We start from the raw sequence: 144,179 nt of genomic DNA on the forward strand, positions 1-144,179 counted from the left end.
GCCTGCGAAAGTAGTCAAGGGACATGCGTTGGCCGATCTTATTGCTGAACGAATCAACACTGATATAGCAGCACTGTCTGTGCGTGCATGGGCCATGTTTTTCGATGGATCGGCTTGTGATGATGGTTGAGGCATCGGCATTCTACTCGTGTCGCCCCGGGGGGCAACATATTCCTTCTCCATCAGGCTACCTACCCCTTGCACCAACAATGTCGCTGAGTATGAAGCAATACGCAAGGGAATGGAGTTGCTTAGGGAAGCCGGGGCAGAAGCAGTGGAACTTTTTGGAGACTCAAAATTGGTGATTTCCCAACTCACGGAGGAATACAAATGTGAGAGCGAGTCGCTCTTCCCATTATGGATGCAATGTCGTGAGCTGATGGCACAATTTAGGTACATAAACTTCAATTGGATCCCGAGGTCGCAAAATACCGAGGCGAACGATCTCGCACAGATGGCGTCAGGCTACAAGGACGTAGCAGGTGGAGCCGATGTTCTGTGCACGTTCCTGGAACCGGATGACTGGAGAGCCGATATCTTCAATTACTTGAAAGATCCGGCTCGGGGGGCACCTAAACGGATAAGGTACAAGGCCATGAAGTATGTCCTTATTGGGGATGACATGTTCTACAGGACTTTGGAAGGATTACTTCTCAGATGTCTGGGACCAACCGAGTCAAATCGGCTCTTACACGAGGTACATGAAGGTGCCTGTGGAACTCACCAATCGGCTCATAAGATGAAATGGTTGATCAGGCGATCGGGGTTTTATTGGCCCACCATGCTTGAGGATTGTTTTAAGTACTACAAAGGGTGTCAAGCGTGTCAGAAGTTTGGGAAAATTCAGACGGTACCCGCATCAGCAATGAACCCCATCATCAAGCCTTGGCCATTTCGAGGTTGGGGCATGGATATGATCGGCAAAATCAATCCTCCATCGAGCAAAGGCCATGTGTGGATTTTGTCCATTACAGATTATTTCACTAAATGGGTGGATGCCGTCCCTATGAAGTCAGTGAAATCGGAAGATGTTATCAATTTCGTGAAGGAACATGTCATTCATAGATTCGGGATTCCCCAGACTATCACGACCGATGGAGGTTCAGTCTTCATTTCTCGCGAGTTTAGAAAGTTCTGCGAGGACATGGGAATTAAGTTGATCCGATCGTCTCCATACTATGCTCAAGCAAATGGGCAAGCTGAAGCGTCCAACCAGAGCCTTATCAAGCTGATTAAGAGGAAAGTCGACGAGCACCCTAGACGTTGGCACGAGGTATTGTCAGAGGCTTTGTGGGCTTATCGCATGTCATGTCATGGAGCGATAAAAACCTCGCCATACCATCTGGTCTATGGACAAGAAGCCGTACTGCCCTGGGAAATTACGGCTGGGTCAAGACGTATTACGTTTCAGAATGATTTAACAGCTGAAGAATACGCAGCCCTGATGAGTGATAGCATTGAGGATCTAACGGAACTTAGACTATGGTCGCTTGAGAAAATTAAAGAGAACAAAACCAAGGTAGCTCGCGCATATAATAAAAAGGTCAGACCAAAGGAGTTCCACGTTGGTGATCTGGTATGGGAAGTTGTATTACCATTGGGGACTAAGGATGCAACGTATGGTAAATGGTCTCCAAATTGGCACGGGCCGTACAGGGTCGACCAAGTTTTAAAGGGTAACGCATACATGCTCGAGGAGCTGAGCGGTGTGAAGTTCCCAGTGGCTGTCAATGGCCAGCATCTCAAGAAATATTTCCCAAGTATGTGGGATGATGGACAGTGAAATGTGGGGGCTGATGCATGAAATCGGCCAGTAAAAAAATATATGCAAAGCAACAGGACGCAAAACACAGCCGATGCACAGACATCGACTTTAGACTAAAAAGTCGATGCGCAGCCATCGACTCTAGAGGTACAAACTGTTACGAGCAGGTATACATGGATAGGCTCTACTGAAGGAATGCCTCGAAGGCACGGAGAGCGTCAGCACGGACACGATCCACCTCGGTGATCTCGGCCTTGTCATCTTCGTCCTTGCCCGTCACTAACTGTTGGTTCAGGGCACGTATTTCTGCCAGATCAGTTTTCAGTTGAGCTTTGAGGCCTTCTGCTTCCTCTTGGGAGCGGGAAATAAGAGCTTCCTTATCGTAAATAAGCTGTTTGGTTGCCCGGACCCTCTCTTCAAGGTCCTCCAATTCCTTTCGCAAGGTCTCAAGTTCGGCGGTGCTGACAGAGGTGTCAGTTTTGGCATCTAAGACCGCCTTTTTCTCATTGAGCCGCTAACATTTGTCTGCAATATCGGCTTTCAATGGAAGTTGGGCGTGGCGAAGATCGATTCTCTGACGAGCTAACTTCACCCTTGACCCGTAGACAGACAGAGTCACAACTGGCCAAAGTTTCACCTGCAACGTTACCAGGAGATGGTGCTTGATTTCTTCAAGAACGCTCTTCACTTCCTCGGGGTCTTCGACCAACGTCTCGATCGGGGAGGAAAGCAAGGCTTTGAGACGCTGGAATTGATGTAGGACAGCGCTGGGTCGTGGTTCATCGCATGCCGTAGAAGGAGCTGGCTCGATAGATTCAGGGTCGAACGTTAGCAAGCCCGAGAGGTCACAACCCTGACAAACAGAAACAGCGTCAGTATGCAGCAAAAGGGGAAGGGTAAGCCAAACGAAAGGAGTATACCTCTCTTGAGACCAGGGAGACATCCGATGATGAGGTAATCGGCTCTTGTGTTTCTGCTGGGGGCTTGGCCAAATTGGCGACCTTGTCAACGGCACCTTTAGGGATTACTGGATCCAGGTTTGCGGAGGACATCTGTACTTCCTCGACTCCCCCACTAGAAGTGTCATCAGTCTGCAAAGGAGGTGGTTAGCCGATGTGAGCAGCAATGGATTAGCATGAAAGATGAGCCGGGGAGAGTATGGAGGGAAATTACATTTGAAGCCTCTTGGTTTGATGAAGGGACTCGCGGTTCCTTTCGAGTCCTCTTGGTGCATCGGCTCTTTGTGCGTTGACCGCCCTGCCCCGCTTTGATTGGAGCTTGGGGGGCAACAGGTTCAGGAACTGGCCTTTTCCTGGAAGCCGATGGTTGCAAATCTGGCTGGCTCTGCGTGGTGATTTTTCCAGAGTTGCCCGAGCTCAAATCCCCTCGACTGGATTGTGTTTCCTCGCTGGAGTTGTCTTCGGTGGAGGCCTATAAAAAAGGGTTAGTAAGCACAAGCATGTTTGCAGAAGCCCAGAAGGATAGATGAAATCAGTCAAGGCATGGATCAACGTACGTGCAAGCTCTCTTGATCTGGAGAAGGGCTCCGGCACTTCAAAGTTTTCCTGGCGGCTACTTTCCTCACCATCGTTCTTGCCTTGGTTGGGGCTCGGGGGGCAGCTGGCCCGGAAGATACTTTGCTCTTGGAAGCCGATTTTGGTGAAATCGGCTGGCTCTGCATCACGACCTTTTTCAAGGGCGGTGAGCTTTTGCATAAGAGGACCACAGGAGCCGGTGGGAAGAATTCAAAGGGAGAGCCATCATCATGTGTAGGTTCTGGACCATCTTGTTGCTGCAAGGAGGCAGAGCAAGGTTATAAAAATCATTGTAAGCCACTTCAAGAAAATTTGCGAGTGGTAGTACCTGTTCAGCGGGGATATTATATTCAGCATCGAGTTGTTTCAGCAACGGTCCCAGAGCTCTCCTGAAGGCATGAGTTTTCCACATTGACCACCAGGTCTCAAAACCATCGGTTGACGAGGTGAAAGAGAGGTTGTTAGGGACTGGGATGGCTAGAGCATCAAAGAAAGAGTAACACCTCTGACCGGTGAGGACATCGGGCAAGTCAGATCTGCTCTCTGTTAAGTGGTGGAGGAAGAAATGGGGAGACACCTGCCCAAGACCAAACTGTCGGGCTGCTATGACCGGCTGATAGGACTCATAACCAGGTTTGATTATTCTGTTTGATGTGCTCATGCCAACTGGAAGAAAGCAGGGACGGATCATGGTGGAATACAAGTGCCGGGTGCTGGGGTCATCGGCAAAGCTGTCTAGCCTGAAGGAGACTGGATTTTCAAAATTTTCAGATTTTGTGTAAGGAAAGAAGAGAGGATCATTGATTAAGAAGAATAGTGAATTCTTGGGCAACAGCGTAGATTTATGGAATCACTTACTATTCTTTTTTGTTTTGCATAGAAAAAAGAAGGTCCAGGCCTTGGAAGAAAATGCTGAACCACTTTGATGCTTCCTTGGGGATCAGTTTACTACCTGGAAGGCTATACAAGGCTTGGTCGTAGCTAGTGCATCGGATCTGCTTCCCGTTAGCATCTGGAAAGGTGCAAGTGGCCAAAAGTGGGAAGTGTGGGATATGGTTCTGGAAATACAGCTGAGCCCATAGCTGAATAAACCACCAGGGACCTCCTGTTTTGACTGTTTGTTGGGAAGATAATTTGACGGACATTAGTTGGAGATATCGATAGACCTCTCCAAGGAACAGTTTGCCAATGCCAAGATGGGTGCCTCTGGCAAGTTCATAGGCCAAGGGAAGATAATTCTTGGTCGGAGCAAGTGAAGGGCCACAAAATATGAAGTGTTCCAGCCAGAAATTGAGGAAGGCCGTGTGTTCTTTCTCTGTTACAGGGCCTTTATTTTTCATATGGCGTCGAAGGTAAGCACCCCAGTTTGTGCACTCTGTTTTGGAAGAGAGCTTGAAAGGGACCCTTGGCAGCATAAAAGCAGAGGGGCTTGGGGATGTAATGTCTAGGCTAGTGATCATTACCATATCTAGCAGAGTTGGTGTCATGGGGCCGTGGCCAAACATGAAGCAGTTCAGAGCATCAGACCAGAAGTAGCCGATGGTTTTTAGAAGGTTTTCATGCTTCTCAAGGGGAGACAATGATAAGGACAGAGCATCGGCTATTCCTGTGGTTTCCCATGTGGATTGGTAAGTTTTGGATACCCTACTGTATCAGGAAACCCAATCTTCAGGAGGGTTAGGCTAGGCTCGTAAGCAGTCGGCCCAAGAAGTGAGATCTAAATTCTGACTCACGAAGGGGATCCTATGGGCCTCGCAAGAAATTAGATGGGAAGGACTCTCGACAGTACGGGGCCAAGACAAAGAGAGTTTGGAAGAGAAGGATGCGGCAACAGAATGTCTGATACCTAAAATTAATGGTGGAATAAGGCATTAATTCAGATGTTTGCTATTAATTCTAACACTATGCTCGGATGTCGAGGGGCAGTTAAAGATTACCTTCAGGCCAGAGACCGTTGCGTTGGCGTTGGACGATTCCGCCATCTGATTCGCTGGCGGAGATAAATCTGCGCGGTTGGGGATCTGGGATTCGCGTTGCCGCGAGTTGAATCTGTTCGATGGGAAATTGGGGATCTGAGTTTGGTCCTTTAGACGAGGGTCACAGGTTACCGTTTGAATTTGGGGAATGTCCGCTTGGACCTGCCTAAATGGGTAACTGAGTCTGGCCTTACTGGCGTTTTATGGTAAAAGACCGATGCGTTGCTATCGGCTCTTGGTGCGTTGACCTACTTTGACAATCGGAAAAATTAGACATAGAAGCATTCTTCATTGATGAAGAGGGTTTTTTACAAGAAGAGCCGATTGCTCACAAAAGGGAGATCTGCTACCTAATGTACTACTACTAGCCCTATTCTAGTAGTCCCTAATCTAGGGGCCGGCGCCGTCGCTGCCGTCGCTGCCCTCCTCGTCGCCGTCCTCGCTGCCGTCGGCGTTGCTGCCGGCGAGGTCTTTGTCGCTGCTACTGAAGCCGTCGGCAGGGGCTTATTCTTCTTCTTCGTCGTCGTCGTCGTCGTCCTCCGACCCGGCGCGGAAGCGCTTCGCCGGCGGGTACTCATCGGAGGAGGTGTCGTCCTCCGCTTCATCCTCTTCGTCGGAGGAGATGTCCTCGCCCCAGGAGAAGGCATCGTCGTCGCTCTCTTCCTCCAACTCCCCGTCAATGAGGAACTGGAGGTTATCCTCCCTGTCGGTCAAGGATTCATCATCCTCTGACCCGACGGCGAAATCCCAATCCGCCTCGTCCCAATGTAGTGGGGCGAGGGCCTCGTACGCCGCTATCGGGTCGTACTCCGGCGTCGGCTCACGGGAGGAGGAGGATTGGAAGGAGAGACCCGAAGAGTAGGAGGCAGAGGAGGAGTCCATGGTTGCAGAGGAAGGGAGTTTCGATTGCTAATGCAGAGCAAGAGGATGAGGAGGCGAACTGCTCGGATGAGGTTAAATAAAGGGGATATAGTGGAAGATGATTCAATGTTGTGGCAGTTTTCGAGGATGCGGTGCCAAAACTGTCAAATCGTGCAGTACGGAGAAGTTGAGAAGGCAAGGCATCATGATAGAAGGGCACTGTAGCGGTTCTGCTCTGCAACGCGTAACCCGATGAAGGAAAACAGAGTGGTTTTGGAATTATTATTGCCAAAACCAGGGGGGCATGTGTTATCGCCGGATTTTAGCCAAATTGGGAGATGGGCCATGATTGAGATGGGCTTAGAGGATATGCACATAAAATGTTTCTGAATCGGCCTCGTACGAGAGTTTGGGCTGGATTGCCCGTATATCTGTACATTATGGTAGATTACGTTCAGTTTAGAATTAAGAGATAGAGTTTGGTCGTACACACTTAGGTTTATTCCAAAGATAGAAAGTCTATGGACTATAAATATGTACCTAGGGTTATGGAGAAAGGAGGACGATCACGTTCACAACAAACACAATCTAGGCGCATCGCCACCCCTTGTTTCGAGGGTTTCTTCCGGGTAAGCGTCATGCTGCCCAGATCGCATCTTGCGATCTAGGCAGTATCAGTTTATTCATTGTTTTGTGTTGCTCGTACTGAAGCCTTGTTGATGGCGAGTAATACTGTTATCATAGATGTTTTGGGGTTAACATCGGTACTTTTCGGGTATGTTTGCTTAGTTACGCTGTCCCTAAATATCTAGCTCCCTTTGTACCTATTTTAGGTGTAAGGGCAACATCTTGCTTGGTCTTTATTTAGTAGATCTGATCTGTTATGGTTGTTCCTTGTTCTCCAAGGATTAGTTTGATATCCGCATGGTTAGGCCTTGCAAACGGGTTGAATGATCCAGTAGTGCGTAAGGTATAGTTTGCCGATCCAAGAGGGGTTGTTCCGGGAATCGACTCTGTGTTGGTTTTTAGGCCTCTTCTAGGACTAGTTTTCTGTTATCTTTCATATCTGCCAGGCTCAACTACGCGTAGGACGTTCCAGTTATGCGGTGAAAGCCCTAGACTGTCGTAGATCGATTTAACTTGGTATTGATAAAGCAGGATCCCCATGTTATCGTAGATCCAATATGAACCATGGGGCGATCGGCTCTCTGAGCCGATTCACAGGGTAACCTGAGAGCCGATCGAGGCTCAGATTTAATGTTTACGTGTCTGCCATGCAGGAAACTAATTGAAGCAATCCGTCACCTTCCTGACCAGGTATAGGTCAGGTGGCACGGCCTCGTAATAGCCAGGACGTGTGCCGGATCTTTGCGGGCCGTCGCCCGAGGGACCAGGGCCCATCAGCCGCTCTGGGAGCCTCCCGGCTCTTCGTGTTGCTCGTCGCTGCTCGCCGGTGGGTTTTGGCAGGCAACAACGTGATGATAATAGTATCTGTTATTAACCTCCCAGGGACAAACGCAGATTGCTCCTCTGAGATAATGTCTGGTAAGATAACCTTCAACCTGTTGGCAAGAACTTTTGAGGCAATCTTATAGATAACATTGCAAAGACTGATGGGACGAAACTTCCCAAGATCCTCAGGTTGTGCCACTTTAGGGATCAGCACAATGAATGTCTTGTTGATGCCCTCTGGGCTCTCCTCCCCTCTCAAGATCCTGAGAACTGAGCGGGTAACTTCCTCCCCACAAACATCCCAGTGCCGTTAGAAAAAATGTGCTGGGAAGCCATCTGGCCCTGGAGCCTTAGCCGGGTACATTTGGAAAAGGGCTGTCTTGACTTCTTGTTCACCAAACGGTGCAACCAACCTCGCATTCATATCGGCTGTGACTGTCACCGGAACCGCATTAAGGACCTCCTCCATGCCTCGTGTTCCTTCAGATTTGTACAAGTCATCATAAAAGGCTCGGGACCTATGCTGCAGCTCGGCTTGATCTTCAGTGAAAGTATCATCTGCTCTTTCCAAGCGCACGATTTTATTCTTCTTCCTCCGGCGACTTGCTCTTTGATGAAAAAAATGTGTATTCTTGTCTCCCTCAGAGAGCCACTGAATACGAGACCTCTGCCGCCACACAACTTCCTCCCTGTAATGTAATTCGACTAGTCGCTCGGTCACTTTGATTTCTTCATATGATGGGCCAACTCGGAGTGGCGCAGATCGCCGTTGTTCTAGCTCTCGCTTCAGCTGACGGATTTCCTTTCGGACATGGCCAAAAGTAGATGATCCCCATTGAGCCAGGAACCAGAGAGTGATGCTAACTTCTGTTGTAGATCATTCATATCATTACAAGGTCCCCCCTTGTCCAAACCTGATCAAGCATCTGTTTAAAATCAGTATGGGTCTCCCACATGGTCTCATATCGGAATAAAGGCCGAGGCCTCAGTTCGGCATCTGAGCCCGGCTCCATCTTCAGTAGGATAGGAATATGATCAGATGTAACCGACGAAGCAAGATGTTGCACTTCAGCTAAGGGGTAGCGGGCACACCAACTGGTCGACGCCAAAGCCCTATCCAGACGAACTCGACAGTACGTACCCCCTGCCACTTTCTTCTCAAAAGTCCATGATATTCCAGTGAATCCTAGGTCATAGAGACCACAGATATCCACTGTCTCTCGGAAAGCCGCCACTTGGGCATGGTTCCTTTCATTCCCTCCTTCATGTTCCTCCAAGCGGAGTACCTCGTTGAAATCACCAATACACAACCACGGATGTGGGTAAGCTGATTTGGGAAATTTCAGTAAATCCCACGTTTTGTGGCGTTCACTGACTTGAGCCTCTCCATATACACACGTTAAGCGCCAAGGTTCAAAAGAGGGAGATGAAACAATAGCGTCAATGTGGTACTGAGAGTAAGGTAGAATCTCTATGTTTATTTCATTGTTCCAAAACAAGCCCAGACCGCCACTACGGCCTGAACTGCTTACAGCAAAAGAATTATTAAAACCAAGAGAGCGTGCTAGTCCTTCTACCCTATTCTTTGAAAGTTGGGTCTCCTGGATACAAAGCATAGTTGGGGCGTGTTGTTTCGCGAGATCGTGAATCTCCTTAACCGTCGCATCACCCCAAAACCACGATAGTTGAGACTTAAGCAACTCATTGCACTGGGTGGTCCTCCGTGGAGGAGGCCGCCAAACCAGTTTTCTCAGTCCCCTGCTGCTCTTCATTGTGTGAGTTCTTCCCGGATTCAGATTTGTTCTTTGCCAATACCGACCTCTTCTGTTTTTTCAGCTCTCTTGGGGGAACATAAGCAGGAGGAGGTGGAGGCACCTCCATCTTCTCCTCCCCTGTCATATCCAGCTTCTTTCTTACCCCTTGATTTTCACTTGCATCCCCGGCGTTGGGCGCTGGTGGCTTAAGCGGGCTTGACGCCGTGTCCTGGAGATCATCAACAGTTTCATCCCCATCTCCCAAGCCTGCATCTTCGGAAGTTCTCTTTCGCAAGATTGCATCTCCACCCTTCGGAATCCATTTGCGGTACTCTCTGGTGGGCCTTGGACCACGCCCGTCATCACCACCGCGGCCAAGCCCACCACCACGACCTGCAGTCTGTCCAAAGCCACGATCACCACCAATGCCCCGGCCTGAGATCCGAACACGAGTCCTATGAGTCCCTGGCCGCCAGTACATTTCCTCGGAGAGCATCCATGAGCCAAACTGGAGCTCCGAGTCCTCAAACTCCCCTGTACCACACTCCATGTAAGTGTGTCCCATGAGACCACTGTGATCACAAAATTTGGGCAATTTCTCATATTTAATCTGCATGAAAATCCTTTCCTGCCCCTCTAGTGTCAACGGAACAAAGCACGTCAAAGGTCTGGTAGAATCAAGCTTCACCCTAGCACGGTGAAAATCTCCATACCTGGTGTGGACTGTAGCCAGTTCAACCGAGATCACTACAAGAAATATGTTGACCTACGACCCTCCATTTTCGTCAGTAAATCGTCATATTTTTTTATCTATGACGATCTTATGACAAAAAACTAATCGTCAAAAATGGAGCGTCAGGAATTAACTACAATGACGTTTTATTTAGAATCGTCATAGTTGTCTATGACGATATTGGATTATCATAAAATTATGACGATCCAATATCGTCATTGTCAATCTGGATAGGCCACATCAGATCCTATGTGGCCAATCCAACGTGGAAAAATAGCGACGAAATCAAATCGTCATAGATTAAAATCAGGCCGGCCCATTTACGTGATTTAGATGGGCTAAGTCCAATAACTCCAGCCTTTTTTCCTGTGTGCCACTGGTAGAAAAAAGGGCTTCCGTCCAGCCCCATTAGTCGCGGAAATATTCGAACCGCGACTAAAGGGGGCTTTAGTCGCGGTTCGGGAGGCAACCCGCGACTAATGCTCCATCCGAGACGAAAGGGTACCCCTTTAGTCGCGGTTGGTAACACCAACTGGGACTAAAGGGCTATGGAAGGATGCGGCCCCTTTAGTCGCGGTTGGTGTCCCCAACCGCGACTAAAGGTTTTTCCGCATTTTTCACTCCCCACGCACCCTGCACCCCCCCCCCCTGGATCGCCTTTTTTTGCTTTGTAAAATACAAAAGAAAATGATAGAAAATTCAAAAAAAAAATTGTTTTCAGATTCTTGGATGTTATGCAACCTACTATTCGGAGAAATTAAAAAATTCAAATTTTCATTTTTTTGCAATTTTTTTTTAAAAAATGGTAAAACCGCAATAACTTTTGCATACGACGTCGGAAAAAAATGGTTTACCCGGTTAGCCAATTTTTAGATTCTCAAAATTCCAAATGAAAATATGAAAGCAGGAAGATTTTAGTTTTTGCCAGAAATTCCGTATTTTATATTTTTTAATTTTAAATTAATAATTGCATCTTGCATAAAGATTACTATTACTTAACCATAAAGTTAGCCAATTTTTAGATTTTCAAATTTTCAGGTTTTAGGTTTGGCAAAAAAAAAAATTAAAAAAAAATTAATTATAATATAACATTAAAAAGTTAATATTTATTTATTTATTCAAGATTATTATTACATCATTACTTTTGTTTATTAAAATAATTATTTGACATTCAAACAATAAAGAAGTGTGACATCGACCAACATGTTAATAGGATTGATATGATACTAGTATCAACAACATGCGCGCGAAGCACTTGGAAGGAGGATGGGAAAGGAACTTGGAAGTTAAGCGTGCTAGTGCTGGAGTAGTGGGAGGATGGGTGACCGAGCGGGAAGTTCGACCACAGGTAAGAAATTTGACTAGAGATTAAGTGTAGTTAGTGACTAAATTATGCAAATAACAGAAATAGTAGAAATTCTAAAAAAATAGAAAAATAGAGGGAGTGAAAAATAATTAGAAACCCAAATGAATTAAAAAAATAACTCGAAATAGCCTTTAGTCCCGGTTCGTGTTACAAACCGGGACTAAAGGTCCTTCGCCCCGGCGCATACCAGCCGCCCACGTGGCGGGGCCTTTAGTCGCGGTTCGTAAGCAACCGCGACTAAAGGGGGGGGGGGGGGGGCCTTTAGTCGCGCATCGTTAGTCGCGGTTGCGCAACCGCGACTAATGGCTGTTGCAAACCGCGACGAAAGCCGTTTTTTCTACCAGTGTGCGTGCTTGTTTTTGTCCATTTCCCTATTAGGCCTTAGCCTTTTAACGGCCTTCTCCTACCTTAGGCCTTGGCCTTTTTACGTTTATTTCATCTTGGGCTGATCCCACAAATCAGCAGGTCCCACTTGTCAGACCACTCAAATAATTCAACCATCCAGTTTTTTACAGGTCCTACTTGTCAAGTTTTATTTTTCCAATTGCACAGTCATGATGAATACATGAAACTCTTTTGATAAGATCCATAAATAAGTCTGTTACAATAGATTTCCACAAAGCACGTGTATACAAAAAAGCAGAAGGCTACAACTGAATCTAGCGCAAAATGTATAAACCCGCCACAGGACCATATCCCTACAGCAGGCAACATCAATGATCAGCCGAAGCATGAAGAACAAAATAATGTCCGTCCACCTGGACGAACTCTTCCAACCTACAGGTCCCCTTCTTGCTGCTGCATCATCAGGATCTCATCCATCCATCCTGCACAACAACGAGCATCTAAAGTCAAATTAATCCACAAGTTGATGCTTTAAAAGATTGCCACAACTGTACTTATTATTGTGGAAGGAATTAATATGAGCAAAAGGCAACGCCATGTGTTTCTGCGCAAAAATATTCATTCAATGGTTCAGGATGGCCTGCATTTTACAAGTCAGCACATGAATAAAAGTACAAATTGGATCCTATTATGAAGCACATGTGCAACAGTTGTCTGCCGTTCCATGGACAGAAATAGCATAGCATGCCTCGAGGTAACTAGATTATTTTAACTAGTTAACTAGTATCGGGTACATAACACTGTACATTGTCCAACAACTAAACTTTGCCAAATTCTAATACAAAGATATGCAGACCATAGCTTCATATCACATAGGGACTTGACTCAAATATAATGCATGGCATCATGGCCAATCAACCAAAGAGGAGAATGGGATGGATAGAAGACTTACCAAATATGGAGAAGACAAGGTTGCTTCAGTTGGAGCGTGGTGAGCTCGACACTAAGAATCCGGTGCGATGACTGGGGTTTGTGCGCTCCAGAACACACTAAATACATGGTGCTGCAACAAGATATGCTAAAATGGGTATCCATCATTCAGTTTATCAAGAGAGATCAAGAATTCACATGTACAAACAAAAGCTAAATAATAAGTAGATATATGGGCACACAGTACACAGACACTAACTTTGGAAACTGCCACTAATTCCTCAAAGCTAACTAGCAATGAACGGTTATAATTTTATATTGAACGGTTCTAATACTACTTGACATAGGCATCCCCAATGGGCCTGCCGAAGATAGTACCCTGGGTTTACTGAAGGCCCACGACCCGAAGAATATGAAGATTCGGAAGCCCAAGTTGATATTAAGGAAAATTAGAATTGTAATAGAGATGGTGTTTGTAATCTTGCGGGATGAGTTGTAAACCCTCCCGGACTCTGTAATTTGTACAGTACGAATCCCTCGACTCCACCTCCTATATAAGGGGTAGTCGAGGGACAAAGAAAGCATCGAATCATTGTCTCTCAAACCCTAGTTTTCATAATCGCCGAGTACTTTTCGGCTGAAACCTTCGAGATCTACTTGCCCTCTACATCCAACTAAACCCTAGTCTACAACCCGTAGGCATTGACAAGTTAATACCTTGTCAATTGGCGCCGTCTGTGGGAATTAGAGGCATCAAGGATCTGGTCTCGATGGCACGTTCAAGATCGTCGACTTCATCAACCGCAAGCAACACAATGGATCGAGGTAAACAGATCGCAACTGGTCTTGTCGATTTTGTGCCTCACCCGCCCTCCCGTTTGGATGCATATGTGTATCTGGAGGAGCCTATGGAGATGACGTTCGGAAGATTCCACTTTCGAGTCGAGAAAGAGGGAACGTATCGTCTCGAAGTTCCGATCTCGTCGGGATTTTCGGCGGTCGATTCCGATTTTTCAAGCTCAACATCGTCGATCGAGTCAGGCGAAGAGGAGACTTCATCGCCACGCTTCATCAGCACCAGGGCAAGCGAAAATCTTGCCAAGATCTTCAGCAACATGTCCTTCGAGTCATCTGCGGACTCCTATATAAGCGATGACTCGAGCAGTGTCGACAGCTTCGACTTCATCGACAAGTCTGCCACAGTGGGCAAGGTCTTCACCAATCTTTATGATGGTGTCACCAAACCCAGCTTAGATCTGAATACAAAATACCATCAGATTTACGTCATCGGAGAACCAAGCCGTGATCAAGAGGAAACATCTGAGGCTTTCGACGATTTGGGAAATCCATATGTCGATCCCTCTGATTTACGACGAGGTCTAGGCAACAAATATATCGGGTCTGAACCTCGTGATAGAGTTCAACTCCCGCAAGCAGCATGGGACAGAGCCGCAAGAGCTATGGATGGCTCAGAACCAATGGCTACAACAGCCACACCAGAAGAATTACAAGCATATCAATATAGGCTCGCACAGGCCGCGAGGGAATTGGAAAAACAGACAGCTGCCCTGAACAGAAGAAAGGAGGCAGCCTCTGCGTCAAGCAGGCGAAGGGCAGAGCTGAGTCGACAATCTAGAACCTCGGGAGATAGCCACAGGGAAGCTCGAAACAGAGCAAGGTCAAGGTTGCAACATATACCCGAAGGGAAAAGAGAGCACTTGGTTCAAAACCTCGACATGTCTTTTATGTCGATAGACACAAGAGGGAATATTATCCCCAAGACACCAGAAGCTGGGTATATGGCGACACAAGCCTTTATCCTTGCGTCCAGGCCACCTCCAGGAGATCCAAGGGAAGCACTATACAACATGGCAATGGCAGGAGTTGGAGCCATGGGAACGGCGTTTGCATCAACACCGCCCGAAGGAACAGCCAGGCAAAAAAGTCCACGACCTGCGGCAGCAGCAGCAGCGACTCCCGAAGGAACAAGTGGAGCAAGAGACACGGCAGCACAAGCAAGGGTGGACAGAGCACGGCAAAGCAGAAGGGAACATCGGCACTCCCCAGAACTAAACGACGAGGATATGTGCGGTTTACCATGCTTCACAAGGAGAGTACGAAAAACTCGAGTCCCTTCGGGATTTAAGTTGCCTGATAACTTCAAGAAATTCGACGGCATGCAAGATCCAGAGGATTGGCTAGTTGATTACCTCGAGACGGTGAAGCTCACTGGAGGGACCAGAGCAACAGCTATGCAAAGCATCCAGGTGCATTTAAGTGGAGCCGCGCGATCTTGGATCAAAAAGCTTCCTCCAGGATCTATCGACAGCTGGGATAGCTTCGAGGACATATTCGTCAAGAATTTCCGATCCACCTGCAAAAAACCAGCATCGCTAGAGGAATTGCGGGCATGTCGACAGAAGCCATACGAATCAATGAGAAAATATATCCAGAGGTGGAATATCATCAAAAACTCGGCAGAGAATATATCTGACGAGAGAGCGATAGATGCGTTTGTCGCAGGAATCAGGCGAGGAGATTTTGTCGAGGATTTAGGGAGAACCAATCCAAAAACAGTATCAGCATTGATGGAGATAGCAAACAGATGGGCAGATGGAGAAGATGTTGTTCACAACAAACGGCATAGATCACCGGAGGAGGACCGCGGCCGAAATTATCAAAATAGGCGACGATTTCCTCGGCAGTACTCGGGTTATGATGCGCCTGGGCAAATTTCGGCTGGCTTCCGAGCAAGCGCTGGAGGAAACAATAGAGATGATTACCAGAGGAGTAACGAGCAGCGAGGCGACAATAGAGATGACTCGCGAAACAACAGGCAAAACTCTGGGTCGAGGTTCCAAAGGCCTTTCATGTCTCCCGAGGAGATGATGAACGGGCCGTGTCAAATGCATTTTTATCTTGACAACAACGGGAAAAGACAGTCGGGACATTTGCAGAAGGATTGCCGAAATTTTCAGGCAATGTTAAGGTGGGCTGGGCATGCCAATGCTCAGGCAGCACCCAGAAATCCTCAGGGGCCCAGGAGTGAAATTCACCTACCACCCCTCCCGCAATTACGGACGATAATCGACACCAGCTCAGAATTGCGGCAGCACCTGCACCACCGCCTTATGTTGATCCCAATTCCAATGGAGCGGTCTCGATGATTCAGAAAGGCAGGCCATCCAATAGAGCTCAGAAAGTAATCTCGCGACAGGTGTTCATGGCAGAGAAGATGCCTCCACCAACAGTCGAGTATCTTAATTGGTCAGGGCAAGATATTGGCTTCACAATAGCGGATCATCCACAGCAAGTTCCTCGACCAGGGCAATCAGCACTTATCTTACCAGCAGTAATTGCAGGATTCGACGTATCTCGAGTGTTCATAGATGGCGGCAGCAGTTTAAACCTTATGTATGCAGATACATTAAGGAAGATGAACATATCCCTAGCAAATCTAAAACCAACTGACACATGATTCCACGGCATTACACCAGAGAAGCCAAGTTATCCGCTGGGGAAGATTAATCTCGATGTTCAGTTTGGCACTCGAGAAAACTACAGAATAGAGAGGCTGGAATTCGAAGTCGTGGATTTCCCATCACAATACCACGCGTTGTTGGAACGACCAGCATATGCTAGGTTTATGGCGGTACCACATTACACGTACTTATTATGGAGGATGCCTGGGCCTAAGGGACCAATCACAGTCAAAGGGAGCTTTGCGCTAGCCGATAAGTGCGATAAGGATTTTCATCGACTGTCAGAAACTTTCGGGATGCAAGCAGAATATATGGCGTCAAGACTCACGACTGACTATGATGTGCTGCCAGATGTAGGAAGGCCAAACAAAGAATCAACTTTCAACACTGAGAAAAATTCTAAGGAGGTGCAGATTCACCCGAAAGACCCGAAGAATACGACGTCCATCGCAAAAGATATGGACCTCGCATAGGAAAGCGCGCTCGTCGAGTTCCTCCGTGAGAACTGGAAAATCTTCGCATGGTGTCCAGCTGACATGCCAGGAGTACACAGGGAACTTGCCGAGCACCACCTAAACTTGGATCCACTAGCGAGACCAATCAAACAACCGTTGCGGCGTTTTTCGGAGCCAAACCGCAAAGCTATGCTGTCAGAAATAGATTGACTAAGAGAAGCTGGTTTTATAAAAGAGCTGCATACAGAGGCTACATGGGTAGCAAATCCAGTGTTGGTGCCGAAGAAAAACACTAAAGTCCTTCGCATGTGCGTCTATTTTACGTGTCTCAGTAAACATTGTCCAAAGGATCACTTTCCCCTCCCGAGGATCGACCAAATCATCGACTCCACGGTAGGATGTGAACGTCTTTCCTTCTTGGATGCATACTCTGGTTATAACCAGATCAGATTGAAAGAAGAGGATGAGGTCAAAACAGCGTTCATCACAACTTATGGCGTGTTTTGCTACAGAACAATGCCTTTTGGTCTGAAAAACGCGGGAACAACATATCAGAGGATGATGCAAAAGTGCTTGGCGACACAAATTGGGAAAAACGTACAAGTGTACATTGACGATGTCGTCATAACATCAAAGAAGGGAACGACGCTAATTGAGGATTTGAAGGAAACTTTCGACAACCTTGACAAATTCTGCCTCAAGTTGAACCCGACGAAGTGTTCCTTTGGCGTCCCTGCAGGAGAACTTCTTGGTTTTCTAGTTTCAGCGAGAGGGATTGAGGCAAATCCCGAAAAAATCCAAGCGATAGTAACCATGAGGAAGCCAACAAAGTTAAAGGAAATACAGCAGTTAACTGGGCGAGTCGCAGCTTTAAGCAGATTTGTCGCCAGGCTGGGAGAAAAAGCGTTACCGTTCTATGCTTTAATCAAGCAAGGGGAGAAATTCCAGTGGAACGAAGAGGCTGATAGAGCTTTCGAGGATTTGAAGCGCACAATTTCGACACCACCAATCCTGGTGGCGCCGAAAGAGAAGGAACCTCTCCTGCTATACATCGCAGCCACACCCCAGGTGGTTAGCACGGTGCTAGTCGTTGAAAGAGAAGAAGAAGGAAAACTACATGGAGTGCAAAGGCCGGTATATTTTATTAGTGAAGTTTTATCTCCTTCAAAACAGTGGTACCCGCAGTACCAGAAATTAGCATATGGAGTATTTGATACGTCTCCGACGTATCGATAATTTCTTGTGTTCCATGCCACATTATTGATGTTATCTACATGTTTTATGCACACTTTATGTCATATTCGTGCATTTTCTGGAACTAACCTATTAACAAGATGCCGAAGAGCCGATTCTTTGTTTCTGCTGTTTTGGTTTCAGAAATCCTAGTAAGGAAATATTCTCGGAATTGGACGAAATCAACGCCCAGGGTCCTATTTTGCCACGAAGCTTCCAGAAGACCGAAGAGGAGACGAAGTGGGGCCACGAGGTGGCCAGACTACAGGGCGGCGCGGCCCAAGCCCTGGCCGCGCCGGCCTGTAGTGTGGGCCCCTCGTGCCGCCTCTTGACCTGCCCTTCCGCCTACTTAAAGCCTCCGTCGTGAAACCCCCAGTACCGAGAGCCACGATACGGAAAACCTTACTGAGACGCTGCCGCCGCCAATCCCATCTCGGGGGATTCAGGAGATCGCCTCCGGCACCCTGCCGGAGAGGGATTCATCTCCCAGAGGACTCTACGCCGCCATGGTCGCCTCCGGAGTGATGAGTGAGTAGTCTACCCCTGGACTATGGGTCCATAGCAGTAGCTAGATGGTTGTCTTCTCCCCATTGTGCTTAATTGTCGGATCTTGTGAGCTGCCTAACATGATCAAGATCATCTATCTGTAATTCTATATGTTGCGTTTGTTGGGATCCGATGAATAGAGAATACTTGTTATGTTGATTATCAAAGTTATGTCTATGTGTTGTTTATGATCTTGCATGCTCTCCGTTACTAGTAGATGCTCTGGCCAAGTAGATGCTTGTAACTCCAAGAGGGAGTATTTATGCTCGATAGTGGGTTCATGTCTCCGTGAATCTGGGAAGTGACAAATCTCTAAGATTATGGATGTGCTGTTGCCACTAGGGATAAAACATTGGTGCTATGTTCAAGGATGTAGTTACTGATTACATTACGCGCAATACTTAATGCAATTGTCTGTTGTTAGCAACTTAATACTGGAGGGGGTTCGGATGATAACCTGAAGGTGGACTTTTTAGGCATAGATGCATGCTAGATAGCGGTCTATGTACTTTGTCGTAATGCCCAATTAAATCTCACTATACTCATCATAATATGTATGTGCATGGTCATGCCCTCTTTATTTGTCAATTGCCCAACTGTAATTTGTTCACCCAACATGCTGTTTATCTTATGGGAGAGACACCTCTAGTGAACTGTGGACCCTGGTCCAATTCTCTATACTGAAATACAATCTACTGCAATACTGTTTTACTGTTTTCAGCAAACAATCATCTTCCACACAATACGGTTAATCCTTTGTTACAGCAAGCCGGTGAGATTGACAACCTCACTGTTTCGTTGGGGCAAAGTACTTTGGTTGTGTTGTGCAGGTTCCACGTTGGCGCCGGAATCTCTGGTGTTGCGCCTCACTACATCCCGCCGCCATCAACCTTCAACGTGCTTCTTGACTCCTACTGGTTCGATTAAACCTTGGTTTCTTACTGAGGGAAACTTGCCGCTGTGCGCATCACACCTTCCTCTTGGGGTTCCCAACGGACGTGTCAACCACACGCATCAAGCAAATTTCTGGCGCCGTTGCCGGGGACGAATCAAGACACTCCATCAATCCCGTCAACCGCCATCAAACCTCCCACGTCAACCACGCGCCAGTTGTGGACAGCAAGCAAATTTCTGGCGCCGTTGCCGGGGAGATCAAGACACGCTGCAAGGGGAGTCTCCACTTCCCAATCTCTTTACTTTGTTTTTGTCTTGCTTAGTTTTATTTACTACTTTGTTTGCTGCACTAAATCAAAATACAAAAAAATTAGTTGCTAGTTTTACTTTATTTGCTATCTTGTTTGCTATATCAAAAACACAAAAAAATTAGTTACTTGCATTTACTTTATCTAGTTTGCTTTATTTACTACTGCTAAAATGGCCACCCCTGAAAATACTAAGTTGTGTGACTTCACAACCACAAATAATAATGATTTCTTATGCACACCTATTGCTCCACCTGCTACTACAGCAGAATTCTTTGAAATTAAACCTGCTTTATTGAATCTTGTTATGCGAGAGCAATTTTCTGGTGTTAGTTCTGATGATGCTGCTGCCCATCTTAATAATTTTGTTGAACTATGTGAAATGCAAAAATATAAAGATGTAGATGGTGACATTATAAAATTAAAATTGTTCCCTTTCTCATTAAGAGGAAGAGCTAAAGATTGGTTGCTATCTCTGCCTAAGAATAGTATTGATTCATGGACTAAATGCAAGGATGCTTTTATTGGTAGATATTATCCCCCTGCTAAAATTATATCTTTGAGGAGTAGCATAATGAATTTTAAACAATTAGATACTAAACATGTTGCACAAGCATGGGAAAGAATGAAATCTCTGGTTAAAAATTGCCCAACCCATGGACTGACTACTTGGATGATCATCCAAACCTTCTATGCAGGACTAAATTTTTCTTCGCGGAATTTATTGGATTCAGCTGCTGGAGGTACCTTTATGTCCATCACTCTTGGTGAAGCAACAAAGCTTCTTGATAATATGATGATCAATTACTCTGAATGGCACACGGAAAGAGCTCCACAAGGTAAGAAGGTAAATTCTGTCGAAGAAACCTCTTCCTTGAGTGATAAGATTGATGCTATTATGTCTATGCTTGTGAATGATAGGACTAATGTTGATCCTAATAATGTTCCATTAGCTTCATTGGTTGCCCAAGAAGAACATGTTGATGTAAACTTCATTAAAAATAATAATTTCAACAACAATGCTTACCGAAACAATTCTAGTAACAACTATAGGCCATATCCTTATAATAATGGCAACGGCTATGGTAATTCTTATGGGAATTCTTACAACAATAATAAGAATTCACCCCCTGGACTTGAAGCCATGCTTAAAGAATTTATTAGTACACAAACTGCTTTTAACAAATCTGTTGAAGAAAAGCTTGGGAAAATTGATATACTTGCTTTTAAAGTCGATAGTCTTGCTGCTGATGTTGATCTTTTGAAATCGAAAGTTATGCCTAATAGGGATATTGAAAACAAAATTGTTACTACAGCAAATGCCATCCAAGTTAGAATTAATGAGAATATAAGATTAATGGCTGAACTGCGTGCTAGGTGGGATAGAGAAGAAAATGAAAAACTAGCTAAAGAGAAGAATGTAGCTAAAGTTTGGACTATTACCACGACTAGTAATGCTAATGCTACACATGTTGCTGCACCTCCTACTATTAATAATAAAAGAATTGGTGTTAGCAATGTTTCCACTTCTGATGCAAAGCGCGAGAAACTGTCTGAAACTGCTAAAACTGCTGAAACTGCCTGTGATAAAGCTGCTGAAATTTTTTCCAACATTGGGGATGATGATCCCATTGCTTTAGATTATAATGGTTTAAATTTTGATGATTGCAACATCTCTGAAGTTATAAAGTTCTTGCAAAAAGTCCTAATGCTAGTGCTATAAATTTGGCTTTCACGCAACATATTACAAATGCTCTCATAAAAGCTAGAGAAGAGAAACTAGAGCGCGAAGCCTCTATTCCTAGAAAGCTAGAGGATGGTTGGGAGCCCATCATTAAGATGAAGGTTAAAGATTTTGATTGTAATGCCTTATGTGATCTTGGTGCAAGTATTTCCGTTATGCCTAAGAAAATTTATAATATGCTTGACTTGCCACCGCTAAAAAATTGTTATTTGGATGTTAATCTTGCTGATCATTCTACAAAGAAACCTTTGTGGAAAGTTGATAATGTTCGCATTACCGTTAACAATAACCTTGTCCCCGTTGATTTTGTTGTCTTGGATATTGAATGCAATGCATCTTGCCCCATTATATTGGGAAGACCTTTTCTTCGAACCGTTGGTGCTATCATTGATATGAAGGAAGGTAATATAAAATATCAATTTCCTCTCAATAAAGGTATGGAACACTTCCCTAGAAAGAGAATGAAGTTACCTTTTGATTCTATTATTAGAACAAACTATGATGTTGACACTTCGTCTCTTGATAATACTTGATACACACTTTCTGCGCCTAGCTGAAAGGCGTTAAAGAAAAGCGCTTATGGGAGACAACCCATGGTTTTTACTACAGTACTTTGTTTTTATTTTGTGTCTTGGAAGTTGTTTACTACTGTAGCAACCTCTCCTTATCTTAGTTTAGTGTTTTGTTGTGCCAAGTAAAGTCGTTGATAGTAAAGTTCATACTAGATTTGGATTACTGCGCAGAAACAGATTTCTTTGCTGTCACGAATCTGGGAAAAATTCTCTTTAGGTAACTCAGAAAATTATGCCAATTTACGTGAGTGATCCTCAGATATGTACGCAACTTTCATTCGATTTGAGCATTTTCATTTGAGCAAGTCTGGTGCCTCGATAAAATTCGTCAATACGAACTGTTCTATTTTGACAGATTCTGCCTTTTATTTCGCATTGCCTCTTTTGCTATGTTGGATGAATTTCTTTGATCCATGAATGTCCAGTAGCTTTATGCAATATCCAGAAGTGTTAAGAATGATTATGTCACCTCTGAACATGTTAATTTTTATTGTCCACTAATCCTCTAATGAGTTGTTCTAAGTTTGGTGTGGAGGAAGTTTTCAAGGATCAAGAGAGGGAGATGATACAACATGATCAAGGAGAGTGAAAGCTCTAAGCTTGGGGATGCCCCGGTGGTTCACCCCTGCATATTCTAAGAAGACTCAAGTGTCTAAGCTTGGGGATGCCCAAGGCATCCCCTTCTTCATCGACAATATTATCAGGTTCCTCCCCTGAAACTATATTTTTATTCCATCACATCTTATGTGCTTTTCTTGGAGCGTCGGTTTATTTTTGTTTTTGTTTTGTTTGAATAAAATGGATCCTAGCATTCACTTTATGGGAGAGAGACACGCTCCGCTGTAGCTGTTATCACCAGAATTTGACCGAGTCAAAGGTGGGCCGCGATCAAGATGGACTTGAAGAATATACATGGAAGAAATACATGAATCGGCCTGTTATGCAAAGTTTGGGCTAGTTGGCCCGTGTATCTGTAATATAGTAGGATACGTATCGGTTAGTTAGAGTTTGGCTCGTGCACGGTTGGGATTATTCCCACGTTAGAAAGTCTACGGACTATAAATATGTATCTAGGGTTTATGAAATAAACAACAATCACGTTCACCACAAACCAATCTAGGCGCATCGCCAACTCCCTTGTCTCGAGGGTTTCTTCCGGGTAAGCATCATGCTGCCTAGATCGCATCTTGCGATCTAGGCAGTACAAGTTTATTCGTTGTTCATGCGTTGCTCGTACTGAAGCCTTTTTGATGGCGAGCAACGTAGTTATCTTAGGTGTGTTAGGGTTAGCATTGTTCTTCGTATTATGCTGTCGTAGTGCAACCCTTAGACATCTAGCCGCCCTTACGCCTATCTTAGGTGTAGGGGCGGCACCCCACTTGATCATTATTTAGTAGATCCGATCCGTTATGGTTGCTCCTTGTTCTTCAAGGATTAGTTTAATATCTGCATAGTTAGGCCTTACAAAGGGTTGGAGGATCCAGCGACGCGTAGGGTGTAGTTTGCTAGCCCTAGACAGGACGTTCCGGGGATCAACCTCGTGTTGGTTTTTAGGCCCTGTCTAGGATCGGCTTACGATCACCGTGCGTGACCGCGAGGCCCAATCACGAGTAGGACGTTTCGATTATGCGGTGAAAACCCTAAATCGTCGTAGATCGTTTTAGCTTTATCTTGATCAAGCAGGACCACCATATATTCGTACACCTCGTACGAATCATGGGTGGATCGGCTCCTTGAGCCGATTCACAGGACAACCTGAGAGCCGATCGAGGTTCGTATTTAATGTTTACGTGTATGCCATGCAGGAAACTAAGCGAGGCATCTCCATCACCTTCCTGACCAGGTATAGGTCAGGTGGCACGCCCTTGCACCAGAATCGGACGTGCGTGCCAGAGTCTTTCCGGGCCGTCGCTCGGAGGGACCAGGGCCAGCCGCAGCCCTAAGTTGCTCCCGGCTCTCCTGTGTTGCCCGTCGCTGCTCGCCGGTGGGTTTCTGACCGCAACAGTAGCATATGGACAAGTATGTCCTTAGGCTCTACTCATAATATTCATGGCGAAGTTTCTTCTTCGTTAAATTGTTATATGGTTGGAATTGGAAAATGATACATGTAGTAAATTGCTATAATGTCTTGGATAATGTGATACTTGGCAATTGTTGTGCTCATGTTTAAGCTCTTGCATCATATACTTTGCACCCATTAATGAAGAAATACATAGAGCATGCTAAAATTTGGTTTGCATATTTGGTCTCTCTAAGGTCTAGATAATTTCTAGTATTGAGTTTGAACAACAAGGAAGACGGTGTAGATTCTTATAATGTTTACAATATGTCTTTTATGTGAGTTTTGCTGCACCGGTTCATCCTTTTGTTTGTTTCAAATAGCCTTGCTAGCCTAAACCTTGTATCGAGAGGGAATACTTCTCATGCATCCAAAATCCTTGAGCCAACCACTATGCCATTTGTGTCCACCATACCTACCTACTACATGGTATTTCTCCGCCATTCCAAAGTAAATATATTGAGTGCTACCTTTAAAATCCCATCATTCACCTTTACAATATATAGCTCATGGGACAAATAGCTTAAAAACTATTGTGGTATTGAATATGTACTTATGCACTTTATCTCTTATTAAGTTGCTTATTGTGCGATAACCATGTTCACTGGGGACGCCATCAACTATTCTTTGTTGAATATCATGTGATTTGCTATGCATGTTCGTCTTGTCTGAAGTAAGAGAGATCTACCACCTTATGGTTAAGCATGCATATTGTTAGAGAAGAACATTGGGCCGCTAACTAAAGCCATGATCCATGGTGGAAGTTTCAGTTTTGGACATATATCCTCAATCTCATATGAGAAAATTATTAATTGTTGTTACATGCTTATGCATAAAAGAGGAGTCCATTATCTGTTGTCTATGTTGTCCCGGTATGGATGTCTAAGTTGAGAATAATCAATAGCGAGAAATCCAATGCGAGCTTTCTCCTTAGACCTTTGTACAGGCGGCATAGAGGTACCCCTTTGTGACACTTGGTTAAAACATATGCATTGCGATGATCCGGTAGCCCAAGCTAATTAGGACAAGGTGCGGGCACTATTAGTATACTATGCATGAGGCTTGCAACTTGTAAGATATAATTTACATGATACATATGCTTTATTACTACCGTTGACAAAATTGTTTCATGTTTTCAAAATCAAAGCTCTAGCACAAATATAGCAATCGATGATTTTCCTCTATGGAGGACCATTCTTTTACTTTTATTGTTGAGTCAGTTCACCTATTTCTCTCCACCTCAAGAAGCAAACACTTGTGTGAACTGTGCATTGATTCCTACATATTTGCATATTGCACTTATTATATTACTCTATGTTGACAATATCCATGAGATATACATGTTACAAGTTGAAAGCAACCGCTAAAACTTAATCATCCTTTGTGTTGCTTCAATGCTTTTACTATGAATTATTGCTTTATGAGTTAACTCTTATGCAAGACTTATTGATGCTTGTCTTGAAGTACTATTCATGAAAAGTCTTTGCTTTATGATTCACTTGTTTACTCATGTCATATACATTGTTTTGATCGCTGCATTCACTACATATGCTTTACAAATAGTATGATCAAGGTTATGATGGCATGTCACTCCAGAAATTATCTTTGTTATCGTTTTACCTGCTCGGGACGAGCAGAACTAAGCTTGGGGATGTTGATACGTCTCCGACGTATCGATAATTTCTTGTGTTCCATGCCACATTATTGATGTTATCTACATGTTTTATGCACACTTTATGTCATATTCGTGCATTTTCTGGAACTAACCTATTAACAAGATGCCGAAGAGCCAGTTGCTGTTTTCTGCTGTTTTTGGTTTCAGAAATCCTAGTAACGAAATATTCTCGGAATTGGACGAAATCAACGCCCTGGGTCCTATTTTGCCACGAAGCTTCCAGAAGACCGAAGAGGAGACGAAGTGGGGCCACGAGGTGGCCAGACTACAGGGCGGCGCGGCCCAAGCCCTGGCCGTGCCGGCCTGTAGTGTGGGCCCCTCGTGCCGCCTCTTGACATGCCCTTCCGCCTACTTAAAGCCTCCGTCGCGAAACCCCCAGTACCGAGAGCCACGATACGGAAAACCTTACTGAGACGCCGCCGCCGCCAATCCCATCTCGGGGGATTCAGGAGATCGCCTCCGGCACCCTGCCGGAGAAGGGATTCATCTCCCGGAGGACTCTACGCCGCCATGGTCGCCTCCGGAGTGATGAGTGAGTAGTCTACCCCTGGACTATGGGTCCATAGCAGTAGCTAGATGGTTGTCTTCTCCTCATTGTGCTTAATTGTCGGATCTTGTGAGCTGCCTAACATGATCAAGATCATCTATCTGTAATTCTATATGTTGCGTTTGTTGGGATCCGATGAATAGAGGATACTTGTTATGTTGATTATCAAAGTTATGTCTATGTGTTGTTTATGATCTTGCATGCTCTCCGTTACTAGTAGATGCTCTGGCCAAGTAGATGCTTGTAACTCCAAGAGGGAGTATTTATGCTCGATAGTGGGTTCATGTCTCCGTGAATCTGGGGAAGTGACAGAAATCTCTAAGATTATGGATGTGCTGTTGCCACTAGGGGTAAAACATTGGTGCTATGTTCAAGGATGTAGTTACTGATTACATTACGCACAATACTTAATGCAATTGTCTGTTGTTAGCAACTTAATACTAGAGGGGGTTCAGATGATAACCTGAAGGTGGACTTTTTAGGCATAGATGCATGCTGGATAGCGGTCTATGTACTTTGTTGTAATGCCCAATTAAATCTCACTATACTCATCATAATATGTATGTGCATGGTCATGCCCTCTTTATTTGTCAATTGCCCAACTGTAATTTGTTCACCCAACATGCTGTTTATCTTATGGGAGAGACACCTCTAGTGAACTGTGGACCCCGGTCCAATTCTCTATACTGAAATACAATCTACTGCAATACTGTTTTACTGTTTTCTGCAAACAATCATCTTCCACACAATACGGTTAATCCTTTGTTACAGCAAGCCGGTGAGATTGACAACCTCACTCTTTCGTTGGGGCAAAGTACTTTGGTTGTGTTGTGCAGGTTCCACGTTGGCGCCGGAATCTCTTGTGTTGCGCCGCACTACATCCCGCCGCCATCAACCTTCAACGTGCTTCTTGACTCCTACTGGTTCGATTAAACCTTGCTGAGGGAAACTTGCCGCTGTGCGCATCACACCTTCCTCTTGGGGTTCCCAACGGACGTGTCAACCACACGCATCAGTATTCACGACAGCAAGAAAATTGCGCCACTATTTTTTGGCACACTCGATCATAGTGGTCAATGAAGCACCTCTATCACATATACTGAACAATCCAGAAGCCACATGACGTGTCTCCCTTTGGGGAATAGAACTCTCCCCTCGGGACATCACGTATGAAAAAAGAAAAGCAATCAAGTCGCAAATTCTGCCAGATTTCATTGCAGAGTGGATGGAACTACAAAATACAGGACCCCCAGATTTGTCGAGAACCTGGACCATGAACTTCGATGGATCCAAGAGAGTAGAAGGAGTTGGTGCAGGGGTGATACTCATATCACCTGAAGGCGACAAATTAAAGTACGTCCTACGGATGACGTTCCCGAACGCATCTAACAATGAAGCAGAATATGAGGCCCTTATACATGGGATGAAGATGGCGAAAGCTTGCAGCGCAACTCGACTAAAGATCTTCGGCGACTCACAATTGGTAGCTCAACAGGTTGTGAACCAATGTGATGCAGTCAACGACAGCATGGTGGCATACAAGGAGGTATACAATGAACTCGAGAAGCTGTTTGATGGATGCGAAGTAAATCACATCAGCAGGCTGAGCAACGATGAAGCCGATGTTCTTGCAAACATCGGGTCGCAGTGCCTTGCAATACCGCCAGGAGTGTTTTGGGAAGAAATAGCTGAGAGATCCACAAAGCCAAAGAAGGCGCAGAAAAAAACGAAGGAGGAGAAAACTTCGGCGCCTCTCAAAGAAGCTCTAGACGAAGAAGAGGACCAGGAGCTGGTGATGATGGTAGAAGTTCCATGGATGCAAGCGTACATATCGTATATCCTAAGGAAAGATATACCTGAAGATCCAGTTGAAGCAAGGTGAGTTATTCGACGATCCAAAGCTTTCACAGTGGTCAAAGGGGAGTTATACAAACGAAGTATTTCGGGCGTGCTGCAGAGGTGCGTTACACCCGAAGAAGGAAGAATTATCCTAAAGGACGTGCACGAAGGAATATGTGGTCACCACGCGAGCAGTCGAGCTATTGCCGCCATAGTTTTTCGGGCAGGATTTTACTGGTTGACAGCAATCGAGGACGCAAAAGAGATAGTACGAACCTGCGACGCGTGCCAAAGATTCGCCGCAAAACCCCACTCTCCGGCAGCAGAGCTAATGCCAATACCATTGTCTTGGCCCTTTGCCCAATGGGGACTCGATATGGTTGGAAAATTGCACAAGGCTTCGCCAGGAGGATATGAGTACATGTTGGTTGCTGTCGACAAATTCACCAAGTGGGTAGAAGCAAAGCCAATAAACTCACTAGACGCAGCGTCGGCAATAAAGTTTGTGAAGGGCCTCGTTTTTCGGTTCGAAGTACCTCATAGCATCGTCACAGACAACGGCAGTAACTTTACAGCTAAGGAGTTCAAGGCATACTGCGCAGAGGTAGGCATCAAATTGCACTTCGCGTCAGTTGGGCACCCACAAACCAACGGCCAAGTCGAGAAAGCCAATGGTATCATCTGCAATGGCATTAAAAAGCGCATGTTAGGACCGTTTGAAAAGGCTCGACATACCTGGCCAGAAGAATTGCCAAGTGTTTTGTGGAGCATCCGAACAACACCAAATACGGCGACACAAGAAACTCCGTTTTTTCTTATCCACGGAGCCGAGGCAGTACTACCAATTGAAATAGAGCATGACTCCCCAAGAGTGACGGAGTATGACGAGGAAACCTCAAGAAAAGCTCGGGAAGATGATGTAGATGCACTCGATGAAGCTCGAGATAAAGTACTATCACGAGTCACCAAGTACCAGCAGGACCTGAAAAACTACCACAGTCGATGATTGCGGCCAAGATCTTTTCAGGTCGGCGATTTGGTCCTACGGCTCAACCAGCAAAGCACCGAAAAGCTCGAGTCACCATGGTTGGGCCCTTACGTCATCACAGAAGTAATCGACGGAGGAGCATACAGGATCAAGGACAAGAAGACAGGGGTTCCCGAGAAAAACCCCTGGAACGTGGCGCAGCTCAGGCGGTTTTACGCTTAGAGTCAAAATATAGTCCTCCTCTGTAAAAATAAAATGTACTGAAACACCCGCGAGTTTTCAGATGCACTCTTTTCCTTTTCAGGGCACCGAGTGGGGCTGGAAAGGTTTTTAATGAGGCGGGCTCGCGGTGCTGCAATATAATAAAGATAGTGGAGATATACTTCTTGTTTTTCAACATGCTCGGGGGCTAAAAGCCTTCAAAGTTACAAAATATACACAATATAGACGAACCAGACTTACAAAAATATTTCACCTTGGTACAAAAATACCTCGCCAAATAGACAATCAGGGGCTAACACCCATAAATATAGTATACTCATCAAAATTCTATTGCTTTGGTCTGAAAACCTTGCAACAAAAATATAGAACGTCGCCACCAAGACACTCGGGGGCTTGACGATCAAAAACAGAAAAAATATAAATATACATAGTTGGCAGCTTTACAATATAGATACACAAAGACGCATCAATGGAGAAAATACAGCAAGAAAAAGGAAAAAACCCTCAGCGGATACCTAGCACATGGTCTATGGTTATTCGCTCATTGGAAGCACGAGTACTATGCTCGGCATAGCTACCCTTCACAAAGAACTCAGCATCCATCCGAAGAAGTTCATCCATCATATCTTCGGCTACAGGAGTCACAAGATCATCAATTTTGCCCATGTTTCTCTTCTTTTTTGACATCTTAGCCAGGCACTTGGAAACAATTTGATTCATGGGAAATTTTGGATAGCAAATCTTTATCATCATCATAGAAAATCTTGCTCCAGCAGAGAGTTGAGCTCGCACGAAGCCATGGATTCGAGGATCATCTCGAAATTTCTCCATCAAAGCAGGAAGAGTTTCTGGCATCTTGTTGCGCGGGAACATGGTTCCATACACTAAAAACAAGGTCTTTGTACAGAAGTCGAGAAAATCACGGACCTGGGCCGCGCGATCTTGGAATCTGACAAATTGGCGGGTACGCTCAGGGGTAACCCAAAAGTTAGAACCATGTTGTGCAGCAAGTCTGAGTAGAACACTGGCTCGAGCTTCAACGCGTTGATCTTCGGCAGCAGTATCCAAAAAAGAGCCTGGTTCAGCGGAGAAAATATTAAGGGAAAATAGCAGGAATTACATCAAGTATGGTTATGCATAGGAAGCATACCTGTCATATCCAAACTGGCGTCACTCATTAGTTGAAGCATGTAATTTTCTCGAGAAGAAGCTTCGGTAGCCTCAGCAACCGCGGCATCCTTTGCAGCAATGGCATCTTGAGCCTGTTGAAGAGCAATTTTTTCTCTCTCCGAAGATCTTCGAGACTGTTCCATTAGCACAAGCATTTGTTTTTTCATGGATTGAAGTTGCTGGCGAAGTTCTTGCAAATCTTGCGACAAATGTTTACTCGAAGAGCCTTCGATGAGGCTATCATCGACGAGTGTTTTCTTCGAGAAGGAGGAAGCCGGAGAAGTATCGGCGGGATGAGGATTTGCAGAGTAGTTATCAAATATCAACTGGAAAAGAAAATCTCAATATCAAATGATCGCGCAAGATAGAATTCCATTGATCTTCAGGAAATTTACACAGACATTACAGAAGGAGTTCTTCAAAAGGATTACTAGGACAATTATCGTCAAAGCTATTGTGGCGACAACGGCAAAAGAAACAGGAAAAATAAAAAAATAAAAAGAAGGGGCATTCAACTAGACCTCCGGCTTCGACGAGCTAGGAGTCGAAGTTGGCCTGATTCCGAGATAGGCCAGGATCTTCTTCGTGTTGGGCTTTGCCGCCCTGATCAGTGCTCGCCACTTTGTGGTCTCCATCTCTTCTGTGTCGCCCACTTTCATCCAGTCGATAGTTTGCTGGCTATCAGCAACCAAGGCGACAGTGCTTTCGACAGCAATCTTCATATTTTCTTGGCGCATCTTCAATCCAAGATCTTCTGGTGGATTGAAGTCCTTGGCAAGAGCAAGGAAAGTCTTGGGTTCCGTTTTCTTCGGGAAGAAGTAAGGGAACAGCCGTGACAATCCTGCTTCAGCCTGTTCAATGCCTTCACGAGTTTCTGTTCCATGAAATTCAAGGACAGAGAGTGCGTCGAGAAGAGGATCGTTGTCGGGATCTTCAAGCTCAAATTCTTGGTTTGTTTTATCTGTCGAAGAAAATATATGTTGGTCGACAAGCAAGTAAAGAAAAGCAAGTCTAAAGAAGACAGAATAGATCGAAAAACTTACTTACAAAGCGCCGATTCTGCGAGTTCAAGCGCTTGAGGATCGCTTTTTCATGAGCAGCCTGCGCGGCTTTATGCTCGTTCAAAGAAGTTTCGGCATCATGAAGCCTTTTCTGCAGATCTTCGACACCAGCAGCTTCTGCCTTGGCCTTATCAGCCTCCGCTTTAGCTTTGCCAGCATCAAGTTCGGCCTTCTTGCGAGCCGCCTCACTTTGCTCTAATTTCTGAGCAAGCGTTTCGGCAAGTTTGTTGGCCTCCGCAAGTTTTTCTGCCAAAATAGTCAAAAATAGTCAAAATTGTGATAAAACATGAGCAAGAAGTCGCGAACAAAGGCAAGCAGGGAGTCATTACCTTCGGTATTGCTGGCATACTCGCGGTACCCAATGAATTGGGCACCGATGCGAATAAGTTCTTTGATCATGGGCTGTCAAAGGAGGATAAAGAAAGAAAGCGTCGGTATGGGAAAAAACATGATGGCACAAAGAAGCAAACAGAGAAAATATAGGCAATGACAAAAAGAAATTAAGGACTTACATCATCCAAAAGAGGACTCGAGGAGCTACCAATTGTAGGGTAGGCTCCTTGATTGTTTCAACCCTTGTCCTTTTCGGCGAAGGGACAAGGGGGCTTGCAGGAGCAGCAGGTTCGTCGGTGTTTTGTTGAGGAGTCGAAGATTCTTCTCCTTCAACGTGCACCTCAGAAACAACTAGAGTATGCGACGTACTCGTTCGAGCAGTCGCATCAGTAGCTGCCATTTCTTCCTCGTCACCACTACAATTAAATGACGGTAGTATAAAAAGAAAGATAGAGAAAAATCTTCGAGTAGCAAAACAAGGAGAAACAAGAGATAACTTACGAGCTGATGAGGGCTTCAAGGTATGGATCAAAAGCTGCCTTCTGGCGTGAAGGAGCAGCTTCTTCGGCTTTGGAGGTGCCGGAATCTTCTACTTCAGTCCTCTTCCTTTTGTTCTTTGGAGAAACAGCAGGAGGAGGAGACTGTGCTGAGGTGGTACCCTCGGATTCAGCTTCCTTTTCAGAAGATCCCGCAGATTTTCGAGAACCTGCGGGTTCATTCTCAGGGACAGGAGCATCTTGGTTGTCTTCAATGACAACAGCTCGTTCTTCGACTTCTCCACCTTCAGGAAGGGGAGGAAGCGAGACAAGATCTGGATGGTTCTATATGAAAACAAGGGGGGATGTCAACAAAAGAGTTATGCAAAGGATGGCAAATCAAAATGAGTAAAGTCGACAAAGGTTACCTCGGGGAGCGCATTGGTGGCGCTGTATGGTTTTACGCGACAAGAAGAAGGGACAGGATCTTTTTTGCTGAGGGAGGAGATTTTTCGGACAAGTTACTCTAAGTCCTTGACCTCTAAATTCACCGACAACCGATCCGCATCCTTGTCGCCAGCATACTTCCAGAGAGGGTATTTGCGAGCCTGAAGAGGCTGCACTCTGATTCTAAGGAAATAGGCTGTGATTTGGATACCTGATAGCTCTTTGCCGCGAGTGTTTTGCAACTCGTGGATGCGAGTCATCAACGCCTCTGTCGCCGTTTTTTCCTCTTCGGTGGCCTCTGCGTCCCAAGAGCGGCGGCGATAGATTTTTTCGGCACCGTCAAAAGGAGGAATATTGTCTTCAGCACATCCATGGTTCTCCTCATGGATGTACAGCCACTTCTTGCGCCACCCTTGAACTGAGTCAGGGAATTTGACGTCGAAATACTCGACATCGGGCGAACGCAGATAACAATGCCGCCTATGTTATAGGCGACATTGTTGACTGTCAAAACCCACCGGCGGGCAGCGACGGTCAACACGGTAGAGCCGGGAACAACCTAGAGCTGCGGCTGGCTGAGGTCCCTCCGAGCGACGGCCCGCAAAGCCTTCTGGTCACACGTCCGATGCTGATTGCAAGGGCGTGCCACCTGACCTATACCTGGTCAGGAAGGTGATGGAGATGCCTCGCTTAGTTTCCTGCATGGCATAGACGTAAACATTAAATACGAGCCTCGATCGGCTCTCAGGTTATCCTGTGAATCGGCTCAAGGAGCCGATCCACCCATGATTCGTACGGGGTGCACGAATATATGGTGGTCCTGCTTGATCAAGATAAAGCTAATGAGATCTACGATGATTTAGGGTTTTCACCGCATAATCGGATCATCCTACTCACGGTTGGGCCTCGCGGCCACGCACGGTGATCGTAAGCCGATCCTAAACAAGGCCTAAAAACCAACACGAGGTTGATCCCCGGAACATCCTGTTTAGGGCTAGCGAACGACACCCTACGTGCCGCTGGATCCTCCACCCCTTTGTAAGGCCTAACTATTGCAGATATTAAACTAATCCTTGTAGAACAAGGAGCAATCGTAACGGATCAGATCTACTAAATAATGATCAAGCGGGGTGCCGCCCCTACACCTAAGATAGGTGTAAGGGCGGCTAGATATACTAGGGTTGCACTACGCTAGCATGTTACGCGAAGAACTATGCTAACCCTAACACATCTATGATAACTACGTTGCTCGCCATCAAAAAGGCTTCAGTACGAGCAACGCATGAACAACGTGGAGCTTGTGCTGCCTAGATCGCAAGATGCGATCTAGGCAGCATGTTGCTTACCGGTAGAAACCCTCGAGACGAAGGAGTTGGCGATGCGCCGAGATTGATTTGTTGGTTGAACGTTGGTTGTTGTTTATTCCATAAACCCTAGATACATATTTATAGTCCAGGGGACTTTCTAATTTAGGCGTGCACCTAACCGTGCATGGGTAAAACTCTATCTTCTAATTTAAGATGCGATCTACTATAATTAAAGATACACGGGCAATCTAGCCCAAACTCTTCGTGCAAGGCCGCTTCAGAGATCTTCCACGTGTAATCTTCCAAGCCCATCTCTCTTACGGCCCACCTCCTGATTTGGCCAAAATCTGGTGATAACACATGCCCCCCTGGTTTTGGCAATGATAATTTCAAAACCACTCTGTTTTTTCTTCAAAGGGTCATGTCGTGGCAGAGCAGACCTGTCGCAGTATTCTTCATCATGATGCCCTGTCTTTCCGACTTCTCTGCAGAATTTGATAGCTTTGGCATCACTTCCTCGGAAACTGCAATGGCATTAAATTCCCACCAGGCTTCTCATTATTTAACTGTGCCGATTGATTAGCTCTCTTCATCCCCTTCCTCTGTTCTAGCCATCGGCACCAAAAAACCCTCTTCCCCTGTAGCAATGTCTTCCTCCTCCTCAACCTCCTCCGGCCCTTCCCTCCAGTCCCCATCCTTGAGCGGGCCGGAGCGAAACTCCGACCATGCGCCAGACGGCAACCTGCCTCTGACCGACGGGAAAGAGGACCATAAGTACCTCGCCGAAAGAAAGCCGATAAGCGAAGGCGAAGGCGACCTCCATCCCCGGGTGAAACCCACCTCCTCCGACGGGAAGGAGGAAGAAGAAGAAGTAGAGGAAGAAGAAGAGAAGAAGGAGGGAGACCCCTCTCCCCCCGCTAAGCTTCTGCCGGCAAAGCGCATCCGCGTTTGGGCGGACAGCGAAGACGATGATGATGACGAGGAGGAAGAGGAGGAAGATGAATCCTCCTCCTCCATCGGGTACCCGCCGACGAAGCGCTTCCGCTCTTGGGCGGACAGCGAGGATGATGATGATGACGAGGAAGACGAAGCTCCGGCCAAAGGCTGGGGCAGTAGCGACGAAGAGCTTCCTGGGAGCAGCGCCGACGACATCGGCGACGGCGATGATGAGGACAGCGATGACTAGTAGAGTAGGACTAGTAGTAGCAGTGCACTAGGCACCAGGTCCATCTTTTGAGAGCCATCGGCTCTTTCTTGTAAAGCCGCTCCTTTGAATTAATGAAAATTGTTCTTTCAAATAATCCAATTTCACTTCTTCCGCCTATCATACCAAGTCCGATAGCAACGTATCGGATTTCTTCTCCTTTGGACGCCCATGAAGCTGGACTCAAATGTCGATTAAATCGTCAGTCAAGCACTTCTCAGATTCAGACTGCGATTTGATATCTGACCATAATCCTCGCAATCCCTTAGCCGACGATCACTCATCGGCTATTTTGGGAATCCAGTCCCTTTCCTATTGCAGCAACAGGACAGTCCAAACCCCGAAAAGCCGACGGCCTCCTTTTCCGGCTCCTCTCCGTAGCTTTAGCAGTTTTCTTTTGCAAGCAGCTCAGCACTTTCGGAGAAGGTTACGATGCAGGGTCAGCCAATGCAACTCCAATCGGCCCCCGAAAATAGAGCATCTACCAAATTAGCTGCCCCCCGAGCCTTAATCAAGGCGAGAACATCAGCGAGGATGCACCGATACAACAGAAAAGGGTTTGACCTCAGGTAATCTGGTAATCTGAGACAGCCACCAGGAACAGTTAGCCAAACTTGTCCCCATTGATCAGCTTTTTCCATTGAACGCCGCTGTACCGCTGAACTGTCGCAAAGGGTCGTCAGCTCGTTGCCACCGAGGTTGCTCTCATTGCACATTCCCTCCAAGGAAACAGAAGCTCATGAAGCTAAACCATCTTAGCGCAAACCTGAGCCTTGAGCGCACATCTGGTGGGTCCCGTGTAATTGTTCTAAAGTCGATGCCCTCGCATCGGCTGTTAAATTTTTTTTTTTTTTACTGGCCGATTTTCCCTAATCGGCCCCCAATGTTTCACTGCATACATGTTTACACATGTTTATCTGCACATGTTCTTCATCTGACTATATGCCCCCCGAGCCGAATCTGCCAGGTGACTGCAGATATCGGCTTTGTGGCTAGCTAAGGCACTGTACTTGCACGTCGGCTCCGCGAAGATTCGTGCTGACTTTCATCTGCCGACGTGGCCACTGCTCAGTAGATCGATGTTGAACACAAGCAGAACATGTGGTGAAGATAATTTTGGCCGATTGCTGGAATCGGCCTCCATATCAATTGAAGCGCTGACTGAAGGTTCTGTAATGCTCCTTCATAATTTTTTGGGGCCGATCACAAGGATCAGCCTCGCCCCGTTTGCTCATCGGTTTGTTCTTGCTACTCGGTCAGGCTGGTGGATAAGACCAGCCCAACCTCTGACTTGATGCGCCTGCTGTCATCCACCTTGAGTGCATCGTAGAATCGTGGAGCACTAAGCTCCGTCAGAAGGACGAGCACCATGTTTGTACCAGCCGATGTTTCATCATCGGCTTTCCTTTGCTTGGGACGCCACTCCATTTTCCGTGGGCGACCCTCTTCGTCCAGGGTTCGCTGAACTTTCGCAGCCAGATCAGGTCGTGCCTTCCTTAGCGTATGCAAGTATAACCTTTCGGCTTCCTCCAGGCCGCGCAATCGCTGAACCCTGCGCTTTTGTGAACGGCTGAGTCCATCAGGGCACCACCTTGGCCGGTGGCACCTGTCTTCTTCCTCTACTTGTCCCTCGTCTTCGGAATCCTCGAGATCTGCCCACCGAGGGGACTCAGCACGTTTGCTTTGTGGCGGGAGAGGCCCTAGGCGCTTGAACACAGACACGTTGGCTGCCTCCTTCTTCTTCTGGTTGCATTCTGGGCAATTGCCGATTGTGGGCAATCGGCTCATTCCTGAATCCCAGCAGTGTCTGAAGAAGGGGCAGTCCCAGTGCCTGTCGTTGTCGTCTTGCTCCCTTGATTCTCCTTTGGCACGGCGCTCGTGTTCCTCCTCATCGTGATCGTGCCGACGGTATCTTCTGGCTTCTCTAGCCAGATGATCTCTTTCATCATCATAGCTGGACCGTCGGCGTTGGTCATACTAACTTACATACTTGTTGAGGAGGTGATCAGAGAGGGGTCGCTGATATCTTATGTTCTTCACTTCTCCCTCTGTGACGTAGCGCTTGCCATCATGATGGAGCCGATCGCGTGGAGCGGCCTCCTCTGTGTCCTTGCTACGAGAGCAGCTGCCCTCGTCTACATCTTTGCCAGAGTGGTGCCCAGGTCCTACCATGTTGATGCTGAACACGGATCCTGGCTGGCAACCTTCTGGGTAAGTGCACTCCACCATGTTAACGGTGGGGAAGGGCTGGGCGTCGACCTTCATGGCGTACTGGTTGAAAATTAGACGCCCTTTTTCTATCGCCGCTTGGATGTGCTGACGCCATACCCTGCAGTCGTTGGTGGCATGGGAGAGCGAGTTATGCCATTTGCAGTATGGCTTTCCGTTCAGCTCTTGCACCGTGGGGAATTTGAGACCTTCAGGAATCGTCAAATGCTTCTCCTTGAGCAGGAGGTCGAAGATTTGCTCAGTCTTGGTCACGTCAAAATCAAATCCCCTGGGCGGGCCTGGTGGCTTTACCCATTTGCAGGACACGGGGGTTCCTCCCCGAGTCCATTCAGCCACTGCTACCTCTTGATCTCCCGCAGAAACTTCGTCCTCCTCTGCATCGACCAGGACTACTGCACGCTTGAATTTGTCCTGCACAGTCCGGTGGCGCTGTTCATATGCCGACAGCTTACGAACCATGTGCGCCGGTGAGGGATAGTCTCGCTTGGGAGGCCATGTCCTTGAGCGGTGTTGCGAGGCCTGCTACTGCCAACTCGATCGCTTCCTTTTACGTTATACGAACCGAATAACATCGGTTCCTAAGATTCTGAAGCGCTGGATGTATTCTGTCACGGTTTCTCCACGCTTACGACGTAATTGTGCTAGATCGGCAATGCCGGACTCGGAAGCCTCTGAATGGTACTGCATATGGAACTGCTCTTCCAACTGCTTCCAAGTCCGGATGGAGTCTGGTGGCAAAGAGGTGTACCATCCGAAAGCCGATCCCGTGAGGGACTGTGAGAAGAGCCTCACGCGTAGTTGATCCGACACCGAAGCCGGTCCTAGTTGTGCCAAATATCGGCCTACGTGCTCGATGGAGCTGGAACCATCTGATCCACTGAATTTGGAGAAATCAGGGAGCCAATATTTAGGTGGCAGCGGGATCATCTCGTAGTCGTCGGGGTACGGCTTGGAATAGCCGATTGCCGTCCTTTTCGGCACCATGCCGAACTGATCTCTCAGTATGGTACTGATCTGATCCGCTGTGCTGGCTGCAGGAGTTGAACTCTGAAGATTCGCCGGGGTGGCGTACTTAGCCAGCCATGTTTGCTTTTCCAGCTCTGAGCCAACTGCCGGAGCTGAGCTCGGAGGTTCGTCGGGGTGGCGTACTTAGTTAGCCACGTACGCTTCTCAAGCTCTGCGGCGACGTCCCTCCTGTTTTCCCAGAAGTCCCTGATGTTGTGGCCTGGTTTGTGAGTGCCCAGTTACCACAATCTGGCACATACATGCACGTGTACCCGTGAGGGATCTCCTTAGGCGCCTCAGGCAAGAACTGGTAGTCACTAGGGTCACCACCGATCTTGTAGACGACGAATGCCGGTGAAGCCGGCACTTCTGGTGCTGCCAACGCAAATGGCAGCGGTGGACGGGACTGGAGTGGCAACTCTCCTTGATGTGTCCCAAGAGCTAGTCCTGACGGCGAGTACTGGTGCCTCATGATCTCCTGGATCACGCGAAGAGCGACACGCTCCAACGTGTTGACCAGGTTCTCAGAGTGGCGGTGTAGCGAGTGAGCCACCAAGTAGTTGATCTCCTGCCGCAGGGACCTGGTGCGTTCTTCTGACGGGGCAGAGAGGTCTATCCCATCGAGTGCACCTTCAGGTGAGAACCCTTTCCATCTGACGCCATGGGAACGGGTTCTGTGAAAAGAGCCGATGAGGTCGGCTTCGAGGATGACTTTGATCTCGTCATACTTCTTCTTGAGCTCGTCCGTCAGATCCTCGTACGTGACTGGCGTGCCGTCCGCCATCTCAGATGTAGATGGCGATGTGGTTGATGTAGAAGCTTGTCCCACCGGGCGTGCCAGAATGTGTTGACTGTCAAAACCCACCGGCGGGCAGCGACGGTCAACACGGTAGAGCCGGGAACAACCTAGAGCTGCGGCTGGCTGAGGTCCCTCCGAGCGACGGCCCGCAAAGCCTTCTGGTCACACGTCCGATGCTGATTGCAAGGGCGTGCCACCTGACCTATACCTGGTCAGGAAGGTGATGGAGATGCCTCGCTTAGTTTCCTGCATGGCATACACGTAAACATTAAATACGAGCCTCGATCGGCTCTCAGGTTATCCTGTGAATCGGCTCAAGGAGCCGATCCACCCATGATTCGTACGGGGTGCACGAATATATGGTGGTCCTGCTTGATCAAGATAAAGCTAATGAGATCTACGACGATTTAGGGTTTTCACCGCATAATCGGATCATCCTACTCACGGTTGGGCCTCGCGGCCCCGCACGGTGATCGTAAGCCGATCCTAAACAAGGCCTAAAAACCAACACGAGGTTGATCCCCGGAACATCCTGTTTAGGGCTAGCGAACGACACCCTACGTGCCGCTGGATCCTCCACCCCTTTGTAAGGCCTAACTATTGCAGATATTAAACTAATCCTTGTAGAACAAGGAGCAATCGTAACGGATCAGATCTACTAAATAATGATCAAGCGGGGTGCCGCCCCTACACCTAAGATAGGTGTAAGGGCGGCTAGATATACTAGGGTTGCACTACGCTAGCATGTTACGCGAAGAACTATGCTAACCCTAACACATCTATGATAACTACGTTGCTCGCCATCAAAAAGGCTTCAGTACGAGCAACGCATGAACAACGTGGAGCTTGTGCTGCCTAGATCGCAAGATGCAATCTAGGCAGCATGTTGCTTACCGGTAGAAACCCTCGAGACGAAGGAGTTGGCGATGCGCCGAGATTGATTTGTTGGTTGAACGTTGGTTGTTGTTTATTCCATAAACCCTAGATACATATTTATAGTCCAGGGGACTTTCTAATTTAGGCGTGCACCTAACCGTGCACGGGTAAAACTCTATCTTCTAATTTAAGATGAGATCTACTATAATTAAAGATACACGGGTAATCTAGCCCAAACTCTTCGTGCAAGGCCGCTTCAGAGATCTTCCACGTGTAATCTTCCAAGCCCATCTCTCTTACGGCCCACCTCCTGATTTGGCCAAAATCTGGTGATAACAGACATTGGGAGAGCCATTGCGGTGACAAAAGAAAATGCGCTTCCATAGCGCCCAGTTGGGCTGGACACCAAGGAAGGCTTCGCAGAGGGTGATAAAAATGGAAATGTGTAGGATAGAATTGGGCGTGAGGTGATGAAGTTGCAGACCGTAAACAAAAAAGCAATCCTCGAAGGAAAGGGTGAATGGGGGACAGAAAGGCCGCGGATGAGATGGTCGACAAAACTAACCCGATACTCCATTGGAGGGGTTGGGTAGCTTTCTTCGCTGGGGAAGCACAGCGCCTTGGGCTTCTTGCTGATCCCCAGTTTCTTCAGGAGGTTGATGTCTTGGGTGGAGATTTTGGATCTCTCCCACTCGGCGCTTCCCAGATCTACGGAAGCCATCGTCGATTCGGGCGTGCTGTGTCTGGTCAATCTATGCGGTGGCATTAACAATGGCGCAGGAATGCAGCTTGAGAAAAGATGAGCTCAGGGCACTGTGGGGCGCAAGAGGAGTTTTTGCAGAGGAGAGCAGGAGAACGGCGCGAGCGGAGGTGCTCGAGGAAGAGAAGGGGATCTTATATAGAGGTGCGGCGAAACGACGTACCGTTGGATGGAAAAAGTGTGTGGTAGATGATGACCACGTAGAAGAGGGGTAAACAAGTAATTTAACCCTGGAGGAGTTACAGTGCGTGCACCAGGAAAAGCGGAGGACGTGTGTCCCCCACTTGCATGACGTGTCAATATGATGCGTAATTTGGGCCCGCAAGACAGTGGGTGAGGACTTCTCGCGATTTCAGGAAAATGCAATCGTGGCTATCGTCAGCAATAACGTCACTTTAGCAAGAGAAAAATTCGACAGCTTCATAAAAATGGCGATGGCAAAAGATATTGGAGAGCCTTTGATCAAATACAAGTTTTTGATCAAATGCTCGGGGGCTACTTTAGAAAAATGAAAAATTCGAGAAAGACAAAATAGAAATGGCGAGAGCGCTGTTCGCGCACCCGAGAGATTTTGACAAAATATGTGACAGGAGAAAATATAGCGACATAAGGCGTGGAGCCTACTGATACGTCTCCAACATATCGATAATTTCTTATGTTCCATGCCACATTATTGATGTTATCTACATGTTTTATGCACACTTTATGTCATATTCGTGCATTTTCTGGAACTAACCTATTAACAAGATGCCGAAGTGCCAGTTGCTGTTTTCTGCTGTTTTTGGTTTCAGAAATCCTAGTAAGGAAATATTCTCGGAATTGGACGAAATCAAAGCCCAGGGGCCTATTTTTCCACGAAGCTTCCAGAAGTCCGAAGGAGAGACGAAGAGGGGCCACGAGGGGGCCACACCCTAGGGCGGCGCAGCCCCCCCCTTGGCCGCGCGGCCCTGTGGTGTGGGGCCCCCGTGCCGCCTCTTGACCTGCCCTTCCGCCTACAAATAGCCTCCGTGACGAAACCCCCAGTACCGAGAACCACGATACGGAAAACCTTCCAGAGACGCCGCCAACGCCGATCCCATCTCGGGGGATCCAGGAGATCGCCTCCGGCACCCTGCCGGAGAGGGGAATCATCTCCCGGCGGACTCTACGCCGCCATGGTCGCCTCCGGTGTGATGTGTGAGTAATCTACCCCTGGACTATGGGTCCATAGCAGTAGCTAGATGGTTGTCTTCTCCCCATTGTGCTATCATTGTCGGATCTTGTGAGCTGCCTAACATGATCAAGATCATCTATCTGTAATTCTATATGTTGCGTTTGTTGGGATCCGATGAATAGAGAATACTTGTTATGTTGATTATCAAAGCTATGTCTATGTGTTGTTTATGATCTTGCATGCTCTCCGTTATTAGTAGATGCTCTGGCCAAGTTGATGCTAGTAACTCCAAGAGGGAGTATTTATGCTCGATAGTGGGTTCATGCCTCTGTGAATCTGGAGGAGTGACAAGAACCACTAAGGTTATGGATGTGCTGTTGCCACTAGGGATAAAACATTAGTGCTATGTTCAAGGATGTAGTCACTAGTTACATTACGCGCAATACTTAATGCAATTGTCTGTTGTTAGCAACTTAATACTGGAGGGGGTTCGGATGATAACCTGAAGGTGGACTTTTTAGGCATAGATGCAGCTGGATGGCGGTCTATGTACTTTGTCGTAATGCCCAATTAAATCTCACTATACTCATCATGATATGTATGTGCATGGTCATGCTCTCTTTATTTGTCAATTGCCCAACTGTAATTTGTTCACCCAACATGCTGTTTGTCTTATGGGAGAGACACCTCTAGTGAACTGTGGACCCCGGTCCAATTCTCTTTACTGAAATACAATCTACTGCAATACTTGTTCTACTGTTTTCTGCAAACAATCATCTTCCACACAATACGGTTAATCCTTTGTTACAGCAAGCCGGTGAGATTGACAACCTCACTGTTTCGTTGGGGCAAAGTACTTTGGTTGTGTTGTGCAGGTTCCACGTTGGCGCCGGAATCCCTGGTGTTGCGCCGCACTACATCCCGCCGCCATCAACCTTCAACGTGCTTCTTGGCTCCTCCTGGTTCGATAAACCTTGGTTTCTTTCTGAGGGAAAACTTGCTGCTGTGCGCATCATACCTTCCTCTTGGGGTTGCCCAACGAACGTGTGAAATACACGCCATCAAGCTTATTTTCTGGCGCCGTTGCCGGGGAGATCAAGACACGCTGCAAGGGGAGTCTCCACTTCTCAATCTCTTTACTTTGTTTTTGTCTTGCTTAGTTTTATTTACTACTTTGTTTGCTGCACTAAATCAAAATCCAAAAAAAATTAGTTGCTAGTTTTACTTTACTTGTTATCTTGTTTGCTATATCAAAAAAAAAACACAAAAAAATTAGTTTACTTGCATTTACTTTATTTATTTCATCATGTTTCCTTTTAATTTTACCACAAAAGACATACCGGTAGGACGTGGGTCTATAGTTGGGAGAAATAATATAGAAGAATTTTTCAATCATGTTAGTACTATTGAAAATTTTGAAGATAGACACTTGGTAGACCTTGCGCCTACTTATGAAATTGCTGCTGCGCATTTAGTTCGCCTGTTGGAAACTAAATTTGTTAATCTTAATCCTATAATCCAACACATGTTTTTCACACTTGGCGATATGGAAGAAGGGGAAAAGAAAGATTTTGTTTTAGAAACCCTTCTTAGAGAATTTGGTGGTCTAGCAAGAGAAGCTAGAAAGGTCTTTGCTAAATTTAATATGCTCGGTTCTCCTACTAATTTTGTTAGCCTCCTTGAAAAGATGGATATGGATAGAATAAGATACACTAATAATATTGATGATGGAGGGGAGATCAAAGCACCAATACCATGTAAGCTCCTAGCTATGAATGATGCACTAGAAAATAACTATGCTTGGCTTGTTCCTGAAAATTTGTTTGATGAGAGTAGCACGCCTAAGACTAATGAAAAGGGAGATGCTAAAACTTATGTATCTAATATACTATGCCTGGTTGAGAAAACTCCGCACCCCGCTGAGAATGCACCACCCTTCGATAATACTTGATACACACTTTCTGCGCCTAGCTGAAAGGCGTTAAAGAAAAGCGCTTATGGGAGACAACCCATGTTTTTACCTACAGTACTTTGTTTTTATTTTGTGTCTTGGAAGTTGTTTACTACTGTAGCAACCTCTCCTTATCTTAGTTTTGTGTTTTGTTGTGCCAAGTTAAGCCGTTGATAGAAAAGTAAGTACTAGATTTGGATTACTGCACAGTTCCAGATTTCTTTGCTGTCACGAATCTGGGTCCACCTCCCTGTAGGTAGCTCAGAAAATTAAGCCAATTTATGTGCATGATCCTCAGATATGTACGCAACTTTCATTCAATTTGAGCATTTTCATTTGAGCAAGTCTGGTGCCATTTTAAAATTCGTCAATACGAACTGTTCTGTTTTGACAGATTCTGCCTTTTATTTCGCATTGCCTCTTTTGCTATGTTGGATGAATTTCTTTGATCCACTAATGTCCAGTAGCATTATGCAATGTCCAGAAGTGTTAAGAATGATTGTGTCACCTCTGAATATGTCAATTTATATTGTGCACTAACCCTCTAATGAGTTGTTTTGAGTTTGGTGTGGAGGAAGTTTTCAAGGATCAAGAGAGGAGTATGATGCAACATGATCAAGGAGAGTGAAAGCTCTAAGCTTGGGGATGCCCCGGTGGTTCACCCCTGCATATATCAAGAAGACTCAAGCATCTAAGCTTGGGGATGCCCAAGGCATCCCCTTCTTCATCGACAACATTATCAGGTTCCTCCCCTGAAACTATATTTTTATTCCATCACATCTTATGTGCTTTTTCTTGGAGCGTCGGTTTGTTTTTGTTTTTGTTTTGTTTGAATAAAATGGATCCTAGCATTCACTTTATGGGAGAGAGACACGCTCCGCTGTAGCATATGGACAAGTATGTCCTTGGTTTCTACTCATAGTATTCATGGCGAAGTTTCTCCTTCGTTAAATTGTTATATGGTTGGAATTGGAAAATGATACATGTAGTAATTTCTATGAATGTCTTGGGTAATGTGATACTTGGCAATTGTTGTGCTCATGTTTAAGCTCTTGCATCATATGCTTTGCACCCATTAATGAAGAAATACATAGAGCATGCTAAAATTTGGTTTGCATATTTGGTTTCTCTAAGGTCTAGATAATTTCTAGTATTGAGTTTGAACAACAAGGAAGACGGTGTAGAGTCTTATAATGTTTTCAATATGTCTTTTATGTGAGTTTTGCTGCACCGGTTCATCCTTGTGTTTGTTTCAAATAAGCCTTGCTAGCCTAAACCTTGTATCGAGAGGGAATACTTCTCATGCATCCAAAATACTTGAGCCAACCACTATGCCATTTGTGTCCACCATACCTACCTACTACATGGTATTTTCCGCCATTCCAAAGTAAATTGCTTGAGTGCTACCTTTAAAATTCCATCATCACCTTTGCAATATATAGCTCATGGGACAAATAGCTTAAAAACTATTGTGGTATTGAATATGTAATTATGCACTTTATCTCTTATTAAGTTGCTTGTTGTGCGATAACCATGTTTACTGGGGACGCCATCAACTATTCATTGTTGAATTTCATGTGGGTTGCTATGCATGTTCGTCTTGTCTGAAGTAAGAGAGATCTACCACCTTATGGTTAAGCATGCATATGTTAGAGAAGAACATTGGGCCGCTAACTAAAGCCATGATCCATGGTGGAAGTTTCAGTTTTGGACATATATCCTCAATCTCAAATGAGAAAATTATTAATTGTTGTTACATGCTTATGCATAAAAGAGGAGTCCATTATCTGTTGTCTATGTTGTCCCGGTATGGATGTCTAAGTTGAAGAATAATCAATAGCGAGAAATCCAATGCGAGCTTTCTCCTTAGACCTTTGTACAGGCGGCATAGAGGTACCCCTTTGTGACACTTGGTAAAAACAATGCATTGTGATGATCCGGTAGTCCAAGCTAATTAGGACAAGGTGCGGGCACTATTAGTACACTATGCATGAGGCTTGCAACTTATAAGATATAATTTACATGATGCATATGCTTTATTACTACCGTTGACAAAATTGTTTCATGTTTTCAAAAATCAAAGCTCTAGCACAAATATAGCAATCGATGCTTTTCCTCTATGAGGACCATTCTTTTACTTTCAATGTTGAGTCAGTTCACCTATTTCTCTCCACCTCAAGAAGCAAACACTTGTGTGAACTGTGCATTGATTCCTACATACTTGCTTATTGCACTTATTATATTACTCTATGTTGACAATATCCATGAGATATACATGTTACAAGTTGAAAGCAACCGCTGAAACTTAATATTCTTTTGTGTTGCTTCAATGCTTTTACTTTGAATTATTGCTTTATGAGTTAACTCTTATGCAAGACTTATTGATGCTTGTCTTCAAGTGCTATTCATGAAAAGTCTTTGCTTTATGATTCACTTGTTTACTCATGTCATATACATTGTTTTGATCGCTGCATTCACTACATATGCTTTACAAATAGTATGATCAAGATTATGATGGCATGTCACTCCAGAAATTATCTGTGTTATCGTTTTACCTGCTCGGGACGAGCAGAACTAAGCTTGGGGATGCTGATACGTCTCCAACGTATCAATAATTTCTTATGTTCCATGCCACATTATTGATGTTATCTACATGTTTTATGCACACTTTATGTCATATTCGTGCATTTTCTGGAACTAACCTATTAACAAGATGCCGAAGTGCCGATTCTGTTTTTTCGCTGTTTTTGGTTTCAGAAATCCTAGTAAGGAAATATTCTCGGAATTGGACGAAATCAAAGCCCAGGGGCCTATTTTTCCACGAAGCTTCCAGAAGTCCGAAGGAGAGACGAAGAGGGGCCACGAGGGGGCCACACCCTAGGGCGGCGCCCCCCCCCCCTTGGCCGCGCGGCCCTGTGGTGTGGGGCCCCCGTGCCGCCTCTTGACCTGCCCTTCCGCCTACAAATAGCCTCCGTGACGAAACCCCCAGTACCGAGAACCACGATACGGAAAACCTTCCAGAGACGCCGCCAACGCCGATCCCATCTCGGGGGATCCAGGAGATCGCCTCCGGCACCCTGCCGGAGAGGGGAATCATCTCCCGGAGGACTCTACGCCGCCATGGTCGCCTCCGGTGTGATGTGTGAGTATTCTACCCCTGGACTATGCGTCCATAGCAGTAGCTAGATGGTTGTCTTCTCCCCATTGTGCTATCATTGTCGGATCTTGTGAGCTGCCTAACATGATCAAGATCATCTATCTGTAATTCTATATGTTGCGTTTGTTGGGATCCGATGAATAGAGAATACTTGTTATGTTGATTATCAAAGCTATGTCTATGTGTTGTTTATGATCTTGCATGCTCTCCGTTATTAGTAGATGCTCTGGCCAAGTTGATGCTAGTAACTCCAAGAGGGAGTATTTATGCTCGATAGTGGGTTCATGCCTCTGTGAATCTGGCGGAGTGACAAGAACCACTAAGGTTATGGATGTGCTGTTGCCACTAGGGATAAAACATTAGTGCTATGTTCAAGGATGTAGTCACTAGTTACATTACGCGCAATACTTAATGCAATTGTCTGTTGTTAGCAACTTAATACTGGAGGGGGTTCGGATGATAACCTGAAGGTGGACTTTTTAGGCATAGATGCAGCTGGATGGCGGTCTATGTACTTTGTCGTAATGCCCAATTAAATCTCACTATACTCATCATGATATGTATGTGCATGGTCATGCTCTCTTTATTTGTCAATTGCCCAACTGTAATTTGTTCACCCAACATGCTGTTTGTCTTATGGGAGAGACACCTCTAGTGAACTGTGGACCCCGGTCCAATTCTCTTTACTGAAATACAATCTACTGCAATACTTGTTCTACTGTTTTCTGCAAACAATCATCTTCCACACAATACGGTTAATCCTTTGTTACAGCAAGCCGGTGAGATTGACAACCTCACTGTTTCGTTGGGGCAAAGTACTTTGGTTGTGTTGTGCAGGTTCCACGTTGGCGCCGGAATCCCTGGTGTTGCGCCGCACTACATCCCGCCGCCATCAACCTTCAACGTGCTTCTTGGCTCCTCCTGGTTCGATAAACCTTGGTTTCTTTCTGAGGGAAAACTTGCTGCTGTGCGCATCATACCTTCCTCTTGGGGTTGCCCAACGAACGTGTGAAATACACGCCATCACCTACACCCAAGCACAAGTCCTTGGTTGTAGCCTCGGGGGCTACTCCCATCGGGAACGCTGTTCGCGTGCCCGATGAAAAAAAAAGAGAGAGATGGAGGAAAAGAAGAAGAAAAAGTGAGCATATTTTGAGTTATATATATAACTCTACATATACTCCCATCGGGAGAGCAATATAAGTCATCCGTTGACTCAATAAAATGTGCCATTCCAACAGCCGAATAAGCACTCGACAATATATTCTCAGAACGCCAAAGTTGCGAACAATTTCTGAATGCCGCAAATTTGCGAAGGTAAGACCCCAGATCCGTTCTGTGTGGCGTGGCGCCGTCTCTGACGTCGGTTTGCTACTTTTATCCATATCAACAGATACGAAGAAAAATCCTAACGGACGCGTTAGGTACCCGATAAATATGACTGGGACTCGACAGAATGGTAAGACCTTAAGCGGCACCTGTCGAAGTTTACACCAGTATCCCGAGATCATGTCCAGGGACGTGATCTTGAAGTAGGTTTTTGCGGATTGCCACTAGAGCCGTTAACTAGTACCTGATCCGTCAGATGAACTAGCCCCAACTACCATTATCCCTGTACAATATAGAAATTCATATGAAGAAATATAGTGAAGTATTAAGTTGTCGAGTAAAAATAAACAGTGGAGATTTTCCCTGACTCTACGATTCAAGCAAAATCTCGGGGGCTACTGACATAGGCATCCCCAATGGGCCTGCCGAAGATAGTACCCTGGGTTTACTGAAGGCCCACGACCCGAAGAATATGAAGATTCGGAAGCCCAAGTTGATATTAAGGAAAATTAGAATTGTAATAGAGATGGTGTTTGTAATCTTGCGGGATGAGTTGTAAACCCTCCCGGGCTCTGTAACTTGTACAGTACGAATCCCTCGACTCCACCTCCTATATAAGGGGGAGTCGAGGGACAAAGAAAGCATCGAATCATTGTCTCTCAAACCCTAGTTTTCATAATCGTCGAGTACTTTTCGGCTGAAACCTTCGAGATCTACTTGCCCTCTACTTCCAACTAAACCCTAGTCTACAACCCGTAGGCATTGACAAGTTAATACCTTGTCACTACTGCTACTGGAGGATAAGAATAAGCATAATCCATTAAATAGTACTGCAAGTCTACTTACTTACAAACTTTTCACTGGAATATATGTACTAGTTCAGAGAACATAATTTTTTACAGAGATCAATATGACTTATATCAGACTCCAAACAAAAAGGAACATGTACAGCAGGGACCGTAAATGAACATAACATAGCCTGAACTAGATGCTCATACAAAGCTATGCAGACCATAGATTCCATGTCACAGAGTAACGTCATGGAAAAATGGCCTATCAACCTGATAACAAAGAGGATAAGTTAAACCGAACACTTACTCCATAGAAGGAATGACTACTGCAGAGAACTCAACACTGCAAACGCTGTGCCGTGGCTGTCGTTGATGCGCTCCAGCACACAGGTAAGCACCATGTCTCCTTCACATCTGCAAACAAACAAAAGCTTGCAATAAGCATCGTGGCTAAGTGATTGTGTTTCTTTCTTTGATCAAACAGAAAGTTCGCAATAAAATGAGACTATTCAAAGCAGAAGCATAACTTCATATGACTGACTACTACTAGTTCATGGAAGGCCCAGGTCTACCACAATCAGATGAAAATCACGGAGTACAGAAACCTTTAATGATTACTCCAGGTTTCCTCACAAAGATTATATATTTTTATAGGGAGGCAACCAGCGACAACATATATGTGATGACCCACAAGTATAGGGGGTGTATCATAGTATCTTCGATAAGAAAGAGTGTCGAACCCAACGAGGAGCAGAAGGTGTTGACAAGCAGTTTTGATGAAGGATTCACTGTAAATGCTCACAGACAAGTATTCAGGGGGTTTTGATGTAACAGACGAATAAAGTACGAGTAAATAAAGTGCGAGAGTAATAATTGCAGCGAGTGGCCCAATCCTTTTTAGCACAAAGTACAAGCCGGGTTGTTTACTTATAATGACCAAACGTTCTCGAGGACACACGGGATTTTAGTCTAGTGCTTTCGCTACATACGGCTAAATAATCTTCATTGTTATGATAAGTGTTGTGTGGGTGAACCTATGCTAATGTACCGCCCTTCCTAGGACTAATACATACTTGTGATTATACCCCTTGCAAGCATCCGCAACTACAAGAAAGTAATTAAGAATAAATCTAACCACAGCCTTAAACTCTGAGATCCTGCTATCCCTCCTGCATCGATATACCAACGGGGGTTTAGGTTTCTGTCACTCCGGCAACCCCGCAATTGGCAAACGAGTACAAGATGCATTCCCCTAGGCCCATAAAGGTGAAGTGTCATGTAGTCGACGTTCACATGACACCACTAGAAGAATAACACCACAACTTAAATATCATACCATTGAATATTACTCAACCATAGTTCACTACTAACAGTTAGACTTCACCCATGTCCTCAAGAACTAAACGAACTACTCATGAGACATCATATGGAACATGATCAGAGGTGATATGATGATGAATAACAATCTGAACATAAACCTTGGTTCAATGGTTTCACTCAATAGCATCAACAACAAGTAGAAATCGATACCGGGAGAGTTTCCCCTATCAAACAATCAAGGTCAAACCCAAATTGCTACGGCGGTGACGATGTCCAGCGGTGGAGACGGCGGTGATGATGGTGGAGATGATGATGATGGTGATGGAGATGATGTCCAGCTCGATGACGGTGACGATGGCGTCGATTTCCCCCTCCCGGAGGGAATTTCCCCGGCGGATCTCAGCCCGCCGGAGAGCTCTTTTCTCTCTGGTGTTCTCCGCCCCGCAGAGGCGGCTGTAACTCTTCGCGAGGTACCCTCTGTGGCTTAGGTCTTCGGGACGAAGGGTTTCGCGAAGAAAAGGAGGCGAAAGAGGCTGTGGGGCCCCCACACCACAAGGTGGCGCGGCCAGGCCATGGGCCGCGCCGGCCTGTGGTCTGGCCCCACCTTGGGTCTTCTCAGCTCCCCCTTCTGGCTTCCTTCGTCATCTGGAAAAATAGGATTTTTGGTATAATTTCCTTCCACAGTTGATCTTCCGAAATATTGCATTCTGGCGGTGCTTTTTCCAGCAGAATCCTGGCTCCGGTGCTCGATCCTCCAATAATGATGAAACATGCAAAATAGATGAAATAACATAAGTATTGTGTCCAAATATGAAATATATCAATGAATAACAGCAAATTATGATACAAAATAGTGATGCAAATTGGACGTATCAACTCCCCCCAAGCTTAGACTTCGCTTGTCCCCAAGCGAAACTGAACTCGGTAAACAGGACCACATGTTTATGGAGTGAAGAGTCGATAAATAAAATACAGACAAGAAGCATCATGTTCATTCACACAAGACATTCTAGTAAACAACTTCCTCATATAACTCAACTTGAAACAAGTATAAAGTAATCACAAATAAAGGTGCATAAGAAATCATAGTTGGTGATGGCAAACTTCGTTCTTGGTCAGAGAACAATTAACAGGTTATACTTATCTATCGAGCAATGCTCTCATGTTAAAGTTTATATTGCACAACTTGCATACTCAATCATAATAGTCTCCTCATAATCATTGATAACTTGCAAAGCTATATTCATTCAGATAAAACTTGTACTAAACAAGGAAGAATAAAAGACATGATGAAGCAGATCACAGTATAATGGTTTGATCACAACTACTCAAATGCTTGCTTGAGATGGAGGGAAATAGGTTTACTGACCCAACATAAAGTAAAATACAGGCCCTTCGCAGAGGGAAGCAGTGATTAAATCATGTGCTAGAGCTTTTCAGTTTTGAAATCATATAGAGATAATAAAAGTAACATTTTGAGAGGTGTTTGTTGTTGTCAACGACTGGTAGCGGGTACTCTAACCCCCTTGCCAGACAACCTTCAAAGAGCGGCTCCCATTTTATTTTTATTTTGTGTGGCACTCCTTCCAACCTTTCTTTCACAAACCATGGCTAACCGAATCCTCGGGTGCCTGCCAACAATCTCATACCATGAAGGAGTGCCTTTTTATTTTGGTTTTATTATGATGATGACACTCCCCCCAACCTTTGCTTACACAAGCCATGGCTAACCGAATCCTTCGGGTGCCGTACATCAATCACATACCATGGAGGAGTGTCTATTTAGTTTAATTAATTTGGGACTGGGAATCCCATTGCCAGCTCTTTTTGCAAAATTATTGGATAAGCGGATGAAGCCACTAGTCCATTGGTGAATGTTGCCCAACAATATTGAAAGATAAAACACCACATACTTCCTCATGAGCTATAAAACATTGACACAAATAAGAGATAGTAAATTTTGAATTATTTAAAGGTAGCACATGAAGTATTTACTTGGAATGGCAGAAAATACCATGTAGTAGGTAGGTATGGTGGACACAAATGGCATAGGTTTGGGTTAAGGTTTGGATGCACGAGAAGTATTCCCTCTCAAGATGGTCTTTGGCTAGCTAGGTTAATTAGCAAGCATAAGAGTCGAGGGAAACAAACAAATATACATGTGATAGAAACAATCATGCATCTTCCTTATAAGCACAAACAATTTTAACTTCAGAATAATAAGCTATGAGCTAACAAGAAAGAAAGACAATGAAACAACTACATGTATTTCTCTTTTCTACTTAAACCTCAAAGTGTTGTTGCTATTGACCAATGCTAAGTTTGCCAAAACCAAATAGATTTATTCAATGCTCCCAAAGTGATACCAATACTAGAACAAGGTAAATCATATAGTAGAGATTGCAAACTAAAATAAGATGTGCAATATGTAAATGATAAGACTTCTCATTAATATTCCATAACGATAACTCACACCAAGGGATACATAGACAACCAACTAAAGGAGAGATACTTCCAAACTGCAACCCATCTTATATGATAACTTCCCTATTCATGATATTATGATAACTTCCCTATTCATGATATGACACTACTTGATAGTAAAAAGTAAAAGATAGTGATGATGTGATACCGCGGCACTCCCCCAAGCTTGGAACAAACCAAGGGGATGCCAATACCGATGATGAATTACTCCTTCGGCGATGGTGGTGATGAATTCCTGACAAGCTTCTCAACAAGCTCCTGAAGCTCATCAATCTTGTATGTGAGGTTGCGAATCATCTCCGAATTGTGCTCGACGCGGTTAAGAAGTATGTCCGACGGTGAGTCCCAATTCTTGGAGTTATTTCCCCACTCTTCACCTTCAGGCTTCGTCCTTCCTGCAGCGTTAGAACGATCTATATCCCAATTGCTGGGCAATGCTGCCCTGGGAATCCTTTCAATTTGATTATTGAAAATTAGATTGCGGAAGGGATGATGAGTGCCTGAGAAAGATGTCTTCGGAGCTAGGTAATGACGTGGAACCCCTCCTCCGGTGCGAATTCTTGCGCTCTTGTTTGCACTGAAGGGATTGTCCACCACCTTGACGCTTGCGATGGTAGCACGCGGGTGTGCACGCGAGTCTTCCTCCACCTCTTCTTCATCTTCTTCCTTGACGCTCTTGTCTTCCTCTTTCCACTCAAGATCTTGATTATCTTCATCCGGAAGCTCCTTGCCCTTGTTCTTGGAGACCATGGTGCTTCTAAACTGAAAACAGATCCTGGCAGAAATAGCTCGAAACAAAACACATCGAGAAAACGATATACGGACCTCCAGGGGTCCGGGGGATTATATAGCAAAAATTTTCACGACAAAAGGAAAGTACCAGATCGGACCAGAGTCGGAAAGGGGCGACGAGGCGGCCAAACCATAGGGCGGCGCAGGCCCAGGCCAGGCCGCGCCGGCATATGGTGGCACGCCCTCGTGCGTCTCCTCCACTCCGTTTCGATCTCGTAATTTTTCATATTTTCCAAAAACAGCAAAAATATTGTTCGGAAAGTAAATTGCGAACTTTTCATTACCGGTACTGTTACCTATTCAAAGTCGAGTTCTGGCGGACTGTCAATTTGTCCTTTGATGAAAGCCTCCGGTGTTTCCACTCAAATAATATCAACATCAACATTATAAGAATCACCTGAGATATAATGCTTGAGTCTTTGTCCATTCACCACTTGCGTGGCATTGCCTTGGAGAGAGTTAATTTTAATTGCTCCTGAACGATACACCTCCTCGACAACATACGGTCCTTCCCATTTCGAGAGTAATTTTCCTGCAAAGAATCTGAGACGAGACCGATACAATAGGACTTTATCCCCAATATTAAATTCTCTCTTGATAATCCTTCTATCATGCCATTTTTTAACTTTCTCTTTAAAGAGTTTAGCATTTTCATAAGCTTCACTTCTCCATTCATCTAGAGAACTCAATTGCAACAACCTCTTATTACCGGCAAGTTTAGGATCTTTATTTAATTCTCTAACAGCCCAATAAGCTTTGTGCTCTAGTTCTAAAGTTAAATGACAAGATTTCCCATAAACCATTTTATAAGGTGACATTCCCATGGGATTTTTATAAGCAGTTCTATAAGCCCAAAGTGCATCCTTCAATTTACTAGCCCAATTCTTTCTAGTTTTATTAACAGTCTTTTGCAAGATAGATTTAATCTCTCTATTTGATAATTCTACTTGCCCACTAGTTTGAGGATGATAAGCGGAAGCAATTCTATGATTAATACCATATCTAGCAAGAGTCTTTCTAAAACCACCATGAATAAAATGAGAACCTCCATCAGTCATAATATATCTAGGAACTCCAAATCTAGGAAAATAATATCTAAAAGCATTCTTAAAGAGGTCTCACCATCAGCACTTTTTTGTAGGTATGGCTTCCACCCATTTAGTAACATAATCAACAGCAACAAGTATATGAGTGTTACCTTATGAAGAGGGAAAAGGTCCCATGAAGTCAAATCCCCAACAATCGAACGGTTCAATAACAAGAGTATAATTCATAGGCATTTCATTGCGTCTGGAGATATTACCAACCCTTTGGCATTCATCACAAGATAAAATAAACTTCCTTGCATCTTTGAAGAGAGTTGGCCAATAAAAACCTGATTGTAGAACCTTTTGAGCGGTTCTTTCTCCGGCGTGATGTCCTCCATAAGCACTACCATGACATTTACTCAATATCTCCTGTTGTTCATATTCGGGAACACGTCTTCGCAGAATACCATCCACTCCTTCTTTATATAAGTGTGGGTCATCCCAGAAATAATGCCTCAAGTCATAAAAGAATTTCCTCCTTTGCTGAGCTGAAAAGGTTGGAGGCAAGTACTTGGAAACAATAAAGTTAGCATAATCAGCATACCAAGGACTATCTCGCGAACTCACCTTTATTGCAGCCAATTGTTCATTTGGAAAACTATCATTAACAGGAACAGGATCATAAGCAATATTTTCCAATCTAGACAAATTATCAGCAACAGGATTATCAGCACCTTTCCTATCTACAATATGTAAATCAAATTCTTGCAACAGAAGTACCCATCTAATAAGCCTTGGCTTCATAGTTGTCAGAATCATGATTCTACTATACGATTCTACGACTTTACAACCCAAATTGAGTGAAACGATTCAACGATTCTACCAAGTAGAATCTAAGATTTTACGATTCCAAAAGTTAAGATTCTACAGTTTACGATCCTACCATAGAGGTTCCGATCCGATTAAGAATCACGATTCTGACAACATTGCTTGGCTTAGCATCTTTCTTTTGCATAAGGTATCTGATTGCAGCATGATCAGTATGAATAGTAACTTTTGAATCAACAATATAAGATCTAAACTTATCACAAGCAAAGACTACAGCTAACAATTCCTTTTCAGTAGTAGCATAATTTCTTTGAGCAACATCAAGAGTTTTACTAGCATAATGAATAACATTCAGTTTTTTGTTTACTCGCTGTCCAAGAACAGCGCCTACAGCAAAATCACTAGCATCACACATAATTTCAAATGGTAAATTCCAATCAGGAGGTTCAACTATAGGAGCAGTGGTTAAGGCTTTCTTAAGAGTTTCAAAAGCTTCCTTACAATCATCATCAAAAACAAAAGGTACATCTTTTTGAAGAAGATTAGTAAGAGGCTTTGAAATCTTGGAGAAGTCTTTAATAAACCTCCTATAAAACCCAGCATGACCAAGAACACTACGAATACCTTTAACATCCCTGGGATAGGGCATCTTCTCAATTGCTTCAACTTTAGCTCTATCAACTTCAATACCTCTCTCGGAAATTTTATGCCCCAATACAATTCCTTCATTAACCATAAAGTGGCATTTCTCCCAATTAAGAACAAGGTTAGTTTCTTCACATCTCTGCAAAACTTTGTCGAGGTTCCGCAAGCAATTATCAAAAGAATTCCCATAGACAGAAAAATCATCCATGAATACCTCTACAATACTTTCGCAAAAACCATGAAAAATAGCAGACATGCATCTTTGAAAAGTAGCAGGAGCATTACATAAACCAAAAGGCATACGCCTATAAGCATAAGTTCCATAGGGACAAGTGAAAGTGGTCTTCTCTTGATCTTTAGTTTTAACAGCAATTTGTGAAAATCCAGAATAACCATCAAGAAAACAAAAATGAGTATTTTTAGATAACCTTTCTAACATTTGATCAATAAAAGGCAAAGGGTAATGATCTTTTTTAGTAACTTTATTAACTTTTCGATAATCAATGCACATTCTATACCCTACAACCACTCTTTGAGGTATGAGCTCATCATTATCATTAGGCACAACAGTCATTCCTCCTTTCTTAGGAACACAATGCACAGGACTAACCCATCTACTATCAGCAATAGGATATATAATACCAGCTTCAAGAAGTCGTAAGACCTCATTTCTTACCACATCCTTCATCTTAGGAATTAGACGACGCTGAGGTTCAACAACAGGCTTCGCATCTTCTTCCATATTGATGGCGTGTTGGCAAATAGAGGGAGAAATCCCCTTCAAATCATCAAGAGTGTAGCCAATAGCACCTCGGTGTTTCTTTAGTATTTCCAATAGCCTTTCTTCTTCAAACTCTGTAAGCTTAGAACTAATAATAACAGGATATATTTTCTTATCATCAATATGAGCATATTTAAGATTATCAGGCAAAGGTTTTAAATCAAAGACAGGATCTTCCTTTGGTGGCGGTGTTGTACCCAGATCTTCCACCGGTAAATCATGCTTAAGAATAGGTTGACGAAGAAAAATTTCCTCAAGCTCATCTCTTTCTTTCCTAAAAACTTCACTCTCGCTATTCTCTAAATGTTACTGCAAAGGATTATTAGGAACAAGAACAATAGATGCACACTGTTCCATTTTAAAATCATTACTAGGCAAATCAGCTTTATAAGGAGTTTTGGTAAATTTAGAGAAGTTAAACTCATATGATTCACCAGCAAATTTAGTCAAAATTTTCTCTTTCTTGCAATCTATAATAGCTCCACAAGTATTTAGAAAAGGTCTACCAAAAATAATAGGACAATAATCACTAGCAGCAGAACCAAGTACCAAAAAGTCAGCGGGATATTTAATCTTACCACATAGAACTTCCACATCTCGAACAATACCAATTGGAGAAATAGTTTCTCTATTAGCTAGCTGAATAACCACATCAATATCTTCAAGTTCACAAGAATCAATTTCATGCATAATCTCCGTATAAAGCTCATAAGGAATAGCACTAATACTTGCACCAATATCACATAAACCATAATAGCAATGATCACCAATTCTAACAGATAGCATAGGAACACTAGCTTGCTTGGGTTTATTAGGATTTGAAACAATATTAGAAGCATCTTCACAGAAAATAATATGACCTTCCTCCAAATTTTCAGTCACAAGATCTTTAACTATTGCAACAGCAGGTTCAACTTTTATTTGTTCTTCAGGTTCTATAGGTGCGGTGACCCAGCATACCACTGCATGTTGTAGTATACAAGTCGTTGATATGATCTTTGTGAAGGGACTTCTTCACAATTTGCCATATCCCTCAGAGTGATACAACAGAAACATTGCAGGTCATAACACTCCATACATTATTACAAACATTGTCTTACAAGTTGATATTCTCACAGGTCCTATGAGAACATCCTAAGATACTACTAAAGTACGATTACAACTTATAACTAAATATGAAGAGCTCAACAACTTATTTAGGTAAGTTCTACGTTGCTCGGCTCTATGATGCTAGGGTATGTCACTACTCCTCCACCTCCATGTCATCTGGTCCGTATACTATCCCATAGTCTACGCCTTCCACTCCACCGGTAAGATCAGGTTCTTCGTAGACCAGCTCATAACTTCCTTCCGGTGCTCCATCGTTGATGGCCTCCACTTCCGGATCACAGTCTAGCAAGGGTGTCGAAAGAAAGTGAGTACAGGGGTACTCAGCAAGTTCTAAAAGAGTAAAAGGTGTTTGATGCACTAGCTACGACCATTGATCAGGAAATCGCAGGTCAATGCATGTTTTGCAATCATTTCTTCAAAAGGTTGCTTTTATTATGAAAACTATGCCCGTCAGTCTTCACAGGTTGACTAGAACTTCGTGGAGTTCCTTTCCTGCCGCGTTCGCAGTTCCCTTCCCGGAACAGGGAGTGACAGCCACAATTTGATACACTCTGCAGAGGTGCGTTACTTTTCCCACAAGAGATCTCACCCTTTTTGCCATCCGCAGGGACTTGCCCCCGTTCACACTTCCTTTGGTGTGAGGCCAGGTATAAAGATCCAAGCCCACACCGCCTTCTCCGTGACTGCAAACCCACCCTTTTGTCCAACCGTACACCCACAGTAGACTTCCCCCAATAATACGGCTTTACTCACGGTGTACTCCGGACAATCCTTCATAGATGGTAGAGCTTATCATCACTAATGGATGGGGATTTAAAAGGATATCCCAACCTATTGCGGAAGTGCCTCCAACACCCCACCGGCTCTACCAATCCGTTGGCGTGCAGAAGGGAAAAGATACGGCTGGCTTCCCCAGAGCCATTATAGATCTCATGGTCAACGCGATTTGCACGGCGCTAGAATCACTGGACGGCATTGGTAATTAATCCTAGGGTGATATAACCCATTGCAATGGAACCTCCACCATATCAACACATACCATGGTTCCATTGCCAGCCACATAGTCATATTCATAGTTGGAAAGTAACATTTCATTTGCGATGCAGGAATGATAAGTATATAGCTTTGCATTAAAGTAATAAAAATACTCAAGTTGACATGAGCAAGGGTGAACTTGCCTGTGGACTGCGAGATAGTGCAGTTCAATGCAGTTGATGGAACCTGGACCTCGGGTTCTGTAAGAAGCATCATTGTCCGGTAAGGACAATGTTATAAAATCCAAATAAGGCAATCATGGATGTATTATTTTATGTTGGATCCCTTTACCCCGCTGAGTCATATCAATTTAGGGTTGCGTTTAAGATTTATGTCTTTGACAGTAATTTACAATTGATTTAAAAGTATTAATCCTTTTAATTCACACAAAGTACACAATTCAAAGTAAAACTATTTTACTTGATGATTTCCTTAATCATTCCAAAAATAATTTGAAATTATTGAGTTACCTCTATAGTTTTTGGAATAAAAAGGAATATAGTATTTTTCTTGGAAAAATACCCTTTTCAATAGAAATGACTTGGAATATTAGAATTTCATTTTGAAATGTTTGAAAATAAGTATTTGAACTTATTTGAGATTTTTCCTTGAATTCTAATTACAAGGAAATAATAATTTTAAATTCCAAGTTATTATTTAAATTCTTAAAATTCATAATTTTGAATTTGTTTCATAAATTCCATTTCATATTTTATTCTTGTTAAGATTTATTTTTCATTCATTAATCCAATTTTTAATGGATTTTTAGAGTTGTATTTGATTTATTAAAATTTGGTAAAGTTCTGGCTTTTTATTAAATGTTAAAAGACTAAAATACCCCCCTGGACCCATATTGGGCCCAGCCCATTTACCTAAACCCAGGGACAGCCCAATAAGGCCAATCTCTTTTGGGTTCGGTGGCGCCGAACGGCCCACCTCTCTCTCACTCACTCGGCCCTCTCTCTCTCGTTCACCTCTAACCCTAGCCTCTCGCGACGCTCTGGCGATGGCGTCGCCGCCATGGCCGCCGCCTCGCTCCGGCCATCACCGTGCTCCTCCGCCGTAGCCACCTACCGAACTAGAACCGCCGTGTGCAGATCTATCGATCTGTCCGCGTAGTTTTCCCCTTCTCGTCCTCTCCTGGCGAATCGCCTCCGTCCTGGATCTCGCGGAGATTCGCCTTGACGAACTACTCCGACGAGCTCTCGTCCTTGCCGACGATGGGTGCGCTCCTGGGGTTGGCTTGGCGCGGGTGCTGCTCGCAGTACTCGTGCCGTCGCCTCAGGTGCATCTGCTACGGTGGTGCTGGTTCGTGTTTTGGGTTTCGCCGGCGTAACGTCGGCGCCTTCCCTGGACTTGCAGCTGTTAGGGCCGCGTGAGCACTGCCTCGCCATGCCCTAGCTTCTGCTTCCAGGCGTAAGTAAGTGTTGCATCTCCTCCTTCTCTTCTGTGCGCCTCCCTTGCCACTGTTCTTCTTCCTCCTCATGCTCTGTTGCTCTCGGGTGATCCTGTGATCACGCAGAGCCATGCTATTGCTGCGCAATCTTCCTGTGCTTCTGTTTACTGCAAGCTCATGGCCCAGTTACCATTTACTGGTACTGGCACATGCTGCTTTGCTTGCTATTCATGTTGTGCTTGCTTCTCTGCTGCTCCTAGCATGCACTGTACTTGCCATGCTCTACTGTGCTTGCTCAAAAGCTAATTATGCCATGCTATGCTTGACTATGGCTTGCTTGTGTTTACTGGTATATCATGCTTGCTTGTCTAGGTGTACTTGTGATGCATCTGTGACACTTGTGTGTGTGCCAGTGGTGCCTGTGATATGCTTCAGTGCTGTCTATGCAAGCCAATGATCCATTGGATCATTTCTTGCTTGTTGGCTAACTTCCCTGTGTAGCTTGACTTGATCTAATTGATCCATTTGATCAATTCAATGTCAGTGATGGCTTACTGATTAATACTGTGGCTAAGTGATTCAATTTCCTTGTGATGCTGATGCTCAAGCATCACTATGCTGTTGCTCATTCAAGCTACTGGACTTGCTCCAGTGGCTATGGTGCAGTGATTAAGTTGTGTTGCTTAATAGTGTGCTACTGTCAGTGCTAAGCATGGATCTGTGATAAATTCATGCTTGTATTAATTAAATTATGGTGAACTGCTTATTCAGTAATGATTTAAATGACTTGCTTGCAAATGATTTGGCTATTCATGAGTGTTTAGCAAGCAATTGAATCTGAATCCATTCCTGGATAATGATGTGTTATATTTGTCTTTCTTTTAATTGATGCTAAGTGTGATGTGACCTCAGTAGCCTTGCTACTGATTGGTTGCTTACTTAGTTAGTTGGATCTTGTGGCTACTCAACCTTTGCTTGCATATTTGGGAATCATACTTGATATGAATGCCAATATGTTTGCCTGATAAAATCTAGGGTTTACTGATGGTTCATAGCTTAGGATTTACTGTGTAGTCTTATTAGCTGCTAATCCTTGTAATACATCTACTGGTGCTATCTGTGCATGTGATCTGGCTAGTGTGTGCATCTGTGCATGTGTGCTAGTTTCTGTGTACAAGATCTGTACCTAGATGCTTTTCTATTTTTAGTAGCTTTTTGACTGGCAGTAATCCTTGGTGAAAACCAAGTGATGATCTACCCATATGAGCATCTGCTCATTCCCATGCTTATTTCATGCATATGTGATGGATCAGATCCATTGGATCTGTCCAGGAACTTGGTATACCTTGTTCCAGCTCCTAGTGTGAAATATTTGGTTGATGCAGACTTGGGGTTTCTGTACTCAGCCCTTCACCTCCAATCTCTGGTTGATCTTCTCAGGTCACCATGATTCCTGGTGGCTAAGTTGGTTGTGTTGGTTTCTGTTCTTGGTTATGAACTGGATGAACTGTGCTTGTTCTTGCTTCACCCTTACCTGGTGATTTGCAATTCTGGTCGACTGTCAAGGTTCTAGGGTTTGTGTGCTATTTATATGGCCTCTACTTCTTCCCTGGCCATGACACACAGGCTCATTTACTTTATGACTCACCCCTAGCCTTGCCTTGCTGTTGCTTGCCTAGCAACAGCCTTCATATGGTGAAACTTGAGCCCCCGTGACTTGCTCCGGTTGGTCTGCCTATGTTTATCTTGTGCTGTCCAGATTTTGGACAAGCACAAGTGTCTTTGTGACAGTTTCACTTGTCCAAACTGAACTTTGTGTTATTTACGCTTAACTGTCTAAACTGAATCTTGTGTTAACACTTATATTCTGGCTAGTTCTTGTTCTCTGTTTTATTTTGCAGGTTTGGATGATGCTATGGCCAGAAGATCATCCTCAAGACACTTAGTTTAGGTTTAGTTTAGAATTAAACTTGTAATTTTCCTTTTCTTTTTTATTCTGGTCATTATATCTCAATTCTTGTATCAAGAATATTGTAAAGACTTTGTAATTGTGTTGTATATCAATAAAGCTCAAGTTTTGGTTTATGAGCTTTGTATTATATAATGTTTATATTCTTGATGAAATATTATTTGATATTCACTTTGAAATTCAAAGTGATTTGAATTTTATATCTTGTGTTTGAATTCTAAATTCAATGTTTATATGGTGTGATGTTTATAGTTAATTGTTTAACACTTATCAAATGCAAACATTCCCCAAAGTAACAAGTTACAAAAGAGATCATGTCGAAATTTCCCTAACTCACATTGCCTAACCCTAAGTGCAAAATGAGAGAGAACCTCGATCCCTCTTAGGTTTAGTTGCAATAAGGCGTGAAAATTTCCCCCGTTTTGCGATGAAATGCACATCCCATTTCTAAATCTACCCTTCGCTGTTCCTATGTTCTGGGTTATTACAGCCTCTCCCCCTTAACAGAAACTTTGTCCTGAAGTTAAGATTGGTACCTGAACATCTCGGGGTAAGACTTCCTTAATTCTTCTTCCGTCTCCCAAGTTGCTTCTCGCTCTGGATGATGTTGCCATTGAACTTTGCAGTATTTGATTGCTCTGTTTCTTAACTTCTTCCACTGTACTTCTAAGATCTTTTCCGGTCTTTCCACATAAGTTAGATCAGATTGCAATTCTATTTCTTCATATGTAATGGGATCATCTGGTACCTTCAAACACTTTCTGAGTTGTGAAACATGAAACACATTATGAACTTGACTTAGTTGTGCCGGTAACTCCAACTCAAAAGCTGTTCCTCGATTCTGACTGAGTATCTTAAATGGTCCAATATATCGAGGACTTAGCTTTCCTTTCACTCCGAACCTCTTAAGTCCTTTCATTGGACTAACCTTTAAATAAACCATGTCTCCCACTTTCGGTTCCCAATCTCTTCTCTTTAAGTCGGCGTAACTCTTCTGACGACTCTGAGCTATTTTGAGTCTATCCCGGATCACCTCGATGACTTCTTGTCTCTCCTTGATGTAGTTCGGTGTAAACTCCTTGTTTTCTCCGGTTTCGAACCAACAAATTGGTGATCGACACTTTCTTCCGTACAATGCTTCGTACGGTGCCATCTGGATGCTACTCTGATAACTGTTGTTATATGAGAACTCCGCTAGAGGTAAATGGTCCTCCCATGAGCCTCCAAAGTTCAGAGCACAAGCTCTAAGCATGTCCTCAAGTATCTAATTGGTTCTTTCGGTTTGTCCTCCGGTTTGTGGATGATATCTTTGTCAGAAATCCAATTTGGATCCCAAAGCTTCTTGTAGTTGTTTCCAGAATGCTGATGTGAAAATTGAACCTCTATCTGAAACTATCTTCTTTGGTACTCCATGCTTACTCACAATCTCTTTCACATATATATCCACAAGCTTTTCTGCAGTATCCTTTGTGTTTACGGCTATGAAATGAGCACTCTTGGCAAGCCTGTCCACTATTACCCATATCATATCCTTCTTCTTACTAGTCATTGGTAGACCAGTAACAAAATCCATTCCGATTTCATCCCATTTCCATTCCGGTATCTCTAGTGGTTTGAGTAATCCCGCAGGACTCTGATGTTCTGCCTTCACTCGTTGACATGTATGACATTCCGAAACATATTGTGCTATTTCTCTTTTCATGTTGTTCCACCAGAACATCTCCTTCAAATCCATATACATCTTAGTACTTCCTGGATGTATGGAATAAGGGGTTTCATGTGCTTCCTTTAATATGATTGACTTCACTTCTGGATCATCTGGTACACAGATTCTTTTCTGGAAGTATAATGAATCAAAATCCCCTAGATGGAATTCCGATGGTCTTCCTTCTCCAATCCTCTTGATTTAATGGTATCCTGACCTTAAATCTATCTTCGAGAAGACTCCCGCTCCTTGAACTTGATCAAAAAGGTCTTGGATTCTAGGTAAAGGATACTTGTTCTTGATAGTTACGTTGTTCAAATTTCTGTAATCTCCACACATTCTCTTTCCTCCATCTCTTTTATCCACAAAAATAACTGGTGTACCCCATGGTGACACACTTTCTTGAATGAATCCCTTTTGTTCTAACTCATCAATCTGAGCTTTCAGTTCCACTAATTCCTTCGGCCCCATCTTATATGGTGGTTGTGCTATTGGTGCTGTGCCTGGAATCAGATCGATTGTGAATTCTATCTCTCTATCGGGTGGCATTCCCGGTAGTTCCTTAGGAAATACATCCTTAAACTCATTCACTACAGGAATATCTTCAATTCTCACCTCCTTCAGGCTATTTAGTTCCAATCCGATCTCCAACTCACTGTACTTATCTCCTTGGAACACTATTCGACCTCCGATGGAGTTGCGAAGTGATACTGTTTTGTCTCCACAGTTAATCACCGCTCCATTCTCTGTCAACCAATCCATTCCTAGGATGACTGATATGTCCTTCATGGGTATGATGAATAGGTCCGCGAAATACACACAGTCACATATGGTTAGGACTTGTGCTTCTTTCACGTGGGTTACTAAGATCGTTCCCCCCGCGGATAGAACAGTTATAGGAGTTTCTAACTTAGAACATCTAAGCCCGAATTTTTCCACAAACTCCCATGCAAGAAATGATGTGGTTGCTCCAGTATCAAATAATACTTTGCCAGGATGAGTAAGAATGCTTAGCGTACCTAAGACTGTTTGATCCGACTCTTCCGCTTGTTCCAAAGATGTGCAGTTCAGCTTTCCATAAGGCTTTCCCCTCTTGTTGTTGTTGTTGTTGTTATTGTTGTGGTTGCTGTTGTTGTTGTTGTTGCGGTTGTTGTTGTTGTTGTTGTTTCCACCTCGTCCTCCAGAGCTTTGTCCGCTCCAGGATGCCTTGTTTGGACAATCTGGCTTGATGTGTCCTTCCTTCCCACAACCATAACAGATGATTCTGGGTTTCTGACAATCCTTCTGCAAATGACCCCTCAGGCCACAATTGTTGCAGATGATCTGGTTGATTGGATTCTGACTCTGACCTCCCCGGTTGTATTGATTACCAGTAGTAGGTCGGTATCGGGGTTTGAAACTCCGATCAGGTGTTGGTTTACTGATTGGATACTTCCTTGGCTCTATACGAGCCCTCTTCCTTCTGTCCTCCTGGACTTGCCTATAATCATCCTCGAAAGTGATTGCCGAGTCAATCAGTTCCTGGAATTCGGCAGTCCGTGCCAACCTCAGTTGCATCTTCATGTATGGATTCATGCCTTTCATGAACCGCTTCTTCCGCTTCTCCTCTGTATCTACATCCTCAGGTGCATACCTGGATAACCTGTTAAAATCCCGAACATATTGCATAATGGGTGCAGTATTCTGTCGTAGTTCGTCAAACTCCCTCTTCTTCAGCTCCACCACGCTGTCCGGAACATGAGCCTCCCGGAACTTCTTCTTGAACTCCTCCCAGGTGAACACCTTATCAGGAGGGTGTACTGCTACAAGATTCTCCCACCATGACGCTGCTGGTCCTGACAACAGATAAGTAGTATATCTGATCTTCTCCTCATCGTTGCAACCAACGGTCTTCAGCTTCCTTTCCATATCCATAAGCCAATCTTCAGCGTCTATTGGTTCTGGAGCTGATGTAAATGGTAGTGGTCTTGCATTTTCGAAGTCCGATAGAGTTACTCCCTTGCCTTCATTACCCCTATCATTGATGACGTGGGTAAAGAAATCTTGCATGTTCTTGCTCTGGCTTTCCTGGTAACGCCTCCTATCTTCCTCCATTGACCTCATATACTGTTGGAAGTCTGGGTGCATCATTGGGTGTGGTGGTGGTGCATTCTCTGCTCTAGCTGCTGCATCTGCCTCCTCTTTTTCTCTTGCTTCCCGCTCTCTGCGAGCCTCTTCGGTTTCTACTAACGCCATTTCCCCCTAGTCCTGTAACAAAGAGCGATTACTCATAATTACACCATGCAAATGCTTTCTGAGCTCAACTCAATGCCCAGAACTAGTCACACAATGAAATCAAGAAGCAAATACAAAACAAACATTTATTATGCATATACTTTGTATAATACATAACACACTCACAAACTTATATTACATGTGGTATATATAAACCACTTATTTGGCTCAAAGCCCAAGCCAACGGGAATTTAAAATACGCTCTATTACAATACCACCTAGATTACTTTATTCTTCCTTGGAGCTCTACTCCTCGTCATCATAACTCGCCTCCGCGTACATCCCTGGGGTCCATCCGGTACAGCGGTTTGTCCTCCGGACACCGTCCGGAATGAAGGTTCTTCCCGTAGGTATGTAGTCTGAATCGGACGAAGTGCCGAGACAGAGATCTGTCATGCCAAAGTAACTAGATAAAGACTCATATATATCCCCAGTGGGATACAGCTCATCTTCTCCTGTCATCCATGTAGGATTCCTATTCACTTGACCCCTCATCTTCTTCTTCTTCTTTTTCTTGGTTCCAGAACTCTCACCTACGACGTACTGGGATGTTTTGGGTAATCCCATCTCCAAATCTAAAGAAATGGAGTTGGTGTCTTTCTCTTCCTGCCCAAAACTTTGGTTGACATTCTGGTCAACCGCGCCTCCTTCATCCTCTGACTCACAAGTGATGGGTTCTCCTTCATCTCCAAATGGTTCCCCGAAATGCCAACCAGTCGAATTCTCGATTGGTGACTCCGAGCAGTTTAGGTTCCTGGAATCATCTCTCCCATATCCAGACTCATATGATGCTGACACATGTGGATAATGTGGAACAAAGTTGGGTGTGAGTGGATCTTTATGGGACAACTGGTCACTCAAATCTACATAGCTGTCTAGGCTAAAGAAAGGTGTAGTATGTTGTGGTTGTGCCCTCAAATCACGCATCCGAGTTCGGACTTTATCAGGGTCCGTGAACTCAGCTAGCATGTGGTCAATCTCACCTCTCATCTTCATGTGTAAAAGATACATCGTGGTCAATAAAGACTTACAGCTATCCATATGCTGTGCTGCAGCTTCAGGACTTCTGTGTGCTAACACCAAATGATTCAGAGTGGGATCCTCATCTTCCTCGGCATGAGGTATATGAGAAAACTCTGAACATAGCAGTTCTACTGACTTGTGCTGCGTTATCTCAAGGATTGCCTTGAATAGGCCCATGTGGTAGGCTGTGGTGATAGTTTTGGCTTCTCCGTATGGCATTATACGACTCATCAGCAGTTTTTCCGGTAATTGGACCGATACTCTGCACTTGGCTAGGATTTCCCCATCATAGTAGGTATACTTGATAACAGGTATCCGTGGATCACAATGAAGTTCCTTCAGCATCCCACACAGGAGAGCTGTTATTGGACCATCATAATCACCGAGCCATCCCTCAACCTTCCTCAAAGTCCTCTTAGGAAAAGTGTTCGCCATTACGGCTGTATACAAAAGCAGAATATTAGTAGTGATAATGCATCATAATAGCTATAATAAAGAATTATCGCACTAAAATATATGGTTTTGCTATTCTCAAGTGAATAATCACCATATTTCTAGAGAATCCTTTACTATTTCTACTAGACTCCTACAGGTTTCTTCCCTATACTAGGTTTTTCCAACCTAAGGTCGCAACATTTGCTCTGATACCAGCTGCGGTGACCCAGCATACCACTGCATGTTGTAGTATACAAGTCGTTGATATGATCTTTGTGAAGGGACTTCTTCACAATTTGCCATATCCCTCAGAGTGGTACAACAAAAACATTGCAGGTCATAACACTCCATACATTATTACAAACATTGTCTTACAAGTTGATATTCTCACAGGTCCTATGAGAACATCCTAAGATACTACTAAAGTACGATTACAACTTATAACTAAATATGAAGAGCTCAACAACTTATTTAGGTAAGTTCTACGTTGCTCGGCTCTATGATGCTAGGGTATGTCACTACTCCTCCACCTCCGTGTCATCTGGTCCATAGACTATCCCATAGTCTACGCCTTCCACTCCGCCGGTAAGATCAGGTTCTTCGTAGACCAGCTCATAACTTCCTTCCGGTGCTCCATCGTTGATGGCCTCCACTTCCGGATCACAGTCTAGCAAGGGTGTCGAAAGAAAGTGAGTACAGGGGTACTTAGCAAGTTCTAAAAGAGTAAAAGGTGTTTGATGCACTAGCTACGACCATTGATCAGGAAATCGCAGGTCAATGCATGTTTTGCAATCATTTCTTCAAAAGGTTGCTTTTATTATGAAAACTATGCCCGTCAGTCTTCACAGGTTGACTAGAACTTCGTGGAGTTCCTTTCCTGCCGCGTTCGCAGTTCCCTTCCCGGAACAGGGAGTGACAGCCACAATTTGATACACTCTGCAGAGGTGCGTTACTTTTCCCACAAGAGATCTCACCCTTTTTGCCATCCGCAGGGACTTGCCCCCGTTCACACTTCCTTTGGTGTGAGGCCAGGTATAAAGATCCAAGCCCACACCACCTTCTCCGCGACTGCAAACCCACCCTTTTGTCCAACCGTACACCCCCAGTAGACTTCCCCCGATAATACGGCTTTACTCACGGTGTACTCCGGACAATCCTTCATAGATGGTAGAGCTTATCATCACTAATGGATGGGGATTTAAAAGGATATCCCAACCTATTGCGGAAGTGCCTCCAACACCCCACCGGCTCTACCAATCCGTTGGCGTGCAGAAGGGAAAAGATACGGCTGGCTTCCCCAGAGCCATTATAGATCTCATGGTCAACGCGATTTGTACGGCGCTAGAATCACTGGACGGCATTGGTAATTAATCCTAGGGTGATATAACCCATTGCAATGGAACCTCCACCATATCAACACATACCATGGTTCCATTGCCAGCCACATAGTCATATTCATAGTTGGAAAGTAACATTTCATTTGCGATGCAGGAATGATAAGTATATAGCTTTGCATTAAAGTAATAAAAATACTCAAGTTGACATGAGCAAGGGTGAACTTGCCTGTGGACTGCGAGATAGTGCAGTTCAATGCAGTTGATGGAACCTGGACCTCGGGTTCTGTAAGAAGCATCATTGTCTGGTAAGGACAATGTTATAAAATCCAAATAATGCAATCATGGATGTATTATTTTATGTTGGACCCCTTTACCCCACTGAGTCATATCAATTTAGGGTTGCGTTTAAGATTTATGTCTTTGACAGTAATTTACAATTGATTTAAAAGTATTAATCCTTTTAATTCACACAAAGTACACAATTCAAAGTAAAACTATTTTACTTGATGATTTCCTTAATCATTCCAAAAATAATTTGAAATTATTGAGTTACCTCTATAGTTTTTGGAAAAAAAATGAATATAGTATTTTTCTTGGAAAAATACCCTTTTCAATAGAAATGACTTGGAATATTAGAATTTCATTTTGAAATGTTTGAAAATAAGTATTTGAACTTATTTGAGATTTTTCCTTGAATTTTAATTACAAGGAAATAATAATTTTAAATTCCAAGTTATTATTTAAATTCTTAAAATTCATAATTTTAAATTTGTTTCATAAATTCCATTTCATATTTTATTCTTGTTAAGATTTATTTTTCATTCATTAATCCAATTTTTAATGGATTTTTAGAGTTGTATTTGATTTATTAAAATTTGGTAAAGTTCTGGCTTTTTATTAAATGTTAAAAGACTAAAATACCCCCCTGGACCCATATTGGGCCCAGCCCATTTACCTAAACCCAGGGACAGCCCAATAAGGCCAATCCCTTTTGGGTTCGGTGGCGCCGAACGGCCCACCTCTCTCTCACTCACTCGGCCCTCTCTCTCTCGTTCACCTCTAACCCTAGCCTCTCGCGACGCTCTGGCGATGGCGTCGCCGCCATGGCCGCCGCCTCGCTCCGGCCATCGCCGTGCTCCTCCGCCGTAGCCACCTACCGAACTAGAACCGCCGCGTGCAGATCTATCGATCTGTCCGCGTAGTTTTCCCCTTCTCGTCCTCTCCTGGCGAATCGCCTCCGTCCTGGATCTCGCGGAGATTCGCCTTGACGAACTCCGGCGAGCTCTCGTCCTCGCCGACGATGGGTGCGCTCCTGGGGTTGGCTTGGCGCGGGTGCTGCTCGCAGTACTCGTGCCGTTGCCTCAGGTGCATCTGCTACGGTGGTGCTGGTTCGTGTTTTGGGTTTCGCCGGCGTAACGTCGGCGCCTTCCCTGGACTTGCAGCTGTTAGGGCCGCGCGAGCACTGCCTCGCCATGCCCTAGCTTCTGCTTCCAGGCGCAAGTAAGTGTTGCATCTCCTCCTTCTCTTCTGTGCGCCTCCCTTGCCACTGTTCTTCTTCCTCCTCATGCTCTGTTGCTCTCAGGTGATCCTGTGATCACGCAGAGCCATGCTATTGCTGCGCAATCTTCCTGTGCTTCTGTTTACTGCAAGCTCATGGCCCAATTACCATTTACTGGTACTGGCACATGCTGCTTTGCTTGCTATTCATGTTGTGCTTGCTTCTCTGCTGCTCCTAGCATGCACTGTACTTGCCATGCTCTACTGTGCTTGCTCAAAAGCTAATTGTGCCATGCTATGCTTGACTATGGCTTGCTTGTGCTTACTGGTATATCATGCTTGCTTGTCTAGGTGTACTTGTGATGCATCTGTGACACTTGTGTGTGTGCCAGTGGTGCCTGTGATATGCTTCAGTGCTGTCTATGCAAGCCAATGATCCATTGGATCATTTCTTGCTTGTTGGCTAACTTCCCTGTGTAGCTTGACTTGATCTAATTGATCCATTTGATCAATTCAATGTCAGTGATGGCTTACTGATTAATACTGTGGCTAAGTGATTCAATTTCCTTGTGATGCTGATGCTCAAGCATCACTATGTTGTTGCTCATTCAAGCTACTGGACTTGCTCCAGTGGCTATGGTGCAGTGATTAAGTTGTGTTGCTTAATAGTGTGCTACTGTCAGTGCTAAGCATGGATCTGTGATAAATTCATGCTTGTATTAATTAAATTATGATGAACTGCTTATGCAGTAATGATTTAAATGACTTGCTTGCAAATGATTTGGCTATTCATGAGTGTTTAGCAAGCAATTGAATCTGAATCCATTCCTGGATAATGATGTGTTATATTTGGCTTTCTTTTAATTGATGCTAAGTGTGATGTGACCTCAGTAGCCTTGCTACTGATTGGTTGCTTACTTAGTTAGTTGGATCTTGTGGCTACTCAACCTTTGCTTGCATATTTGGGAATCATACTTGATATGAATGCCAATATGTTTGCCTGATAAAATCTAGGGTTTACTGATGGTTCATAGCTTAGGATTTACTGTGTAGTCTTATTAGCTGCTAATCCTTGTAATACATCTACTGGTGCTATCTGTGCATGTGATCTGGCTAGTGTGTGCATCTGTGCATGTGTGCTAGTTTCTGTGTACAAGATCTGTACCTAGATGCTTTTCTATTTTTAGTAGCTTTTTGACTGGCAGTAATCCTTGGTGAAAACCAAGTGATGATCTACCCATATGAGCATCTGCTCATTCCCATGCTTATTTCATGCATATGTGATGGATCAGATCCATTGGATCTGTCCAGGAACTTGGTATACCTTATTCCAGCTCCTAGTGTGAAATATTTGGTTGATGCAGACTTGGGGTTTCTGTACTCAGCCCTTCACCTCCAATCTCTGGTTGATCTTCTCAGGTCACCATGATTCCTGGTGGCTAAGTTGGTTGTGTTGGTTTCTGTTCTTGGTTATGAACTGGATGAACTGTGCTTGTTCTTGCTTCACCCTTACCTGGTGATTTGCAATTCTGGTCGACTGTCAAGGTTCTAGGGTTTGTGTGCTATTTATATGGCCTCTACTTCTTCCCTGGCCATGACACACAGGCTCATTTACTTTATGACTCACCCCTAGCCTTGCCTTGCTGTTGCTTGCCTAGCAACAGCCTTCATATGGTGAAACTTGAGCCCCTGTGACTTGCTCAGTGCTGGTCTGCCTATGTTTATCTTGTGCTGTCCAGGATTTTGGACAAGCACAAGTGTGCTGTGACAGTTTCACTGTCCAAACTGAACTTTGTGTTATTTCTGCTAACTGTCTAAACTGAATCTTGTGTTAACACTTATATTCTGGCTAGTTCTTGTTCTCTGTTTTATTTTGCAGGTTTGGATGATGCTATGGCCAGAAGATCATCCTCAAGACACTTAGTTTAGGTTTAGTTTAGAATTAAACTTGTAATTTTCCTTTTCTTTTTTATTCTGGTCATTATATCTCAATTCTTGTATCAAGAATATTGTAAAGACTTTGTAATTGTGTTGTATATCAATAAAGCTCAAGTTTTGGTTTATGAGCTTTGTATTATATAATGTTTATATTCTTGATGAAATATTATTTGATATTCACTTTGAAATTCAAAGTGATTTGAATTTTATATCTTGTGTTTGAATTCTAAATTCAATGTTTATATGGTGTGATGTTTATAGTTAATTGTTTAACACTTATCAAATGCAAACATTCCCCAAAGTAACAAGTTACAAAAGAGATCATGTCAAAATTTCCCTAACTCACATTGCCTAACCCTAAGTGCAAAATGAGAGAGAACCTCGATCCCTCTTAGGTTTAGTTGCAATAAGGCGCGAAAATTTCCCCCGTTTTGCGATGAAATGCACATCCCATTTCTAAATCTACCCTTCGTTGTTCCTATGTTCTGGGTTATTACAATAGGTTTCTTTTCACTTTTATGAACCGCACTATTTATAACAGAGTACTCCTTCATTTTAGCAGGGAAAGGAGTTTTTTCAATATAAGCTTCAGGAATAACATGATCAATAGTTTCAACTACAACGCATTTATTAATAGATGGATCAATTTTATCTTTATACGGTTCATGATACTTATCAAAATTCTTCTTAGGCAATTCATAATGAGAGGCAAAAGCTTTATAAAGATTTGCAGCAACTTGAGAATCAAGACCATATGTAGCACTCATATTACGAAATTTATCAGTATCCATAAAAGCTTCAATGCATTTGTAATCATAATTTATACCTGATTCTCTATCTTTGTCGATCTCCCATCCTTCAGTATTTTCCTGGATCCGATTAAGAAGGTCCCTTTTAAACTCTTCCTTATTGCGCGTGAATGATCCAGAACAAGAAGTATCCAGCAAGGTCTTGTCTTCAAAAGAAAGTCTTGCATAGAAATTATCAATAATAACATTACCAGGAAGCTCATGAATGGGGCATTTGAGCATTAAAGACTTCAATCTCCCCCAAGCTTGGGCAATACTCTCTCCATCATGAGGCCAAAAATTATATATGCGATTCCGATCCTTGTGAATTTCACTTGGAGGATAGAACTTAAAATAAAACCGGGGCACAATATCATTCCATTCAAGAGAATCCCCATTATCCAGTAATTTATACCAATGCGCTGCTTTACCAGACAGCGATATAGCGAATAGTTTCTTCCTCACTTCATCCATAGCAATACCTGCACACTTGAATAAACTGCATAATTCATGCAAGAACAGTAAATGATCTCCAGGGTGGACAGTTCCATCCCCTGTATAACGGTTATTCACTACGCGTTCAATAATTTTCATAGGTATTTTGTATGGTATCTCTTCTTTACCTGGCGCCTCATCCACTACCTTTGCAGTAGTAGCAGATTTTCCAAATAAACATTCGAGAGAAGATCTCTCCATAATGAATTATGGCAGCAGGCAAAAATAAAATCAGCACAAACAGTAGATATTTCCCTTACCAATTCCACTTACCAATAGCGCTTCACTCCCCGGCAACGGTGCCAGAAAATAGTCTTGATGGCCCACAAGTATAGGGGGTGTATCGTAGTATCTTCGATAAGAAAGAGTGTCGAACCCAACGAGGAGCAGAAGGTGTTGACAGGCAGTTTCGATGAAGGATTCACTGTAAATGCTCACAGACAAGTATTCAGGGGGTTTTGATGTAACAGACGAATAAAGTATGAGTATATAAAGTGCGAGAGTAATAATTGCAGCGAGTGGCTCAATCCTTTTTAGCACAAAGGACAAGCCGGGTTGTTTACTTATAATGACCAAACGTTCTCGAGGACACACGGGATTTTAGTCTAGTGCTTTCGCTACATACGGCTAAATAATCTTCATTGTTATGATAAGTGTTGTGTGGGTGAACCTATGCTAATGTACCGCCCTTCCTAGGACTAATACATACTTGTGATTATACCCCTTGCAAGCATCCGCAACTACAAGAAAGTAATTAAGAATAAATCTAACCACAGCCTTAAACTCTGAGATCCTGCTATCCCTCCTGCATCGATATACCAACGGGGGTTTAGGTTTTTGTCACTCCGGCAACCCCGCAATTGGCAAACGAGTACAAGATGCATTCCCCTAGGACCATAAAGGTGAAGTGTCATGTAGTCGACGTTCACATGACACCACTAGAAGAATAACACCACAACTTAAATATCATACCATTGAATATTACTCAACCATAGTTCACTACTAACAGTTAGACTTCACCCATGTCCTCAAGAACTAAACGAACTACTCACGAGACATCATATGGAACATGATCAGAGGTGATATGATGATGAATAACAATCTGAACATAAACCTTGGTTCAATGGTTTCACTCAATAGCATCAACAACAAGTAGAAATCGATACCGGGAGAGTTTCCCCTATCAAACAATCAAGATCAAACCCAAATTGCTACGGCGGTGACGATGTCCAGCGGTGGAGACGGTGGTGATGATGGTGGAGATGATGATGATGGTGATGGAGATGATGTCCAACTCGATGACGGTGACGATGGCGTCGATTTCCCCCTCCCGGAGGGAATTTCCCCGGCGGATCTCAGCCCGCCGGAGAGCTCTTTTCTCTCTGGTGTTCTCCGCCCCGCAGAGGCGGCTGTAACTCTTTGCGAGGTACCCTCTGTGGCTTAGGTCTTCGGGACGAAGGGTTTCGCGAAGAAAAGGAGGCAAAAGAGGCTGTGGGGCCCCCACACCACAAGGTGGCGCGGCCAGGCCATGGGCCGCGCCGGCCTGTGGTCTGGCCCCACCTTGGGTCTTCTCAGCTCCCCCTTCTGGCTTCCTTCGTCATCTGGAAAAATAGGATTTTTGGTATAATTTCCTTCCACAGTTGATCTTCCGAAATATTGCATTCTGGCGGTGCTTTTTCCAGCTGAATCCTGGCTTCGGTGCTCGATCCTCCAATAATGATGAAACATGAAAAATAGATGAAATAACATAAGTATTGTGTCCAAATATGAAATATATCAATGAATAACAGCAAATTATGATACAAAATAGTGATGCAAATTGGACGTATCAATATGCTACTAGAACAATTCTACGATTTAGGAAAATAAACTTTATCTTCAATTTCTTTTATGTTGCATTAACAACCAGATAGAAGCATGATTAGCAAACACACTGAAGCATGATTAGCATAACACTCAATTTGCTGAAGGGTAGGGGAGGCCACTACTTGAGTCATACAACAGTACATCACGACTCCAGTAATGCTAGTGACCCATGCTCTGTTAGGGAAGTACCACCATGCAGTGATCGAACCATGTTAAAAAGGTTAATAAAGTTTATGTAGCAACAACAATATAAAGATCAGTGAGCTCAGCCCATGTCAACAAATTGTACCGAGAGAAGTGCAGTTGAAATTCTAATCACTTAAAAGGGGCATATATGGATGGCTTATAATGTGTACTAATGAGACAAAGAATTATTTCAGGGAGTAGTTCTTAGTAGAACAGATAGTAGTACAAGAGCAAAGATCATAGATTACATGTCACATGTCTCAAACATGCGTGCTTTCTAATAAGCGTTAAGGCATGCATTTTATAACCCACTCAATCAGCAGACCATACAGAGATATGAGTGTCTGCAATGCTGGATGCTTCATAGTATGTACAATCAATTACAGTCTTTGCTTTTGAACAAAACATTCAGATCAAGTGGTGCATGAAATTGTAGCTAGAATGCAGAGCCCAACAAACCTCATTCTTCCAGATGACACACTAGACTGAGAGCATCACGAGAAATCACAAAATCTAACCCTCGTTGCCAGCAACCTTCTCCCTTGCCCTCCAGCTCATGGTACCTGTGTAGGGATTTGTTGCATAGAAAAAAAAATTCCTACCGCGAGAACGCAATCCAAGCCAAGATGCAATCTAGAAGACGGGAGCAACGAGGGGATGATCGAGACTCACCCTTGAAGATTTCCAAATCCTATAAGAGTAGGCTCTTATTGCTGCGGTAGACGATCACTTGCCGCTTGCAAAAGCGCGTAGAAGAACTTGATCACGGTGCCACGATCGGGCAGCACCTCCGTACTCGGTCACACGTTCGGTGTTGATGAAGACGACGTCCTTCTCCCCGTTCCAGCGGGCAGCGGAAGTAGTAGCTCCTCCTTGAATCCGGCAGCACGATGGCGTGGTGGCGGTGGTGGTGGAGAACTCCGGCGGAGCTTCGCTAAGCGTGCGGCTAGGGTTTGGGAGAGGGGGCGCCGGCCACTGTAGGGTGCGGCCACCTTGTGGTCTTGGGGTGGCCGGCCCCCTCCCCTTGGCCCCTTATTATATAGGTGGAACCCCCAAGTGTTGGACTACAAGTCTTCGAATAAGACCCCAACCCAAAACCTTCCATGTAGTAGAGAAACCTACCCAAGGTGGGACTCCCACCCAAGTGGGATTCCCACCCTTCCATGAGGGGGGATGGCCGGCCCCCTTAGGTGGAGTCCACCTTGGACTCCCCCACTAGGGTTGGACGGCCATGGGAGGTGGAGTCCCTTCGGGACTCCGCCTTCCAAATTGATTTCTTCTGGACTTTTCTAGAACCTTCTAGAACCTTCCATAAAATCTTCCGGATCATTTTATAACTTATAAAATGACTTCCTATATATGAATCTTATTCTCCGGACCATTCCGGAACTCCTCGTGATGTCCGGGATCCCATCCGAGACTTCGAACAATACTTCGAACTCCATTCCATATTCAAGTTCTACCATTTCAACATCAAACCTTAAGTGTGTCACCCTACGGTTCGCGAACTATGTGGACATGGTTGAGTACTCTCTCCGACCAATAACCAATAGCGGGATCTGGAGATCCATAATGGCTCCCACATATTCAACGATGACTTTAGTGATCGAATGAACCATTCACATACGATACCAATTCCCTTTGTCACGCGATATTTTACTTGTCCGAGGTTTGATCATCGGTATCACTCTATAACTTGTTCAACCACGTCTCCTGACAAGTACTCTTTACTCGTACCGTGGTATGTGGTCTCTTATGAACTTATTCATATGCTTGCAAGAAATTAGACGACATTCCACCGAGAGGGCCCAGAGTATATCTATCCGTCATCGGGATGGACAAATCCCACTGTTGATCCATATGCCTCAACTCATACTTTCCGGATACTTAATCCCACTGATACGTCTCTGACGTATCGATAATTTCTTATGTTCCATGCCACATTATTGATGATATCTACATGTTTTATGCACACTTTATGTCATATTTATGCATTTTCTGGAACTAACCTATTAACAAGATGCCGAAGTGCCAGTTGCTGTTTTCTGCTGTTTTTGGTTTCAGAAATCCTAGTAAGGAAATATTCTCGGAATTGGACGAAATCAACGCCCAGGGTCCTATTTTGCCACGAAGCTTCCAGAAGACCGAAGAGTCAATGAAGTGGGGCCACGAGGTGGCCAGGAGGGTAGGCGGCGTGGCCCCACCCTTGGCCGTGCCGACCTGTCTCCTGGGCCCCTCGCGACACCCCCTGACCTACCCTTCCGCCTACAAATAGCCTTCGTCGCGAAACCCCCAGTACCGAGAGCCACGATACGGAAAACCTTCCAGAGACGCCGCCGCCGCCAATCCCATCTCGGGGGATTCAGGAGATCGCCTCCGGCACCCTGCCGGAGAGGGGAATCATCTCCCGGAGGACTGTACGCCGCCATGGTCGCCTCCGGAGTGATGTGTGAGTAGTCTACCCCTGGACTATGGGTCCATAGCAGTAGCTAGATGGTTGTCTTCTCCTCATTGTGCTTAATTGTCGGGTCTTGTGAGCTGCCGAACATGATCAAGATCATCTATCTGTAATTCTATATGTTGTGTTTGTTGGGATCCGATGAATAGAGAATACCATGTTATGTTGATTATCAATTTATATCCATGTGTTGTTTATGATCTTGCATGCTCTCCGTTATTAGTAGATGCTCTGGCCAAGTTGATGCTAGTAACTCCAAGAGGGAGTATTTATGCTCGATAGTGGGTTCATGTCTCCGTGAATCTGGGGGAGTGAGAGAAACCTCTAAGATTTATGGATGTGCTGTGCCCACTAGGATAAAACATTGATGCTATGTCCGAGGATGTAGTTATTGATTACATTACGCGCAATACTTAATGCAATTGTCTGTTGTTAGCAACTTAATACTGGAAGGGGTTCGGATGATAACCTGAAGGTGGACTTTTTAGGCATAGATGCATGCTGGATAGCGGTCTATGTACTTTGACGTAATGCCCAATTAAATCTTACTATACTCATCATAATATGTATGTGCATGGTCATGCCCTCTCTATTTGTCAATTGCCCAACTGTAATTTGTTCACCCAACATGCTGTTTATCTTATGGGAGAGACACCTCTAGTGAACTGTGGACCCCGGTCCAATTCTCTATACTGAAATACAATCTACTGCAATACTCGTTCTACTGTTTTCTGCAAACAATCATCATCCACACTATACATCTAATCCTTTGTTACATCAAGCCGGTGAGATTGACAACCTCGCTGTTTCGTTGGGGCAAAGTACTTGGTTTGTGTTGTGCAGGTTCCACGTTGGCGCCGGAATCCCTGGTGTTGCGCCGCACTACATCTCGCCGCCATCAACCTTCAACGTGCTTCTTGGCTCCTACTGGTTCGATAAACCTTGGTTTCATACTGAGGGAAAACATGCCACTGTACGCATCACACCTTCCTCTTGGGGTTCCCAACGGACGCGTGCTGTACGCGTATCAAGCTCTTTTTCTGGCGCCGTTGCCGGGGAGATCAAGACACGCTGCAAGGGGAGTCTCCACATCGCAATCTCTTTACTTTGTTTTTGTCTTGCTTAGTTTTATTTACTACTTTGTTTGCTGCACTAAATCAAAATACAAAAAAATTAGTTGCTAGTTTTACTTTATTTGCTATCTTGTTTGCTATATTAAAAACACAAAAAAATTAGTTACTTGCATTTACTTTATCTAGTTTGCTTTATTTACTATTGCTAAAATGGGTACTCCTGAAAATACTAAGTTGTGTGACTTCACAACCAAAAATAATAATGATTTCTTATGCACACCCATTGCTCCACCTGCTACTACAGCAGAATTCTTTGAAATTAAACCTGCTTTACTGAATCTTGTTATGCGAGAGCAATTTTCTGGTGTTAGTTCTGATGATGCTGCTGCCCATCTCAATAATTTTGTTGAACTTTGTGAAATGCAAAAGTATAAAGATGTAGATGGTGATATTATAAAATTAAAATTGTTCCCTTTCTCATTAAGAGGAAGAGCTAAAGATTGGTTGCTATCTCTGCCTAAGAATAGTATTGATTCATGGACTAAATGCAAGGATGCTTTTATTGGTAGATATTATCCCCCTGATAAAATTATATCTTTGAGTAGTAGCATAATGAATTTTAAACAATTGGATACTGAGCATGTTGCACAAGCATGGGAAAGAATGAAATCTTTGGTTAAAAATTGCCCAACCCATAGACTGACTACTTGGATGATCATCCAAACCTTTTATGCAGGACTGAATTTTTCTTCGCGGAACCTATTGGATTCAGCTGCTGGAGGTACCTTTATGTCCATCACTCTTGGCGAGGCGACAAAGCTTCTTGATAATATGATGATCAATTACTCTGAATGGCACACGGAAAGAGCTCCACAAGGTAAGAAGGTAAATTCTGTCGAAGAAACCTCTTCCTTGAGTGATAAGATTGATGCTATTATGTCTATGCTTGTGAATGATAGGACTAATGTTGATCCTAATAATGTTCCGTTAGCTTCATTGGTTGCTCAAGAAGAACATGTTGATGTAAACTTCATTAAAAATAATAATTTCAACAACAATGCTTACCGGAACAATTCTAGTAACAACTATAGGCCATATCCTTATAATAATGGCAACGGCTATGGGAATTCTTACAACAATAATAGGAATTCACCCCCTGGACTTGAAGCCATGCTTAAAGAATTTATTAGTACACAAACTGCTTTTAACAAATCTGTTGAAGAAAAGCTTGGGAAAATTGATATACTTGCTTCTAAAGTCGATAGTCTTGTTGCTGATGTTGATCTTTTGAAATCGAAAGTTATGCCTAATGAAAATCATCATAATAAAATTGTTACTACAGCAAATGCCATCCAAGTTAGAATTAATGAGAATATAAGATTGATGGCCGAATTGCGTGCTAGGTGGGAAAGAGAAGAAAATGAAAAAGAAGATAATATAGCTAAAGTTTGGACTATTACCACCACTAGCAATGCTAATGTTACACAAGTTGCTGCACCTCCTACTAATAATAATAAAAGAATTGGTGTTAGCAATGTTTCCACTTCTAATGCAAAGCGCGAAAAATCGCTCAAACTGCTTAAAATCATTAAATCGCTCGTGATAAAGCTGCTGAAATTTTTTCCAACATTGGGGATGATGATCCCATTGCTTTAGATTATAATGGTTTAAATTTTGATGATTTCCACATCTCTGAAGTTATAAAGTTCTTACAAAAACTTGCTAAAAGTCCTAATGCTAGTGCTATAAATTTGGCTTTCACGAAACATATTACAAATGCTCTCACAAAAGCTAGAGAAGAGAAATTAGAACGCGAAGCTTCTATTCCTAGGAAGCTATAGGATGGTTGGGAGCCCATCATTAAGATGAAGGTCAATGACTTTGATTGTAATGCTTTATGTGATCTTGGTGCAAGTATTTCTGTTATGCCTAAGAAAATCTATAATATGCTTGACCTGCCACCATTGAAAAATTGTTATTTGGATGTTAATCTTGCTGATCATTCTACAAAGAAACCTTTGGGGAAAGTTGATAATGTTCGCATTACTGTTAACAATAACCTTGTCCCCGTTGATTTTGTTGTCTTGGATATTGAATGCAATGCATCTTGTCCCATTATATTGGGAAGACCTTTTCTTCGAACTGTTGGTGCTATCATTGATATGAAGGAAGGTAATATTAAATATCAATTTCCTCTCAAGAAAGGTATGGAACACTTCCCTAGAAAGAGAATGAAGTTACCTTTTGATTCTATTATTAGAACAAATTATGATGTTGATACTTCGTCTCTTGATAATACTTGATGCACACTTTCTGCGCCTAGCTGAAAGGCGTTAAAGAAAAGCGCTTATGGGAGACAACCCATGTTTTTACTACAGTACTTTGTTTTTATTTTTGTGTCTTGGAAGTTGTTTACTACTATAGCAACCTCTCCTTATCTTAGTTTTGAGTTTTGTTGTGCCAAGTAAAGTCGTTGATAGTAAGGTTCATACTAGATTTGGATTACTGCGCAGAAACAGATTTCTTTGCTGTCACGAATCTGGGCAAAATTCTCTGTAGGTAACTCAGAAAATTATGCCAATTTACGTGAGTGATCCTCAGATATGTACGCAGCTTTCATTCAATTTGAGCATTTTCATTTGAGCAAGTCTGGTGCCTCAATAAAATTCGTCTTTACGAACTGTTCTGTTTTGATAGATTCTGCCTTTTATTTCGCATTGCCTGTTTTGTTATGTACGATGGATATTTCGATTCCATTGACTTTCAGTAGCTTTGTGCAATGTCCAGAAGTGTTAATAATGATTATGTCACCTCTGAACATGTATATTTTGATTGTGCACTAACCCTCTAATGAGTTGTTTTGAGTTTGGTGTGGAGGAAGTTTTCAAGGATCAAGAGAGGGAGATGATACAACATGATTAAGGAGAGTGAAAGCTCTAAGCTTGGGGATGCCCCGGTGGTTCACCCCTGCATATATCAAGAAGACTCAAGCGTCTAAGCTTGGGGATGCCCAAGGCATCCCCTTCTTCATCGACAACATTATCAGGTTCCTCCCCTGAAACTATATTTTTATTCCGTCACATCTTATGTGCTTTGCTTGGAGCGTCGGTTTGTTTTTGTTTTTGTTTTGTTTGAATTAAATGGATCCTAGCATTCTTTGTGTGGGAGAGAGACACGCTCCGCTATTGCATATGGACAAGTATGTCCTTAGGCTCTACTCATAATATTCATGGCGAAGTTTCTTCTTCGTTAAATTGTTATATGGTTGGAATTGGAAAATGATACATGTAGTAATTTGCTATAATGTCTTGGATAATGTGATACTTGGCAATTGTTGTGCTCGTGTTTAAGCTCTTGCATCATATACTTTGCACTTATTAATGAAGAAATACATAGAGCATGCTAAAATTTGGTTTGCATATTTGGTCTCTCTAAGGTCTAGATAATTTCTAGTATTGAGTTTGAACAACAAGGAAGACGGTGTAGAGTCTTATAATGTTTTCAATATGTCTTTTATGTGAGTTTTGCTGCACCGCTTCATCCTTGTGTTTGTTTCAAATAGCCTTGCTAGCCTAAGCCTTGTATCGAGAGGGAATACTTCTCATGCATCCAAATCCTTGAGCCAACCACTATGCCATTTGTGTCCACCATACCTACCTACTACATGGTATTTCTCCGCCATTCCAAAGTAAATTGCTTGAGTGCTACCTTTAAATTTCTATCCTTTACCTTTACAATATATAGCTCATGGGACAAATAGCTTAAAAACTATTGTGGTATTGAATATGTACTTATGCACTTTATCTCTTATTAAGTTGCTTGTTGTGCGATAACCATGTTCCTGGGGACGCCATCAACTACTCTTTATTGAATATCATGTGAGTTGCTATGCATGTTCGTCTTGTCTGAAGTAAGGGAGATTTACCGCTAAAATGGTTAGAGCATTGCATAATGTTAGAGAAGAACATTGGGCCGCTAACTAAAGCCATGATCCATGGTGGAAGTTTCAGTTTTGGACATATATCCTCAATCTCATATGAGAAAATTAATTGTTGTTGAATGCTTATGCATAAAAGAGGAGTCCATTATCTGTTGTCTATGTTGTCTCGGTATGGATGTCTAAGTTGAGAATAATCAATAGCGAGAAATCCGATGCGAGCTTTCTCCTTAGACCTTTGTACAGGCGGCATAGAGGTACCCCTTTGTGACACTTGGTTAAAACATGTGCATTGCGATGATAATCCAGGTAATCCGAGCTAATTAGGACAAGGTGCGGGCACTATTAGTATACTATGCATGAGGCTTGTAACTTGTAAGATATAATTTACATAACACATATGCTTTATTACTACCGTTGACAAAATTGTTTCTTGTTTTCAAAACCAAAGCTTTAGCACAAATATAGCAATCGATGCTTTCCTCTTTGAAGGACCTTTCTTTTACTTTTATTGTTGAGTCAGTTCACCTATCTCTCTCCACCTCAAGAAGCAAACACTTGTGTGAACTGTGCATTGATTCCTACATACTTGCATATTGCACTTGTTATATTACTTTACATTGACAACTATCCATGAGATATACATGTTATAAGTTGAAAGCAACCGCTGAAACTTCATCTTCCTTTGTGTTGCTTCAATACCTCTACTTTGAATTATTGCCTTATGAGTTAACTCTTATGCAAGACTTATTGATGCTTGTCTTGTAGTACTATTCATGAAAAGTCTTTGCTATATGATTCATTTGTTTACTCATGTCATATACATTGTTTTGATCGCTGCATTCACTACATATGCTTACAATAGTATGATCAAGGTTATGATGGCATGTCACTCCAGAAATTATCTTTGTTTATCGTTTACCTGCTCGGGACGAGCAGAAACTAAGCTTGGGGATGCTGATACGTCTCCGACGTATCAATAATTTCTTATGTTCCATGCCACATTATTGATGATATCTACATGTTTTATGCACACTTTATGTCATATTTATGCATTTTCTGGAACTAACCTATTAACAAGATGCCGAAGTGCCGCTTGTCGTTTCTGCTGTTTTTGGTTTCAGAAATCCTAGTAAGGAAGTATTCTCGGAATTGGACGAAATCAACGCCCAGGGTCCTATTTTGCCACGAAGCTTCCAGAAGACCAAAGAGTCAACGAAGTGGGGCCACGAGGTGGCCAGGAGGGTAGGCGGCGCGGCCCCACCCTTGGCCGCGCCGACCTGTCTCCTGGGCCCCTCGCGACGCCCCCTGACCTACCCTTCCGCCTACAAATAGCCTTCGTCGCGAAACCCCCAGTACCGAGAGCCCCGATACGGAAAACCTTCCAGAGACGCCGCCGCCGCCAATCCCATCTCGGGGGATTCAGGAGATCGCCTCCGGCACCCTGCCGGAGAGGGGAATCATCTCCCGGAGGACTCTACGCCGCCATGGTCGCCTCCGGAGTGATGTGTGAGTAGTCTACCCCTGGACTATGGGTCCATAGCAGTAGCTAGATGGTTGTCTTCTCCTCATTGTGCTTAATTGTCGGGTCTTGTGAGCTGTCGAACATGATCAAGATCATCTATCTGTAATTCTATATGTTGTGTTTGTTGGGATCTGATGAATAGAGAATACCATGTTATGTTGATTATCAATTTATATCCATGTGTTATTTATGATCTTGCATGCTCTCCGTTATTAGTAGATGCTCTGGCCAAGTTGATGCTAGTAACTCCAAGAGGGAGTATTTATGCTCGATAGTGGGTTCATGTCTCCGTGAATCTGGGGGAGTGAGAGAAACCTCTAAGATTATGGATGTGCTGTTGCCACTAGGAATAAAACATTGATGCTATGTCCGAGGATGTAGTTATTGATTACATTACGCGCAATACTTAATGCAATTGTCTATTGTTAGCAACTTAATACTGGAAGGGGTTCGGATGATAACCTGAAGGTGGACTTTTTAGGCATAGATGCATGCTGGATAGCGGTCTATGTACTTTGACGTAATGCCCAATTAAATCTCACTATACTCATCATAATATGTATGTGCATGGTCATGCCCTCTCTATTTGTCAATTGCCCAACTGTAATTTGTTCACCCAACATGCTGTTTATCTTATGGGAGAGACACCTCTAGTGAACTGTGGACCCCGGTCCAATTCTCTATACTGAAATACAATCTACTGCAATACTCGTTCTACTGTTTTCTGCAAACAATCATCATCCACACTATACATCTAATCCTTTGTTACAGCAAGCCGGTGAGATTGACAACCTCGTTGTTTCGTTGGGGCAAAGTACTTGGTTTGTGTTGTGCAGGTTCCACGTTGGCGCCGGAATCCCTGGTGTTGCGCCGCACTACATCTCGCCGCCATCAACCTTCAACGTGCTTCTTGGCTCCTACTGGTTCGATAAACCTTGGTTTCATACTGAGGGAAAACTTGCCACTGTACGCATCACACCTTCCTCTTGGGGTTCCCAACGGACGCGTGCTGTACGCGTATCACCCACCTTTATAACCACCCATTTACGCATTGGCGTTTGATGTAATCAAAGTACCTTTCCGGTATAAGTGATGTATATGATCTCATGGTCATAAGGACTAGGTAACTATGTATCGAAACCTTATAGCAAATAACTTAATGACGTGATCTTATGCTACGCTTAATTGGGTGTGTCCATTACATCATTCATACAATGATATAACCTTGTTATTAATAACATCCAATGTTCATGATTATGAAACTAATCATCCATTAATCAACAAGCTAGTTAAGAGGCATACTAGGGACTCTTTGTTGTTTACATATCACACATGTATCAATGTTTCGGTTAATACAATTATAGCATGGTATATAAACATTTATCATAAACATAAAGATATATAATAACCACTTTTATTATTGCCTCTTGGGCATATCTCCAACAGTCTCCCACTTGCACTAGAGTCAATAATCTAGATTACATTGTAATATACCTAACACCCATGGCATTCTGGTGTTGGTCATGCTTTGCCCTAGGGAGAGCTTTAGTCAACGGATCTGCTACATTCAGATCAGTGTGTACTTTGCAAATCTTTACTTCTCCATCTTCGATGTACTCGTGAATCGAGTGATAACGTAGCTTGATATGCTTCAGTCTCTTATGTGACCTTGGTTCTTGTGCATTGGCGATGGCACCCATGTTGTCACAGTAGATGACTAGTGGGTCCAATGCACTAGGAACCACACCGAGCTCTACAATGAACCTCTTCATCCATACCGCTTCTGATGAAGTCTCTGAAGCCGCTATGTACTCTGATTCTGTTGAAGACTTCGCTACCGTGCACTGCTTCGAGCTTGCCCAGCTTACTGCAACACCATTCAATATAAACACGTACCCAGACTGTGACTTTGAGTCATCAGGATCAGTGTTCCAACTTGCATCGGTGTAACTTGTTACAACGAGCTCTTGGTCACCTCCATAACAAAGAAACATATCCTTAGTTCTTTTCAAGTACTTTAGGATATTCTTGACCGCTGTCCAGTGTTCCATCCCTGGATCACTTTGATATCTGCTAGTCAAACTAACAGCATGTGCAATATCCGGTCTAGTACATAGCATGGCATACATAATAGAGCCTACTGCCGAAGCATAGGGGATCTGACTCATCCTTTCTCTTTCTTCTGCCGTAGCCGGTCCTTGAGTCTTACTCAAGACCTTGCCTGGTAACATGGGTAAGAACCCTTTCTTACTTTCGTCCATTCTAAACTTCTTTAGAATCTTGTCCAGGTATGTACTCTGTGATAGCCCTATTAGGCGTCTTGATCTATCTCTATAAATCTTGATGCCTAATATATACGATGCTTCACCAAGGTCTTTCATTGAAAAACTATTATTCAAATAACCTTTTACATAGCTTAATAGTTCTATATCATTCCCAATCAATAATATGTCATCTACATATAATATCAGGAATGCTACAGAGCTCCCACTCACTTTCTTGTAAATACAGGCCTCTCCATGACACTGTATAAACCCGAAGTCTTTGATCACCTTATCAAAGCGTCGGTTCCAACTTCTCGAAGACGCATTTGTGATAGAAAGTGTACCCTATAGTTTCCTTAGGGTATCCTATGAAGATGCATTTCTCCGCTTTGGGTTCTAGCTTGTCCGGTTGTAACTTTTTTACATAGGCTTCGCAACCCCAAACTTTAAGGAACGACAGCTTAGGTTTCTTATTAAACCATAATTCATACGGTGTCGTTTCTACGGATTTTGATGGTGCTCTATTTAAAGTGAATGCGGCTGCCTCTAATGCATAACTCCAAAATGATAACGGCAAATCAGTAAGAGACATCATAGAACGAACCATATCTAAGAGAGTTCGATTACGATGTTCGGACACACCGTTTCGTTGAGGTGTTCCCGGCGGTGTCAATTGTGAAAGTATTCCGCATTTCTTTAAATGCATGCCAAACTCATAACTCAGATATTCACCTCCGCGATCAGATCATAGAAATTTAATCTTCTTGTTACGTTGATTTTCTACTTCACTTTGGAATTCCTTAAACTTCTCGAAAGTTTCGGATTTATGTTTCATGAAATAGATATACCCATATCTACTCAGATCATCTGTGAAGGTTAGAACATAACGATAACCACCGCGTGATGCTACACTCATTGGTCCGCACACATCGGTATGTATGATTTCCAATAAGTCAGTAGCTCGCTCCATCATACCAGAAAATGGAGTCTTAGTAATTTTTCCCATTAGACATGCTTTGCATCTATCAAGTGACTCAAAGTCAAGTGATTCAAGTAATCCATCAGTATGGAGTTTCTTCATGCGTTTCACTCCAATATGACCAAGACAACAGTGCCACATATAAGTAGAATTATCATTCAATTTAATTCGCTTAGCATCAATGTTATGTATATGCGTATCACTACTATCGAGATCTAACAGAAATAAGCCATTCTTTTCAGGTGCTCGACCATAAAAGATATTATTCATAAAAATAGAACAACCATTATTCTCAGACTTGAATGAATAACCATTTTGCATTAAACAATATCCAGATATAATTATCATGCTCACCGCGGGTACAAAATAACAATTATTTAGGCTTAAAACTAATCCCGAAGGTAGATGTAGAGAAAGTGTGCCGACAGCGATCACATCGACTTTGGATCCGTTTCCAACGCGCATCGTCACTTCATCTTTCAGTAGTCTTCGTTTATTCTTTAGTTCCTCTTTCGAGTTACAAATATGAGCAACCGAACCAGTATCAAATACCCAGGTACTAGTACGAGAACCAGTGAGATAAACATCTATAAAATGTATATCAGATATACCTTCTTTCTTCTTCTTGACAAGGCCGCTCTTCAGATCAGCCAGATACTTGGAGCAATTACGCTTCCAGTGTCCCTTCTTCTTGCAGTAATAGCACTCAGCATCAGGCTTAGGGCCGTTCTTAGGTTTCATAGGAGGTGTGGCAGCTTTCTTGCCACCCTTCTTGAATTTTTCCTTAGACTTGCCCTATTTCTTGAAACTGGTTGTCTTGTTGACCATCAACACTTGGTGCTCTTTCTTGATCTCAATCTCAGCAGCTTTTAGCATGCCAAAGAGTTCAGGTAACTCTTTTTTCATGTTCTGCATATTGTAGTTCATCACAAAGTTCTTGTAACTTGGTGGCAGTGATTGAAGGACACGATTAATCCCCAGTCTGTTAGGAATCACTATTCCCAAGTCACTGAGTTTCTTCGCATGCCCGGTCATGGCGAGCATGTGCTTAACGGAGCTGCCTTCTTCCATCATGCAGCTGAAGAAGTGTTTTGTTGCTTCATAGCATTCCATGGCCGCATGAGTTTCAAATATAGCTTTCAGCTCATTGACCAACTCATGAGGATCGTGGTGCTCAAAACGTTTTTGAAGATCGGCTTCCAGACTACACAGGATGGCACACTGGACTTGAGAGTACCGAGTTTTCCGAGTCGCATAAACATTCTTTACTTCATCGGTTTCAGTTTCTGCAGGAGGGTCACCTAGCGGTGCATCAAGCACAAATTGCAGATTTCCGCCAGAGAGGAAGATCCTCACATGACGGAACCAGTCGGTGAAGTTGCTACCGTTGCTCTTAAGCTTTTCTTTCTCTAGGAACTGGTTAAAATTGATTGGGGACGCCATCTCTACAACATATACTTGCAATAGTTTAGACTAAGTTTATGACAAATTGAGTTCAAATTTTAATTCAACATAATTAAAAATCTAGGTGAACTCCCACTCAAAACAATATCCCTCGCATTGTCTTAGTGATCACACGAACCAAATCAACCACACCTAAGTCCGATCATCACGAGACAAGGTGTAATTTCAATGGCGAACACTCAAAGTGTTCATCATATCAATCATATGATTCATGCTCTACCTTTCGGTATCACGTGTTCCGAGACCATGTGTGTACATGCTAGGCTCGTCAAGGCTACCTTAGTATCCGCATGTGCAAAACTGGCTTGCACCCGTTGTATTCACTTGTTGATTCTATCACACCCGATCATCACGAGATGCTTCGAAACGACAAGTCTTGGCAACGGTGCTACTAAGGATGAACACTTTATTATCTTGATATTTTAGTGAGGGATCATCTTATAATGCTACCGTCGCGATCTAAGCAAAATAAGATGCATAAAAGGATTAACATCACATGCAGTTCATATGTGATATGATATGGCCCTTTTGTCTTTGCGCCTTTGATCTTCATCTCCAAAGCACGGACATGATCTCCATCATCTTCGGGCATGATCTCCATCATCGTCGGCGTAGCGTCAAGGTCCATGGCACCGTCTTCATGGTTGTTCACCTCATGTAGCAACTATTACAACTACTTTGAAATACTACTCAACATGAAATTTAAAGACAACCATAAGGCTCCTGCCGGTTGCCACAATACAATAATGATCATCTCATACATATTCATCATCACATTATGGCCATATCACATCACCAAACCCTGCAAAAACAAGTTAGACGTCTCTAATTTGGTTTGCATATTTTACGTGGTTTAGGGTTTTAGAGAGAGATCTAATCTACATACGAACATGAACCACAACGGTGATACTAGTGTTGTCAATAGAAGAGTAAATTGAATCTTCACTATAGTAGGAGAGACAGACACCCGCAAAGCCTCTTATGCAATACAAGTTGCATGTCGAACGAGGAACAAGTCTCATGAACGAGGTCATGTAAAGTTAGTCCGGGCCGCTTCATCCCACTATGCCACAAAGATGCAAAGTACTCAAACTAAATACAACAAGAGCATCAACGCCCACAAAACCATTGTGTTCTACTCGTGCAACCATCTATGCATAGACACGGCTCTGATACCACTGTAGGGATTCGTTGCATAGAAAACAAAAAATTTCCTACCGCGAGAACGCAATCCAAGCCAAGATGCAATCTAGAAGACGGGAGCAACGAGGGGATGATCGAGACTCACCCTTGAAGATTTCCAAAGCATATAAGAGTAGGCTCTTATTGCTGCGGTAGACGATCACTTGCCGCTTGCAAAAGCGCGTAGAAGATCTTGATCACGGTGCCACGATCGGGCAGCACCTCCGTACTCGGTCACACGTTCGGTGTTGATGAAGACGACGTCCTTCTCCCCGTTCCAGCGGGCAGCGGAAGTAGTAGCTCCTCCTTGAATCCGGCAGCACGACGGCGTGGTGGCGGTGGTGGTGGAGAACTCCGGCGGAGCTTCGCTAAGCGTGCGGGAGAGGTGGAGGAGAGAGGGGGCGGCTAGGGTTTGGGAGAGGGGGGCGCCGGCCACTATAGGGTGCGGCCACCTTGTGGTCTTGGGGTGGCCGGCCCCCTCCCCTTGGCCCCTCATTATATAGGTGGAACCCCCAAGTGTTGGACTACAAGTCTTCGAATAAGACCCTAACCCAAAACCTTCCATGTAGTAGGGAAACCTACCCAAGGTGGGACTCCCACCCAAGTGGGATTCCCACCCTTCCATGAGGGAGGGTGGCCGGCCCCCTTAGGTGGAGTCCACCTTGGACTCCCCCACTAGGGTTGGCCGGCCATGGGAGGTGGAGTCCCTTCGGGACTCCGCCTTCCAAATTGATTTCTTCCGGACTTTTCTAGAACCTTCCATAAAATCTTCCGGATCATTTTATAACTTATAAAATGACTTCCTATATATGAATCTTATTCTCCGGACCATTCCGGAACTCCTCGTGATGTCCGGGATCCCATCCGAGACTTCGAACAATACTTCGAACTCCATTCCATATTCAAGTTCTACCATTTCAACATCAAACCTTAAGTGTGTCACCCTACGGTTCGCGAACTATGTGGACATGGTTGAGTACTCTCTCCGACCAATAACCAATAGCGGGATCTGGAGATCCATAATGGCTCCCACATATTCAACGATGACTTTAATGATCGAATGAACCATTCACATACGATACCAATTCCCTTTGTCACGCGATATTTTACTTGTCCGAGGTTTGATCATCGGTATCACTCTATACCTTGTTCAACCTCGTCTCCTGACAAGTACTCTTTACTCGTACCGTGGTATGTGGTCTCTTATGAACTTATTCATATGCTTGCAAGACATTAGACGACATTCCACCGAGAGGGCCCAAAGTATATCTATCCGTCATCGGGATGGACAAATCCCACTGTTGATCCACATGCCTCAACTCATACTTTCCGGATACTTAATGCCACCTTTATAACCACCCATTTACGCAGTGGCGTTTGATGTAATCAAAGTACCTTTCCGGTATAAGTGATTTATATGATCTCATGGTCATAAGGACTAGGTAACTATGTATCGAAAGCTTATAGCAAATAACTTAATGACGTGATCTTATGCTACGCTTAATTGGGTGTGTCCATTACATCATTCATACAATGATATAACCTTGTTATTAATAACATCCAATGTTCATGATTATGAAACTAATCATCCATTAATCAACAAGCTAGTTAAGAGGCATACTAGGGACTCTTTGTTGTTTACATATCACACATGTATCAATGTTTCGGTTAATAATTATAGCATGGTATATAAACATTTATCATAAACATAAAGATATATAATAACCACTTTTATTATTGCCTCTTGGGCATATCTCCAACAACCTGATTGTACCCCTTCCTCTTCTTTACAGATGCAGAGACCCGCTAAAAGGAACTGGCTACAACACAGGGAAGTTGGTCATGTCGAGATGGTTGTGTGAAGTCGTGGTCCGGCAACCCCATGATCAGATCCGCCGTCAACTGGTCACATCGCCTATTCCTGGACAGATGTGGCGCGTGTAAAAGAAGGGTTGAGCATGAAGCGATGGGAGGGGATCCAGAGGAAATCGAATCAGGAGAGGAGGGGACAGCGAACCTTAGATATGTTGCACGCGAAGTCGGCGAAGATGGCGATGCTGCAGTCGACGTAGAGCTCGACCGCTAGCTCGAAATCATCGACGACGAAGTTCTCCGTCGCCTTGATCTCCAGATCGGACGCAGACAGATCTGGCCTGTGACAAGATCCGCCGACCAGGTGGCTAGATCTTCCGGCGACGTGACCTGGTCCATCCCCGGCCACGCTCCGCCGCCGAGGCTAGCCATGTCGGCATATTATAAGGTGGGTATCTAGCTATGGGTCACCCGGATCTTTGCGGAATCGGAGAGAGATGGGAGGGTCGGGATCTGACGCGATTGAAGGAAAGAGAGAAGGGAGTTGCGGTGGCGGCGGTGGGGAGAAAGGGGGGAGGAGACGAGGGGTGGGTGGCGGTGGTGGAAAAATGGCTAGGGTTAGAGAAGAGGAGGGTGGGTGCCGGTGAGGGATAGGCATGTGCCGGAGTCGGGATATTTTGTTTCGCACGGCGGGGGAATGGGGCGAGTGGCGCGCGTCCAATTTCTGTTCCCGCGGCGTGTTTTCGTCGTCCAGTACTCAGTACCCACCAAGTGTGAGTGTGAATACCACTTGACCCAAGTTTAAGGTCCCACCCAGCAGTGGCTTCGTTGGCCGTGGGTGACATAGTTTCTTGAAATGACCCCAAAATCACCAAGTATACAAATAGTTACTGACTCATCAAAAGTGGGTTAAATTTGAACTATAGTTGCTTGATAGTTTGCACATGACTTTTTCAAAACAAATATTTAGCTTTACTACTATCTATTTCATTGGTGGTTCACAATTTTTTTTGCAAGATTAAAAACCTTGGTAAGAAAGTTCATGTCCAACACAATCGGCAAGACACGGCGGAGAATCCTAAGGATTCATACAGAGCTAGCAAGAAGCATTTGTGTGCAACGTGTTGAATAGGAGGTGGATACCACATGTTGTTAAATTGAATGGCCACATAGATATGACATGTAGGCAAATTGTATAGGTGTTAGTCCAGTCACCATTTTGCATCGAAAAAATAAAACTTTATATAAAATTACGACGATCTTAATTCGTCGTAATCGCCTAGAAATAACATTATAAACCATGTGGTCGGGTTATGACGATTTCGTGGTAGGAAATAATGACGTTTATATCCACACCGTCGTAACTTTCTAAGGTTTTGGTCTCCTCAAAATAGCTCACGACCATTCAATGCGAAATTGTCATAGAATCATGACGATTTTATCCAGGATCATAGAGAAAAGGTCACAAGTCAACACATTTCTTGTAGTGGATCACCTCACCCACCCTGCTTGCGAGCTGTTCAAGGACCGCCTTATTCCTGAACAGAGGCGGTATTTTGTGGATTTGGATCCACACTTCGACCCCCCTTGGAGCCTCCTTTGGAGCCATGGTCGCTCCATCAAAAGGTTCCAACATCACAGCGCAGTTACGAAATAACCATGGTCCTTCCGTCATAATCTTGTTCCAATCTCCCAAGCACTTGGCCTGTATCACAAACAGATTCTCCTCAATGGCATGGAAGGAGACATCACGCGCTGGATTCCACGCGGCAAGCATCGTGTTCTTCAGCGTCTGCAAACTGAAGGTCTTGTTTGTCAGGACTTTTGCTGCTGCCAGCCACTTGACCTCTGGCCATTGCCGGATCTCCTCTTTGCCCAAGACCACATCGTTCAACTCTTCCCCATGGAGTTGTAGATTCTTCAGAAGTTCGTCCACATCAAAAACCTTCCTTGCTCTACCCCCTTCAGGTTGCAAGTTCTCACCCATGGCGATCACCCCAAACCGATCTTACCCCAAACCCTAACCGTCAGCCTTCGTCTCCCAAGGCCGGGTAGCAGAACCAGCCTGCCCCTTTATCAGCCCGAGTCGACAGAGAGGATGAAACGGGTACGGTGGGAGATCGGGCGATAAACCTTCCGACGAAAGAGATCGTCGCCGGAATCGCCTTCCTAGAGATAAACCCTAGTCTAGCTTATCGCAGCATAGTCCAAATCGTGGGTCCCCGTAGGCGGCAGTTGAAGACGAAGCGGAGACGGGCGGCTGGGGCGCTCGGGTGGGCTGGAGGCGGCCTGGCCTGGTCGGCCTGGTGCGGCTGGGCCGGCGGCTGCCTGGGTCGGCCCAGTCGGCCGTTTCCTTTTTTTGTTTTTGTTTTTTTTCCTTATTTGAATATCTATTTTAGCACTCAAATAAAATCGGAAAAATACGAATGAGATATCGTTGGAAACCTTGTGAAAAGGACTTCACTATGACAACACTTTTGAAGCAAAATAAAATCTTTTATAAAACAAAATTTTGGCATATGTCTAAGTGGCTAATTGTGTCGTTTTAGGGTTCGGGGTTTTGAAATAGGATTTGAATTTAAAATTTTCACTAAAATGAAATGATGACATGATGCTTATGAATGCAATGCATGATGCCCTATCGCTGGTCAGTCCACCCAATCCGCAGTAAAGGCCTCGCTTTTCAGGAGAACCAGCGGATGGCAGATGGAACCGCTGCTGCCTTGCAGGTGTGCAACATGTATGAAGCGGAGAGTCTATAGGTATGCAGAAGTCCAAGAAACGTGGTGGCTGCTACCTAGGTTAAAAACCCAGATCGATCGGGAAGAAGGCGATGCCTTTTGATCAATGGCGACGCGCTCCTGGTGCATGAATTTGTTAGTTTGCTACTGATTTCTTTATGAAATCTTTCTTTGAGGCTGAAAGCACTGCGTGAGAAAGTTAAACAAATTTTTATGGAGGAAAGGAACGTCCAGGTATGGCATCACATCTTCTACATTATACCATTCAATCTCTTATGCTTCTGTGTTGCAGGAAAAAATAATAAATAGAAACTGTGATGGATGTTAATTAACTTTGTAGTAATCAATGGAAGTTGTCTCTTCAAGGTCCTCAACAATGTAGGCGCATACGTTATGGAGTAATAGCATGCAGCTAGCAGGGTGGCACACTGGGCACCAATCACCCGATCCTTGAGGTGGATCAGGAATGCAAGAATATGTGGGCGAACAAACCCGATCTGTCATTATGTATGTAGTTCGTGTTTTTTGCTTTCTTTTTTCGCTTGCAGCTGTTGGATTTTATACTTTGTTAAACAGGAAGCTTCTAGAACCGATTCTAGAGATAGTAGAGATAAGTTGTTGTAATCTGAACGGTGTAGATAAACCGTTCTAAACCCTTTGTTGTTGTCTACTCCAAACTGTAACAAACCCTCTAATCTATCTGGTCGTTTTGACCTCTATATAAACACGTAACGCGACCGATCTCCAAAGGCACGCTTCCAACCATCTCATACAGAATTTCCACATTGTATCAGAGCTTGTCCTCTCGACATCCATGGCGAGCTCATCCACCAACCCCACCGCCGGAACCAACTTCGGCCACAACATCACCGAGAAGCTGACCAAGAGAAACCATGTCCTACGGAAAGCTTAGGTCATTTCTGCCATCAGGGGTGCTCAGATGGAGCCCTTCCATGACACCGAGCAGGCCCTACCCACCAAGGAGATCGAGGTCACCCATGGCGAAAAGACTGAGAAAGAGGAGAATCACGCCTATGGTATGTGGCTGGAAAGAGACCAGCAACTTCTGTGTTTTCTTCTGACTACCTTGTCTCATGAGATCTCCACACAGGTCTATAACAACACTACCTCAGCAACGTTGTGGGCGGCCATCCAAGGCATGTTCACCTCGCAGACGCGCGCTCGCACCGTCAACACGCGCATCACCCTCGCCAATATGCAGAAAGGGAACATGAGCATCGCCGAATACTTCGGCAAGATCCGAACCCTGGCGGACGAGATGGCCGCTGCAGGCAAGAAGCTGGACGAGGAAGACGTCATCTCGTAAATCCTCGCCGGCCTCGACTCGGTTGTGTGGAAACAGTCCATGCCCCCAGTGTCAGTTGTGTGGCAAGCTGGGTTACATGGCGCACACGTGTTGGGAACGCTACAACCCGGACTTCGTCGGCGTTGAGGAGAAGAGCGCTGGAGCTGCCACTACTTCCTCGTACGGGGTTGATACCAATTGGCAGTCCAATTGGTACATCGACTCTGGCGCGACCGATCATATCACTGGAGACCTCCACAAGCTGACCTTCCGCGACAAGTACAATAGCAATGATCAAGTCAACACTTCAAGCTGGTCAGGTATGGACATTATCCACATTGGCCATTATGTTGTTAGTACCTCTGGTCATGATCTATATCTTAGAAACATCCTTCATGTTCCTTAAGCTAGCAAAAGTTTATTGTCTGCTAGTCGCCTTGCTGCTGATAACAATGCCTTTGTCAAAATTCACCCTTACTCTTTTCTTATAAAAGATCGGGAAACCCGGAGAACGCTCATCCAAGGTCCGAGTAGACGAGGTCTCTACCCCCGTTTCGTCCACTCCATCCAGCTCAAGAAAGCATGTCTTCAGCGCCATCAACCGTCCTCAGAGAGATGGCACTCTCGTTTAGGTCATCCGTCATCGATCATAGTCAAGAAAGTTATCAGTAGCAATAATATCCCTTGTTCAAGTGAGTCCAGCGATGAGTCTGTGTGTGATGCTTGTGAAAAAGGCAAAAGTCACCAACTACCCTATCATAAGTCGTCTAGTGAATCTAGTGCTCCTTTAGAGCTAGTTTTTTCGGATGTTTGGGGTCCTGCCCTTGAGTCTGTTGGCCGAAAGAAATACTATGTCAGTTTTATCGATGGTTTCAGTAAATTTGTTTGGATCTACTTGGTTAAGCATAAATGTGAAGTGTTCCAAGAATTCCATGAATTTCAAAGTCTTGTAGAAAGCCAATTTGATAGAAAACTTCTAGCAATGCAAACCGATTGGGGAGGGGAGTATGAAAAATCAATTCTTTCTTTAACCAAGTTGGCATCTCTCATCATGTGTCATGCCCCTATCCACATCAACAAAATGGCTCGGCAGAGCGAAAACATCGCCACATAGTAGAAGTAGGACTCTCTCTACTTGCTCATGCTTCAATGCCCTTAAAATATTGGGATGATGCATTCATAGCCGCCACTTATCTTATCAATCACACGCCAAGTAGAATTCAAAATTTTGATACTCCTTTGAATCGCTTATATCATGAAAAACCAGATTATCACTCCCTCCAAATTTTTGGGTGCTCATGTTGGCCAAATCTTAGGCCACACAACTCAAGGAAATTGGAATTTCGCTCAAAAGAATGCACTTTTTTTGTAGTAATCTCCACAAGGGGTTCAAATGTCTTGATATTTCTACCGGCAGAATATATATCTCCCCAGATGTCGTTTTTCATGAATCAGTTTTTCCTTTCTCCAAATTAAATCCCAATGCTGGTGCTAGGTTGAGATCGGAAATCCTCTTGCTTCCTTCGGAATTATTGAATCCTTCAGATCACGCGAGGGAACACCCAAATAGCCAGGCTAGTAATAACTGTTTTTACTGACCCTAACCGTGCAATTTCTATATCAAGGCGTCATTTTATGCAGCATGTGCAGCTAACTGAGACTGATTCTCCTGCCCGCGGCGATCCCGGGAGATCTGCAGCAGGGCCATCAGCACCGGATTCCGCGCGCTCACCACCATCATGCGACACGCGACACACCGGGCCTGCCGAAATCGTGACGTCCCCCACGGCTCGAGGAGACACGAGCCCGCCACACTCCTCCTGCGGTCTAGAACACACCACGTCGCCAGGTCCCAGCGGAACACCTGCGTCAGGCGATAGGGAGGATGGGACAGCAGATTCGCCTGGTGATTCGCCTGACGCGCTGCCGCACCTTCGATCTTCTGCGGCGGGCTCAGGTGTAGCTTCTGTTGTGCAACCTTCAACTCCGCTTCTGAGAGCACGCACACGCTTGCAAAGCGGAGTGTTTCAGCCACTTCAGCGTACAAATGGTACGGTCAGGTATGGGGTTTTTGCCTCAACCGGTGAACCTGAGAATCTAAGTGAAACCTTGCAAAATAATGATTGGAAAAATATTATGGATAGTGAGTATAGTGCACTTATGAATAACAAAACTTGGCCTCTAGTTCCAGCTAGTCAAGGGAGGAATATCATTGGTTGTAAATGGGTGTATAAAATAAAAAAGAAAAGCTGATGGTACTATAGATAGGTACAAAGCTAGATTAGTAGGAAAATGTTTTACACAACGTTTTGGTATAGAATATGAGGATACTTTTAGTCCAGTAGTTAAGGCTGCTACTATTAGATTGGTTTTGTCTATTGCTATCTCCAGGGGATGGTGCCTTCGCCAATTGGATGTGCAGAATGCGTTTCTTCATGGCGTTCTTAAGGAAGAAGTATACATGCGACAACCTCCGGGTTATGAAGACAAAACGAGACCACAACATGTGTGCCGGCTAGACAAGGCTTTGTATTGGTTCAAACAAGCGCCAAGAAGAGCATGGTACTCAAGGCTAAGCATGAAGCAACAACTTGGTTTCAGCCCTTCAAAAGGTGACACGTCACTCTTCTTTTATAAGAAGGGAAAGGTTACCATTTTTATGCTCATTTATGTTAATTATATTATTGTGGTGAGCTCCTCTCAAGAAGCAACTACATCATTGTTAAATGATCTAAGAAGCGAATTTGCATTTAAAGATTTGCGAGATTTACACTACTTTCTAGGAATTGAAGCCAAGAAAGATGATACTGCTATTCTGTTCCCCATAGTTGTCTACCGCATGTGGAGGTACACGCGGCGTCCTTAGGAAGCGGAAGAAGAGAACGCGCAGTTCCCCGGATGATCTAGAGCATTTTCCATGCATTTTTCTCAAAATTTTAGTCTGGTGAACGAGAGAGGCATCTAGAAGAGTTGGTTATTATTTAACATGCCCATAATGCACATAGACAGAGAAAAACGGAAGACAATATTTTGTTTACATCATAACCAATGAAGTAAAAAAAAAAATTTGCCACCAAGCGGCAAGCTTGGTAAGCTAATGAATAATAGTAGATTTGCGTTCGCGCGGTCGTAGAATGCGTCTGGCCCTGCTCCAGTGGGGAGACGCATAGTGAACGAGCTGTCAGCAGCGACGGAAATCTGGCCCAAATATGTGCCTCCGATGCATCTCTGCGGACACTGCGCGGATCCGCAAAGTGCCCGCTCGCGTATGGCGGACGTTTTGCCGGACACGCCTTGCAGTGATCCAGGCTCGATGCGTCTTCTCAGGCGCGCCAGTACTAGCGCCGAGGCGTCACTTCGGCAGTCTGCGGCCACGTTAATGGCGATGCCTCGCGTGATGCGTGACCGTCGCCTTCCTCTGCGCACGAAGTAATGTCGATGCCACGCGTGCCGCGGCCGTCGCCTACCTCTGGCCTATATAAACAGGGGCGTGGGCATCTCATCTCCTCCCACACAAAACCCTAGTCGCCACACAACCTCCACCGTACCGTCGTCGCCACACAACCTCCACCTTTACCATGAGTAGCGCCGACCGCGGCAAGGCTACCGCGCCTGTACCTCCGACTCCACCTCCCCCAGTCGAGAGCTCCGACGAGGAGTTGGAGGACGACAAAAGCAGCGGCGACGTCCTCGACGCGGCCAGTGACACAAAGTTCCTGGCCGACGTGGAGCAGGAAGCAGAGGAGGAGCGGGCGGCGCACGCAGCGTTCGACACCGAGATGGAACGCCGTAGGGAGGCGGCCGCTCCAGAGGACGACTCCTCCGACATCTCATGGTCATCTAATAACCCTGATGCGCCTACCCCAGAGGAGAAGGCGGCGGAGCAGAGGGCGTTAGTGGACTCCTTCGAGACGCTCGAGAAGGCCGATGATGCCGCGAACGAGACGCTGCGGCGGTGCCTACAAGCGAACGCGGCGATGCACCAAGCTCTAGCGGCCGCACGCGGAGAAGAAAATGAGGGAGGGACGCAACGACGGGGCCGGGCCATCGGGCTGCAAGTAGCCTAGGGCTTGTATCGACTGTAGTTTGTAGTACATTATGTTTTTTAAATATTATTCGAAAACAAAAAAATGGGTTGCCCTGCTGGAAGCACACCCAGACGCAAATGGACACGCGGTGAAAATATGTCCGCGGGGCGATGCAAACGGACATGCGCGATTACTTTTGGGCATCTGATATGCGTCGCCCCGTTGGAGATGCCGTAAGACAACTGATTTCCGGCAAAGAAAAGAAAGTCCAATTTTCTCGCGGATTTCTAACAGGCACGTTTGAACCGTGAAGTTAGCGGTGCGTCATAAAAAAAAAGGAGTACTGGCGGCGCAAGTAATCAGCAGCAATCGATCAATTTTGAAAAAAAAAGAGACTTGAATACAAGGTGTCCCCAGTGGCCATGTTGATGAACTCTTTCCACCTCTTGAAGAAGACCGACTACTGCCGTCTGCACATGGTTCTCTTAGAATGAATTGGTTCGGATTGACACTTTGACTATCTAGTTCGCGATCCCCACCTTTTTCCTACACCCATTTCATTGCTACCAGCATAGTGAGGGATATGAGATCTCTGTAAGTAGTACTAGCAGCGCAAGTAATCAACGGCAATCGATCAACTAGAGCAGCTCAGGATGAAACTTGCACGTTGGAGCACTGTACCAACCCGGCGGAGAGTGACATAGCTGGAGCATTAGGAGAAAGAACATATTTTCCTTGTCCGTGACTGAATAATTTAATAGTGCCAGACACCAGACAGGGTCAAAGGCGAGCACGAGGAACTGCAGTATTCCATCGCATGCATCGATCCTTCGGTTAGCGGATAGATCTTTAGGCTTCAACATGCAGGACTCTACCAACCCGTCGTCCTAGACCCTATATATATCCTTGTGCCAACGCGTCCATGGCATCGCGGAGCAAGTAGTAGCCTCGACGCGCGCAGCTGGTAACGTACTCATCATTCATACACTGCTAGCACGTACAGCACGAGTGAGATGGCGGCGGTGACGGTAGAGGAGGTGAGGAAGGCGCAGCGGGCGGAGGGTCCGGCGACGGTCCTAGCCATAGGCACGACGACGCCGGAGAACATTGTGTACCAGGCAGACTACGCTGACTACTACTTCCGGGTGACCAAGAGCGAGCACCTCGTCGATCTCAAGGACAAGTTCAAGAAGATGTGTAAGTAGTTTCCGTTCGTCTCACATCTGCATATACTGCATGCATATTTTTGAGACGAATGAAGTACGTTGTATCTCAATATAGTATAGGAGTATGTTGAACAAAAGGGCTAGAATTCAATTGTAAAGACTACCAAGTTAACATCAGCAAGCAACTAGAGACATGACCCCGTTCACTACGTGCATGCATGCATGACCTAACTGTTGACTCGTGATAGATAGAATGCATATAAGAAAAGACTTGCACACCGAGTTTATTAATTAGCTAGCCAATATATGTGCATAAGAATTCTCCAATAACCGAACAACTTGCCTGAATGCTAGGTTTTGACACCATCATCGTCATCCGTGTTGATGTTGGTGAATCTATATATACATGCAGGCGACAAATCAATGATACACAAGCGATATATGCACTTGACCGAGGAAATCTTAGAGGAGCATCCCAACATCTGTGCGTACATGGCGCCCTCGCTGGATGCGCGGCAGGACATCCTAGTCGCTGAGATACCCAAGCTGGGGAAGACGGCAGCGCAGAAGGCCATCAAGGAGTGGGGCCAGCCAATGTCCAAGATCACACATCTGGTGTTTTGTACCACCTCCGGTGTGGACATGCCAGGCGCCGATTACCAGCTGATAAAGATGCTCGGCCTCAGCCCATCGGTGAGGCGCGTGATGTTGTACCAGCAGGGCTGCTTCGCCGGGGGGACGGTGCTCCGTGTTGCCAAAGACCTCGCCGAGAACAACCGCGGCGCTCGCGTGCTCGTCGTCTGCTCAGAGATCACTGCCGTCACATTCCGTGGCCCTACCGAGACCCAGCTCGACTCGATGGTCGGCCAGGCTCTCTTCGGAGACGGTGCAGCCGCGGTGATCATCGGTGCGGACCCCAACATGGCCATCGAGAGGCCTTTGTTCGAGCTGGTTTCGGCAAGCCAGACCATACTTCCAGACACAGAGGGCTTCATCGAAGGCCACCTCCGGGAGGTGGGGCTCACCTTCCACCTCCACAGGAATGTGCCAGTAGCCATCTCCAACAACATCGAGCGCGCGTTGGTGGACGCATTCGCGCCGCTGGGCATCGACGACTGGAACTCCATCTTCTGGGTGGCTCACCCTGGTTGCCCGGCGATCCTGGACATGGTGGAGGCAAGGGCCAAGCTCGACAAGAATCGGATGCGTGCCACCCGGCACATCCTCTCGGAGTACGGTAATATGTCCAGTGCGTGCGTCCTCTTCATCCTCGACGAGATGCGCAAGCGCTCTTTGCAAGATGGAAACGCCACCACCGGTGAAGGCATGGACTGGGGCGTGCTCTTCGGCTTCGGCCCTGGTCTCACTGTCGAGACCGTAGTCCTCCACAGCATCCCAATCCCCGCGCCATGATTTAAAATTATCTTCCCTTATCTATCACCTCAATAATTTACTCATCCTCCTCGAGTGTGGCTGAGTTAGTCGTGTACGAGTACGTCTATGTTTCACAACCAGTGTGTAATCTCTCTCTCGCCCTCTCTCTCTCTCTCTCTTTCTCTCTCTCTCTCTCTCTCTCCCTATATATACCTAATAATAAAAATAAAAGAGCTTCTTGTTGGTCCGTCTGTTTGCGCCCCTTACTTTCATCTAAATTACAACTAATGCCACCGCCCAAGTGAATAACTGTTTGTTTATGGTTTCCATCCGACTGCCTACCCCCCGTTTTGTGCATACCAAAGCGGGGCTGGGTCACCAGCCCACAATGCAGCAGAGATAGATGGTGTTGTAGTCCAAGTCGAACTACTACCTCCATCCTAAGACCTAAGGCCTACATTTTTTCAGAAAGTCAAACTATGTTAAGTTTGACTAAGTTTTTATCAAAAATTATTAACATGAAAAGTACAAAATCAAAATCATTAGATAGATAATAAAATATATTTTTATATGGTACATACAAAATGTCATATTTATTCATAAATAATTCTAAAAGTTTGGTCAAACTTTACTTCGTTTGACTTTCTGAAAAAAGTATAGGCCTTAAGCCTTGGGATGGAGGTAGTACAAGCATAGCATACAAACACCTCAACAACAAATAAAAAGAACTTTTCACGCGGCGGAAGCCGCAGACAAGATCCCGATGGATTGATCTGATTCCGGATGCCTCCTCTTTACCGGATGGTTTCATCGACGTCCCTAGGCTACTTGTCAGACGGGATAAGGAAATACGACCCGGAAACTTTTCCCACCAGACTCTATCATATCCTCAACAATTAGGAAAGATGCAATTATCTATCGTACCCGCAGCAAATCAACGGTGAGATATTCTATACTGCAACCTGCGGTATAGGGTACTGTAAAAACTCTTTAGTTTTACTGCTCTGCCATTTGGGGGTGCGCTGCGATTTAGGGCTGCTGGTTTTTGCTTCCGGTGATCGATCTGCCCGACACAGAGAGAGGTTTAACTAATGTTTGACCCCATTGATTTCAGAAAATGGTACTGCTAGCACCATGCAAATATTGTACGGCTTGAAAGGGTTGACTCCACGGTGCTCGAGGCACTATCCCAACTTAGCCGTTCTTTTGTCAATGACTAAATTCTAGTACACTACCAGAAAACCTCAAGTACTTGAGGGTTCAATACCGTCAAAGAAATGTGATTTCCCCCCAGGTTAATAAAACCTGGCGGTACTTAGTCAGGCATTTTCTGTGTCCGGTAAAATAAAATTTGCTTGTGGGTTGGCCCTCAGGTTTTATTAACTTGTCGGGAATGACCGTCAATATAATTAGCTTCCTGAGAGCTAGGATTCCCGCCAGGTTCTATTTTGCTGAGGTGAAGATACCATCAAAGTAAACTAATATGCTGGCAGTAAAGTAACGTCAAGTTAAATCATTACAATTACAGTTTAGTACCATCAGTCTAAGTAGTTATGTTGACAGTATACCACTGTCAAGCTAAATCATTAGACTGGCAGTTTGGTACCATCAGTTCAAGCAGTTTGGTACCGTCAATTTAAAGAATTACCCTGACCATGTTGAACCGCCAAAGAATCTCTACTTGTATGAAACTGGCGGCTAGTCCCCCGTCAGGTTAATTTGGTATTTGGGCTCATCTAGCTCCATATCTGACGGTGACCATCAGGAAAAATGTACAAGATCACGTCTGTGACCATCAGGGAAAATGTACAGATCACGTCAGGAAAATGTATTCACCACCAATATTTTTTGCAATTTATATTAGCAGTTTGACAACAAACCATTATCAGAATCTTACACATAACAGGATATTAACCCGGCCACTCAATACCAGATTCAAATGTAACCATAATCATCAATTCAAATCAATCCAATAATCTGCCGCAACACAATTTCATAAGTAGGACGTCCTGGTAGTAGCATGTAGGCAGCATGTAGGATTAGTCATGGTAGAATGCAGGAGCCAACCATCATATTGCTACCTGCATGATCTTGCCGTTGGCTACTTGTACTTATGTGCTTGCACCATCTACATGCTCTTGTTGGTTGGGTTCAACATCACCCTTCTCAATATTGTCTCGGCTATCCATGTGAGCACCTAATTTCCCAAGAGACGAAGGGGACATATGGGATGAAGCAGTCGCATCAACCGCAACCTGCAAGATGAAACACCTTAGTACTGCTAGGTACAAGTAATGTCACCTTTCTCTAGCACATCTCTTTTTTGGTCAGAAAGGAAGTTGCACAGTAACAAAAGAATATTGGTTCATCGATAGTAAGTGGTAAACTTTTCCCCTCATTTTCTGGTCAAGTGAAGTTCTAAGGTCTGGCCAATTTCCATTCACTCACTATTAGCTACACATCAATAATAACCTAGAGGCCGCATATGCTAAAATTCAAGAAAGCTCTATGTCAGTCATAGCAACATGATTCAAGTGCAATACTGGTATTTAAACATGGACTGATAATATAGAGTCAGTCGTTCAATTCAATCTTATCCTGATTTGTCTCTCCATACCGTGCAAGGACAAGGTTTGTGATTTGTCCAATTTTCTGGTTGTACTTGTTTACAAGCAAATTTTGAAGTATTGACCGCAACAAAGAAGAGTCATGATTACCTCATCTAGCATCTCCGGTGTTGGCGTTAAATTACTCTTCTCCCAAAGTGTCTAATTTAGAAAGTATTGATTATTCCACATGAAATGCACATGAATTGGAAAAATACTGGAATATAAAAATACATCAGATTAACAATAACATTTGACGGTGAAGATCTTGACTTCGACGTATTTTTTAACTTTCACGCTCCATAATTATTTGCTTCTAGCGAAGTTCTTGATTTTCACGTAGAACTGCTCGGTAGGAGCTAGAATTGGATGGCTTCATATTGTTTGATCTAGCAGCTGACTTAGCACTAGTTTTACTCAAAGCACCAACTCCCATTGGGAGTCTCCCATGAAGCAAGCCACCATTGATGTCATAGAGAATAGCTGGATCAAAAGGTCGTTGATCCCAATCATCGGGATGTTCAGCACTAGCAGATGTTGCATAATCATTCTGTGACCAAGAAAAAGAATGATAATTGATACTACAATGTGAATATGAATAGGAAGTACAGTATATATTTTGAACACTGCACCTAACAGACTTTTGTGGACTTTTTGGCTGCTTATTGGACCACTATCTCCAGTGGCTAGATCAATGTTTTTCATGCCTGACTTCATCACTTGGTATGTCTTGAGGTCAGAAGCTTTCTCGGGCCCATATTTGTGTTTCTACATCACAAATTTCAATAGATGTTGGCCAGACAAGACAGAAAATATCAATTTAAAACACATGCAAGTTCTCAATTCATACCAGTAGTTGTTTCGTTTCAGTGAATTTACATGAGCCACCATGATTTTTTGCAACATCAGTTGGGCTCAAGCGTGCACGCCGAGCTTTCTCTCGTTTGGCTTTATAGTCATCACAACACCACCAAGTACATAAATGTGGCCATGCTTCCTCGCTGCACCACCAAACCTTACCTTCCATGTATTGCTCATGATCGAGCATTTTTGGACGTGCCAACACGTCATCAATGATCTCTCCTTGTTTCCTTCAGTACTCTTTGACAGCATCTATACGGGCAGAATACATCATATCCGGAATACGCTTCACTGCATAATCTTCAAGCACAATGTTGGCTCGGACTTGGTCATTTTCATTGACCTCAAAAAGATGCTGCAAATAAATAAAAGAAAATAAGATTAAAGACTAGCAAGCTAAGTGAGTTTCAACATATAGGCTTCTTATTCATATTCATAAAATAAATACATCTCATCTGTCTGTAATGTTCTAAGTGCTAAGATAAACAATAAATGAAGTGCATATTTGATGAAGTGAGTAAAGTGATTTATTTTCTTATGCGAAACATTCTTTGAAGTGCAGATTCTAAACAATAAAATAAATACATCTCATCTGTTTGTCATGTCCTTTTGTGACGTATGCACAATCTGCATAGACTAGCATGAATCGTCATAAGCCGGCAATTCCTCCGTCCACGCCGACGCGTTCCAACGACCGCGCTCCGCCTGCTGCTCCGGCGTGGGATCTCTGGCCACAGCGTCCTGCCCATGCGGCGGTACCTCATCCACCGCCGACGTACAAGCTTTCATGGCCGACGCCGGAGTTCATTGACCTCGTCAGCGACGACGACCAGTAGGCAGCACCTACTTTTAGCACGCCTTTATGGCTTTTTATGTTTTTTATTAATGTAAATTATGGCTTCATGAATGAAAAAAAAATTATGCGTCGTGCCGCTGGAGCCACCCCCGACGCAAACGGACGCCCAGACGATTTCGACCATTTGAGCCAACGCAAACGGACACGACGCGTCCGTTTGGACGTCCAAAATGCGTCGCGCCACTGGAGATGCCTTACTCTAATCTATATAGGTTTGAGATCCGGCCCGGGTTGCCAGCCCAAACACACAGGGACAGCGATTGAAGCAGCGAGACGAACCCTTTTTCCCTCTCCCTGTATCGCTTAGCGCCGCTCCATCGTCGCTCCGCTGCCCCCGTCGTCCGCCGGCCTGACACCCAACGCTGCACGGCCAAACCCTCCTCCGCCGGTACCTGGTTCAGGACTGGGGCCGGTACCTGGTTTACCCGGTTAGCTAATTTTTAGATTCTGAAAATTCCAAATGAAAATATGAAAGCAAGAAGATTTTAGCTTTTTCCAGAAATTTAGGATTTTTTCTTTTTTTATTTTTTTAATTAAAATTAATAATTGCATCCTGCATAAAGATTGCTATTACTTTTAGCAAATTATAAGATTTTCAAATTTTTAGGTTTTAGGTTTGGCAAAAAAAATAAAAATTTGAAAATTTGAAAATAATTAAAAATAATACAAATTATAAAGTTAATGTTTATTTATTTATTCAATATTATTATTACAACATTACTTTGGTTTATTAAAATAATTATTTGAAATTCGAACAATAAAGAAATATGACATCGACCGACATGTTAATAGGATTGATATGATACTAGTATCACATACATACGCGCGAAGCACTTGGATACGGGATGGAAAGGAACTTGGAAGTTAAGTGTGCTAGTGCTAGAGTAGTTGGAGGATGGGTGACAGAGCGGGAAGTTTGAGCACAAGTAAGTAATTGGACTAGAGATAAGAGTAGTTAGAGGCTAAACTTGTGAAATAATTAAAATATTAGAAATTCTAAAAAAAGAAAAAAAAAAGGGAGTAGAAAATAATTCGAAATTTTTTTACGGTAGCGGGGTTCTACCGCGGCAGCGTTTTATGGCGTTTTTCTGCCGCGGCAGACCCTTTAGCACCGGTTCGTATAAGGTCCTCCCGCTCGGACGCCCGGCAGCCGCCACGTGGTGCACCTTTTAGCACCGGTTCGTAACTGAACCGGTGCAAAAGGGGAGGCCTTTTGCACCGGATTGTTTGCATCGGTTGGGCATCCGGTGCATATACCCTTACCAACCGGTGCAAAAGGCCCGTTTTCCACTAGTGTTTGTGCTTTTAGTATGAACTTGAGACATATATATGCTTAAGATTTTTTTGAAATTTGGATATTTGTACATCACACTTTGTAACTCAAGTTTGAAAAATTGCAACAAGTAGAAACAAAAGTTATCAGAATTTTATATAATACTATTTTTTAAACTTTTCCTTATTATTATGCAAGCGCACATTACCTAATTAGGTAGAGTATACTACAGATACTACAAATTTTATATAATACTATTTTAAAAAAAATATCCCGTACCATGGATACTGATGCTAGTTTTGCTTAAATTAATTTGATGGGCACATAGAACAGTAAAGGTGACACGAATTAACTTGAGAGGTATAACATAACTGTCAAGATTATGTAAATTAACTTGACGGGCATAAGAACCCTGTAGCTAAAAATATTTTACTTGTGAGGTAATCTGAAACCATCAAATTAATGTAGTAAAACCTGACAGGCTTGGTAAAACCATCAAGTTAAAGCGATTTAACCCGAGAGGATAATTTTCACCGTCAAGAAAATATATTACCTTGACGGCCCAGTGCAGGCCCGTCAAGGAAAATCCACCCCGTCAAGTACTTAGGTTTTCTGTGGTAGTGGTAATCGTTTTCTCTGAAGAAAACAATTTTAGTATTCATGATTTGTCTTGTTTGCCTCCTTGGTCTCTAGTGCTAAGGAACTTACAGGTCACTGTCAATTACAGACTGTTTAATTAGCGGACTGAGATTCCTAATCATGAACTCATTATCTAATAACCTAATGATTTACCATGCTGTAAACTAGAGTAAACACGCACATCTGATGCGAACATGGAAGTATCACTGTTGGTAACACTATTGGGACACACGCGCTGACGATCTCTGCAAGAACACGTACGTATTATATGGTGTAACAGTGTGCCTGCTCTGTATAAATTATTCTTCCTCCGGTTCCAAATAATCGTCTAAAAATGGATGTATCTATACGTAGATACATTTATTTCTAAGCAATTATTTTAAATCGAAGAAAGTATTATCGTTTCAAACCGCATCCGAGATACATGTAGATGTGTTCTATCTATCTGATGAACAAGCTCCATCGTTTTTCTCAAGGTGTACGGTGTCCCTGGCTATAAACGTTTTGCACACCTGAAATGTACACTATCCTGGATTGCATGATTGCATCCATGGACTGATGGAGAGCACGTCCAGTGACAACCTAATAGGTTGCAAATAGAACAACATTCGGGTGTCCTTCAACAATCTTGTCTAATAATTCTAGCGAGGCCCAAACGGTCCTCGATACCTACAATAAGTTTTGTAGATCTTATTAGTAGCTTTGATTACAAGAATCTCTTTACCATACATGTCTCCATCATTTCCTCCGTGCAAATCGACACACCTGATAAAATACAGTCTATATTAGGTACCAAATATCATCATAGTACCAACTAGCGATGCATGAAGCGAAAATGGTCCTCGTTACGACATTATCTATATAAAATGAGGCTGCAGATCTGTTTGTTCAAAAGGAATCAATTTGTGGATCTTACTAGCTGTGATTACAAGATTTGTTTTTGTCATCGAAGGTCCCAATCATTTCTTTCGTGCCAAGCGACATCACCCATAGAAAACAGTTTGGGCGAAGTACCAAATAGTACAATGAAATATCATAGTACCATGACGACTGAATAGAACTATGGCATACTGTAGTTTTCCTTTTCTTTTTAAACTTGGTCTTAGCCAAGGTCGAAATACAGCTGTAGTTCAAATTTATCTAATGCCCATCTGGATGTATCGAAATGTCCAGGACTGAAACATCTGGGTCCATGGGCTCCAACCATGAGCACCACTACTTCCATCAAGGCAAAAAGTGCATGGCAGGTGCAGTGTGGTTCATTGCAACATGCATGAAACCAGCCTGCATACATTTGTAGTCTTTGCCGTTGTCATTGCATACATTTGTAGTCATTGCAACATGCATGAAACCGATCTGGGATCATTACTTGGCAGAATACAAGGACAACAAGGACAGAACCCAGGCTGGAAAGCATGCCAACAAATGGGAAAACAACGTGTTGTAATTCTCTCAGTTTTGTCGTAGCATGACTCGTATCACGCGTTTCAGGTAGACGACACACTTGTGTGGCCCTAGCTACGGTTATTCCTAGAACAGGCATGAGCCAGTAAGGGCATCTCCAACGGGGCGACCCATCCCGCGCCCGCGCGTCCGGATGGGTCCAGACGGACAAAAACCCGGCCCAGCGCGGACCCATCCCTAAAACGGATGGCCGCGGCGTCCGGAACGACGCAAACCCGGCCCAGTCCGCTCCTGGCCCGCGTGTCATAGACATAAATATTTGTTTTCATTAGAAAGAAATCATTACATTTTTTTTTAACTACTACTTCTATCCTACTACGTACGGGGCCGGCGGCCTCGCCGACGTCTCCTCGCCGACTCGCCGTCAGGGCCGTGGATTTCACTCGACGCGGGCGGCCTGTACGCGTGAGGATTCGACTCCAGCTTACCAGCTGGGTGGCGCGGCGGCGGCGTCTTCGGCGGCGGCGGCGGCTTCGGCGGCTTCGGCGGCGGCCGGCGGCTTCGGCGTGAGGCCTTCATCCTCCTCCTTTCCGCCCGCGCATACCTCAAGCAGCATGCCTCCTGCGGCGGAACCATCCGCCTCCCGCATACCTCAAGCTCCTGCAGGGCGGCGCGTTCCACGGCGGTGCGCGCCTCAAGGCGGACGCGCGCGGGGGCCTGGGCCTCATGGTTCTCCTACCGCCGGCGCATGCGCTCTTGCCGGCCGCGCTCCGCCGACGCAGCATCCTCCCGGGCGCGCCGCTCGGGCGAGGGCATCTGGATGAGGTGACGGGCTGCTCGCATAGAGATCGGCTCGTTCTTCCGGCCGAGGAGGTCGCCCAATCGGCGGCGGCCGGCGCGCCAGGTGGCCTCGTGCTCCCTCGTCACGCGCGTGAGATCGGCGAGACGCTCCTCGATGGCGGCGTTGATGTTCGCCGCCGCGAGGTCCCCTCGTCGACGGGCTCCTCCGCGGCGGCCGCCCTCCTTCGCGGCCTCGTACCAGCCGTCCGTGGTCTCGTGCCAGCCGTCCGCGGCCGCCTCCACCATCTCGGCGTCGGCTGCCTTCTTTCCCGCCGCCTCGGCAGCGACGCGGAGCGCTTCGTCGTCGGCGACCCACCGCGAGTCCGCGCGCTCCTCCTCCTCCGTCCGCGGGAACCTGGCCCGGGCGGCGAGGGAGAGCTTGGCCCACGTGGACTGCAGGGTGCGCGGCATGGCGACGGAGAAGGTGGAGTGGCCGCCGGAGAAGGTGGAGTGGGAGAGGAAGGTGAGATGCGGTCTGTGTGAGACCGCCGCCGTCTTTTATAGCCGGCGGTCTGGCGGGAAACTTGGGCGCGAGCGCGCGCCAATGGTGTTTTCGCGCGCGCGGGAACCTTGGTGCGCGCGGGATCTTTCCCGCGCGTTCCACCGCCCGCCATGGCTGTCCCGTCGAGGCCTGCCATGGCGCAGCGCCGCGCAACGAAGACGAACCACGTGGCGTCTCTTTGGGTCGCCGCGTTGGGCGCCGCGTGCGACCCAAACGGACACACGGACGCGGGGCGCTGTCCGCGTGTCCGGACGGCCACGCAAACGGCCCAAAACGGACGGCCCAGCGCGTCCGTTTGGGTCGGCCGGTGCGCGATGCATTTTAGCATTTGGAAATGTCTGCACGCATCCGTTTGCGTCGACCAAAATGGTCGAAACCGACCGCGTGTCCGTTTGCGTCGGGATGGCTCCAGCGGCACACCGCATTTTTTTGGCCGAATCATTTTTTTAACATGAAGACATAATTTACATAGTTGAACACATGAAAATAAACCCTAAACGCGTGCGCCTACTGCTGCTCGTCGTCGCTGTCGAGCACGATGAGCTCCGGTACCGTCCACGGCTAGTTGGAAACCGGGGGAGCGTACGCCGAGCGCGTCGGCGGTGCTGGAGGTGGAGGCGCCCAGGGCTCTGGCTGTGGCGCCCATGGCTGTGGCTGCGGTGGAGGCGCCCAGGACTGTGGCTGTGGCGGCGGTCGATGCGCCCAGGGATGCGGCTGTGGCGGCGGTGGAGGCGCCCAGGGACGCGGCTGTGGCGGCGGTGGAGGCGCCCAGGGCTCTGGCTGTGGAGGAACCCAGGGGTTGTACGGCGGCGGTTGAGGCGCGATCGAGTCCTGTAGCGCCAGTCGAAGGGCTTCATCCTCCGACAGGCCCGGCGACATGAAGCCAGTGGCGTAGCGGGGCAGCGGCGGCTGCACAGGTGGGTCGTTCTCGGAGACGAGGACACCGAGCTTCGCCATCTCGTCGTCCGTCATGTTCTCGGGGAAATCAAATTTGCGGCCCTCCGCCATGGCCTGCTGCCATTCCTGGAAGACGACCGCGACGTAGTCATCGCTGTCGTCCTTGACCTCCTTGTTATGGTACGCCAGCGCCTCGATGTAGTCGTCATTGTCGTCGTAGTCGTGGTCGTCGTTGTACTGCGCACGCGTCGATGCCTGGTCACGACGCGTCGGCGCCTGCTGTCTTCGAGGACAAGTCGGCGGTGGACGGTCGAAGGGAAAATCCCTATCGCCCATGAAGCCCGCCCTCCTCCTCCGATCCCTCTCGGTCGAGAGATAGGTACGCCAACTTTCAGAGCCGATGGCGTACGCCTGATCGGCGCGGAGGTCCGGCGGCAGGTACCGCCTCCTTCGTCGGATCTCCGCGGTTCGATCTGGCTCGCGCGTAGGGACCGGAGGGACGGGCACCCGGCGGTAGCTGAGCCGCCAGCCGCCAGGCATGTGCACATCCCTCCAGGTGTCGCACGGCGTCAAGTGCGCGTGCATCAGCCTCCCGATGGTGACGGGCAGCGGCACCCTGCCCGGCCGCTCCTCCTTCTTCGTGCCACTGCCGGACGCCTCGAAGTCATTCTTCTTCTTTCCCATGGTGCTGCGGCGGTGGTAGTGCAAGTGCAGGTGTGGGCGATGGAGGAACGGTGCCGGTGGAGTTTTAAGGACGGCCGCACGAGGGGAACGATGCCATTGATGGCAGCGCAGAAGCCTAGCCGCCGCCTTCCAGTGCGCTCGCAGAAGAGGCAGCCGCGACATTGATGGCGAAGGCTGCGGCGCAGACGCGGAAGCGATGGCCGCCGAAGCGATGCCCTCGATGCAGGCTCGCTGCTAGGCGGGCCCAGTGGAGACGCGAGCGGACACTTTGCGCATCCGCGCAGCGTCCGCAGAGACGTCGCAAATATGTGCCGGGTTTGCGTCGCAGCGGACGGTCCGATCACTTTGCGTCGCGCCGCTGGAGGTGATGCTAGACGCATTGTCGGTCACGACGGACACAAACGATCGCTCAGCGTCCGTTTGCGCCGCGCCGCTGGAGATGCCCTAATGCGGCCATGTAAGGTTGTGTTGTTTTTTACATAAGAATAACCTATGCCTACGTAATGTTGGGCAGTTATGGTCTCTTCATCAGTATTCGTAATCATGTACATGACAATTTCAGTATGTAGGAAGTGATGGGAAATTGGCCGCATGTTGTCCTCAAGAAAGAAATGATAATGATGGGGTGCTACCCAACCCCAAGTGTACGCCTTATTTTTTTTCTAAAAATACAGTACAAACGCAGGCACTCACATACATGCGCATACACTCACCCCTATAAACGTACACACGCACATCCTACTCCTATGAGCATCTCCGGCGGATTGGATCTTGAAATGCACAAAGTCACCACAGACGCCTCGATGTCGACGGGAACGTCGCCTCCCACTGAATGAATATTCCTCCTTTATGAGACACACAGATGTCAAACCTGAGGTTTAAATTCTGGTGGGCTAGGGGTACAACCACCCTCCTAACCACCCAACCTCTAGTTGATTCTCGTGTACATATGTGTAGCCCTTTTTTCTTTTTGAAACTTAAACATTTGATTTCATAGTTTCAAAATTCTGAAAAAACTACCTGGACATAGACAATGTTGTATTCCATAGTTTGTAACATTTCTGTACGAAATACGTTATATTTGGCCTTCAGTAGAAACACAAAATCTCACGGAATAAAAAAATTGAGACATTACTACTGTTCATTACTGTACACCAATGCCAAAATCTAGATTATTTATTTTTCCCCAAATAACAACATTGCAATATTATCTACATCCTTGTTTTCTTGATTTTTTCAAAAAAAAGTTTGAATTCGTATTTTTGGATCAAAAAGCAGCCTACATGTAGATGTAGCGCAAGCTACATTCTCTGATGCTCCAAAATAATATTTGTATTTTGTTGCCAAGCTTTACTTTCAATAGTTCCATGTTTTTTTTCAATTTTTCCTCGGCAGAAGCAATACCTGTTGCCAAGATATCGAAATTTCAATCACAATAAAAGGGAAGGCTTGGATGGAGTAGATTCCATATCCAAGTTCCCATATCTTAATCACCTCAAGCCCAAGTTTTGGATGAGCGGTTTGGCAATCCATGTACTCCAACTAGAATAGGGAATCAATGTACAAACCCGGACTCAGAAATGCAGGGTACAGTTACCAACTACCAAGTGTCAATTAGATTGCTTAACGTTCTTGGATGAATATCTGCAAATCGTTCCAATCATAAAATTAATTTCATAGGGCTGTCTGAAAATATTGGAAGTTTTCTTAGAAGGGTGAGACTATTTCTCTAAGTTTCGTCCTTAGTCACATGATGTCATCAAATTTCAGTTGCAACTCATGACTAGCACGAATCACGATGCAAATTAAATGGTGTAAAATTTGACTAAGCCTTAGAAACATATTTGTATATTCCCTTTTAGCGATTTCCCGTTCCCGGAGGGATGATCAACAATCATGTAGAAATCTTTCTCTTCTCCGTGTTTTTAATTCCTTGTAAACGATGGGTCGATGGTGAGAGCCCTTAAGAAACCTATATGTATGGTTGTAGTGATTTAGGTAATCCTGACAGTGGAGTCTTCTTTCCCGCGTTTTGGTTCTGAACTCTGAAGGTCAAGGGACCAACTTCAGAGTCAGCCTTGGAAATTTGAACTTGAAAGACACTACAAATGAAGCAGGAGCAGTGGAATGCAGGAATATGTACACGGCATCTTCTTGGCTGAGTATTTCCACTAACATCGGCAACATAGTGACATATCTAAAGGGCGTCTTCTTGCCTGAATATTTACACTGACATAGGACATATATGTACAATTTCCCGGCCATGTTTCTGACAGCTAAATTATGAGAAACTAACTATGAAGCATTTCCCGCGTCTGTCCGGCATCGGATCCAACTCCAACGACAGCAGTAACGTGGAACGCGAGACGATGGTTTGCTCTGGCTGTACCGCGATGCCGGCGCGGCACGTCTACTCGCTTTCCGGGATGGCGGTCAAGTCGGGAGAGAACCTCGGCGGCGATCTCCCGGCCCGGTACGCGACCACCCGCTTCCGGGCCACTACCGGCTTCGCCGCGATGGAAGTCATCACCGCATCGTCCGAGTAATCCTCCTCGGATGGCTCGAACACGAGCGGCGCCACGGATCCTCGCCGGCGCCGGCCGGCGCCAGACGAGGCGGTGGCGGCCTTAACGAGCGCGGCGCTGGCTTTGACCGCCAGCGCCGACACCTCTTCGAGGGTGAGGCGGCGGCGCAGCATCTCGCCCGGGAGCACGAAGTAGATCTGCCCCGGCCGGAGCTCCTCGCCTCCGGCCACTGCCGCGACGGAGCCCTCGAAGCCCATCGCGTCGGCGTCGCAGAGGAACCACCCCTGCTTTCCATGGCCGACCTCTTCCAGCGCCATAGCTGCCGTGGCCGGATGAGAGTACTCCCGGAGCTCGCCGCTGGGCAGCACCACCCTCGCGGTGGCCACGCCGTCGGCTGCCGCGTCGTACGACACGCAAAGACCCATTGTAAGCGGTGCGGTGTCTGCTCTGCAGCAAAGCGATTGTGCTGCTGCTAGCTTCTGCCTAGTTCTTGGTGATGCCCAATGTGGTGTGCTGCCGCCTGCCGGAGACGATGGGGTGGAAGAGGTTTATATAGCGGAGGAGTACCAGGAAGACGGAGCGGGGAGACAGAGGGGGGGTTGTCGTGTAGCCGAGAATGGGGGCAGCACAGGCTGGAGCCTGGAGCTTTGTTGCCGCCAGCGAATGGCGTCGAGCCGTGGACTCGATTCGGCGGGCTTTCCTGTGCAGAGCACGGTCAATTGGCTACTCGGAGATGATATGATTTATTATTGAACAAGGTCACGGTGAACTCTGCACAACTAGCAAAAATTTCTATACGCGGTTAAACTGCAAACATACAGGCTAGGCTACACAGGCCAGCAGGAAAGCTCTACCGCCATGTATCACCGGAGCGAAGTAAGAAAAACTAAAAAATCTATCAGAAATATTCGAGAAGAACCTCCGTGGATTGAAGAAAGTCGGAGGCTGAGAACCGTCTGATCTGAATACTCAGATTTTGCGCAATTTGAAGGTGCTGATAAAATATTTATGGGATGGCTAGAAGTGTCGGCTACGAAATACTCCCTTCGTAGTCCGGCCTAAATGTAAAATCTATTGCACGGTCGTTGATACAAAATTATATGAACTCATAATATATAAATGGCATCGTTGCGTTTTTCTTGAACATCTCTTTTATTTTATATTCAAATTTTACGGCAAATTATAAGTACAAATCATAATCAAAGTTGAAAATTACTGACAAGGAAAATTCAGGGGCACCTTACATTTAGAATGGATGGAGTAACTATCTCTAAGTCGAGAAAAGAAATAGTTGCACCTGTTATTTTGCTGACATCCAAGAAAATTATTCATATTAGCTGATTTCTCATTGATGCTCTTAATTTGTTCCATGTTTATATTACACAATTGTGTGAGCTTTTCCACTACTTTGTCCTCATATCTCTCTATATTTGTTTTATCTATTTTTACAGAAATAATGTTTTATGCGTGGGTTTTATCATTTGTTTTTCTCCTGGATTTTCTATTTTTTGCACTTTTCCTTTTTTTGTCTACAATAATACATGTGAAAGTGATATTGTTTCCTACATGACCTGATGACCATACCAACTTTAGCTGGCAAAACACCAAATTTAAATGGTTTTGGTAAAAAAAAAGTTGAGTTAGCTTCACTAGTTCTACAGTTAAAGGGCCAAAATAATTGTAAGAGACCAAAAAAAAGTAGATTTCCCGTGATAATAGACCTAGTCGTCCCAATATCACAATTCAGGATTCGCTAGATTTCCCGTGTAATAAACCTAGATTTTCCGTGCATGGTAAGGGTGAATCCTATACACCGCACTGGTCGGTGCCGACTGGACACCGCACACCCCTAATTGGGCCAGGCCCATTACTGTGTTGGTTTTTGCATCAGTTGGTTTTTCCTTTTTCTGTTTGGATTTCTGCCCGGTTTTCGTTTTTGACCCATTTTTCTTCTTTTAATCTTTTAAAAAATATTAATATTTTTGGAAAATTTTCAAATTTTTGAAAACTGTTCAGTAAAAAAAATTCGAATATTGTTCAGATTCGAAAATTGTTCAAATTACGAATTTTGTTTAGATTTGATAATTGTTCAAATTTCGAAAATCATTCAGATTCGAAAATTGTTCAAATTTTGAAAATTGTTCAAATTCAAAAATTGTTCAAAAAATTAAGATTACAAATTCTGAAATTCGAAAAAATAGATTCGAAATTTGTTCAAATTTTAAAAATTGTTAAATTGGTCAAATTTCAAAAATTGTTCAGATTCGAAAATTGTTCAGATTCGAAAATTGTTCAAATTTCAAAATTGGTCAGATCCGAAAATTGTTCAAATTTCGAAAATTGTTCAAATTCAAGTTAAATTTAGCCGGAACAGTTCCGAACGATCGATTTTTAAAAACAATCCGAATATTTTTAATTTAGACTGAAAGAAAATCAATCCCGAACGGTAAAATAGCGAAACGGTCATCTGAACGACGATCGACTAATAAAATAGAGAAACGGTACGTTCATCCCGAACGGGGATCAACTAAATGGGCCGAGCCCATATACGCCCGGGGGGTGTGCTGTGCATTCTCCCGCACCGACCAGCTCGGCATATAGGACATCCCCATGGTAAGGACCTGAAGACTCATGCAAAAGTACATCTTCATAGGGCGAGTAAGTTGTGGACTAGTCAGAGATAACGAAAAGGCTTTTCTTTTGGCCTTCTCTTTGCTTAGAGATGGCACTTTATAACAAATACAAGATATTTCTTTTCATTATACATGATGACTTCTTGTACTCACATGTTTGTATTAGGCACATGATAATTTGTCATGAAATGTTACCAAGAGCAGGCCAATCATTGATAGTTATGAAAAGCAGCGTTCGTAGGTCAAATTCCTCCTTCCTTTGCTCGTCCCACACAGGTACACCTGCTATGGACCACAGCTGTAGAAGTTCTTCGACTAATGGCTTCAGGTACACATCAATGTTGTTGCCGGGTTGCTTCGGGTCTTGTACGAGCACTGGCATCATAATGAACTTGCGCTTCATGCACAACCAAGGAGGAAGGTTATATATACAAAGAGTCACATGCCAGGTGCTATGGCTGCAGCTCTGCTCTCCAAAAGGATTCATGCCATCTTTACTTAGACCAAACATTAAGTTCCTTGCATCCTCTGGAAAGTACGGGAACTCTCTATCGATTTTTCTCCATTGGGACCCATCAGCACGGTGTCTCAACATCTCGTCTTTCTTACGGTCTTCTTTGTGCCATCGCAACAATCTAGCGTCTTTATTTCTGAACAAGCGTTTCACCCGTGGTATTATAGGAGCATACCACATAACCTTGGTAGGGACCCTCTTCCTCGGGCACTCGCCCTCAACATCACCCGGGTCATCTCGTCTGATCTTATACCGCAATGCAGTGCACACCGGGCATGCATCCAAATTCTCGTACTCACCGCGGTAGAGGATGTAGTCATTAATGCATGCATGTATCTTTTGCACATCTAATCCAAGAGGGCAGACAACCTTCTTCGCTTCATACGTACTGGCGGGCAATTCGTTACCCCTTGGAAGCTTCTTCTTAATTATTTTCAGCAATTTTTAAAATCCTGAGTCAGTGACACCGTTCTCTGCCTTCCATTGCAACAATTCCAGTTTGCTACCTAGCTTGTTATGGCCATCTTCGCAAGTTGAGTATAACAATTTGTTGTGATCCTCTATCATCTGGTCGAAGGCCAACCTTTCCTTTTCAGTTTCACATTCTCACCTTGCATCAGCAATGGCCCGACCAAGATCATCATCAGCAGGCTCATCTGGTGCCTCTTGATCTTCCGCTTCATTGTCTTCATTGCCTTATGATGGAAAACAACCCCCCTCTGCAGTATCACCGTATTCAGGGAACATGGGATAGCAGTCATCATCCTCTTCTTCTTCATTGTCTTTCATCATAACCCCTCTTTCTCCGTGCTTGGTCCAAAAATAGTATTGGGGCATGAAACCGGATCGCAGCAGGTGGCCGTGAATGGTACTCGAGTGAGCATAATTTACGACATTGTTACAGTCAACACATGGAATATATATAAAGCCACCATGTTTGTTTGCCTCAGCCACGACGATAAAATTACTCAGGCATGAAGTAAACTCGTCAAAGCGTCGGTCAATATACATCCATTGCCAATTCATCTGCATGATATAATTAAGCTTATCAAAAACTATTACAGAACATCATGATTAGTGAAACGGTGTATATATATATATATACACACATGCATTTTATCAATGACAGATGAAAGGATAAAGGTGTTAATCTCGATGGAGAAGAAAAAAGACAGTTAAGTGTGGCTTGTCTTGTGTGAACTCAAGTGGCAAAATCTCTTAGGCATTTTATCGAACACCTCTTGTGCATATGAAGAGAGCAAAGCAACATACACCCCTCTTGTGATAAGAAGTGAAAAATTGCCAAGTGTGGCTCACACTTGGGCAGGGGCAAGGTTATATGTAGGCAGATGGGGACTTTGTCCCAGTTGATAAGAAAAACCGGGACCAAAGGGGGGCTCTTGGTCCCGGTTTGTAATACAAACCGGGACTAAAGGGGCTGCAGCAGGGCATGTCAGACCGTGTCAGGCCTTGGACCCCTTTAATCCCGGTTTGTATTACAAACCGGGACCAAAAACCCCAAACGGACCGGGACCAATGGATGAGATCACCCCGCGTAGAATGAACCGGGATCAATGCCCCCATTGGTCCTGGTTTACTTTAAAACCATGACTATTACTTCCAGGAGATTTGGACAAAAGACCTCTTCTCTACTAATAATTCCTGTTGTAGTGTTGCGAGTAGGCCAAAAGGCTTCACCAAAGACAAAGTAGGTAGCATGCTATATCTTGTATTCGGCCATATCTAGGGATAGACACGCAAGGAGGGTGCACCGGAGCGGTGCTATGTCAATGCATGGTCTCCTCATGTGGAACGGTACGCGTGGCGGAGAAAAAGTTGATGGACGGGGGTTCACGTGAAGGCATGGGTTCCGTTCATGCATGCATGCTAGCTATAGATATGTACCGCTTATACAATAGTACAAGTTTCATGGCATTTGGATAGGGTCTGAAACGGCTTGTCGTTTCTAAGCATACATGGGAAATAGAGTGTTCTGATATGATAACCTATCCTCGTCCTGGGACTTCATGCATGTCAGCTGCAACCCATCCATATGCATGCACACAAGTACTCCCTTTATCCCAGCACCCTGACTTCTACATGGCTATAGTATATACTGTACTATTATACTGGCAGTGTTGGCTATCCTAACCAGCGCCTGGCCCATGCATGCATGGTCGTGGTCGTGGTCGTCTCCGAACCACAGGATGTCGCCAACCGCTCGTCACCCGATCAACGGTCCCTGCGTTTCCACGAGATCAATCTGATGTCAGTCCAACCCAGCTGAACGCCAAAGAAGACAAACGACAGCATTCTCCAGGTCCACGGATCGATCAATAGAGGATCATGCGTTTTTAGAGCATCTCCAGTCACGTTCCGCATAGCGTCCCCCAAATAGCACCAGATTAAGTTTTTGGGGACGTGTTTTATTCGTGTCGTGTTTGGGGGACGTCGCTCCCCAGTCGCTTTCTCCAAACAAAATCCCCAAATAAATATTATTACACGAAAATAAATGTTTCATTCAAATTTGATTATATATTACGAAGTTTGAATGAAAACGGCTACATTTCATCTAAACCCTACCCTACTGACCGATCGGTAGTGCGTTCGACGGCCCTGCCCCGTGGTCGCATTCCCTCCGCCGCAGCTCCTGCTGCACGCACCGCCTCTCCATGTGTAGGGCGGTGGCCAGACGCCGCTGCTCCAGCAGCGCGTCGTCGCCTGCCCTCCCCTGCTGCGGCGCTTCGAGGGAGAGCTCGACGGCGCGGTGAATCTGCGCCTCTTCGCGGGCACGAGCGGCGTCCTGGAGGTTCTTCTCCGACTCGAAGCACTCGACGAGCGTGTGTTGCTGATCGGCCGTCTCGTCCGGGTGCGGCCCGTCGTCGTTGGACCACTCGAACTCGTCGCCGTCGTCGTCCTCCACCTCGGTCTCCTCCTCCTCGGCCTCCTCCTCCTCCATTGGCGCCTCCTCCTCATCCGTTGGCGCCTCCATCATCGCCGTCGCCAACGAGCTTCCTCCGCCGCCAACTCCTCCGTCCGCCTTTGTTGCCACCAGCGCCGCCTCCCGCTGCTGCTGGCGCTCGATCACCTCCCGCCATCGGTGCTCGATCGCCACCCGCCGTTCACGGTACTGCGCCTCCCGCTCCTCGCGCTGGCGCCGGCGCGAATCATCCCACCGCCGGCTCATCTCCTCCGTCCGGCGCCATCGCGCCTCTTCTTCCGTGGAGGCGTCGAACGCCGCAATGGTGTCCGCCAGCGCCTCCTCCTGCCATGCTGCTGCCGCCGCGCCCTCATCAGCTGCGGGGCCAGGGGCGCAGAGCGCCGCTACATCCGCCGCGTGCGCCGCCTCACACCGCTGGCGGGCCTGTTGCTTGAGTGCCTCCCGCCGCTCCTGACAATATGCACGCCAATTCTCCGTCCCTCGCCGCCGCCGCTCTTCCCGGGCGGCGACATTGATGCTGAACTGCGAATCCGGTGGTGGAGGTGGTGCTGGAGGAGACGACGATGGAGGGAACTGGCCATCGCTGGGGCGGTTCATCATTGCGCACTGGTGGTGGAGCGACGAGAGTTGTGCTTATGGCGGAGAAAGGGGTGCTGGTGGCTGTCACTGAGCCGGGAGGGCCTTTTATAGACGCCGGCGTCGGGAAGATGTGAGAAGAGGCGGGAAGAAAGCGCGGGAACGCGCGGTGGCGTGCGAACGCCGGCGCCGCGTTGAGGCTGCGCAGCACCGACGAGACGTCTCGCCTGCCCCTCCATCGCCATTAAGGCAAAGATGTCGTCGTGCGCGCGAATAATTTCCTTCGTGAGGTAGGCAACGGTTAGGTTAAAATTCAATGTGCCGCTGACGGATCGGGCCCGCGTCGCTTCGCCTCGCTTTTCAGTGCGTCCGGCATCCCCGGAGCGTCCCCTGTGTGGCAGGAACGGGCTCGGCGTCGGACACCGTATCAGACCGCGCCGGACAAAAATCAGCTTTGGGAAACACGGCTAGGAACATTTTTTATTCGGCATATCAAATTTATTTGGGGGACGATTTAGGGGTCGCGACTCCTACCTGCCCAGGTGATACGTCTCAAACGTATCTATAATTTCTTATGTTTCATGCTACTTTTATGATGATACTCACATGTTTTATACACATTATATGTCATTATTATGCATTTTCCGGCACTAACCTATTAACGAGATGCCGAAGAGCCAGTTGTTGTTTTCTGCTGTTTTTGGTTTCAGAAATCCTAGTAAGGAAATATTCTCGGAATTGGACGAAATCAACGCCCAGGGTCCTATTTTTCCACGAAGCTTCCAGAAGACCGAGGGAGAAACGAAGTGGGGCCACGAGGCACCGACACAGCAGGGCCGCACGGCCAGGGCTGGGGCCGTGCCGCCCTGGCGTGTGGGGCCCCCGTGAGGCCCCCTGACCTACCCTTCCGCCTACTTAAGCCTTCGTCGATAATAGCCCCAGTACCGAGAGCCACGATACGGAAAACCTTCCACAGACGCCGCCGCCGCCAATCCCATCTCGAGGGATTCAGGAGATCGCCTCCGGCACCCTGCCGGAGAGGGGAATCATCTCCCGGAGGACTCTACACCGCCATGGTCGCCTCCGGATTGATGTGTGAGTAGTTCACCCCTGGACTATGGGTCCATAGCAGTAGCTAGATGGTTGTCTTCTCCTAATTGTGCTATCATTGTCGGATCTTGTGAGCTGCCTAACATGATCAAGATCATCTATCTGTAATGCTACATGTGCGTTTGTTGGGATCCGATGAATAATGAATACTATGATATGTTGATTATCAATCTATCTATGTGTTGTTTATGATCTTGCATGCTCTCCGTTGCTAGTAGAGGCTCTGGCCAAGTCATTGCTTGTAACTCCAAGATGGAGTAATTATGCTCGATAGTGGGTTTATGTCTCCATTAAATCTGGGGGAGTGACAGCAACCTCTAAGGTTGTGGATGTGCCGTTGCCACTAGGGATAAAACATCAATGCTATATCTAAGGATGTATTTATTGATTACATTACGCACCATACTTAATGCAATTATCTGTTGTTTGCAACTTAATACTGGAGGGGGTTCGGATGATAACCTGAAGGTGGACTTTTTAGGCATAGATGCATGCTGGATAGCGGTCTATGTACTTTGTCGTAATGCCCAATTAAATCTCACACTACTCATCATAACATGTATGTGCATTGTTATGCTCTCTTTATTTGTCAATTGCCCAACTGTAATTTGTTCACCCAATATGCTATTTCTTATGGGAGAGACACCTCTAGTGAACTGTGGACCCCGGTCCATTCTTTTACATCGAATACAATCTACTGCAATACTCGTTCTAATGTTTTCTGCAAGCAATCATCTTCCACACTATACATCTAATCCTTTGTTACAGCAAGCCGGTGAGATTGACAACCTCACTGTCAAGTTGGGGAAAAGTAATTTGGTTGTGTTGTGCAGGTTCCACGTTGGCGCCGGAATCCCTGGTGTTGCGCCGCACTACACTCCGTCACCAACAACCTTCAACGTGCTTCTTGACTCCTACTGGTTCGATAAACCTTGGTTCCTTACTGAGGGAAAACTTGCCGCTGTACGCATCACACCTTCCTCTTGGGGTTCCCAACGGACGTGTGCTTTACCGTCACAAGGAAGCTACTTTCTGGCGACGTTGCAATCCAACTCCCACGTCAGCAGCACTTTTACTGGTGCCATTGCCGAGGAACGAACGGGAAAATTACACCACAGACATTGCTAACTCCCGCGGCAACAACACTTTTTCTGGCGCCGTTGCCGGGGAGATCAAGACACGCTGCAAGGGGAGTCTCCACCTCCAATCTCTTTACTTTGATTTTGTCTTGCTTTGCTTTACTTTTATTTACTACTTTGTTTGCTGTACTAAAACAAAACACAAAAAATTAGTTGCTAGTTTTACTTTATTTACTATCTTGTTTGCATTCTCTATTAAAAACACAAAAAAATTAGTTACTTGCATTTACTTTATCTAGTTTACTTTATTTACTATTGCTAAAATGAATACTTCTGAAAATACTAAGTTGTGTGACTTCACAAACACAAATAATAATGATTTCTTATGCACACCTATTGCTCCACCTGCTACTACAGCAGAATTCTTTGAAATTAAACCTGCTTTACTAAATCTTGTTATGAGAGAGCAATTTTCTGGTGTTAATTCTGATGATGCTGCTGCCCATCTTAATAATTTTGTTGAACTATGTGAAATGCAAAAGTATAAGGATGTAGATGTGAAATGCTAAAGATTGGTTGCTATCTCTGCCTAAGAATAGTATTGATTCATGGACTAAATGTAAGGATGCTTTCATTGGTAGATATTATCCTCCTGCTAAAATTATATCTTTGAGAAGTAGCATAATGAATTTTAAGCAATTAGATACTGAGCATGTTGCACAAGCATGGGAAAGAATGAAGTCTGTGGTTAAAAATTGCCCAACCCATGGACTGACTACTTGGATGATCATCCAAACCTTTTATGCAGGATTGAATTTTTCTTCACGGAACCTATTGGATTCAGCTGCTGGAGGTACCTTTATGTCCATCACTTTGGGGGCAGCAACAAAGCTTGTTGATGATATGATGATTAATTACTCTGAATGGCACACGGAAAGAGCTCCACAAGGTAAGAAGGTAAATTCTGTCGAAGAAACCTCCTCCTTGAGTGATAAGATTGATGCTATTATGTCTATGCTTGTGAGTGGTAGGACTAATGTTAATTCTAATAATGTTCCGTTAGCTTCATTGGTTGCTCAAGAAGAACATGTTGATGTGAACTTCATTAAAAATAATAATTTCAACAACAATGCTTATCGGAACAATTCTAGTAACAACTATAGGCCATATCCTTTTAATAATGGTAACGGTTATGGTAATTCTTATGGGAATTCTTACAACAATAATAGGAATACACCCCCTGGACTTGAAGCCATGCTTAAAGAATTTATTAGTACACAAACTGCTTTTAACAAATCTGTTGAAGAAAAGCTTGGGAAAATTGATATACTTGCTTCTAAAGTTGATAGTCTTGCTGCTGATGTTGATCTTTTGAAATTGAAAGTTATGCCTAATAAGGATAATGAAAATAAAATTATTACTACAGAAAATGCCATCCAAGTTAGAAATAATGAGAATATAAGATTAATGGCTGAATTGCATGCTAGGTGGGAAAGAGAAGAAAATGAAAAACTAGCTAAAAAGAATAATGTAGCTAAAGTTTGGACTATTACCACCACTAGTAATGCTAATTCTCCACATGTTGCTGCACCTCCTACTATCAATGGTACAATAATTGGTGTTAGCAATGTTTCTACTTCTAATGCAAAGCGAGCAAAACTGCCTGAAACTGCTAAAACTGCTGAAACTGCCTGTGATAAAACTGCTGAATTTTTTTCCAACATTGGGAACAATGATCCCATTGCTTTGGATCATAATGGTTTAGATTTTGATGATTGCCACATCTATGAAGTTATAAAGTTCTTACAAAAACTTGCTAAGAGTCCCAACGCTAGTGCTATAAATTTGGCCTTTACAAAACATATTACAAATGCTCTCATAAAAGCTAGAGAAGAAAAACTAAAACTTGAAACTTCTATTCCTAGGAAGTTAGAAGATGGTTGGGAGCCCATCATTAAGATGAGGGTCAATGATTTTAATTGTAATGCTTTATGTGATCTTGGTGCAAGTATTTCTGTTATGCCTAAGAAAATTTATGATATGCTTGACTTGCCACCATTGCAAAATTGTTATTTGGATGTTAATCTTGCTGATAATGCTATAAAGAAACCTTTGGGGAGGATTGATAATGTTCGTATTATGGTTAACAATAACCTTATCCCCGTTGATTTTGTTGTCTTCGATATTGAATGCAATGCATCTTGTCCCATCATATTGGGAAGACCTTTTCTTCGAACTGTTGGTGATACCATTGATATGAAGGAAGGTAATATTAAATATCAATTTCCTCTCAAGAAAGGTATGGAACACTTCCCTAGAAAGAGAATGAAGTTACCTTTTGATTCTATCATTAGAACAAATTATGATGTTGATGCTTCATCTCTTGATAATACTTGATACACACTTTCTGCGCCTAGCTGAAAGGCGTTAAAGAAAAGCGCTTATGGGAGACAACCCATTATTTTACTTCAGTACTTTTGTTTTATATTTGAGTCTTGGAAGTTGTTACTACTGTAGCAACCTCTCCTTATCTTAGTTTTATTGCATTGTTGTGCCAAGTAAAGTCTTTAATGATAAAGTTGATACTAGATTTGGATTACTGCGCAGTAACAGATTTCTTGCTGTCACGAATTTGAACAGTAGTCTCTGTAGGTAACTCAGAAAATTATGCCAATTTACGAGCGTGATCCTCAGATATGTACGCAACTTTCATTAGTTTTGAGTTTTCTCATTTGAGCAAGTCTGGTGCCCCAGAAAAATACGTCTTTACGGACTGTTCTGTTTTGACAGATTCTGCCTTTTATTTCGCATTGCCTGTTTTGCTATGTTTGATGGATTTCTTTGTTCCATTAACTTTCAGTAGCTTTGTGCAATGTCCAGAAGTGTTAAGAATGATTGTGTCACCTCTGAACATGTGAATTTTTGATTATGCACTAACCCTCTAATGAGTTTGTTTCGAGTTTGGTGTGGAGGAAGTTTTCAAGGATCAAGAGAGGAGGATGATACAATATGATCAAGAAGAGTGAAAGCTCTAAGCTTGGGGATGCCCCGGTGGTTCATCCCTGCATATTTCAAGAAGACTCAAACGTCTAAGCTTGGGGATGCCCAAGGCATCCCCTTCTTCATCGACAACATTATCAGGTTTCTCTAGTGAAACTATATTTTTATTCCATCACATCTTATATGCTTTACTTGGAGCGTCTTTATGTTTTTGTTTTTTTTTTGTTTGAATAAAGTTGGATCCTAGAATTCATTGTGTGGGAGAGAGACATGCTCCGCTGTTGCATATGGACAAACATGTCCTTAGGCTTTACTCATAATATTCATGGCGAAGGTTGAACTGCTTCGTTAAATTGTTATATGGTTGGAAACGGGAAATGCTACATGTGGTAATTGGTACAATATCTTGAATAATGTGAAACTTGGAAATTGTTGTGCTCATGTTTAAGCTCTTGCATCATATACCTTGCACCTATTAATGAAGAAATACATAGAGCTTGCTAAAATTTGGTTTGCATAATTGGTCTCTCTAAGGTCTAGATATTTTCTAGTAAAGGTCGAACAACAAGGAAGACGGTATAGAGTCTTATAATGCTTACAATATGTCTTTTATGTGAGTTTTGCTGTACCGGTTCATACTTGTGTTTGTTTTAAACAACCTTGCTAGCCTAAACCTTGTATCGAGAGGGAATACTTCTCATGCATCCAAAATCCTTGAGCCAAACACTATGCCACTTGTGTGCACCATACCTACCTACTACATGGTATTTCTCCGCCATTCCAAAGTAAATTGCTTGAGTGCTACCTTTAAAATTTCCATTCTTTATCTTTGCAATATATAGCTCATGGGACAAATAGCCTAAAAACTATTGTGGTATTGAATATGTACTTATGTATCTTATTTCTTATAAGTTGCTTGTTGTGCGATAACCATATTCCTGGGGACGCCATCAACTATTTCTTTGTTGAATATCATGTGAGTTGCTATGCATGTTCGTCTTGTCTGAAGTAAGGGCGATTTACCATGAGTTGAATGGTTTGAGTATGCATATTGTTAGAGAAGAACATTGGGCCGCTAACTAAAGCCATGATTCATGGTGGAAGTTTCAGTTTTGGACAAATATCCTCAACCTCATATGAGAACATTATTTGTTGCTAAATGCTTATGCATTAAAGAGGAGTCCATTATCTGTTGTCTATGTTGTCCCGGTATGGATGTCTAAGTTGAGAATAATCAAAAGCGAGAAATTTAATGCGAACTTTCTCCTTAGACCTTTGTACAGGCGGCATAGAGGTACCCCATTGTGACACTTGGTTAAAACATATGTATTGCGATGATAATCCAGGTAATCCGAGCTAATTAGGACAAGGTGCGGGCACTATTGGTATACTATGCATGAGGCTTGCAACTTGTAGGATATAATTTACCTGATACATATGCTTTATTACTACCATTGATAAAATTGTTTCTTGTTTTCAAAATAAAAGCTCTAGCACAAATATAGCAATCCATGCTTCCCTCTGCGAAGGGCCTTTCTTCTACTTTTATTGTTGAGTCAGTTTACCCATTTCCTTCTATCTCAAGAAGCAAACACTTGTGTTAACTGTGCATTGATTCCTACATACTTGCATATTGCACCTATTATATTACTTTATGTTGACAATATCCATGAGATATACATGTTACAAGTTGAAAGCAACCGCTAAAACTTAATCTTCCTTTGTGTTGCTTCAATGCTTTTACTATGAATCTATTGCTTTATGAGTTAACTCTTATGCAAGACTTATTGATGCTTGTATTGAAAGTACTATTCATGAAAAGTCTTTGCTATATGATTCAGTTGTTTACTCATTACATTAACCATTGCTTTGAATCGCTGCATTCATTACATGTGCTTACAATAGTATTGATCAAGATTATGATAGCATGTCACTTAAGAAATTATCTTTGTTATCGTTTACCTACTCGGGACGAGTAGGAACTAAGCTTGGGGATGCTTGATACGTCTCAAACGTATCTATAATTTCTTATGTTCCATGCTACTTTTATGATGATACTCACATGTTTTATACACATTATATGTCATTATTATGCATTTTCTAGCACTAACCTATTAACGAGATGCCGAAGAGCCAGTTGCTGTTTTCTGCTGTTTTTGGTTTCAGAAATCCGAGTAAGGAAATATTCTCGGAATTGGACGAAATCAACGCCCAGGGTCCTATTTTTCCACGAAGCTTCCAGAAGACCGAGGGAGAAACGAAGTGGGGCCACGAGGCGCTGACACAGCAGGGCCGCGCGGCCAGGGATGGGGCCGCGCCGCCCTAGCGTGTGGGGCCCCCGCGAGGCCCCCTGACCTACCCTTCCGCCTACTTAAGCCTTCGTAGATAATAGCCCCAGTACCGAGAGCCACGATACGGAAAACCTTCCAGAGACGCCGCCGCCGCCAATCCCATCTCGGGGGATTCAGGAGATCGCCTCCGGCACCCTGCCGGAGAGGGGAATCATCTCCCGGAGGACTCTACACCGCCATGGTCGCCTCCGGATTGATGTGTGAGTAGTTCACCCCTGGACTATGGGTCCATAGCAGTAGCTAGATGGTTGTCTTCTCCTAATTGTGCTATCATTGTCGGATCTTGTGAGCTGCCTAACATGATCAAGATCATCTATCTGTAATGCTACATGTGCGTTTGTTGGGATCCGATGAATAATGAATACTATGCTATGTTGATTATCAATCTATCTATGTGTTGTTTATGATCTTGCATGCTCTCCGTTGCTAGTAGAGGCTCTGGCCAAGTCATTGCTTGTAACTCCAAGAGGGAGTAATTATGCTCGATAGTGGGTTCATGTCTCCATTAAATCTGGGGGAGTGACTGCAACCTCTATGGTTGTGGATGTGCTGTTGCCACTAGGGATAAAACATCAATGCTATATCTAAGGATGTATTTATTGATTACATTACGCACCATACTTAATGCAATTGTCTGTTGTTTGCAACTTAATACTGGAGGGGGTTCGGATGATAACCTGAAGGTGGACTTTTTAGGCATAGATGCATGCTGGATAGCGGGCTATGTACTTTGTCGTAATGCCCAATTAAATCTCACACTACTCATCATAACATGTATGTGCATTGTTATGCTCTCTTTATTTGTCAATTGCCCAACTGTAATTTGTTCACCCAATATGCTATTTCTTATGGGAGAGACACCTCTAGTGAACTGTGGATCCCGGTCCATTCTTTTACATCGAATACAATCTACTGCAATACTCGTTCTAATGTTTTCTGCAAACAATCATCTTCCACACTATACATCTAATCCTTTGTTATAGCAAGCCGGTGAGATTGACAACCTCACTGTCAAGTTGGGGCAAAGTATATTGGTTGTGTTGTGCAGGTTCCATGTTGGCGCCGGAATCCCTGGTGTTGCGCCGCACTACACTCCGTCACCAACAACCTTCAACGTGCTTCTTGACTCCTACTGGTTCGATAAACCTTGGTTTCTTACTGAGGGAAAACTTGCCGCTGTACGCATCACACCTTCCTCTTGGGGTTCCCAACGGATGTGTGCTTTACCGTCGCAAGGAAGCTACTTTCTGGCGACATTGCAATCCAACTCCCACGTCAGCACCAGGCAGCCAGCGAGGCCCATTGCGTGCGTCGTGGCGCCGTGCATGGGAGCGACGCCGACGAGAATCACTCGCCCGGCTCGGCCACGTCGGGTGGCACGGAGCACATGCATGCTCGGGCGGTGGGGAGCCACACGAGCAGCTAAACAGGCCACTTGGTCTGGCCGGCCGAGCCATTAATAATACGACGCACCAAACAGACAGGTCCGATCCCGGCCGCATCATGTTCTGGCAAGACGTCCCCTGTGATGCCCGTCCGTCGTTCCAGCTTGAGCTTCCATGCAATTTCGCCTGGCAGACCGATGAACACGCCACGGGTGGTGGGTGCAGAGTTGCATACTGCAGATGGTGTTTTGTATGGTAGATCTTGTCGCCGGCGCGTCGGACCGGCGGGCGGCAGCGGGAATCTTTGGGTTGCAGGATGCATGGCCGCGGGACTCAACGTGCTCATGTGCGTTCAAGGGATATATTAGTCGAGTTTTGGTGTATGGGATTAATTATTCGGCTGACCATCCGAGTAAAGTTGGCGCTTATACTAATCATGCTTCAGCCTTTCAGGGTGCTGAGTTCGGTCATGGGTTCGGGCATGTTCGAGCATTCGTTGATGGTTTTGTTTCAAGTGATTGATAGAGGTTTAAGAAATGTTTGGCCAAGTTCCGCCATCTTCTACTTTAATGGTGCATTGATGGGGAGAGTTCAGTTGGGGTTGTGGACTTCCGAGGTGACCGGCTTAGAGCGACTTGTGGCTCGGTTGTTGCTCTTAGGATAGGCTTTTTGTGTCGGAGTTGTAATTTCGGAGGTGGCTTGGTTCGAAGAAACATTGCTTAATTAGTAATTGTTGATGATTATTCAAGCTATACTTGGGTCTATTTTCTCAATAAGAAGGATGAGACTCAACATATCTTCATCGACTTTGCCACCGAAGTGCAACATCAACATAACCTCACTATATTGGCAATAAGAAGTGACAACGGTTCCGAGTTCAAGAACTACAGACTCAATGACTTTCTTAGTGATGAGGGGATAAGACATTAATATTCCACCGTGTACACCCCTCAATAAAATGGTGTTGCAGAGAGGAAGAACCAGACTCTTATGAATATGGTAAGGTCTATGTTGTCGGAGTATAAATCTCGCTACGACTTTTGGGCCAAAGCCATCTCCACCGCATGTCATTCTTCAAATCGGTCCTATCTCCGCAAGGGCTTGAACAAGACTCCTTATGAAATTCTCTCTGAACACAAGCCTAATATCACCTACTTCAAGGTGTTCAGTTGTAAGTGTTTTATAAAATCGAAGGATTTTGTTTGTCTAAATTTGAACCTAAAGCTTTAGAGGGTATATTTGTTGGTTACGGTGCCGAATTCCACACTTATAGAATCTTTGAAAAAACCTCGGCGATTGTTGTTGAATCTTGTAGTGTGGAGTTCGAAGAAAATTTATGGCTCCCAAGTGAGGCAAGTTGATGTTTGTGTAGATGATGAAATACCTCAAGAAGCCATTGTAAGAATGGGGATTTTTCTGCCCCATTGAGAGACACGGTGTGGCATCTCGGGAAATGTCGTGGATATGACCACGGCAGGTGCTACAGGGTGCATCACTTCATTGATGCGAGGGCAAGGTGGCGTAGCCATCTGCGGATCGAGGTGCACATGACACGGGATTTTACCCAAGTTCAGCCCCTACGGAGAGTAAAAGGCTTACGTCCTGCTAGATCTATTGCTCAGTGGACTTTTACAATGGGGTGGCTCAGTCGGCCAGAGGACCTAGAGCTATGGAGGTGAGGGAGAGTGAGATCGGATCCAATCTAGGTTTTAGCTCGGGGTTATATAGGCACCCGCGATGTAGGGTTACATGAGGATAAGATCGTATCCCAACAATCGCTATAAGGCCAGGATCCTTTATCCCGCGCCCAAGTAATTTACAGCTTCAGTCGCCTGGGCCTCCGGGCAAGTCGCCATCCTTCAGCGTTTAAGCCCAATCGCTCAGGGTTTTAGGCCCAGTCGCCCTTGCCGACTAGACCCCTTCTTGGGCCTTCTCTCCTGTGGTGAGTGATACCAATGGTGGACACCCTTAGGTGTATCCCCATTAGGAAGGACTATGCTCTACTCAAGTGAAGCCCTCGTGCTCACAAACTCAACAAGCTCCAGATCTTGTGGACAATGTTACACCAACCGAAGAACAAGCTCAAGACCCTCCCTCTTGTGAGCAAGATCAAGGACAAGATCAACCAAATGAGATTGATGGAGAAGCACCGAGTGTTGAACAAGAACAACCCAATGATGATGGTGCAACACCAAGTGATGTCCAAGATCCCCTTATGATGGTGAGCAAACTCAAGAAGTTGACCAAGCACAAATTGATGGTCAAGACGAGGATCAAAATAGTCAAGAAGACCAAGTGATTCCTCGAAGCTCTATTGAGGATATTGATGGCGTGTAGACACACGTCCGTTGGGAACCCCAAGAGGAAGGTGTGATGCGTACAACAGCAAGTTTTCCCTCAGTAAGAAACCAAGGTTATTGAACCAGTAGGAGCCAAGAAGCACGTTGAAGGTTGATGGCGGCGGAGTGTAGTGCGGCGCAACACTAGGGATTCCGGCGCCAATGTGGAACCTGCACAACACAACCAAATTACTTTGCCCCAACGTGACAGTGAGGTTGCCAATCTCACCGGCTTGCTGTAACAAAGGATTAGATGTATAGTGTGGAAGATGATGTTTGCAGAAAACAGTAGAACGAGTATTGCAGTAGATTGTATTCGATGTAAAAGAATGGACCGGGGTCCACAGTTCACTAGTGGTGTCTCTCCCATAAGATAAATAGCATGTTGGGTGAACAAATTACAGTTGGGCAATTGACAAATAAAGAGAGCATAACAATGCACATACATGTTATGATGAGTAGTGTAAGATTTAATTGGGCATTACGACAAAGTACATAGACCGCTATCCAGCATGCATCTATGCCTAAAAAGTCCACCTTCAGGTTATCATCCGAACCCCCTCCAGTATTAAGTTGCAAACAACAGATGATTGCATTAAGTATGGTGCGTAATGTAATCAACAAATACATCCTTAGATATAGTATTGATGTTTTATCCCTAGTGGCAACAGCACATCCACAACCTTAGAGGTTGCTGTCACTCCCCCAGATTTAATGGAGGCATGAACCCACTATCGAGCATAATTACTCCCTCTTGGAGTTACAAGCAATGACTTGGCCAGAGCCTCTACTAGCAACGGAGAGCATGCAAGATCATAAACAACACATAGATGATAGTTTGATAATCAACATAGCATAGTATTCATTAGGGATTTCTATTTTCGTGCCCCTGCTTCGTTAGTTGTACTCAGTTTTCCCCAGCCCCTTAGTTTTTCCTCAGCTTTCCCCTCCCTCTAGTTTGAAACCCCTCGAAGACGCGGGTTGCCGTCAGGTCAGAGGCCTTACCGTTACCGTCAGGTTAGTTCCTCTCTGACCGTCTCGTGCTGACGGGTAGCCATCCATCTACCGCTGACGCGTGGGCCATTTTATTTCCTGATTGTATACGCGGTGCTGCCAATGACAAATGGGGCCGCTCTATGGGGCTGCCGCAGCCAATGACCAGTGGGTCGTCTATTTATTTATAGAAAATTATATATTGCCGCTCTGTGGGGCCTCCGCAGCCAATGACCGCTGTGGCAGGTGACTATTTTCGCAGCTTAATCTAAAGTGACTCTTATGCTAAACATTGTGCATCCCGACGTTGACCTAGCAGTGGCGGCGAGCATAGCCGTTCTGACCATGCCGATATCGGCATCGGCATCGTTTGGAGGATGTGGTGCTCGAATAATAGTGGAAATGCGATATTATTTTTTACATGCATAATATATAGAAAATAGCTAGATCTCTAAATCGATGCATATGAAGCTACATATATATTCTTGGTCATAATCGCCTTATCTAAAGGGGATGGATGCATGGCTTCACGTCATCGTCGCTTTCATCGTCAGTATCTTTGTCGTCTGAGTAGTAGTACCTCCTGCACATTGTTCCGTCGAACACCTTCACTGTGAGCACATCATCGCCTTCATATTTGAAGTGTACGTAGCAGCCGAAATCCACACCGTGCGCGATGGCGAATTTCTCCCAGCCCTTGTCGAGGTACATCCGGCATTGTCCGTTGATGATCCACAAGTATAGGGGATCGCAACAGTCTTCGAGGGAAGTAAAACCCAATTTATTGATTCGACACAAGGGGAGACAAAGAACACTTGGAAGCCTTAACAGCGGAGTTGTCAATTCAGCTGCACCTGGAAACAGACTTGCTCGCAAGAGTTTATCAGTAGTAACAGTTTTATAGCAAGAGTGATAGTGAAATAACAGCAGAGTAACAGAGACAGCAGTAGTGATTTTAGTAAACAGCAGGATTAAAATACTGTAGGCACGGGGACGGATGACGGGCGTTGCATGGATGAGAGAAACTCATGTAACAATCATAGCAGGGCATTTGCAGATAATAATAAAACGGTGTCCAAGTACAAAGCAATCAATAGGCATGTGTTCCAATTATAGTCGTACGTGCTCGCAATGAGAAACTTGCACAACATCTTTTGTCCTACCAGCCGGTGGCAGCCGGGCCTCAAGGGAAACTACTGGATATTAAGGTACTCCTTTTAATAGAGTACCGGAGCAAAGCATTAACACTCCGTGAACACATGTGATCCTCACATCGCTACCATTCCCTCCGGTTGTCCCGATTTCTGTCACTTCGGGGCCATCGGTTCCGGACAGCGACATGTGTATACAACTTGCAGGTAAGACCATAAACAATGAATATCTTGATGAAACAATAACATGTTCAGATCTGAGATCATGGCACTCGGGCCCTGATACGTCTCCGACGTATCGATAATTTCTTATGTTCCATGCCACATTATTGATGTTATCTACATGTTTTATGCACACTTTATGTCATATTCGTGCATTTTCTGGAACTAACCTATTAACAAGAAGCCGAAGTGCCGATTCTTGTTTCTGCTGTTTTTGGTTTCAGAAATCCTAGTAACGAAATATTCTCGGAATTGGACGAAATCAACGCCCAGGATCCTATTTTGCCACGAAGCTTCCCGGAAGTCCGAAGAGGAGACGAAGTGGGGCCACGAGGTGGCCACACCCTAGGGCGGCGCGGCCCCCCCTTGGCCGCGCGGCCCTGTGGTGTGGGGCCCTCGTGCCGCCTCCCGACCTGCCCTTCCGCCTACTTAAAGCCTCCGTTGCGAAACCCCCACTACCGAGAGCCACGATACGGAAAACCTTACAGAGACGCCGCCGCCGCCGATCCCATCTCGGGGGATCCAGGAGATCGCCTCCGGCACCCTGCCGGAGAGGGGATTCATCTCCCGGAGGACTCTACGCCGCCATGGTCGCCTCCGGAGTGATGTGTGAGTAGTCTACCCCTGGACTATGGGTCCGTAGCAGTAGCTAGATGGTTGTCTTCTCCCCATTGTGCTTCATTGTCGGATCTTGTGAGCTGCCTAACATGATCAAGATCATCTATCTGTAATTCTATATGTTGCGTTTGTTGGGATCCGATGAATAGAGAATACTTGTTATGTTGATTATCAAAGTTATGTCTATGTGTTGTTTATGATCTTGCATGCTCTCCGTTACTAGTAGATGCTCTGGCCAAGTAGATGCTTGTAACTCCAAGAGGGAGTATTTATGCTCGATAGTGGGTTCATGCCTACATTGATACAGGACGATGTGAAAGTTCTAAGGTTGTGTTGTGCTGTTGCCACTAGGGATAAAACATTGATGCTATGTCTAAGGATGTAGTTGTTGATTACATTACGCACCATACTTAATGCAATTGTCTGTTGCTTTCCAACTTAATACTGGAGGGGGTTCGGATGATAACCTGAAGGTGGACTTTTTAGGCATAGATGCATGCTGGATGGCGGTCTATGTACTTTGTCGTAATGCCCAATTAAATCTCACTATACTCATCATAATATGTATGTGCATGGTCATGCCCTCTTTATTTGTCAATTGCCCAACTGTAATTTGTTCACCCAACATGATGTTTATCTTATGGGAGAGACACCTCTAGTGAACTGTGGACCCCGGTCCAATTCTCTATACTGAAATACAATCTACTGCAATACGGTTCTACTGTTTTCTGCAAACAATCATCTTCCACACAATACGGTTAATCCTTTGTTACAGCAAGCCGGTGAGATTGACAACCTCACTGTTTCGTTGGGGCAAAGTACTTTGGTTGTGTTGTGCAGGTTCCACGTTGGCGCCGGAATCTCTGGTGTTGCGCCGCACTACATCCCGCCGCCATCAACCTTCAACGTGCTTCTTGACTCCTACTGGTTCGATTAAACCTTGGTTTCTTACTGAGGGAAACTTGCCGCTGTGCGCATCACACCTTCCTCTTGGGGTTCCCAACGGACGTGTCAACCACACGCATCAAGCAAATTTCTGGCGCCGTTGCCGGGGAGATCAAGACACGCTGCAAGGACTAAATTTTTCTTCGCGGAATTTATTGGATTCAGCTGCTGGAGGTACCTTTATGTCCATCACTCTTGGTGAAGCAACAAAGCTTCTTGATAACATAATGATCAACTACTTTAAATGGCACACGGAAAGAGCTCCACAAGGTAAGAAGGTAAATTCTGTCGAAGAAACCTCTTCCTTGAGTGATAAGATTGATGCTATTATGTCTATGCTTGTGAATGATAGGACTAATATTGATCCTAATAATGTTCCGTTAGCTTCATTGGTTGCACAAGAAGAACATGTTGATGTAAACTTCATTAAAAATAATAATTTCAACAACAATGCTTACCGGAACAATTCTAGTAACAACTATAGGCCATATCCTTATAATAATGGCAACGGCTATGGTAATTCTTATGGAAATTCTTACAACAATAATAGGAATTCACCCCGTGGACTTGAAGCCATGCTTAAAGAATTTATTAGTACACAAACTGCTTTTAACAAATCTGTTGAAGAAAAGCTTGGGAAAATTGATATACTTGCTTCTAAAGTCGATAGTCTTGCTGCTGATGTTGATCTTTTGAAATCGAAAGTTATGCCTAATGAAAATCATCATAATAAAATTGCTACTACAGCAAATGCCATCCAAGTTAGAATTAATGAGAATATAAGATTGATGGCTGAACTGCGTGCTAGGTGGGATAGAGAAGAAAATGAAAAACTAGCTAAAGAGAAGAATGTAGCTAAAGTTTGGACTATTACCACCACTAGTAATGCTAATGCTACACATGTTGCTGCACCTCCTACTATTAATAATAAAAGAATTGGTGTTAGCAATGTTTCCACTTCTAATGCAAAGCGCGAGAAAGCTTCAGCGCTAAAACTGCTGAAAGCGTCCGTGATAAAGCTGCTGAAATTTTTTCCAACATTGGGGATGATGATCCCATTGCTTTAGATTATAATGGTTTGAATTTTGATGATTTCCACATCTCTGAAGTTATAAAGTTCTTGCAAAAACTTGCTAAAAGTCCTAATGCTAGTGCTATAAATTTGGCTTTCACGCAACATATTACAAATGCTCTCATAAAAGCTAGAGAAGAGAAACTAGAGCGCGAAGCCTCTATTCCTAAAAAGCTAGAGGATGGTTGGGAGCCCATCATTAAGATGAAGGTTAAAGATTTTGATTGTAATGCTATATGTGATCTTGGTGCAAGTATTTCTGTTATGCCTAAGCAAATTTATAATATGCTTGACTTGCCACCGCTGAAAAATTGTTATTTGGATGTTAATCTTGCTGATCATTCTACAAAGAAACCTTTGGGGAAAGTTGATAATGTTCGCATTACCGTTAACAATAACCTTGTCCCCGTTGATTTTGTTGTCTTGGATATTGAATGCAATGCATCTTGTCCCATTATATTGGGAAGACCTTTTCTTCGAACTGTTGGTGCTATCATTGATATGAAGGAAGGTAATATAAAATATCAATTTCCTCTCAAGAAAGGTATGGAACACTTCCCTAGAAAGAGAATGAAGTTACCTTTTGATTCTATTATGAGAACAAATTATGATGTTGACACTTCGTCTCTTGATAATACTTGATACACACTTTCTGCGCCTAGCTGAAAGGCGTTAAAGAAAAGCGCTTATGGGAGACAACCCATGTTTTTACCTACAGTACTTTGTTTTTATTTTGTGTCTTGGAAGTTGTTTACTACTGTAGCAACCTCTCCTTATCTTAGTTTAGTGTTTTGTTGTGCCAAGTAAAGTTGTTGATAGAAAAGTTCATACTAGATTTGGATTACTGCGCAGAAACAGATTTCTTTGCTGTCACGAATCTGGGCTGTTTTCCCTGTAGGTAACTCAGAAAATTATGCCAATTTACATGAGTGATCCTCAGATATGTACGCAACTTTCATTCAATTTGAGCATTTTCATTTGAGCAAGTCTGGTGCCTCGATAAAATTCGTCAATACGAACTGTTCTGTTTTGACAGATTCTGCCTTTTATTTCGCATTGCCTCTTTTGCTATGTTGGATGAATTTCTTTGATCCATTAATGTCCAGTAGCTTTATGCAATGTCCAGAAGTGTTAAGAATGATTGTGTCACCTCTGAACATGTTAATTTTTATTGTCGCTAACCCTCTAATGAGTTGTTCTAAGTTTGGTGTGGAGGAAGTTTTCAAGGATCAAGAGAGGAGTATGATGCAACATGATCAAGGAGAGTGAAAGCTCTAAGCTTGGGGATGCCCCGGTGGTTCACCCCTGCATATTCTAAGAAGACTCAAGCGTCTAAGCTTGGGGATGCCCAAGGCATCCCCTTCTTCATCGACAACATTATCAGGTTCCTCCCCTGAAACTATATTTTTATTCCATCACATCTTATGTGCTTTGCTTGGAGCGTCGGTTTGTTTTTGTTTTTTTTGTTTTGTTTGAATAAAATGGATCCTAGCATTCACATTGTATGGGAGAGAGACACGCTCCGCTGTAGCATATGGACAAGTATGTCCTTAGTTTCTACTCATAGTATTCATGGCGAAGTTTCTTCTTCGTTAAATTGTTATATGGTTGGAGTTGGAAAATGATACATGTAGTAATTTGCTATAATGTCTTGGGTAATGTGATACTTGGCAATTGTTGTGCTCATGATTAAGCTCTTGCATCATATGCTTTGCACCCATTAATGAAGAAATACATAGAGCATGCTAAAATTTGGTTTGCATATTTGGTTTCTCTAAGGTCTAGATAATTTCTAGTATTGAATTTGAACAACAAGGAAGACGGTGTAGAGTCTTATAATGTTTTCAATATGTCTTTTATGTGAGTTTTGCTGCACCGGTTCATCCTTGTGTTTGTTTCAAATAAGCCTTGCTAGCCTAAACCTTGTATCGAGAGGGAATACTTCTCATGCATCCAAATACTTGAGCCAACCACTATGCCATTTGTGTCCACCATACCTACCTACTACATGGTATTTTCCGCCATTCCAAAGTAAATTGCTTGAGTGCTATCTTTAAAATTCCATCATTCACTTTGCAATATATAGCTCATGGGACAAATAGCTTAAAAACTATTGTGGTATTGAATATGTAATTATGCACTTTATCTCTTATTAAGTTGCTTGTTGTGCGATAACCATGTTCACTGGGGACGCCATCAACTACTCTTTGTTGAATTTCATGTGAGTTGCTATGCATGTTCGTATTGTCTGAAGTAAGAGCGATCTACCACCTTATGTTTAAGCATGCATATTGTTAGAGAAGAACATTGGGCCGCTAACTAAAGCCATGATCCATGGTGGAAGTTTCAGTTTTGGACATATATCCTCAATCTCAAATGAGATAATTATTAATTGTTGTTACATGCTTATGCATAAAAGAGGAGTCCATTATCTGTTGTCTATGTTGTCCCGGTATGGATGTCTAAGTTGAGAATAATCAATAGCGAGAAATCCAATGCGAGCTTTCTCCTTAGACCTTTGTACAAAGCGGCATAGAGGTACCCCTTTGTGACACTTGGTTAAAACATGTGCATTGTGATGATCCGGTAGTCCAAGCTAATTAGGACAAGGTGCGGGCACTATTAGTATACTATGCATGAGGCTTGCAACTTGTAAGATATAATTTACATGATACATATGCTTTATTACTACCGTTGACAAAATTGTTTCATGTTTTCAAAATCAAAGCTCTAGCACAAATATAGCAATCGATGCTTTTCCTCTATGGAGGACAATTCTTTTACTTTCAATGTTGAGTCAGTTCACCTATTTCTCTCCACCTCAAGAAGCAAACACTTGTGTGAACTGTGCATTGATTCCTACATACTTGCTTATTGCACTTATTATATTACTCTATGTTGACAATATCCATGAGATATACATGTTATAAGTTGAAAGCAACCGTTGAAACTTAATCTTCCTTTGTGTTGCTTCAATGCCTTTACTTTGAATTATTGCTTTATGAGTTAACTCTTATGCAAGACTTATTGATGCTTGTCTTGAAGTGCTATTCATGAAAAGTCTTTGCTTTATGATTCACTTGTTTATTCATGTCATATACATTGTTTTGATCGCTGCATTCACTACATATGCTTTACAAATAGTATGATCAAGGTTATGATGGCATGTCACTCTAGAAATTATCTGTGTTATCGTTTTACCTGCTCGGGACGAGCAGAACTAAGCTTGGGGATGCTGATACGTCTCCGACGTATCGATAATTTCTTATGTTCCATGCCTCATTATTGATGTTATCTACATGTTTTATGCACACTTTATGTCATATTCGTGCATTTTCTGGAACTAACCTATTAACAAGATGCCGAAGTGCGATTCTTGTTTTTGCTGTTTTTGGTTTCAGAAATCCTAGTAATGAAATATTCCCGGAATTGGACGAAATCAATGCCCAGGGTCCTATTTTGCCACGAAGCTTCCAGAAGTCCGAAGAGGAGACGAAGTGGGGCCACGAGGTGGCCACACCCTAGGGCGGCGCGGCCCCCCCTTGGCCGCGCGGCCCTGTGGTGTGGGGCCCTCGTGCCGCCTCCTGACCTGCCCTTCCGCCTACTTAAAGCCTCCGTTGCGAAACCCCGATCGAGAGCCACGATATGGAAAACCTTACGGAGACGCCGCCGCCGCCGATCCCATCTCGGGGGATCCAGAGATCGCCTCCGGCACCCTGCCGAGAGGGGATTCATCTCCCGGAGGACTCTACGCCGCCATGGTCGCCTCCGGAGTGATGTGTGAGTAGTCTACCCCTGGACTATGGGTCCATAGCAGTAGCTAGATGGTTGTCTTCTCCCCATTGTGCTTCATTGTCGGATCTTGTGAGCTGCCTAACATGATCAAGATCATCTATCTGTAATTCTATATGTTGCGTTTGTTGGGATCCGATGAATAGAGAATACTTGTTATGTTGATTATCAAAGTTATGTCTATGTGTTGTTTATGATCTTGCATGCTCTCCGTTACTAGTAGATGCTCTGGCCAAGTAGATGCTTGTAACTCCAAGAGGGAGTATTTATGCTCGATAGTGGGTTCATGCCTACATTGATACCGGACAGATGATGAAAGTTCTAAGGTTGTGTTGTGCTGTTGCCACTAGGGATAAAACATTGATGCTATGTCTAAGGATGTAGTTGTTGATTACATTACGCACCATACTTAATGCAATTGTCTGTTGCTTTGCAACTTAATACTGGAGGGGGTTCGGATGATAACCTGAAGGTGGACTTTTTAGGCATAGATGCATGCTGGATGGCGGTCTATGTACTTTGTCGTAATGCCCAATTAAATCTCACTATACTCATCATAATATGTATGTGCATGGTCATGCCCTCTTTATTTGTCAATTGCCCAACTGTAATTTGTTCACCCAACATGCTGTTTATCTTATGGGAGAGACACCTCTAGTGAACTGTGGACCCCGGTCCAATTCTCTATACTTAAATACAATCTACTGCAATACTGTTCTACTATTTTCTGCAAACAATCATCTTCCACACAATACGGTTAATCCTTTGTTACAGCAAGCCGGTGAGATTGACAACCTCACT

At 44.5% G+C, this 144,179-nt stretch overlaps 2 protein-coding genes and 1 long non-coding RNA gene across 4 annotated transcripts; 1 reads left to right on the forward strand and 2 right to left on the reverse strand.

The window, feature by feature from the left end:
* Window positions 1-11,997: 11,997 nt before the first annotated feature.
* LOC127292663 (uncharacterized) lies at window positions 11,998-93,092 on the reverse strand. 2 transcript variants are annotated; one of them, XR_007845298.2, is made up of 5 exons: window positions 92,908-93,092; window positions 76,721-76,824; window positions 49,633-49,735; window positions 12,740-12,850; window positions 11,998-12,269 (listed from the first exon to the last, which is right to left on the reverse strand). It is a non-coding gene; the product is annotated as an uncharacterized lncRNA (long non-coding RNA). The 2 variants fall into 2 exon arrangements; XR_007845296.2 differs by having other exon boundaries at window positions 49,633-49,743; window positions 92,908-93,091.
* An 8,872-nt stretch (window positions 93,093-101,964) lies between these two features.
* On the forward strand, window positions 101,965-103,725 carry LOC127292664 (chalcone synthase 1-like). Its single transcript, XM_051322107.2, has 2 exons — window positions 101,965-102,227; window positions 102,609-103,725. The coding sequence occupies exons 1-2, from the start codon at window positions 102,044-102,046 to the stop codon at window positions 103,607-103,609; spliced, it is 1,185 nt and encodes a 394-aa protein (XP_051178067.1). The 5' UTR covers window positions 101,965-102,043; the 3' UTR covers window positions 103,610-103,725.
* A 12,530-nt stretch (window positions 103,726-116,255) lies between these two features.
* Window positions 116,256-117,199, reverse strand: LOC127348391 (uncharacterized). Its single transcript, XM_051374433.2, has one exon. The coding sequence runs from the start codon at window positions 117,080-117,082 to the stop codon at window positions 116,543-116,545; it is 540 nt and encodes a 179-aa protein (XP_051230393.1). The 5' UTR covers window positions 117,083-117,199; the 3' UTR covers window positions 116,256-116,542.
* Between the last annotated feature and the right edge of the window lie 26,980 nt (window positions 117,200-144,179).

This window comes from Lolium perenne, chromosome 4 (assembly GCF_019359855.2).
Source record: "Lolium perenne isolate Kyuss_39 chromosome 4, Kyuss_2.0, whole genome shotgun sequence".
Lineage (NCBI taxonomy): Eukaryota > Viridiplantae > Streptophyta > Magnoliopsida > Poales > Poaceae > Lolium > Lolium perenne.

Coding starts and splice junctions, on each gene's coding strand:
- LOC127292664 (XM_051322107.2), top strand. CDS start 102,044: ATGGCGGCGGTGACGGTAGAGGAGGTGAGGAAGGCGCAGCGGGCGGAG. Junction 102,228..102,608: donor GGACAAGTTCAAGAAGATGT/GTAAGTAGTTTC, acceptor ATATACATGCAG/GCGACAAATCAATGATACAC.
- LOC127348391 (XM_051374433.2), bottom strand. CDS start 117,082: ATGGGTCTTTGCGTGTCGTACGACGCGGCAGCCGACGGCGTGGCCACC.